Source organism: Tachypleus tridentatus, chromosome 10, assembly GCF_004210375.1.
Source record: "Tachypleus tridentatus isolate NWPU-2018 chromosome 10, ASM421037v1, whole genome shotgun sequence".
Classification (NCBI taxonomy): domain Eukaryota; kingdom Metazoa; phylum Arthropoda; class Merostomata; order Xiphosura; family Limulidae; genus Tachypleus; species Tachypleus tridentatus.
In genome coordinates this window covers 174,473,216-174,593,676 of record NC_134834.1, presented here as the reverse complement: position 1 = coordinate 174,593,676, position 120,461 = coordinate 174,473,216, and the positions used below count along the sequence as shown (strand labels likewise).

General features: G+C 32.1%; 1 protein-coding gene across 2 annotated transcripts; it reads left to right on the top strand.

The window, feature by feature from the left end:
* Positions 1-41,930: 41,930 nt before the first annotated feature.
* Positions 41,931-119,352, top strand: IntS8 (integrator complex subunit 8). Of its 2 annotated transcripts, none has more exons than XM_076465322.1 (25): positions 41,931-41,948; positions 44,073-44,252; positions 49,198-49,300; positions 51,553-51,693; positions 53,387-53,452; positions 58,426-58,486; positions 62,326-62,499; positions 63,131-63,223; positions 73,798-73,938; positions 75,318-75,415; positions 85,334-85,460; positions 86,234-86,289; positions 92,220-92,371; positions 96,582-96,700; positions 99,866-99,976; positions 100,731-100,935; positions 103,274-103,383; positions 103,656-103,740; positions 104,241-104,337; positions 105,179-105,212; positions 106,536-106,595; positions 107,681-107,742; positions 116,955-117,073; positions 117,501-117,655; positions 118,845-119,352. In XM_076465322.1, exons 4-25 carry the CDS (start codon positions 51,566-51,568, stop codon positions 119,142-119,144), a joined length of 2,553 nt encoding a protein of 850 aa, XP_076321437.1. In that variant the 5' UTR covers positions 41,931-41,948; positions 44,073-44,252; positions 49,198-49,300; positions 51,553-51,565; the 3' UTR covers positions 119,145-119,352. The 2 variants fall into 2 exon arrangements, with proteins under 2 accessions (XP_076321437.1, XP_076321436.1); XM_076465321.1 differs by lacking the exon at positions 41,931-41,948 and adding an exon at positions 42,095-42,432.
* The last annotated feature ends 1,109 nt before the right edge of the window (positions 119,353-120,461 follow it).

Genomic DNA, 120,461 nt, shown 5'->3' with positions numbered 1-120,461 from the left:
ACCTGTCACTGTTTCGGATAGTTTCAGCAGTTAACCCACCCAGAGTGCAATGGATGTGCATCCTTCTCTAGAAGCCAACTTGTTGATCATGGAATTTCCAGCGCTAGACTCATATTAGTTCAGGCCATTATTTATCTGATCTCAGTTCTATACTAGTGTAAAAACTACTACAAACTATCTTCCGAGTTTCGTGTCTTTAATTATTCTAGTGACAGCAGAGTACTAATGTTGAAACAATGAATCTACTCGCTCTGATATTTCACTCTGAAACTGTTCCACAACATTCATGTTCAAACAATGAATCTACTCGCTCTGATATTTCACTCTGAAACTGTTCCACAACATTCATGTTAAAACAATGAATCTACTCGCTCTGATATTTCACTCTGAAACTGTTCCACAACATTCATGTTTAAACAATGAATCAACTCTCTCTGATATTTCACTCTGAAACTGTTCCACAACATTCATGTTGAAACAATGAATCTACTCTCTCTGATATTTCACTCTGAAACTATTCGTCAATAATAATATTGAATTAATTAGACAGAAATAAAAAGTATTTCTGTTTTATTTATTACATATTTTAACCTCGTATAGAGTCCTTGAACCTCGGCAGCTTTTTAAATACATTTTCGTAATTATTTACTTACAGGATTGTTCGTGGATTTGTGGCTATTTTGGTTACAGGCTACCGTAATAAAAAGAGAAAGAGAGAAAGAAAATACAAGAAATGTATATATTGTCAACGGAAATATTCTTCTAATTATTCTCAAGGTCTCTCTATATATTCAACAGAGCAAATGGGTTAGTTTGTCCTGTTTGTTATAGTTCTTTTTCACGGACTGTTGTAACATAAAATAAGTCAATATATAAACGATATAGAAACAGACTTTTAATATAAACGATGTAGAAACAAATCAATAATTTTTTCAGATGACTTTTTTAAGCTACTATTTTGTGCTAACGTGATTTTATTTCTCAATATATGAAACTAGAAATCCAGATACTTAGTAAGGCCTGGTTTATGATACCTGTAAAATTTAATCACTACTTATACCGTGTTGCTGTTATTAAAATCGTGGTAGTGTCAAGCTTTAATATTTTCAGTTTTATTTATCTTTATACAAAATATGAAGTCAATAGCGTAAATCTGTCATCTACAACTAAACGTCTTGAAGGTTTTACATTAAAATAGAGAACTCGGCCCTCTGGTGTAAATCCCTTGTAACTCTGTAACAGTAATGACACAAATATAACAAAGTTAGCCAGATAACCTATCACAGATCTTGGACAGTCTTTGCACAAAAGCCACAAGGTTAATTTATTAATTTAAATATTATTAATGTAGTTTTAAGCTGAAAAGATATTGCAATACGCTTCCTTATTTTATGCTAGTAAATATGTTATTTTTTTTTAAATCAGACAATCAGAGTTTGACATATGACACGAGGATTTATTATTAGAGTCCGCTATTCTTTGATGTATTGTGCATATATTATTATCTGGTTTAACTGTCCTTTGACGTATTTTCAAATATTATTATTATGAGATTTAGCTGTACTTTAACATATGATAGATGTATTATTATCAGATTTAGCTTACTTTAACGTATGATAGATGTATTATTATTAGAGTTAGCTCTAGTGTGGCATATGATAAAGGTATTATTATCAAATTTAACTCTACTTTAACATATGACAGATCCATTCTTATCAGATTTAGCTTTACTTTCACACGTTATAGGGTTATCATTACCAGGGTTAGCTGTACTCTCACATATGATACAGGTATCGAAGTTAGCTGTACTTTGACACACGATACAGGTATCAGAGTTACTATATGAAAACATGAGAATACTGAAAGGTTATTTAGTCGTTCATAAATCGTGTTTCATCTTGCTGCCAGAGAAACATCAGATATACTATACTATATATGTATATCAGTACCACATACTGCTGGTGATGAAACATCAGGATATATTATACTATATATGTCTATCGTACCACACAATGCTGCTGGCGAAACAACAAGATATTCGTTGCTGTATATGTGTATCAGTACCACATATTTCTGCTGGTAAAACATTAAGATATTCTATATGTATATCGGCACCACACACACAAAGTCGTCGTTTTGTAAAGATGTCACAATTAGTAATATCATTATGTTTCATTCTTTCTTGTTCTGATTGGTTGTACATCGTTTTGCCTTATTATCTTCCAATCATATGACTCTTGTTATGTAAGTTTTCCCAATATAAGTTGCATGCAGTTAATGACTATCAACAGATACGACTGATCGCCTAAGATGTTAATTATTTGTCATGACTGGAGCATCGCTTGTAGTTTAAATCTGCAGAAAATACAGAGGTGAACTTCCCCCTCCCGTTGAAAGCATTTTTTTTCTAAAATTATTACCAATGCAAAAATTAAAGTAAGTAGTCAACTTTGACATGTATTCACTACGGAAGTTTTCACTATACAAACTACCTTATATTAACAGCATGACTTGCATGTCATATAAAAGCGTATTACTCAGATTATTAATTATAATTAGGAAGAATGAAATATGCTAAATATAATAAATCACTTTTATTCGGGTGGCACATATTTGTGTATAGAGAAGGCAACAAGACGTGTAAAATAGAATAATATATTTTATGTTATTTACCAATTTTGATGACACGTATTCGATCAGCTAGCTACCAGAAACGCAAAGGGGCGGATGCAATTGTAATATGTCAGCGAGGTCAGCGTCGTCATGGAAACGTGAAATAAAAGGCTATTCTCATTGGTTCCTCCACTCAAACATGGATCGCGTCTTTTAAAGTATTATAACGAAAATACTTCTCACAGGTCCGATTTCAACGCCCTCTCTGCATAGAATCAAGCTACTTAAATAACAAACGTAGAGTTTGAATATTTCTTTTTAGCTAGTTAAAACGACAGTACTGTCAACAGTATGTAATCCATGAGTTATTTCTCAGTTCTGATCTACATAACTTATATTTTATTAGAAGTTATTAATTAATCAAAACACTTCAATCAATAATAGAACTATATAGCGAGGCAATGGCGAACACAATATTCCTGCACAGAACTTGGTTTAATATGCAACTACCATTTCATTGTTACATCCATTTCTATTATGCGTCATGCATATACTTGCTTTTAACGTTTCACTACGTAAAGAAACTTGATACAATTGCGCAAAATTGTCCAGCATGATTGTTTCTAAATATATCCAACCAAACATTTTCAAATTAATAGAAATTACATTCGCAGCATTCACACTGAGTTTAAATGTTTAATTGTTGGTACACACGCTAGGTATTTCTAGACAGTAGACGAACCAAAAAAAAAAAAAAATCATACAGGAGATACCGAGATAAGTTTATTACAGTTACAGTCTAATCAGTAAACCTGTTTTCCTTTCGTCATTAGATTAAACAGTATATCATACAGCGGTGAACGGATACCAAGAAACAGATTATTGTTGTGAAGTCTAATCAGTAAACCTGATTTCCTATTGTCATTAGATTAAACAGTATATGATACAGCAGTGATCGAATACAAATGTAAGATTATAATCGTTGCAGTGTGATCAAAAGACCTGCTTTCCTCTTTTCATTAGATTGACTATAAAGCACATGTCATAGAGAGAGATAAACGGATACCAAGATATGAATTACTGATGTTATTGTGTAATCTGTAAACGTGCTTTCTTTTTATCATTACAGTAAGTAACCAGCCTGCCTTACAGAGCTAAACCGATATCATAATATAGACTGATATTATTCCAATGTAACTGATAAAACTGAATTCCTTTTTACCATTAAAGTAAAGAAAGTGAAAGATTATCGAAGGGATATCAAGATATCGAGTAATATGACAAACTAATATATCCTTACTATTTCTTTTATAGTGTTTTGAGCATTTAAAAATATCCCCGGAAACAAGGAAAACTTTTTCTTTGTGTTACAACTTTTAAGTTTTTCCTTAGTCTTTCGGTTAAATAGCATTAGAAAATGTCCATAATCTTAATATTTTCACTTATTTCTAATCTTTAAAGGCTTAAGCAGCTGAGCATGAAAACACCAGAGTTAACCATTAACGAAGTAGTTTAGGTCACGTGATACCTTCATTCGGTCCAATGATTCATTACACTCTGTTAAACGCTTGGGTAATGTCATTGAACTAGGCACATGACTAGAATCTCAACTTAACGTCGTGAAGTATGAAACATGCAGAGTGTGTTCTATTCAATCCTTTTCTGCATTTTTTCTTTTAAAACGAACATAACTTTGATTATCTCAGCAGCAACATGCCATCGTGTTTATTGAATTTTATATACACTTATGTCGAGAATATAATTAGTGAAAATGGACACAACAAAACTTTAAATGTGGGAACACCTTTGTTTGTTTCAGTTATCAAATCATTTACCTTCAACGGTTTCGTATATTTCCAACAAAAGTCGGTAGTTCTTTATGCACTGTTTATGTGTCATTCCTGCTGATTATGTAATATTTTCTGTTTTTAACTTAAAATTAAATATATTTCTTCTAAAACGTGTTCACTTGCGTTTCTTTCTTTCAAAAGGGATCAGATGTAAACTATAGTATCGAATCAAAAGGCCCGGGATTCGAGCAACGATACCGCTAAATACGTCCCGCACTTTCACCTGTGGGTGTGTAATAAAAGTAACAGTAAATTGTTTTCAGTTTAAATAGTCAAACAAAGTCCTTGTAAAGAAGAATGCAGGTGGTCAGTGGTCTAAAACTAGGGAGCATTATACCCGAATCCTAAGAATCTTTAGCCTTGCAAGAAATGGAATCGATTACTGTTTAACATAGGAATGTGATCTCATATTGAAAATGATACTACGTTTTATTTACGTTTGTAAAGGAGTGAGAAATGAAATAGAAGCAACTTCAATATAAGGTAAACGGTTGACTGGTATATGAAGGTGTTGTGTTAAAAGTAATAAAATTAAACAGAACCCACCGCATTATAAGTTAAGTAGGTAGATGTGGAGAACTGTGATTAGAAAAGGGTTAAAAGAGAAGGAGGATCATCTTACTACAAGAGAAGTAGGTAGACATGGAAAACTGATTTTAAAAGTAATGAAAAACGAGATAGGAACAACCATATCGTAGACTAAGAAGGTGTTGAAAATGGTGGTTTTAAAGGTAGTGGGGTACTTGTTATAAAGATATTAACTACGGCATTCATGTACCAACAACAGCAAAGAAAAACTGCAACCTGTCACCCCAAACAGTGCACAAACCTTGGTCAACACCTTACTCAGGAGATTCAAGCTTTTAATACACTTGTAACTCTGAAACAAAACGTTAGGGACACTCTACAGATACAAGAATAATGAAATATAGTGACAATGCTAAAACATCACTAACATAAACAATTATGACATGATGTTGGAGATTAGCTTCAAATAACAGTAAAGACAAGAGCGGTTTCAAGTGATAAGTTCTTCATCGAATAGAGTTTTAAGACGCAGAGAAATAATTTTATATTGATCTTAGAGTCTAGCTATTACAGTAAGTTTATTAAAGAACTATTGCATTTATCAGTTATAATTAACCATATGTTTTAGTTTTAGCCACTAAAAGACTAAACCGTTTAGACGTGAAAGTGCTTATACTTAGATACCAGATTAATTTGTGTATGTTCTAATAGATACGAGGCTTAACAGTCTTTGTTTGTTTGTTTTGTTTTTGAATTTCGCACAAAGCTACTCGAGGGCTATCTGTGCTAGACGTCCCTAATTTAGTAGTGTAAGACTAGAAGGAAGGCAGCTAGTCATCACCACCCACCGCCAACTCTTGGGCTACTCTTTTACTAACGAATAGTGGGATTGACCGTCACATTATAACACCCCCATGGCTGAAAGGGGCGAGCATGTTTGGCGCGACGGGGATGCGAACCCGCAACCCTCAGATTACGAGTCGCACGCCTTAACACGCTTGGCCATGCCGGGCCACTTAACAGTCAGGACATGAGAGTTAAGATAGTTATTTAGTGTTTCAATAAGTGTATGTTTTAACAAATGTGAGGCTGAACAGTCCAGACATGAGAGTTAAGATAGTTAGGTACCAGATTAATAAGTGTCTAAATAAGTATATGTTTTAACAGATACGAGACTGAACAGTCCAGACATGAGAGTTAAGATAGTTAGGTACCAGATTAATAAGTGTCTAAATAAGTATATGTTTTGACAGATACGAGACTGAACAGTCCAGACATGAGAGTTAAGATAGCTAGGTACCTGATTAATAAATGTTTCAATAAATAAATGTTTCAGTAGATACAAGGCTGAACAGTTCGTATATGAGAGTTGAGATAGTTAAGTAGCAGACTAATTATTGTTTCAATAAGTATATGTTCTTATAGATACAAGGCTGAACTTTTCAGACATCATGGTTAATATTGTTAGGTACAAATGTACGGCTCAGATATCAGAGTTAATATAGTTAAATATAAATGTTTTCAGTACTCCAATTCGAGTATGGAAATGTTTTCAATCGTAACAAGCCAGACAAACATGTTTTTAAAGTGTATTCTTTTCTTGAACTACTCTAGTGCTGAGCTTCCTAAACATTTTTCTCACTGTTTCTTATTATAGTTTTTTTAAAGAAAACTTGCGGTCAAAATCAGCTCGAGGAAAGTAACAAGAGTGGAATTCCATGACGACCACGCACGAACAACCGGTTAACTTAAAGATTTCTGTTTTCGCTCTCAGTTTGAAATTAACTGAAGTTCTAAACAGAGGGTACTTTAATTTTTCATTACAAACGTTTGTGCTTGTCTATCAAACGTTTGTGTCATTTTATCAAACGTTTGTGCCTGTCTATCATGTTCTTCAAACAGTTCACTGAACAAGCTTTAGTGAAAGTCTCGTGCAAATAAATCGTTATCGATGTTTAACCGGATGGTCAGCTTCTGTTGAGGCAGGTATCTAACCCCATTTTTTAGCGTTATACGCTCTCAAGTTTCCTACTAACTCGCAGAGAGCGTTACCAAAGGACCAACAAATTTCACGATATCATACAAATTTCTTGCCAAGTTACAAGAATAATCGGTTGAGCTAACTTTCTGTATCACATACATTTTTTTTATGATGTATTTAATGTTCAAGCATTGAGTTAAAAGTACACGAATCTCGTTTCACATTACCTAATGAACCAAAATATTCGTACTGATGATCACGATCGTTTCTATTTATAAAATTGGATTCGTTAATTTTTTTAGCTCAAAGATACACAGTTGGCTATTTACGCTCTATCCACCGAAGGTATCGAATGCTAATATTTAGAGTTATTAGTCTTGACGCTTACTATTGAGCCACCAGTAAGTCACCAGGATGCTATTAACTTGTGAGTTATCTTTTAGCTCTCATATATACTTAGCTTATTTTTGATCAACAGCTATTAGTAAAGATCATGTTAATTAGTTGCTAATTCTTATTTGACTTCCTAAGATTTCTTTGGTCATTTTATATTCATAAACAGCAATGGGTAGTTTTCATTCACAAAACATTTGGCACGATTAAAATACAATAAATAAGTGTTTCCTAACAGTTTCGTTGATTTTGAGCTTCGTATATCTTCGCCTTTGTTTTATTTTGGTTTACCATATTGCTGTAAGGAAACAGAATCTGCTAAAATATGTTTCACTTATTAATGAAATCCAGAAGCATATTTATTGGCTTTCTTTATTCCCATGGGTAACCAGATACTGATTAACAATAATTTGGTTAATTTAGAATATTTTAAAACTTTTTTACGGCTGCTTTTACAGCATAATAACTAGTTACTGACTTAACAAACGTTTGGCTAGTTGAGGTCCTGGGTATCGTTACAGTTGTGGATGACTATTCACTGATGTCATAGTTGTTGTTATGGAAATATTTAAACTTTTTCTTCGCCATTTCTAAAGTTGTACGTGATGATCAGTCATTGATTTACTAGTTTTCTTCACAGTTTAAGGAAATAAATGTACACATATTTGTATTTTCTTTCTTTATTGTCTATCACGTTTTTATTTCCTAAAGAAATCTTTAAGTTTTTTGTTGATGACCGAACAGTCGGCCCCGCACGGCCAGGTGGTTAAGGCACTCGACTAAGCCGGAGGTGGTGAGTTCAAATCACCGTCGCACCAAACATGCTCGCCCTTTCCGCCGTGTGGGTGTTATAATGTTCAGTCCATCCCACTATTCGTCGGTAAAATAGTAGCCCAAGAGATGGCGGTGGGTTGAGATAACTAGCTGCCTTCCCTTTAGTCTTACGCTGCTAAATTAGGGACGACTAGCGCAAATAGACCTCGCGTAGCTTTGAGCGAAATTCAAACTAAACCGAACAGCCATTCTCCCGCCTCGTTTTGTTTTGTTTCTCATTTGTCACGAAAACAGTGAAATACCTTGGTTCTCTTAATTTACCGTGGAAAGTAACTAGTATCTAATTTTAAACTATCAAGGAAGATTTTGAATAAAAATTAAAAACTGTAAAGGAATAAAAGAAAAAGGGAAAAAAACGACTATCGACTGTATATCCAACTCGTCATGGCACACATAATAATAAATAGTAGTTATGTATCGCCATCTATTGAGCTATTGGTACATTATTTATATAGAGTGAAAGTCTTTCCCGTTCCTGCGACATGTGCTCGTCAACGGTCAGTTGCAAACTCTCTCTTTATTAACTTGAAGATCACTTAGAAAGGTCGAAACGTTGTTCCCTGCTTATCAGTAAAAGTCTTAATATCCCTACCAGCCGTTCTGAGATACAGAGTAAAGGTCTACCTACATACGATTAATTTCGAAAGAGGCAATCCAAAACTTAACAACATCCCTAAAATTATAATAACAGTGAAACTTTGTTCACTGTATAATACTTTATACGTTGCGTAGTCAATGAAGAATCTACTAAATGACAAAATGTGGCTTGCTTTGCAAGTAATCTTCAAAGAGTCTTCATTTTCTCTAAACTTTCTGACAATACAATGTTTTTAAAATATTTTCCTAAAAAACAACATAGCTGATTACCGGACGCACCAATATCTCCTTAATAGAAGAGCTTCACTTTAAATACAATTAACTGCAAAAATGAACAATGTTTCTATCTTGTAGTGGATCAAGTGTTTCCATTTTCCACATATCAAGTTAGTTTCTATCTTGTATTGGATCAAGTATTTCCATTTTCCACATATCAAGTTAGTTTCTATCTTGTAGTGGATCAAGTGTTTCCTATTCTCCACATATCAAGTTAGTTTCTATATTGTAGTGGATCAAGTGTTTCCATTTTCCACATATCAAGTTAGTTTCTATTTTGTAGTGGATCAAGTATTTCCATTTTCCACATATCAAGTTAGTTTCTATCTTGTAGTGGATCAAGTGTTTCCATTTTCCACATATCAAGTTAGTTTCTATCTTGTAGTGGATCAAGTATTTCCATTTTCCACATATCAAGTTAGTTTCTATCTTGTAGTGGATCAAGTGTTTCCATTTTCCACATATCAAGTTAGTTTCTATCTTGTAGTGGATCAAGTATTTCCATTTTCCACATATCAAGTTAGTTTCTATCTTGCAGTGGATCAAGTATTTCCATTTTCCACATATCAAGTTAGTTTCTATCTTGTAGTGGATAAAGTGTTTCCATTTTCCACATATCAAGTTAGTTTCTATCTTGTAGTGGATCAAGTATTTCCATTTTCCACATATCAAGTTAGTTTCTATCTTGTAGTGGATCAAGTATTTCCATTTTCCACATATCAATTTAGTTTCTATCTTGTAGTGGATCAAGTATTTCCATTTTCCACATATCAAGTTAGTTTCTATCTTGTAGTGGATCAAGTATTTCCATTTTCCACATATCAAGTTAGTTTCTATCTTGTAGTGGATCAAGTGTTTCCATTTTCCACATATCAAGTTAGTTTCTATCTTGTAGTGGATCAAGTGTTTCCATTTTCCACATATCAAGTTAGTTTCTATCTTGTAGTGGATCAAGTGTTTCCATTTTCCACATATCAAGTTAGTTTCTATCTTGTAGTGGATCAAGTATTTCCATTTTCCACATATCAAGTTAGTTTCTATCTTGTAGTGGATCAAGTGTTTCCATTTTCCACACATCAAGTTAGTTTCTATCTTGTTTTATATTTCGTTCGCTTTTTTTTTTTTTGCTCAAGCTGGACCCAAAAGCACATTCTTAGATATTTTCTCCTTGGTTTAATAAAAGCTTGACTCCATACAGTTTCATCTACAATGACGACATGTTTTACAGTTATAACAATTCTATAGTCTCCTCTAGAAGGAATTGTTATTACAAACAGCCTTTAATTTACAGTTTTTAAAAATATGACATTCTGGTGTTACACTTAAAACAATATTTTTTTTATTTTTTCTAGACTGTCGTTAAAGAGAGTTGATGTTTCAGTATAAGATAATGAACCCAAACTTTCCTTCAACGTACAACTACTCTTTTTTTAGCTTAATTCTAATATCCTTGTCTGTTATCACTTGCCAACAAGTTTATCATTTCACATAGATCACCTAGACAAGATAACTGGAGGAGTTATTGGTCTTCTTCCGAGAGTATTCTTATTTTCTTCCTATCCTATTCTAGAACATTTCTGGAACTTAATTTAAAAATGTTAAGGCTGAAGTAATTCAGATATGCCCTCCAGTAGTTGTAATAGGTTCTCCTACTCCATATTTCGTAGTAAAAGGTGTATTAGGCTGGAACTCTTTAGTACAGGAAGAAAGAGGTGTGACTGGTCTAATTTCTTATTAAACAGATAGTGTTTCAAATGTTTAATTCTGACAGAGGTGTTCCTTTTCACATTGTTGTTGTCTTCAATTATGTCTTTTTGTTCTTCTTCAGATTTGTTATTACAATTTCTTTGATGTCCTTCTGTATTTTTCAAACTTCTTGTAAACTCTCTGTACATCTCAAATAGCTTCAGATTTACTTTTAGTTTTAAATATTCTTTAAGGAGGATATCTCTTTCTTTTACTTCCTCTCTTACAATTCTATTTACCCCCACCCAGTGGCTCAGCGGTATGTCTACGGAATTACAACCCTAAAATCCGGGTTTCGATACCCGTGGTGGGCAGAGCACAGATAGCCCATTGTGTAGCTTTGTGCTTAATTCAAAACAACAACAACAATTATGTTTCCTTCCTCTTGGTCTTTTTATTTTTGTCCCTTTCTTCTTGTTCTTCCTTTTATTTTTTTGTCTGTTTTTTGTTGACCCTTTTTTATTGTTTTATTATCTGTAGTAAAGTTTGAATTTTGCTCTTGGAATTGACGGTCATGTTGAAGTTAGACCCAATTATATTTTGTTTTTACCAAAATACTTCCGCTTCTAATATCACTTTTGTAAGGTGTCCCCCTCGTTGGACAGTTTCTTTTAAGTTATATGGTCAGAATAATGTAACATAACGATAACAAGTTAGTTTATTTCTTCCTTAACATTTGCACAGGATACTATTGCTTGTACACATTTGGAAGCCTATTTTCACAACAACGTTTTCTCTTTCAACAGAAATTTGCTCGTTAATGGTACTATCAACGTATGATTACAATTACTTGTATAATTTCACGGCTAATCGATCGCGTAACTCAATATATTCGATAAGTAACACTTATCTCAAACTTCACCAACTTCTTCTAAATCAGTTAGCTGCGACTAACTCAATGCTTCACTGATCCTTATATTTGTGGTCTATCGTTTTTTCTCGATCGTTAATATTCTTAACAATTTTATATATATCCTAGGACTTCTTTTATTAACTTACTTAATCATAAAGTCATGCACTCTTTATTAAACATCGAACTTAAAACAATAAAAATATAGCTTACAACAGTAACTTTAATTAATTTCAGGCCTAAGGGCGTCTAAATATTTAAATTCGTTTTTGAATGAGCAATTTGAAAAACGTATTTTAAAGTGAAACAAAGTTTTATAAAAAGATAATTACGGAAAGTGTTGCGTATTAATTGCGCGAATTCAAGTGTTAATAGGTACTATGAGGTTGTAGAGCTGTATAATATGTTTATTAAAACAAACGACGACTCGTAATATGAAAGATGTATGTCATCAATTAGCATACATTTTCCTGTTTTACACAGTAAAAATATTCTCGAATGAACAGGAAAAATATACGTCAGTTTTGTTTTGTTTTTTTTTTGGGGGGGGGCTTTGGTTATTCTCCTCCAGCGACAAACATATGTATCATGCAGTAAATTTTTTAAAACTGTTACGTTGTAACCTCGTTTCGCTTTCTGAATATATTTCTGTCATTGAAACTGAAAATAACCATTAATTTTAAATTATTGAAAAAACTATTCCTCATTTCTAACTTAACGTTTTAGCATTAATACACATGCGTATGAAGTAAGCAGAACAATTGTCTAGATTTTGACCTTCTTGGTTTAAATGTATTTTTTAACTATCATCAAAAATATAAACAATATTTTATATCGTATGCTTTGTTTGTTTAGAATTAATCACAAAGATATTTGTACTCCACCCGCCAAGGGTATCAAAACCTGGTTTCTAGCGTTTGGAGTCTGCAGACATAACGCAGTACCACTGAGGGGAAGTGTCGTATCCTCCATATTATTATTATAATAAAAAGTTAGTATTGTTTATATAAAGGTAAGTTGTGTGAATGTGTACTTCTCTAGTTGAAATAAACTGCTGTTTACAAGTTCAGTCGTTAGGTTTTAGCTGCTATTACGTTTCTGTTAGTCACGTGGTTTGTGTGAGTTTGAGTCCCGTGATCGTAAGTAGTCCAATCACCAAACATGATTTTACATTGCACCTGTAGGCTCGTTGTAATGTTCCCCTCCGCGATAATCTACAGTAAAAGCAAAAGATTAATACGAAATGAAGTGAAACCTGATCATTAGGAACGTTACTGTTCAAGTCTCTTTGTTATACAATCATTTATTATCACGTTTGTTCCGCTATTGAAATTCGCTGTCGTTCTTTCTAATTATTTCTCAAAAACAAATGAAATATTTTGTATGATCTTGTTATATTATTTTTACACAACCTTTTGAATGTTAATTAACATTTTGTTAAATCGAAAGTGCCAAGTTTTTAGAATATATAAAGTTCTTTCCATTCGATGTGGACAAGTCCATTGCCTTCTGAAAAGGCGAAGACTACTGTCAGATAAACATTTAATCTATATTGTCATAACGCTGGTGTAAAATTACTATCTCCTGCTGTTTTGTTTCATATGAGATTTGATATGATTTTTATATAAGAAATCTGATGCGATACGTATATTATTTGGTCAGACAGATTATAATTTCTTAAAAGATACGTAGCTATACTACTACCTTTTAAGAAGATAGAAACGTTATTGTATTTTAATTCCATTCTGCACTGATTCAATCAGTGGAACAATATAATCACAAGTTTAATTATTCTTCTACCAGTATTCTATATTTCGTACAGGTGGTTATTTGATTCTAGCTAATAAAGTAGTTTCCTACAGTTTTCCAGTGAATAATATGAACGTTTATATATATTGTTGTATTGTGAGAGTACAATAAGGCATTAAGTAAATTAATGGCGGCATTTTCTCATTATTGTACATCTGACAGGTTTGACCGAATTTTAAAATACATTGGATTTCAAGGGTGTGTGCTACCATCTAGTAGCGGTAAACGGTAGAATGTTGTGTGAGCACTGTCTGGCCATTAACGTTTGGTTTGGTTTTAGGAATTTCGCACAAAGCTACTCGAGAGCTATATGTGCTAGCCGTCCCTAATTTAGCAGTGTAAGACTAGAGGGAAGGCAGCTAGTCATCACCACCCACCGCCAACTCTTGGGCTACTCTTTTACCAACGAATAGTGGGATTGACCGTCACATTATAACGCCCCCACGGCTGGGAGGGCGAGCATGTTTGGCGCGACGCGAACCCGCGACCCTCAGATTACGAGTCGCACGCCTTACGCGCTTGGCCATGCCAGGCCTCTGGCCATTAACAACGGGAAATTTTGAACGTGTGAACTACAAAGTGAATAACTGTTGAGTGTTAGCCCTAGAGAACTATAATTACTGTTAGAATCGCATGTTCTCAACGAATAGGAAAGAAACTGAAAGAGATTTAATGTTATACAGGAAACACAGATGTGGTTGAAACAAAATTCAGAACCACGTTTTGACCAGGTTCTCTCCAAATGTTTTATTCTTAGATGTTTAAGAATTTATCTTAAATGATTGAAGTGGGTCGTGTTAGACAATTAGAAAACAAAAAGAAAAGAGGAAAAGTTGGTTTTATTTGCCACTAAATGTGTGGGAAATGAAAGCATTGTGGAGATACAGAACAAAAGACTCTGCCTTAGTTTCATTATAGTAAGCCGTTTGATTATTGTACTTCATATGAAGAGCTGAAGTTCGATTAACGCAGTTGATAGGAAAGTTTTATTATTCAATTATTCTACTTGGTAGGAAGAAATGAATGTTCAGTTACAGTAATTCATAGGAAGGACTGAATGTTCTGTTATTACTGTTGGTAGGAAGACTAAATAAGTATAACTGTTAGAAACAGACATGACTTTCGTCCATAGAACTAGATTTGTTCGAGAGTTATCAAATGAGTATCAAAACATTGGTATTTATGTTTTATTTGTTTTTTTAATTGAATTTTTATAGTTAGTTAGTTGTCACCATTAGATTCCATCTAGGAACATAGGGCCGCAATCGCTTGCGGATTCTTCAACAAGTAATTAATTGATTAGATTGTTAGCCCACTGCACCGAGCCGTCCCTAATTTAGCAGTGTAAGACTAGAGGGAAGGCAGCTAGTCATCACCACCCACCGCCAACTCTTGGGCTACTCTTTTACCAACGAATAGTGGGATTGACCGTAACATTATATCGACCCCACGGCTGGGAGGGCGAGCATGTTTGGCGCGACGGGGATGCGAACCCGCAACCCTCAGATTACGTGTCGCACGCCTTACGCGCTTGGCCATGCCAGGCCTAATTATTATAGTAATTGATTGTAATTTTGGTGTCAAGATCTTTAGTTGTCGGGATTTATAGAGCCACGATTCTTTACAGCGAGTGTCTGTGACTTGTTGGTAATAACTTTTAATAATAAAAGGTCAGCACACAGTCCACTAGTTTTAAAATAATATATTCAAAATAAGTCAAACATATGTACAAAAATTCGTTAGACTATTAATTATAACACTTGTATTCAGATCTTTATATAATTCTCTCTTTTTCTTCAATGTCCACATAGACGGGTTCAATTAATTTAGAAGACTCTTAGGCCAGAAAATTATTATCCTTATCTCTGTTATTACAATACGAGCTGTAAAACTTAAAATACATTTTAGAAATCACATGTTATGGCTAAATTCACACACAGCCAAACTTCACTTTTACCTTCTCTTTGAATAACTTACTTACTTTGGACTACCTTGGTCGCCTATATATATTCTGCCCAGCTTAGACCTGGACCTTTTTTAGAAACTACGAGACATTATGATATAACAATGCTGACTGAAGGCATCAAGAAAATTTCAGGTTTGAGTAACGTGATACCAATTCACAACAATTTAACTACATAACAAATAATTCACAAAGAGTTAGGTAAGCAAAGCCATGATAAATTACACTATGTAACAAAATTTTACTTTTTCTTGTTCCTGGGCAGAAAGTGTTATTTCTCAATTGCTTATGCCTAGAGTAAATGGAAAAGACCTATTTTTCTTCAAACTTTGCTTTTGTGACCTGGATAATGAAATTTTCAAACTTACCCATTTTTCCAGAACATTCCAGGTAGATTCAGTGCTGAGTAGCTGGTAGAGAATTTTCTAGAATGTTGTAGAACTTACCAAAAATTGCAAGAACATTTTAGAATCTTCTGGAACTTTTCATAGTAATATATATATATATATAGAGAGAGAGAGGCTCACCACTCACCACTTCAGTTTAGTTCTAGCTACCTAAGTGAACACATAGACTTATCTGATTTTATCAGAGATGGCATCAAGACGCTGCAAGCATTCTCCATATGCATTCTGCTATGTATGTGGCTAATTTATCAAGACAAGAGCGAAAAGATACTCTGTTACAGCATCTGCTGAAATGTGTGAAGCCTGCAAGGCATATTTCGGCATGCCTGTTGGGGATCAAGTCAAACCCTGGGCACCTCATTTTACCTGCGAGCACTGGAAAAAAACTCTAGAAGGTAAGACAGACAATTTTTTCTTGCTTGAGTAGTAAGATTTTATATTATACAAATTTTAGACCTTTTAAAATGTAAATATCTTTTAATTTCCAATAGTACAGAAAAAATATCACATATAAAATATTTTGCATGAACCTCTTACACATTAGTTATGGATGAAATAAATTTATTCTTCATAATAACAATTTTATTTTGCTCTTTTGCAGGATGGTACAGAGGGAAAAAGAGAGCCATGAAGTTCGCTATTCCAAGAATTTGGCGTGAACCCATTGAACACTTAAACAATTGCTACTTCTGCATGGTGGATCTTTCCAAACGTCGGGAATGCATCTGCTATCATGTATCCGGACCTTCCATCATCCATCACCCTAGTGCCACACTGACCTGAGCTCCCGCTCCCTGTACCCATTCCGCTAGAGAGAAAGCAGCCATCTTCAGAAGAGAGTAGCAAATCAGAAGAGGAGGTAGACATTGAAGATCCAGATTACAATTTCAGAGGTGCAACTGGTGAGAGAAACCCATACTACCTCAACCAAAGATACCTCAATGAATTTATCAGAGATCTTGGTCTAACAAAATCGAATGCCGAGCTTTTGACATCTAGACTTAAGAAATGGGATTTCTTAGATGAAAGTGTACAAATCGCAAGTCAGAGGAAGCGTCACCGACATTTTTCAAGCTTCTTCACTCGTCAAAGTGGTCTCTGCTTCTGCCACAATGTATCCGGTTTGTGCGAGGCAATTGGAATTGCCTGTAACCCGAACTACGGCAAAATGGGCTGCAGGATGTCCCTGAAAGTCCATATCCTTGACGTTTATCTTGATACATTTAAGGAGAACATAGGAGCATACTCAGAGGAGCAAGACGAGTGCTTCCACCAAGATATACTGGACTTTGAACGCTGCTACCAAGGAGCGTATAACAAAAACATGATGGGAGATTATATTTGGGCGCTAATACGTGAAAGTGATCTACATTACAGCCGCAAATCTTCGAAAACTACTCACTTCTAAACATTTTTGTATAACTTTAGTATAAATACATGTAAATCTTGATTTATATATTGTTTTATTCAGACCTTATGTAAATTAAAATGTGTAAATTTGCCCGTTTTTACATAGAAAATAGGTTAATTTCTAAATTTAATTATCAAGCCAGAAAAGCAAAGTTTGAAGGGAATATAAGCAATACAACATAAGCAATTAAGAAATAACACATAATATCCAGGAAAAAAATTTGTATTACATTGTGTAAAGAAAAAATGTAAATAAACAAATAAATATTTTTTTCCGATATACAAACTGATAAACAAAATTATCCAACTTCTTAATACAGTTAAATATAACATTGGTTTATTGGAAAACATTTGGTATATATAAAATATGATGTGAATGTAAAATATCTTACATGGGGCAAAATAGAATAAATATAAAATTAATGAACACAAAAGAAACATTAAAAAGAACAATATTATTTTATCACCTTTAGCAGAACACATCAGTGAAATTAAACATACATTTTAATGGGTAATTTATTTAATATGAATACACTTGAATTTATTGAGATAATTAAATACTAAAATATACATTGTTATGTATTGTTATCCATTGTCATGAGTGTGAATGGTAGTGAAGGTAATTTCGGTCTATAATGTCTTATTAGCTATTATCATTTTAAAAAATGTCTTGTTAGCTATTGCGATGAATATAAGTGGATGGGATATTACCTTTTAGAATGTCTTATTAGCTATTGTAATGATAAAGGGTGTATCGTCGTCCAAGACATGAAGAATATTGTTTGTTTGTTTTTTAAACGGTAGAAGAACTTTACCATTGCGAATAGCGTTATTGAAAAGATAATTTTGGTGTTTAAACTTCAGATCACGAATTAATATTATGTTTGGGTTGATAATATCGACAATAATTTTAGAGAAACATAACACTGGAACAGTGATAACGTTGTCAAAGTGAATAAGGCAAAATATATATTGTTGTCTACAGTAAGGGTAGAGGTAGAAAGAAGGACAACAGTTTGTCGCTTGTATAATAAAAGGATGCTTCTGCTATATTTAGATTTAGTTTTAAAGTAGAGTATCCAGGAGTTTGAGTCTGCATTAATCTATTTCATTTACAACAGTTATATCAGGTTCTAAAGTGTGAAAATGTTAAAATGGATCTTTCTCCGTGAATGTTGATATTGTTGTAAATTATGTTATTAACGTTTCAATTTTAGTGTTTTAAAGAGAACGCATGATGTTAAATTAGGCCTAAATGTAATAGAAGTGAGATGGTTGTCGCCAACATAAGAGGGGGAATGTCCACACAATTTTCCATTAATGGTTAATATATTATTAAAGTGTATGTAAACCTAAATGTACATTTCTTGTAAAATGTTGGATTTTGTTTTCAGTATGGTTGGACCAGTATTTTTTGACAAAATGGGACGTTAGAAGTTAAAGTTGAAAACCGTAATCGTTATTTTATCCTAGAAACGACTCTTACGTTATAACTTCGATAATCGGTGAAAGATGAGTCGATTAGTTTAGTTCAGTGAAGTATATACTTTTATTAGAGCACTTGAGTCAGCGTTATTTATCATGATCGATTAACTCTAAAAATGTAGAATTGTTTGTTTTATTTTCATTGTTAATTGTCATACGGTTATTTCTGTTTGAACGTCCTTTCAAAAGTGATTATGCCTACAAGTTACAACACGTAAGTGGTGGTAGGTGGTAGAAACGTTAATAAACAAAATAATTTGTTATAATTGTGTAATATTTGGCCTTATTTTCTCTTAATAATAATAACAGGTAACGAAAGTACAACGTCACATAGCTGCTGTCAAAAGTGGTTATTTTGGCGAAAACCAAATCCAAGTGAGATAAAAGTTTTACTAAATTATAAGATCGCCAAGTAAAACAAAGCGGCGAATTAAACGATTACAAAAAAAAAAGAAGAAAAAGGAGACAGAAAATTAAAAAAAGACTCGAGAAGAAATATTCAAGAAATCGACAAATGATCAAGAGACAGACGCTGTGGGCTATATTTTTAGCATTTTAATTTGGATTATAGCTATAAGGTGCATAATGTTAAGATAAAGTTAATTTCACTAAAACCTCAAGTGATAATCGTAGATTATACGTACAGGAACCGGTAAAGCATTGAGTTCTATTATTTACCATTTAGTGAGAATGTGGTGAATAGTGAACAAGTATTGATTAGTCATTTTAATGAAGTATTTCATTTCGGTATTTGGATCAGGGCTAAAGATTGTGTATGTTTAGTTATTCTATGGATTAGTTGTCAAACCGCACAAGCAAATTTACTTTTACATTAAATTTAATATCATTGGTGGGTTATTTTCATTTCAATGTGATTTGTAAACTTAGGCCTAAAAGTTACAACAAGTGAACAAGCCTACAGTAATTTAAATAAATTAATTAACCACAACGTAGACTTTTTATTATTTCCATCACATAACCTATCCGACTAAAGAACTATGCTACAACGTAAAAAATGGGAGTTTAAAAAAAGAATTAAAATCAAAAATAAATCTAACTGAAGATAAGACTGAAGTACAGAAATGCAATAATAACAGACTTACAGAAAGGATCTGACGATTAAGTCGAAGACGTAAAAAACACGAACAAATTAAAAAGAGTTTGTTTGTTTGTTTGTTTTTTTGGAATTTCGCACAAAGCTACTCGAGGGCTATCTGTGCTAGCCGTCCCTAATTTAGTAGTGTAAGACTAGAGGGAAGGCAGCTAGTCATCACCACCCACCGCCAACTCTTGGGCTACTCTTTTACCAACGAATAGTGGGATTGACCGTCACATTATACACCCCCACGGCTGGGAGGGCGAGCATGTTTAGCGCGACGCGAGCGCAAACCCGCGACCCTCGGATTACGAGTCGCACGCCTAACGCGCTTGGCCATGCCGGGCCATTAAAAGAGACATCAACGAAGTAGAAAACAACAGTAGTGACAAAATAAAATATCTAGAAGTCGAAATATTAAATACAAAAAATAAACTGCCTACACTTTTTTCTATTAGGTTGAGGAATAATTCGTGAGCGTTTTTAAATAATTTCATTCAAGCATTACATGCAAGACTATACAATACTTCAATGCATGAACACATTACACCCAAAACATTTATTATGATACTTTATTTCATGTAATTTGGCCTGGCATGGCCGAGCGCGTAAGGCGTGCGCCTCGTAATCCGCGGGTTCGCGCCCGCGTCGCGCTAAACATGCTCGCCCTCCCAGCCGTGGGGGCGTTATAATGTTACGATCAATCCCACTATTCGTTGGTAAAAGAGTAGCCCAAGAGTTGGCGGTGGGTGGTGATGACTACCCTCTAGTCTTACACTGCTAAATTAGGGACGGCTAGCACAGATAGCCCTCGAGTAGCTTTGTGCGAAATTCCAAAAACAACAACAAACAAACATTTCATGTAATACCTAGGTATATAGTATGCATTGTTGTAAACGAAATTGCAAGAAATTAAATGCGAAAAGTAGATGGTGTCGAAAATGCTCGATTTTGTCCACCTGACATTCCATTTAATGAGCTGAAAATGAAAGCAAAAATTAAAGACATATGAAAATCAAACACACCATCTATTAGAGCAAAAAATTATCTACCAAATGACATGAAATATTTTGCGAAAGCGTTTCATTTATGAATATATTTTTTTAACATGAAAAAACGCTTACGAATTATTCCTCAACCCAATACAATGACTCAAGAGTTTCAACTGAAAATATCATTTACTACAAACTGTGGAATGAAATAACTTAATTGATACACACTTATTACAACTACTACTGTATCATTGTTTCTGCAGGTCCATCATGGATTACTAAAGCCAAACATTACTAAATCAATTTCCAGAATTTAGCTGGCTAGTTCAACACTGGTCATCAAAGAAATCCTTTTATTGGAAAGTACCATAAATTCATGCCAGACTCATTTCAAAAATAATTTCCACGTTGGAAAAATAAACAACAATTCATTCATCTTGCTGCCAGGCCCGGCATGGCCAGGTAGGTTAAGGCGTTCGATTCGTAATCTGATGGTCGCGGGTTCGAATACCCGTGGCACCAAACATTCAGCCGTGGAGGCGTTATAATGTGACGGTCAATCTCACTATTCGTTGGTAAAAGTGTGGCCCAAGAATTGGCGGTGGGTGGTGATGACTAGCTGCCTTCCCTCTAGTCTTACACTGCTAAATTAGGGACGGCTAGCGCAGATAGCCCTCGTGTAACTTTGCGCGAAAATAAAAAACAAACAAAAAATCATCTTGCTGCCCAGTAAATAAGACCAACTTTGATCACATTAAGCTTCCTTCTAGCTGAGAGCTGTAATACTTATCTAGCGCTAGTAGTTGACATATCCAATTGTTTTGAGTTGAAATACCAGAAAGAAGTATTCATAGTACTATTTTGAAACGATGAAGAAAAAATGAGGGACCAAGTCAAATTTATGAAATATTCGGAAAGGCTTGGTCAATTATCTTATCCATAAGCTCCTAGTAAAATGATAAATGCATTGGCACGTGACCAATTTAAAGATGTTATAACAAACAAGGGAAGGAGGACAAGAATGAAACAAAGCAGTTGTACCTCCTTAAAAGAAGCGACGTAGTTGGTAGTGGAAGTAGAATCCATTCGGGTTACAGATAAACAACTAAATACACCATCTCGAAGTTTGGGATTTTAAAATCAAGTCACACCGGCAGTACTCTAGAAGACGTAAAATGATTAGTTATACAACTAGTTAAACAGAAGGGAGAGAATAAACCACAAGACAATAGGCATTTCAACTGTAACTTAAAAAGAAATATTGCTGTAAAACTGCAGGCATATTTTTAAAGTGATTAATTGCGCTTTCAAATGGATACCAAAAAACGTGAATTGTCATAGATGTGGGAACCTGGCTATTATAACCGAGACTGTGAAGAATCGACATTTGTTAAACACTAAGGAAATAGTTACTTTAGGACGAATCTTCGGTCATAACTTGATCTTAATAACAACAAAGTGCTAACCAGACACTGGTGAAACAGAAAATTGTTCAACTAAGAATATTCCATCTGCCCCAAATAAAATAAGAAGTTTTTGTTTAAATAAATCAATCCATGAATTCACGAGTTAATTTATAAGAAACCTTAGAATATATCGATTTATACTTCTTCTACAGCTCCAATAGTTCAATCCTATTTGGTAATAAAGTGCTGAAATCTCCTTCATATGTGAAGAATGATGGAGACCATCAAATAGACATAAAGTACCAGCGAGAGGAAGATTAGAAATTACACTCAATGTAGAAAACTTCTCTAGGGCTCATGATTTGTGGGTAATTAAAATCGAGAAAGAGTGTAAATTAGGAACTGACTTCATGCAGAGAGAGATTGGATGTAAGTTAGGCTAGCTTCAAACAGCTTTGCAGTCTAAAACCAGGAAATACCTGTATTTTACATTACTATTATTACACAATAAGTTAAAATTCCTATCACAAAAAGAAGAGCAGTCATTGTGCGTCCAAATAGTGAATTACTTATAACTTGAGGAAAATAAATTTACATTTAGTAACTGTGGCATAATGGAACAAACCAATCCCACATTTTCTGATGGATAAATGGTTGGTAGAATTCTAGTAGATCTGGAGAATAATAATTTTATCATGTATCTCATTACAGCTAGTATGGGTATTAACATTTTTACTAATAAAGCAGAGAACAATGTTTCGATCTTCCTGGGTCATTTTTATTATGCCTGTTATGTCTGAACTCACCTACATTACGCCATTATTAACTGTACACGCTCGTGCGATCCCAACGAAACGAAGAAACTTAAATCAAAAAATTATCAGTAGAAGGAATAACATTTATTTCATGCAACAGTGCAGAAAGGAAAAATCCCTAATTTTGTGGAGATAAAACTATCCAAGAATTTTAATCAGTGTACAAACATTATCCGTAATTTACAGAAAAAATTACTAAAAGCTATGTTAAATTAAAATATAAAGAACTAAACGGCTTGCAGAAACAAACAAAAAAAAGATTCTATACCAAAAATTTGCCTGCTGCATTCAATCATACATTTATGGATCCATACTTCACAACATCAATCAAATCAATAGTAAGAATGATAAGGGAAAGAAGGTCTGCCACAACAAAAACTAGATAAATTAAGGTGCCAACAACAAAAAGGACGCCAACACGACGAACAACCAACAAACCTTGTAATTAACAGATTCGACCGAAAATTGAGCAATGAAGAGATACATCTACTCAACAAAGGACTTAACTTTGCAGTAACAGCTAGAAATATTCCATCCATTGAAAAGAAAGTCTGCCCTGAAGACCTAGCTAGAAGACTACAACTCATAATGTCAACCTATGAATCATTTAACTACAACCTCGGTAAATACATAACGTGGGCATTTTCTAAATATGTAACATCAGTCGGCCCCTTTTCCAAAGACTCTTTTAACTTTAAATATATTCTTAATCAACTAAATCATAAAGCCTTAATCGCCAGTTTTGATGTAATCTCCCGCTTCACAGAAGTTCCAACCACTGAAGCGTGTAAAATAGTTTTAGAACTCTATATCCAAGACCCCAACCCATTAATATACATCCCCAGCAACCAACTAGCAACTCTTATAGAATTCACCACCACCAAAACTAACTTTATGTCAAGGAAGATGACCTAGGAAGGTCAAAACGTTGTTCTCTGCTTTATTAGTAAAAGTGTTAATATCCGTACCGGCCGTTCTGAGATACATTTTTACTTTAAATGGGTTTCTCGTCATCAAGGATGTCTTTATTAAAGCCATGAAAACACGGAAAAATTCAAATTAAAATCATATCTGAATGGGGCGTTGCAACATGTGAGGCTGCACAAGTAGTACTTGCACATCAAAAAACATCAGAAATAGTCACCTTTGAGGAAATATGTAAGTAATCTGTTGTCAAACGTTTATATAAGGATAACTTACAAGAGTTACATGAGTTGTGAGGGTTTGACGAATACATATTTTAGCAGTTACATAGTTTGCTTTCTGGATTATCAAAATATCTTCTTTAGGTTTGCGAGATAGATACTAAAGAGATACAAACACAAACTGTTAAACAAGTTAAGTCAGCTAAGTATCATTAAGAAAGCCCATCCATATTATGTTTGAATCAGATTAGAAAATCACGTAGAACAGTGACACAGGAACATTTTCACGTAATTAGATGACAAGGTTATTGGTAGTTCAACTGCATGGAGGGGAAGAATAACTTTTACATTTAGCTGCTGAGTATTTCAATGTTGTTTTTTTATAACCTAACTGCGGTTGTTCTTTTGTGTTAACCTTGTGAGATTAGCTTAGTTGTTCATTAAATCTGTCTGTGTCTATTTATCTATCTACCTGCTACTCTGTTTATTCATCCTTGAAAGGCATTAAGGGTATATTGGATCAAGACCTTCCACTGTTACTTATGAGTTAACGAGCAGCAGTGTGTGAAACTACCAGCAGCACATCAACACCACTGATACTTTTCGAGAGAACTTATAGTGTTATTGGATCTTATGTGATCTCGTCTAGAGAATAACCAATCAAAAGAGTATATAGAAAAGTTAAAGAACACCATTTGTGGCTGTACAATCTCTATAATAAAAGAGAACGAACCCCCAAAGTTAAATAGGCGCTGGGAGTAGCCAAAAGGTAATGCCATAAAGAATAAATGATATTGCTCACAGATTTTAGGAGAAAAATAACTGATCCAAGTCAAAGTAATCTACTTTATCTTTGGAAGTATTTCTGTTGGAAGACAGACAATTAGATAACTTTGGAAAAGTATTTGTCAATGGAAACTCAACCTTCTGAGTAGCCTGAAGTTTGGGTCGAGTTTACAAGGTGTCATCAAGAATAGGGCCACTAGTAGATTAAGTCTGTCATATGTCGTAGAAAACTCCCAAACAATAGGATGACCAGTAACAACAAAAGACAAGACGTCATCCCAGCACTATACTATGGGCCTTAGAAAAGAAACCCACCAATTGATAGTATATATACTGTTTTATTTTGTTCATTTCTTTTTCTGTTAGCATTGTTCAAGAGACTTCACAATCCAGGAAGGGAGCAATCGTTTAAAGTTATATTTTTAATGTCGTAACTTGTTTGTTTGTTAGTGGTAGGTGTGGTTGTAATGATGAGATTAAGATAATACGTTTAATAAGATGCACCTAGAAAGACTTAACATCACGTTTTCTAGTAAATGGTCTACAACTGTTTTCAATAAAAGAAGTTTGTAAAAATGGATTAAAGCTGCAATAACAAGAGGAATGTGAAGAACTTCTTAATCACTTTTTATTAAAATGTATCGTTTGTTTGTAGTTATACACAAAGCTACATAATGAGCTGTCTGTGTTCTGTCTACCTCGGGTATCGAAAACCGTTTTCTAGTGTTGTAAATCTACAGATGTGCCGCTGTGTCATAGGGGAGAAAAATGTTTTGCTTTAACGTTTCTTGATTCAGCTGTTTCTGTTTATGAGAATAAGTGTATTGTTAATACAAGGGTGAACAAGGATGCCGAGTATATTAGTTGAGATTGGCTAATAAATGGTTGTGGTGTGCTTTTAATTTTGTGGGTGCTTAAGAATTTGTTATTGTAGTTATTGTAGATGTTGGAGGAATTTAACTATGGTACGATGAAGTTTGTTTATTTTTTAATTTCGCGCAAAGCTACACGAGGGCTATCTGCGCTAGTCGACCCTAACTTAGCAATGTAAAACTAGAAGGAAGGCAGCTGGTCATCACCACTCATCGACAACTCTTAAGCTACTCTTTTACCAACTAATAGTAGCATTGATCATCACATTATAACGCTGAAAGGGCGAGCATGTTTGGTGCGACCCACGACCCTCCGATTACGAGTCGAACGATGAAGTTAGAATGAGCTATAGACGCTGATCATTTTGTACATACATAGCTATGACATGCTTTCTTAATTTGACATATTTGTCTTTAAAGTTAAAAAAAGAGTGTAGTCACATTCATTAGGACATATGCTGAAATATCGGTCATATCTAGCTGAGTATACTATTTCGTTTCATAATGACCAAAGCTTCTATAGTGCAAATACTGAAGGCCAAGATTATGGAAATATTTTTTTCAATTTTAATGTTCAAATATGTGAACCTCATAAAGGTTCAAATTTTGGAAAAAAATATTTATCAATGCAAACCCTGATTTTCACGAATTCAGCCGCCAAATTAATACGTTATAAATTGATTCTTTCTACTTTTATGTTTGCCAAAGTAGATAAATAAGTGGTACACAATTTCATTCCATCAAAGTAGTTATTGGGATACTGGAGGGATATGACCTCATTTCAGCCAGGCAGTATGAAAAGATAGAATTGGTGAATGAAGATAATGGATATGTAGAAGATGAAACTTGATATGCCATAAGTGTGGACAATGTAGTGTTTTTATTTATCATTTAACAGAGAGGAAAAAGTGTGAATTTTTGTTTTGTTTTTATGATTTTACATTATTTCAAGTAATAAACCTCTAAGGTGGAGCATAAACCTTATTTATATCCTACAAAGAAGAGGAACACAGCTCAAATCGTTAAAAAATATCTAAGAATTGTTAAAAGGTAAACAAGTAATTATTAAAGAGTACCCAAAAATCACTAAACAATGTAAAGTGTTCAAATTCAACATATTAAATTAAAATAGTCCTATCAAGTCAATAACTACAATTATGTTAACTTAACTAGGTCAAATATTATCAATATGAGGATTTACCCAATAAAGAGTAGTTTGTAAATTTAAATATGAAATTTTAACTACTTTATTAAAGCTTTTTTCATCATCCCATATTTTTTATTAATTAGCTATTTTTTCATATTTCCTACTTAATAATCATCAAAATTTCAACCATTATTTTCGTAATCACATATGGTGGTATCCTTCTAAGACAATCATTAAAAGAACTGCCCAGTTCTTTGTTCTAATAAATTGCTGATGATTCTTTGAAATAATATATTTATAAATAAATATATAAATATATATACATATGTGTATAACTTAAAAAAACAAGCCGAAATAAGAATAAATTAAACAATAAACGCTGAACTAATTTAAAAGATCTCAGGGTACAAGCTATAATGTGGAATGTACCCTTATATAATATAAAATGTACCGTCTATCAATCTCAACCTCCCTTCGCCAGTCACACATAAGAAATAAAAGAGTAGCAAAAAATATGTAAATAGAAAGTAGAAGAGCGAGATGTGGGTGCTTAAGCCCTCAACGTCCCACATCTATATCGCCCTTCACTGTCTGCAGACAGTTGTGGGAAACTGACTTCTCCCAAGTAAAGAATTAATTGAAATAAATAATAAGGAAATAAGGTGTTATCATCTGTGTAAGTAAGATGAAAATTTAGATATTGATGTTAGCATTTCAGTCCCCAGTATGGTAGAAAGGCACTAATTGACAGCACAACAATGAACTACATTAGCACGATATGTCCCATCCAGCTGTCCAAACAAACAAGTATCGCTCCCAACCATCACCCATTCACCAAGTCTACTGTGACTATCATTTTCTAAATAAACCTTTATATGTAGCAAGGTGTACATCCGCATAAAATAGTGCCAAGTTGTTAAATGACCTTAGTCTTAACTAAAAATAGTTATTAGAAATTTTAAGTTAAATTTATCTAAATTTTATATCTTTGTGTTTATTTAATACATTCTCATATTTGTTTCCATCATAACACAGTTTTATATAATCCCGTTTTCTTTTATTTTCCACAGTCTTTTCAAATATAAAATTTTTAGTATTGTATAAAATTATTTTTCAAAATAATTAGGAAATTCAATTTTTATTAGCTTATTTAGGTCAGTATATTTCATAAGCCAATCAGAGTGTGTGAACTTTAACATTATATGAATTTTCTTCCGTTTTTCCTTCCTAATAATAAATAAATATTGTTCAAGATTTCAATAGTGAAGCGTGTAATTATTTATCATATAAAGTTTCATTAATATTATTTCTTTAGTTGCTGTTTTATTCTCTGATGCTAAAAGTATATCTGAATGATAGCCATGTAGTTTTGGAAATAGTCCGAATCTCTTTCTAAAATACAACCTATTTCAGAATCACCCCATTTAAAACCTCCATAGGGTAAATATTGACTTATTGCACATCCATATAAATTATTGGCACCTAAATTTGTTAAATAAATAGTTTTTTATTACAATCATAATATTTCATGTATTTATTAATTGTTTTGTTATATGTATTACAATACTGAGATACTCCACGAATAACTTTCTCAAACATTAATATCATATTCAGTCAATAATTCTAATTGAACGTCAGTAAATATTTAACATTCAAAGGCAAATCATATCCAATATAGTACAAATCAGGATTTAATTTATGTTTTTTTTAAACAAACATCTGAAAGGTTCTCGAAAATAACAGCTAATATTAAAAACTTAGACTTTACATATAGATCAAAATATTCTCCCCTGTCTTGTTTCTTAAAGCCTCAAACGTTTTGAGCATTTTTGGGAGTCATCATCCGGTTTTTAAAACTCATCAAATGTGTTGTAAAATGTTTTTTCGATGGTAATTTTGCTTCATTGTATTTGTCACACAAATTCTTTTAACAATTAAAATATATTACTTATTTTATTAAAATATCGAGTTGTATATCTCCTGAAAAATATATCATTGTATTTTAACTGTTCTTTTTTAAGATTACTTGAAAGTCTATCTGAACTATTAACCATGAACTTAAATAAATCTGTAAATATAAATTTCATGTTATCGACTTTTGTACTAAATAAGATATGTTTCTTCGTTGCTTGTAATTACATAAAATTATCTATCATCCTAAACTAATTCTTTCATAAGTAAATGATTGTTATATCCATTCATATAATGAATAAACAGTGGTATGAATGAAGGATTTCTATATAATAAATTACAAGTTACGTCTGAAGGCCCTCTATATTTTCCAGTGAAATGATCATAGTCGTGAACTTTTTAAACACGTATTGGGTGGTTATCTTCATATTTATAATGATTGAAGTGTGCCCTGAATACCTCATCACTGTGTTTTAATTTATTTTAATTCAGAAATAAAATATTTAGCACGATCTTCTAGCTTCCAAGTTACAAGTTTCAACATTATATTGAAGTATATAAATAGCGTTTAAACTTTTTAGTGCTTCCATTATTTAAATACTTTTTATGCTTATAATAGGTATGAACACTATATTCATCGAATGTGTGTGTGTGTGTTTGTTTTCTTATAGCAAAGCCACATCGGGCTATCTGCTGCGTCCACCAAGGAGATCATCGAACGTAATTTTAATTTTTAACAACACATTTCTATGCATCTTTATGCCTCTTAAAAAAATTACAAGCTTGTAATTCTAAAACATACATCATTTTAGATCTAAGTCCTAAAATAAGTCCTTATTTTCCCATTAGAATCATCTTTCGTTTTACAAAAAAGAAAATTAGTAACGAAGTACTGTAACAATTATCGTTTGGATAGTCTGAAGTATCAAATAAGTTAATATTTTGTCTTTTATATCATTATAGAAAACTTCTGTTTTTATTTCACGGATATAATAATTAGTAACTTACTATAAAAAATTTAAGTCATCATCATACAGTGATTTCATTCATCTATAGTAGAAATCACACAGTGTAATGCAATATCACGTTTTAATTAAAACGAATCAATATCAATGGTACATAATAAGAATTAAAAAAGGTAATGTTAATTCAATAGAAACGAAATCATTAGAACATCATCTAGAGATGAAAATAATTTTGGAAGTTCTCTATAACACTTATTGTATCAATCTTTACAGTAAATGAGAATTAATAAGATATCAAGAAAATAAAAAAATATTAAAAATATAAGGATGCCTTAAAACAGGATCTTCATATAATATTTGTCATAGCAACCCAAAAATTACATTTATCAGAATATCTTAACTATTTTAGAAATAATTTATCACTTTTTTAATCTATTCTTTTCAATCATATAAATTTTATGTTTTTTATCATATTTAATTAATTCTGGCTCATAGAAATTCCCCTCAGTTTATTTTATCATTTTCATTTTTAAATTTGTAAATTTTAAGGATCTGTTTTCAAGACTTTAAATATAACAATTATTTTCTCTGTAAAATATGATAGATATCCTTTTTTATCAGTCAAGCATATTTTGCACTTCTAACCTATCACTAATTTCATACATAGCAGCAGGAATGTCTCATATTAATTAGATTATTAAATACTTTATATTAATTTTCTTTTTTAATAAACAGAGCTTTAAAACCGCTTTCAGGTTTAAACTAATAAAAATAATGATCATAAAATAATTTTGAATTTTTTATTAATGAATTATGTTCCTTTATCAAATTAAAATTTTCTGGTTTTCCTCTTTAAATACTTTTAAATGCCTTTTGTTCTTTTCCTGGATCTGAACATCCAAACATATTTATTAAAACATCTCTAACTAATAATATATCATTTGCATTATTATTATAAGATTTAAATTGTTTCATATTAACTAAATATGCGTGCCATTGATAGTTGTTAGGTGTTACAAACACTTTTATTATAAATTTATGTGTAATTCGTTTGAGCTTTTTATATTAATTTTACTAATATAAAAATTATGTTGTTTCTCTTTGATGTAACTGAATCTTTTTTAATTCGCGTATGCAGCCAAAACCACATCCTAGATCATAATATATTTTTACCATAGACTTTAGTCATAGCTCTTCCATTCATTCAGGTAGCTTCTTAAATATTGTTTCAAGTTTACAGTTTAAAACAGTACATAATAGATGAAATACCAAGGTCGAATGTTTTCTTAGATTTAATAACTGCTTTTACAATTCTTCAAGTAATTTTTTACGTAAAAATGAATCTTGAATATCACTCAAATCAGTTATCAATTCTTGACCTGTGACATGTCTACCAGCTTTAGCTGATGAATTACTATAATTAATATAATGTTTTTGATGTGTTTCAGTCTAGACGTTTTTTAAGCTTGTTAAATGGTTTGCATTACTAAAATACAGGTAAATGCATCTCAGTGAGGTCACGAAACTTACGAATATATCACCATATTTAAACGTCCACTTTAATATTCATGGTACTGTTTTAATGATGTGACGAAGTATTTAACACATTATTTGTCCTTTTTATTTCACAATAGTCACAGTCAATGTTCTTAATTGTTATACATTAGTTCTTATTTTCATTATATTATACAAATCTCCAGGGGCATAGCTAGAAATGGCCATTTTGGGGGGTTACTTTGAGTGCTTGATGTAAACATCGCAGGCGAGAAGCCATGCTAGGGGGTTCTGGAGGCATGCCCCCCCCCAGGGAAATGTTGTAATAAAAACATAAAAGAAAAGCCTGAATTATGCATTCTGAGACCACCTTTTTGGCAAATTTCAGAATGGCACACTGAGGTGTTTGTCTTATTTTTTAATCATAAATAAATATAGAGGCCTATATATATAATGTATAACTTAAAGTTATCAGGCCCAGCAAAATAGGCCTACAGTCCTGTGATCAACACATAAAATATAGAGTCACTCAGGAGAATGTAAAATATATGTATAGTGTCTATAATCTGTATTCAAATATTATAGACAGTGTATGTTCAGATTCACTGGACTTCAAGAATTAACTTTACAAATAAACAGTGGGTGGCACCATGACAGGCTGGCAGCACCATGGCACTAACCTAGTACTATTGGCGCCATCAATAGTGAATCATTCACTATAGATGGCGCCAATGGTACTGTGAATGTGACGTTGACAAACAGAAGTTGCGATAAACAATCATTCACTATGTCAAGCCTGAAAAAGCAAAAGACACTACATAGGTTCTTTAAACCCATTCATAAGGCTGAACCTGATCAATCTGCTACAGCCAATCAGGTTGAATCAGAATTGTCAACTGAATTGTCAGAGTCATCACCGTGGCCTTCTACTAATGCTACCACTACCACCTTAGGTCCAGTCTAGGACATTGGAAATTATATTTCTGATGATGTCAGCATTGGCAATCAGGTAAGTCGACTCCTCATTACATTAATTTTGTATTAAAAATCATGCAAACACTCTGATGAGTTTTACACTGAATATTCATTGCTGCTAGTGATTGTAGGCCTACAGCAACCACAGGATGTTAGGCCTGCTCTGTGAAGTAAGCTCTAAACCTTTCTCTTCGAGGTTATTGCACTCTCATAACAAACTTTTCTATGTGCAAAATAACTTAATTAGAACTATGTCTTTCTGTCTCTTTTAGATAAACGCTGAAACCAAAAAATGCCTACTTGAGAATGCCTGGAAGACAGGGAGTGATTATGTTTCCCCAGTGTGGTCCAAGAAAACTGCGTTTTCAGCAACGTTGGCTTTCACGGTGGAGATGGCTACTCTACAGTCAACATGCAAAGGGTGCTTTCTGCAAGTACTGCTGCCTTTTTGCTCCTAATGGAGCTGGTGTTGGAAGCCAGAAATTGGGACAACTAGTGAAATTTCCATACACAAACTGGAAGAAAGCTGTTGAAGACTTCAAAGCACATGAATTGAAACAGTACCACCAAGACAGCAAAGAAAAGGCTAACAAGTTTCTACAGGTCGTAAATACAAGTTCATTTGTGCACTCGCAGCTTGATGCAACTTACAAGCAAGAAATTAAACAGAACCGGCAATATTTAATGCCTATTATTGATACTGTATTGCTGTGTGGGAGACAGGGTTTCGCTTTGAGAGGAAAATATGATTCTGATTTAATGTTTGTTGGTGAAACTGATGAGGAGCCCATCAGTAATGATGGGAATTTTCGGGCAATTTTGCGCTACAGAGAAAAGGGTGATGTCAAGCTTTCAGCAAGCCTTAAGAGCACAAAGAGAAAAGCTACTTATCTGAGTCCTCAAATTCAAAATGAAATCATCAATGCCTGTAATACTCATGTTCTTGATGCCTTGGTCAACAGGGTTAATGCTGCAAAGTGTTTCTCAATATTAGTTGATGAAACAACAGATATTTCAGGCATTAAACAGTTTTCGCGTGTATTAGATATTTGCATGCCAATGACAACTCTGTTGCAATGAGAGAAGATTTTTTTGCAATTTATACCTGTTTGTAATGTGACAGGCAGAAAATTGGCTGATGTTATCATAACCAATCTGACAAAATATGGTATTGACATGGCTTACCTGCGAGGACAAGGGTACGACGGTGCTGCCTCTATGAATGGGAAATTCAATGGGGGTCCATAGACAAATAACTGATAAATTCCCACTTGCACCCTATGTACACTGCAGTGCCCATTTCCTAAACTTGGCAATTTCTGATGCTTGTAAAGAAGTTCCTGTGCGAAATTGCATGGGAGTAATTTCTATCATTGAAAACTTTCTCAATACACCCAAACGAAAGCACGCTTTGGCTCTTTCGGTGTAGAATAAAGCACCTGAATCGAAAAAAGAATTTGAAAGGTCTCTGCCCCACCCAGTGGGTTGGGAGGCATGACTCAGTCATTGTCTTTCTAGAATTAATCCATGCAGTTGCGGATGCCCTTGAGACCATATAAGGTTAGCACGACAGAGTTTCTGCCACCCAAAGCAGTCGATTGTTGTGTTCTATAACACAGCCAGAATTCATCATCACTCTACTTACCATTGCTAAATTGTTTTCCTTTAGTTTACCTCTGTGCTACTTACTGCAGCAACAGAACATTAATTTAGGTGCTGCGATGCATCACGCAGAAATAGTGGAAGATTTAATCCGTTCACTCAGAAAAATACTGTGAATGAATTTAACAACATTTTCTGTGAGGCTCAAACTCTGTGTATTGAGCTTCAAATTGACATCATAATGCCAAGGCAGGCTAAAAGACAGATGTATCGTGCTAACCCACAAACCACTAGCCCTGAGGAGTACTTTCGTATTGTTGTATTTGTACCATTTGTTGATCACTTTCTTTCACAAATATGTGACCGTCTGTCCAGTCACAAAACTCTCCTTACAAACTTCATGTGCCTACTACCATCAGGATATACCACAGAACGGTCAGAACCTACAGCAAAACAATGTGACCAAACTAAAGAGTTGGTCAACATATACAAGACTGACATTGACAGCACTTCACTAGCTGCAGTAAGTGAACTTAGGGTTTGGTACAAATCACTTGCGAACAACAGACCAAAAAATGTCATAGATGCATATGCAATGTGCAATGCAGAAATGTTCCCAGTCATTTCTAGACTGTTAAAAGTATTTTCCACGCTACCTGTGTCAACGAGCTCAGTGGAGCGTTCGTTTTCAACTCTCAGAAGACTCAAAATGTATTTGAGAAATACCACCACTGAAGATCGATTAAATGACCTGGCTTCATTGTACATTCACCGTGATATTAAAGTTGAACCAAACTGTGTTATAGATGTCCTGGCAAGAACGAACAGGCGTTTGAGCCTTTCATAGATATTCGATTGTATTTCTCTGGTTCTGACAAAACTTGCTGTATTAAAAGTGTTCAATCAGAAATTTGCATTTGATCATTTGTTGTGTGTGAAATTATCTGCCATGCAATCACGGATCTTTATGAAACTTCACAGGTGGCAACTGAACTTGTCTAAGAGTTTGGCTACGCCCCTGAAAAACTCCATATGACTAATGAACAAAGGTCAAATAGGCTTACCTTTTGGTGCCACTTCTGGAAAGGTTCTTTGTTCTAGATTATACATATGTATGTGTTTGTGTAAAAGTAATGTACGAACACACTTACAATAATGAATTATGAATTTACATTTTATGTTGAATATTTTCAAAATGTACAATCATGTAATCATCATCTACATATAAATCATTTTGGCCCTGTCTATTTTGTTTATGAAAATGTGTTTCATTTATGCAGTCATTTGATTGAACATCTAGGTATTACCCAAATGTCACTACACTGGGCCCTCGGAATTATACAGAGTAAACACAGTATATTTTAGATAAGGATATGTCCTGAAGATACTGAAGACGAGAGACATTCTTCTGAAAAAAAACAAACTATTTTGTTTAAATGGATTACATTTAAAGGTTTTTTTTACCATTTCATTCCGAGAAAGCGAAAGCAATGTTTGCCACTTCCATTAATGAAAAGTTTTACACTTATATTTACAATAAAAAACCAGCATTAATTTATTGTCTGATATTTTAAGATTGATATATTTTCCTTTGCGAGATCAACGTTGTTAATGTTGTTGATATATATGAAGTTATAAACATGTTTAGAAAAATGTTAAACTGTGTCTGATCTATATTTTATTAATTTAAGCTACACAAATAACTATCTAACCTTTGGTCTTCAGTGAGGATTTAAATTTGCTTGTTCAAAACTTGTTACGTCTGAGATTGAACACTATATATAATTGAAAAACTAATAATAAAATCTGTTGTTCTTTGTATAAGTGTAAAAAATAATACATCACATGCCACTGTAACATTGTTTCGAAATCTACGCTAAAACACCTCTTAATAAATTTAGTAATCATGTTCACATAATATTACACAAGTAAGAATGTGAACTAACTGCAATATTACACAAGTAAGAATGTGAACTAACTGCAATAGTAATAAGAGGGTAATGTACATTAACTGGATGAGAGATAATCCAGTATTTCATAAACCAAGATGTTTAGAATATATTACTGTATTACGAAGTTTTGTTACTATTTGTTTCAGTATGTGTGACACTTGACAAATCTTTACTTACATAATTTCTGTTTCACTTGTGGCTGGTTAGTTCTTTGTTGTTGTTTTTTCGAGTTGATTATGCTCAAAGGCTCATCCTTGAGTTATTATCTTCTTAACATCTTAAACAAATGTGGGTCCTTCACAGTCTAGATTAAATGACCAGGTTTCACATATTAATGAGAATTTCTTTCCGAGTTACAATTTAAAATAATTGTTTTATTTTGTTTTTGTTTATTCTCTTCTTTTGTTTAACTAGTTGTGTCGACAATCATTTTATTTCTTTTAGAGTATTGTCACTGCGAGTTGATCTTAAAATCACACAACTTTTAGGAAGTATCTTTAATTGTTAATCTGTAGCCTTAATATATTCTAATTTCACTTCCCAATGCAGAGTTTTCTTTAAGGGTGTACATCTACTTTGCTATATTCCCTGTGTAAACATTACATTACTGTTGGTTTTTTTTTCTCAGGTAAGAATCTATGTTTTCTTCTTAGACTAATCTTATAACTTCTTTTTGTAATGTTATAGCAGGCCTACTAGTGTATCTTTTATTAATGAAGACGTACCATGTTATTTATTGTGAAAAGAGCAAATGACCCATTATAAAAGAGAAAAAATAGATTCTTGTTCATGCAATGTATAAATGTTCCGCAGGCCATTTCAGTGTTGTGTATTAAATTCATTACCATGAGGGCATTCACGATACTGAATTTTTAACTTAAAAGTCATCACCGCGATACACATCTTGTTTAGAAATATGTATTATGTCGAAAATTTTACTTTGTTACGTAAATTCTCTGACGTTTCATCATTGCCTTCTATAATATCAATATTTATTAATTCAGAAAGAAACACCGCGTTGATGATACCCCAGCATGAACTGGAATAAATAACTTCAGATCCAGTTGGATCTTGTCCTCTGTCCATGAACCAGGGTAAATTATTCCACCTTCAGAAAACGACTCCTTCATTGAAAAAGCGAGACTAAAATAATGAATGTTTCAGTGACATGTTCGATGATCAAATAATGTAATCATTCATTTTACAAGTAACGTGTAATTATATTAACTTAGAAACTAAATTATCATAAAAATAATTATCTTTTAGTTACTTCTTTAACAAAAACATACAAATTGATATCTATATTAACATATCTTGTTTTCTGAGTAAATGTTAAATACTTAATCACTGTAATCACTATTTTGTAACTGGTTTTTAATGGAAATGATCACATGATAACTAGGACTTTACTGGGAAAAATCGAAGGATAAGTATCGTCTTTTGCAATTAATTTATATTGTTTTACCAGTTGCGAATTTTCACTCACTTTTATTTTCTCTTTAGATTCAGGAAATTTTATTTTTAAGTACTTTAAAATACTCATTTTTCACTAGGGTCGATACTAAAACTTATTCACCTTGTATTGAGGATCGCGGGTTCGAATCCAAGTCCAAGCAAATATGCTCGCCCTTTGAGCCGTAAGGGCGTTATTATGTAACAATCAATCCCATTATTGCTTGGTAAAAGAGCACTCCACAAGTTGGTGATGAGAGTTGATAAGAGATGGAGATTCAAACACGCGATCCTCAATACAGTGAAGTTGTGTGTTTGTTCTCAATGTAAGTTGCGTACAACTATCCTGACAATGTGTATTTCCGAATGTGGATATCACACTACGCATTTTTCTAGCATCGATAATTACTAACTACTCCACAGAACGCTCTTTTTCTTAGCTGGAAAGAATAAAACACCTTCAAAGAACAACATGTGTCAACACAGACTTGATTCACTTTCCTATTGTGTATGGAAGCAGACATGCTTCGTCGACGCAGCTTCGATGAAATTATCCAGGATTGTGGAATCAGAAAATCTAGAAAAAAGCTATTTTAATTTCGACATACATCTAAGTATTATTTCATTTCGAAAGATAAAAAATTAGATTTGCATTAATATTTTATTTACTTTTCACAAGAATATTTCTGGCTTTTCTATTCGGATCCTACCGAGCTTGAGGTCATAATCATGTGGATGATCTGGTCATGGAAACTCCTTTCTTAACAGGCTTTTATGTAATACAAAAAGTGCTATATGTAGGAGCTATTTACTCCTATGTTAGTAATCAAATCTCAATAAAATGAAAATGGGAATTTGAAAGAGCAAAATTATAGGAGCAAAAGTGGAATTGGAGTCGTAAAACGCGCGATATTCATTGAAGTCGAGTATGACCAACTGACATTTGGCTTTTATTGGTGAGGAAATGCAAATACAGTTTATACACTTGCTGTATGCTCTGCATGCGTGCTGGTTACTCTAGTTACAACGTTTGTTATTAAATAATGCTCAGCCCGAACTGGAGCATGTATTATGTATTTTCGAGAACAACAAAGGTAACTTAAAACAAGATCAACTTAACGCTTCCATTATGACGTGTTCTGTCAAATCTGCACGTATTTAGAAATAATGATGAATTCAAAATAAGTATTATAATATCACAAGAAGAGGAAAATACATGGTATTGTTGTTAATTATATTTTTAATATTTTAATTTGTATATTTATTTGTAATGGTCTAGAAATTTAATGTATTAAGTAAAAAATGAGTGTATTTGTGTTTTTGTTATAGCAAAGCCACATCGAGCTATCTTCTGAGTTCACCGAAGGGAATCGAACTCCTGTTTTGTAAAAGATAAAAAAATATATATAAATCATACAAGAAGTGGCCTGTGTGTAAAGTGATAAATGAATAAGTTAGTTCAGTCCCAGTTAGATTGTGAGAGTGACTGCACTTGTGATTCCGTGACGCAGTCGGCATTAAGGGTTAGTGCGTGTGTGATTTAAATTCTGTAATCACGTTCTGTACATGTGAATGTGAGTTGGGTAATTTTATTTTGAAATTATTATCTGAAGGTAGGCCTATCAATAAACACAGCATATAACTAAAGTTACTTACGTATTGAAGAAATAAATTAAATCATTATGTTTACCTAGATTGCACTTTATATTTTGGAGATACATGCCTTGTAGTGCTTACAAAGTAAGTTCGGTTTAACAGCAAACGTTGGTTGTGGAGGCTACAGAACTCAAACGCACATTGTATAGTGGCTTCAGCCCTTTTTAACACCCTCACCACTTACAGTTACCCCTGCCAACAATAGAACACGTAACAACCAGAGGCGACATTTCATCAAAACCTGAGGGGACAAAAAAGAAAAGTTTAGCCCAGATGGTGCTTATCCTCACAAAACCACTTTGGCTTTATTATTGAAAACTACTCAGCTTGCGTTAACCTCATTATCTTAAATTTGCCAACAGAGTAAAAATATGATTTTTCACGCACTTTGTGTAAATAACAAAGCACCTATACAACATTTTGTACACGAAAAATAAATCATCAGTGCAACACCATTTAATGTTTAAAAATGAACAGAAGTAAGTGAATTTGTCTGGCCCAATTAGGTCAGAGGTTACAATATTTCCTCGTCACTTTCATATCCTCTACCTATGAGCTTGCAGCAGATGCAGCTAGAACAAATGTTCATACTACAAGTAATCTTGAGAGGTTAATATTCCCTCTGAGATTGATGGTGTTATATCTTTTTATGTATACGATGAGAGCAAGGTACATTCCATTACTGTATTTACATGCATTTCCTATTTACTTTTGCATCTCTGTCGTTTTCATGGCGAGCGAGTCCCTAAAAATATTCAACTCTAACCAATTACTTAATAAGAGTAATATTTTCAATGACAGCAAAATCTAACCTAGATGGCTCTAGTGTAATACACTGAACTTGAAGTTGAGGAAGTAACTTGCTTCACAGTTCGCGTATGAACCGAAAATTACGGTGGTGCGCGAGAATTATACGGAACAAATTATAGATGTTTAAATTTCGACTTTGTAAAGTTTGTATGCGTCACTAGTGGTTTCTCAGAAACATAGTTTGTTACACCAGACGTTTTTAAATTGTACTGGTTACAGCAGTGGATTCAATAATTGAATTATTTTGGTGACAATAAAATAAAATTTTGATAACGTTTCAAGGTGACAACTCAACCATGAAGCGAAATATAAACTTTGCTAGAAATTATGAGATAACTGAACGAAAGTCAAAAAGAAAGATACTAAAATTTGACGAGTTTGTTTTTTAGTTTGTTGTCAAGCACAAGGTTATGCAGTGAAATATCTGTGCTTTGTCAACCACGAATATCAAAAGCAGGTTTTCAACGTTGTATAGCATTAAGACGTACTTCTGAGCTATTGTGTGGCATTTAAGAGAGTAATTAATATAAAGAGAATTGAATTAATATTTAAAGGATAACTAAAAACAAAAATAAAATAAATCAAGACCTACGAAGCTTTTGGGGACATACATAGGAATTACAACAACAAATCTAAAGTGCAGAAAGACATAATCAAAATGCATAAATGTTGTAATGAAAAATCGAAGAAGTAGAGAAAAAAGGAAATCAATATCAGAATAAACCATTAGGAAAAGGAACTGATATATGCAAAAATCAAACCAGCCACACTTCCTGCACCTACCCAAGCATTCCAACCTTAAATAGCATTTATTATAAACAAAAAAAGGATAAACTATTCGGACTACGTCTGCTACCATTATTGTTATGCCTTTTGTGATTGTAGCGTCTTTCTGTGCTTCTGCAGCTATGTCACCACCAAATTCAGTTCCATAATTTAATTAATTAACCACGTCAACAGCAAACTAACAAATTGTGATGCAAAGGTACCGTGTAAGACATATCAGTCTTATTCGAAATAATTTCTAGAGTGAACAAGTAGAATAGTTATTAACAAATTAACCATCATAAGGAATACTTTTAAGACATTAAGTAGTTTTCCAGTTGTGAACAGAAATAACAATCAATCATTGGCAGCTCCTTTATTAAATAGGTTTAGAATAACACATCAATGGGAAGTATTGAGAGCAAAGTTCCGCAGCAGGATAAAGAGGGAAGATGAGACCTTAATCAAAGCTGCTAAAAATTTGGAAAAAGCTTGTGTAGTTATCTTACTCAGATCTTCTAAGTGAATTGGTGGATTTGTCGGCACGTGACTAATTTATATACAACATTACAAACGAGGATAAAATAATTAGACCAAATCAAAATAGATGTGTATATTTAAATGAAAACTCTCCAGAAATGATATAATTTGAATCCATTAAAGGCGCAGATAAAGAAGTGATACCATCTAGAACTTATAGGCCATCATAACAATTACTATTGAAACATCAACTCACCTCCTCTCGACATTAATCTAAAAATAACACAAAAGAACCCACCCAATAATGAAACATCTTACAGCATTATACTTTGAAAACTAATAAGTATTTTTAAAATAATAAGAACCGGTTTCGTATTTATCTTTATCCATTTTCGATAACGTACTTTTTTCTGTACCATAGCTTGTATTTAGTTTTCGTTAGTGTTGTATGCAGAAATATTTTCACCAGTTTGTAAACTTAATGATAAAGTAATGTAGAAAGAGAAATGTTTATGTGAAAAGCCACACTAGATATTTTAGTTATTGCTCAATAATACGGTAATTTTGGATTCAATACAGTGTGTTTTGATCGTTTGAATAGTTACATATCATAGTTATTTCTTTTCTCAATAACCACACGAATCCTCTACCTATTTCACATACGCTACCTCCCAAAAGTAGATAAATCCAATTACCTGGCAGTTCTTTATGTTTCTGTTAAGGAACGAAGCGCATTCTTCGGACAATCTAATATGGTTTTGAGAGCAATGGTAATTGAATAGAATGTTAAAAAGGCGTCACACTATTAGGATTTAGTTTTTGGAGTGAACGATATTATGATTTTGAAAGTTTGAAGAAACATCAAATTATCACTATAATAATGCGGTCAGTTTTGCTACTTCCAAATTTTTCAATGTAATAAATGTAAAATTAATCTTTCTAAAATTCGACTGTGTTATTATTATTATTGTTTGGTACTTGTTTTTCGTTTTCAACGGTCAATATACGTCAGGTTTTTATTGCGTACTTTGTAAAGTTTGTTTAACCTGAAAGAGCGGTATACTAAGCCTAATTATTACTAGTAGTATGTTATTAGATTTTATCTTGTTTGTTTCGAGCAATTACTTTGATGAACAACATTTCTTTTTTTTTCAATACCAGCTAGAATATTAAAAGTGATAAAAACCGTTCGCTTATATTCTTAAATTCAAAACATATCACGTTAAATTGTAAAATATAATGGGCATTGAGTTCAATGCTAATGACAACGGACTGGGTTTCGGAAACTTTCCAGGAAAGATATCATGGTTTGAATTTTTACTTGATAAGTCCCTACTTGAGGCATATCTTAAGCAAGATACAACAACTGGTAATGTTTGAGGTCTTTATTTCAATTTAATGGCTATCTGTAATGTTTGTTTGGGTGTTTTGGTTTGTAACAGAATGGATGTTTTGGTTGCTCTAGTAATAGTAATAGTACTACTGTACAAATCCTTTTGAAAGATTTGTTGATAAAATTATTACTGTATTAAATCTAGCTACTCGTATTTAAACGTGATTTTAATTGTAAGCGTAGTTAAACTATGTACAAACACTTCAGCCTACAGAGTAGTACAATCATTATGATTAAGCTTTAAGTTCCAGGAAGTAAATTATATCTGTTATTATCTAGTTACTATGTTTGTAAGACTGTTTGTATAAAGTATTTTATATAATATTAGAAATAATTTTATGACACATTATTTATCCATACTATTGGTATTATACAGTGTGGTCCGTAAGTCCCTACCCATCCATATATCTTATGTATCCAGTGTATCTGTGTGCTGCCCTTCATTCTTGCTGCATAATATGCAATGCCATGTTCTGTGAGGCATTTTCCTCAACATAGCTCAGATAGTTCACATAGCTAGCTCAGATAGCTCTTGTGTAGTTTTGCACAAAATTTAAAACAAACACACACACAGCACTGCCTCCAGACAGTGGTTATTACTAGTTGTACTTAATATGCACATGAACTCTGTTTGCAGACATTGGGTATTCCTGGTTCTACTAAACATGAACACAAACACTGCCTTCAAGTAGTGGGTATTACTGGTTGTACTAAATATATATAGAAACACTTCCTTCAAATTGTGGTTGTCATTAGTTCTAATAAACATTAAAATAAACTGCTTTCATGCAGTGGCTGTTACTGGTTCTACTAAACATGAGCATAACAACTCTATGTTGAACACAAAAACTGAGATTTTGTTATTTCTCATCAGTTATAGCAAAATCATTTTCCAATCCATAATGTCTAAACTTCATTCCATACATTAATACTACATTGGTTATTCAGCTAACAAGTTTGTTTGTTTTTGAATTTCACGCAAAGCTACTCGAGGGCTATCTGCACTAGCTATCCCTAATTTAGCAGTTTAAGACTAGAGGGAAGGCAGCTAGTCATCACCACCAACTGCCAACTCTTGGGCTACTCTTTTACCAAGAGATAGTGGGATTGACCATCACATTATAATGCCCCCACGGCTGAAAGGGCAAGAATGTTTGGTGCGACTGGGATTCGAACCCAAGACCCTTGGATTAAGAGTTGAACTCCTAAACACACTTGGCCATGCTGGGCCTTCAGCTAACAAACATAAAGAAAATGTTGTCCAACAGAAATAATTGGTAATGTAACATTTGCAATTTCATAACAATTACTTTGGATGATAAAGGCTAAAATTAAACATTTTAATGTTTTATATGCATTTTGAGATAATTTTGATGGTGAGGTATTTTTATACTCACATATATTAATATTCTGTAGAAAGCCCCTTATATATGTTAAAATAAAGTTAATATAAAACCTATATTGTCTTTAGGCATAACAATCAAGTTTTTATTTCTTCAGAGTAGGACAAACCTTAGTTGTAATTTCACACATTTAACAGAGCCATAAAAATCCATTATGATAGAGTATAAGACAAAAAAAGGATGTGGTGTCATTTTTGTTTTTGTTTTATCCAGAAAGTGTGGCTGTTGACTTAATTATTGACTTCCTAAGAAATGCAACAGAAGTGAATGGAGATCAAGTTAGCTCAGCAACTCAAGTTTCACAAACTGTTCCTGTACTTACTTCAAATCAGAATTCACTAGCTGGATCCATTGGAGTTGAGGGCATTCCAGTTGAGCCAACTGTTGCACCAGGTACTCATATTTTACAGAGTAGAGGTCTTGTATGTTTATTATGGGACATCCAGAGACCTTTTGGTACATCAAGGATGCCCTTTAACAGTTATGTCCCCAAGTTTACCATCTCTTTGGAGAAATTAAGTTGTCTCAACTGCAGATGTGTTAGAACTTTTGAAGACTAGTTGTTCTACTGCACTCATAATTCAACACAAAATGGTTTGATGCATCAACCTTATAAGGTCCTATGGTAAATTTTTACTTAGAATTTATTAAAGTGTAATGTAACTGGATATGTATCTACAAGTGCACAAGCTACAGAACATCAGGTTTTGTCTTTATGTTCTTGTAAGTTGATGTGACTGCAAAGTGTTACAACTGTATGTGTAAATACATTCTAGTTAATATGACTATGTTGTACTGTCTACAGTTGCATAAATTATAATACATCTAGTTGTATAGTAGATGTAACTGTAGATGTTAACATCATTGTTAACTTATAAATGTACAGAACTTTTATGTATACTTAAATATTTGTAATGGTAGCTGTAATTCTGATACATTCTTATCCCTCTTACATAATAAGTTTTCTCATTCATGGTTACCCTCTATGTGGAAAATATTTGCTTTTCACTAGCCTAGATATTCTCATTGATTCTCACGTTTACATGTTCCACAACTGCACTGTAGCATGCAAATAAGCATGTTACAATCTTCCACCATTATGAGTATGGCAAACCCTTTTGGCACAACTGGCTTTCTCTATACTGTAGAGGCCAATCTTCACTTCTTATTTTGGCACTGCAGTGTTTAGACATATAACTTACTGCTTCTTTATAATTTCATTTTTGTGGGTTTTGAGCATGGTTTTCTTTTACCTGCTTTCATTAACTCTTTATTAATCAACCCAACCCATAACCATGAGTGATTATGCTGTGATTTTTGATAGTGGAAGCATATCTTTGCAAAGTTTTATGGATTATTGGTATAAACTACAATGCTTTTGTACACAAAATATCAGGTTTTAAAAGTAATTAAGATGTTTTTAAATTAAAATTTTTATATTTTCTTTCAGAATGTTGACTCTTCAACATACAGAGTAATTTTGATTTTAAAATTAAAAATACTTTTTTATGCATTAGAACATTTTCATACTTCACATGCAAAATCTTTGTTTTTGTTTGTTTTTAAGAAAAATATATTTAATGCTATTTTCACTGTTGTATTTCTGTATGGGTTGGTGTGGTTTGACTGACTTTGTAAAACATTAGAAAATGAATATAAACTATGCCTCTTTCATTCGAGAATCACTACAGATTGTAGAACAAAAACACAAATGTTTTGTTTAATTAGCTTATATTTCATAACATTATACATTTACATATATTTATTATTTTTATTAAATCAATCCTTCAGCAGTACCTTGTTAACATTATTGAAGTTGCAATGACATGGCACAAGTGCACAGATGTTAATGTATCCAAGAATATAAAACTAGCTTTTACAAAATGATGTCCTTGCTGTGTTTTATACAACCAGTATTTTGTAAAATATAGCCACATTTCAGTTTTAATACATTACATGTGTATGTACATTATTAGTACTTAAAATAAGTTCTTACATTTCAGTTATTTTTCTTAAAACATAGAATAGTTAATAAAGAAATATATAAAATAATTATTACATCTAGTTATGAACTTTGAACTCATTTGCTGCTTGCTGTTGATTGCTAAGCCTTATCAAAATTCACATGTGGAGGATGTAAAACAAAATAATTATTTCTGAAGTTTTAAAAATACATTTTGAAATAACCAAAAATAATGAATTATTATATCAGTAACATAGAATTTCACTGTAATGTATCAAACTTAGTAACTAAGCTGTATTTGGGTTTAAAAATGAATGAAATTTTAAGCTCATTAAATTTTCACCTTACATTTTTGAATCCAAGCTTTGAGAAATGAGTTTGGAGCTAAATAATTCAATTATGTTGAGAAGGCCACTAGGGAGATGTTGGGAGTTTTTGATTGGCTATTCACATGTCATAGACAGAAGTAAATATACATAAACATGTCTTTTTAAAAGTTAAAAAGAAGTTGGTGAGGCCACTGTGTCTGTTCAAAACATGTAGTGATATTTCAGCAAATAGAAAGTGTAGGAGGTTCTTGTTTGATATTAAGTTTGTCAATATCAGTAATTTGAGCTCCTAATTTGTAAAATACTATAGACTGTAATTGGACATCACAAACATCTAATTTTAACCAATGCTGCATTCAACATACCAGATGACACACAACAATTTATATTTAGGATTTTTTTTATAATATTTACTTTTAAGTTAAGAAATTAACTGATGGATCATATTAAATTTAAATTATAATTTACAATTTGATACCAAACTTACTGATATACATTCATAAAATAGTAGTCAATAAAATTTTGAATGAGAGTCTATAAGTGTGATAACATAGTCTGTGTAGGAAGCTTTGTGGAAGTAAGTTTAAAAAGATTTTACAATTGTGTTTTTTTTTATTTTCTTGGAGTTCCAATTTTACTTTTCCAAAAATGCTCAACTGTGGATTATGTTCCCCATATTTTTTTCAAATTAAGTTTCAATTACTGATGCAAATACTTCAGCTTGATGACTTGCCATTACTGTGGGTTCAGGGACTACCTTATGTGCATAAGAGGTTTCAGCTGTTGTCCACCATGAATTTGAGTCTTTCATGGGGTCTGAAGGTTTTGAAGTTCAATTTTCCCAGGTTAGAAACAGTCAGAACAATGAGGATTTTGACAGCCATCTTTTGTAGTGCAGTCTCAATTATGCCTTTAAATGCACCTTGATATTTGTGGACATGGTGATGCAGTTTTATTATATTTTGTCATTATTTCCTGTGTTTTATGATCCCTCATTTTTACACAAAATCTCTTCCTTTGATTTTTTAATTCTACCTCCATTTCCTAATATCTAGGTCCATGGTGATCATTTTTATGGCCCAGTTACGTGTGGGAGTCAGCAAATCTCATCTCTCACCTACATCAGAGGCATTATAATGACATATCATTCTGCAACTCCACTCCTCAGTTATTAACATTTAGAATCATTAAAGGAGGTTTGGGGTTCAAACACATTCACATCCATTCATTTGACCACACTCAGTTCTCCTGCGACTGTTTGACACTAACCACTCCTCTATCCATCTCCTATCTGAAGCTATCTATCATTCCACTGTGGATTTTTTGGTGGAAAAATTATTCCTTCCTTTTCTCCACTTTAGAGCACTTTTATTCTCTCCTCCTTACACATCTGGGTCATTTTTGGGATCTTTTTAATAGATATGCACTTTTAATTTGTGTGTCTACCCACCACATATGTGATTTTCATATGGCCTCCTTTCTATACCAATCTGTTTCTCTCATCACTTGTCTCTTTCAGCCTTCTGTTCCTGTTTCCTATCCCATTCTTACCTGTACCTTGTTCGCTGATTTTGATGATAAGTTGATGTATTACTCGCCATCAGTCTTCATGCTGCTTATTATTCCAGAAATCGCTGAGTGGGTGTGGGTTTCATTGGGACCACCTTCACCTCTGAACCTTGTCAAAATGATTTTTCTTTCATTTTCTCACCCATCATTAAATATCCTCCACCACCATTTTTCATCCTCAGGATCCCATTTCCAGTCAACATCTTTCTGAGGGGGAGGCAAGATCTTTTCAAGGTTGATATTGAATTAGTTCATTACTTCATTCAGGATTCTATTTCAGTTGTTCATCCATGATAATACCAGTGACTGGCATCATGTTGTAGACCATACCAGTCTGAACTGTAACACAGACTTTATTCATTTCACCATGGAATTATTCCTGTCACTTTGATTATCTTTTACTTCAGGTCTTTAAATGATGAAGGTAGGAGCATCAGATGCATACCTTCACCTTCTCATTTTCTTAGCATCCTGTTGTTATCTCTGGATTGTCCACAAGGGCTGAATCTTATCAATTTCATTCCCTTCTATTTAGTCTGGCTTTGGCTGCCTGTGTTTTCTGTTGGGTAGTCTAGGGTTTTACTCATATACAATGGTGAATTTCACAGTCACATACAGTATCTTTTGAAAGAAAATGCATGTTTGGATTGGTTTATCAAGTTGGAGAAGTCCATTCTTATCCTGATCCAATAACTTGTTCACCTAAGGATTCTTTTGAGCTCCCATCTCATTCATGCTCAGTCTTCTCCCCTTCATTTGTGTTCTATAGAGCTATTCTTTCTAAAGGCTTGATCCTCTCGTAAGGTTCTATCTGTTTTGGGAATTTGGGCATCCATGGACGCCTTTACTATACTGGGTCATGCTCACGTGAGAGCTCTATATTAGAATTTGTATTCTCTTCATTACTGAAATAAAGGTTGAATTCTACAGTGTAGAGGGAGTTAGCTGCATAAGGAGATTGTGTTGCACTACTGTTGGTGAACCATTGTGACATACTAATTTGCATGCTACAAAGCAGCTGTGCCATGTGTAAACATGGAGGTAAGTGGGGGTGCAAGACTACTGGTGAGTGAAAAGAGGTAAGTATCAGAAATATTTTCATTGTAGGAAAATGTTAAAATTCAGCCACCCTAGTTATAAATATGACTATATGTAGTAGTAGTTATAACGAGCCAGTCTAGCTACCCCAATTATAAATGAAATGGTGTATTTGTGGTTGTAACTGAATAAGCCAGCTCAGCTATCCTAGTTATAAATGTGGCTGTGTAATGGTAGCAATCACTAAAGCCATTTCACCTATTGTAATTATAATGTGACTGGTTATAGGTAACCATATCTACATAAACTGTACTTGTTATAAATGTGACTGTGTATTGGTAGCTGTAATTAAATAAGGTGGTCCAGTTATAATGGTTTTTAATTTAACTATATGAGATATTTAATAGGAAAGAGTTTTGAGTGTTTACTTTTCCTTTAGTCATTGAAACAGAAAAAGAGACAAAAAAGGTTGTGGCTCTCAAGCTTCTGGCCCTGAAAGTAGCCTCATATTTAAAATGGGACTTGAATCTCTTGGAAAAAAAGTAAGTTACATTTTGATTAGATTACTGTAGTGAGGTACAAATGTCATTAAAAAATAAGCACGTGTAATTAAACACAAATTAATTTAGCTTCAGATATAACTACTAAGTTTTTAAATTAGCCAACAAAACTTTAATGCTACAAGTTTTAAATGTAAAATATATTAAAGAGCTGTATCATTTTAGACATGATTTCTTTGTTGGATTTTATTACTACTCAATTTCTATTTTATTGTTGTTTATTTTACATTTTCATATGGGTAGAAAGAAAAAGAGAGATGAGCAATAAACTTTATAATGGAGTTGCTTTGAAAATTATTACATTGCCTGTTATGTTATGTTGGAAATACTACTGGAAAGTGTTAAGTTCTAGTAGTATACTTTAACTCATTTCATGTATAAATAGAATCCCACAGTTTCTGTCATTGTCTCTTCTTAAAATTATTTTCTATTAATTCAAAGCTGTTCAGTTTAATCAAAGTTACTATTTCCAGTTATTACTATTTTTGATTATTCAAGCCATCCACATCACATGAGAATAATTTATTAGTGAATGTAATTGATTAATGACCCTGATAATTAATCATTTAACTAGTTCCTCAAATCATCCAGCTAAGAGGAATTTGATTAAAGATGTTTGTTGCATATTATTACTTTTGCATCAGAAATGTTCATGAAATAAATAACACTAAAGCATCCATCCGTATATGGCTTGCTATTATGAGAAATTGAAATTTGTGGGCACGTTGATACAACTTGTTCTGATTAAATATCTTATTGTGCCAATAAACCTCATAGTCATCAGCTTCCACTGGCACTATTTGGATAAGATTCTGACCAGGAACCTAGTCAAATGAAATTCTGTAATTGTCCATGGCATTCTTCCTTCCTGCTGTGCACAGCAAGTGATAATGTGTTTTATAATCCATTCCCAGTTATGTGGCCAACAATGATGATGAAAAAAATTATCTGGCTCTAGGTGCACTCAGATGTTTCTGTAAATGTTTGCATATTTTACAAGTTTGAATTTGATTCTACTGTTGCAGAAATATTACAGAAGTGCTACAGAGATGTTTCAGATGCACTAGATCCTGCAATAGAACAAGCAAGTTTGACCATAATTTTAGTGGACAGATCTAAAGTTAAAGATAAATAAATCCCTTTTATAAATGTACCTGCTAACCAAACTCATATTTTATATAAAATAAATTTTCAGTTTAGTTTTTGTGATAGAGCTGATGTTAAATTCAGTTTTGCTTCTCTGAGTAAACTGGTGTTAGAGTGAATTTGATTTTTCTGGTAGACATAGTAAGAACATCAGCATTTTTAGCAAAATCAGTGTGAGATTTTTTTATGCCTCTGGATGGTATTGATTACAATATGATACATGTTTTCATTACTAATAAACTTTTCCTGTGTTTCCTACTTTTCAGTAGTATATGTAATGATGTAAAAAATATGGGCATGTTGGGCTAAAGATTCTTCTACAGTAGATGTTTGTGACTTGGCAATAAATTGAACAGTAAAGGAACAGCTTGCACTCCACTTGTTTTTAAAGTAATATATAAATATATTCAAAACAACTTAAATGTATGTACAAAAATTCTTTAATCTATGGAGATCATAGTTATATCTTAAACACTATACAGTTCTCTTCTTCTTGTAAAAAGCCCTCTTAGGTCTAGTAAATTATTTAAAATTCATTTGACAAGTCAAACCATATTTTATTTATTTTTATCACAATAGTATCAGTGTATAATTCGCTTATACTGTGATGCGAGTTGCTGCAGTTGTATCCCGAACTTCCAATAATCGTCTACTCTTTGTACTTCTGATAATCATTTGCCTTTCGTGAGGATCCACACAGGCAGTTTGTAACACCCTTTGACAAGACACATTATTCTCCTTATCTCTTTGAAACTGTTAACTTCACTCTACCATACAAATATCAGGCCATTCTCTATCCTGTAAATTCAGAATATAGTTCTTGTTAGTCATTCAGTTTACTTTTAGCACCTAAATATTAAACTAAGTGAGAAGAAAAATATTTATACTATGTTTAACTTGTAACATTTTCAAGTTAATGATCAAGATGCAGCTATTATACACTCATTAAAATTTAAGTCATTTGTGGATCTGATTTTTTTCTATGTGGTAATATAAAGCTTTGTTGGTTTTTTGTTTTATTGATACTTAACAGTGGGTGTAATTTGTACCATCTATTTAGAAAAAAATAACTTGTATGTTTTCTGCAGGTTGCCTCTTCCAATGCAACAGACTTTATTGACATACCTACAGAAGATAACAACTAATACAGAACAAAACTTGGTACAAGAATTTCCTCTGAATGATCTCTCTGTAGATGGACGTTTTGCACATGTGTTATTGTATCGCTGGTATGTTTTCTGTTTCGTAATGCACAATTCTATAAAAAACTAAGAAATTTCTAATACACAAATAAATATTTAAGATTAATGTCCCTGTGTAACATGCTATTTGGTATAACAATAAAATAAGTTAATTTTTAGTGTTTTATATCATTGCTCTACTATTTCTCTCTAAAGACAGTTATTGCCTTGAATGTTGTACTTTTCCTTAAACAACATAAAAATCCTTTGTTGTATATTTTTGTATTTCTCTTAAAAAAATGTTATTGTTCTGACCTACACATATTGAAGAAAATACGGTTTGCCTGATTTAATTCTATACGTTTTCATAAATTTGCACATTTCTTTTTAAGAAAGGAGCATCAGCATTACAAAGTTGTATGTATTTTTAAAGTATACAGTCATTTTCCTGAATCTTTGCATTTCTCTGAAGACTGTAAAGAGGTATTATTTTTAGACATAAACATTCTGATTCAAGCACTAAAGAACCAAGGTCAAGATTTAGAACTCTGACCTCTGAAATTCCTAAAACAGAAATGCTAAAAATTCAGATAGTGAGTCTTTTTTTGTTCCAAAATAAACATTAGGTCAAATATTCTATTCTATTTTTGAAGAGGAATGTACAGATTAAAGTCAGTGAATTTTTAATTTCATCAAAAAAAGGGTGAGCACAGTGATTTTTTCACTATTTTCAAAAAGTGTTGGCCTGGCATAGCCTGGTGGTTAAGGAGCTCGACTCGTAATCTTAGAGTCACGAGTTCAAATCTCTGTCACATCAAACATGCTTGCCTTTTCAGCTGTGGGAGCATTATAATGTGATGGTCAATTCCACTATTTGTTAGTAAAAGAGTAGCCCAAGAGTTGGCAGTGGGTGGTGGTGATGCTAAATTATGGACAGCTAGTGCAGATAGCCCTTGTGTAGCTTTGCACAAAATTTAAAAAAAAAAAAAAAAATGTTCTACATACCCAAGTCAATTGATCTTTATTCTTTTAATTAGAAATAAGCAGTTTCAGTACTAAAAACATTTCTACATTGTGCTGTTTAACAACAATAAAATGCTATTACCCAGAATCTGTTCATTTCTCTTTGCTGGAAATATAAATAACAAAACATATTGTTTTGAAAATAAGTCACTGTCCTAAGTCTATGTATGTAACCTGGACAAAAGTAGTGTGTCACAGCTCTGATTAACTGTATTTTCTTATGAATAAATTAGAATCAATTCTAAATAGTTAATTTTTTTATATTTTCAAAATTCACTATACTGAAATATAACAAATAGTAATAAGTTTTCTTAAGCCTGTGCACTGCTCTCTGATAATATTTAAGTTTCTCTTTCCTGTATATCAAAACTTCTGTGGAAGAAAGAAAACAGAACTATTCTCTTAAATGTGGTCTTTTCTCTTTGAAAAAAGTATCTATTGTATTGTTTTATTCATTTCTTCTACAAGAAAACAATTTTTGTTCTGCTTTTGCTCTTTTCTCTTTCAATAATTTAAAATTATCTCAAGTGTGTACATTTTGGTTTTATCATGTAATTTGATTGAATAGTTATATCCTAGTAACTCCACATTTTTGTATGCTTCAAGCTGTAACTTATTCATTTTTAGTCCACCAGAAGATTTGTAAACACTTTATTTTCTCAAAAGTATCAAAACGTTTATGTATATTTGTAGCATGTCTCTTGTTTTTTCCAAATAGGCAGTTACGTGCAGCTGTTCTTGGTATTTATCCTACTAAACAGTCACGAGGATTAAATGTTCAAATGTGAGTAAAACATCTGGTTTAGTAAGTATAGTTTTTATTTTGTGCTTGAAATCAAGTGGTTTCTTTTGTCTATTGATACAAGTCTAAAACATTGTGCTATTTTATTTTACAGGTAAGCAAAGTTCGTATTTTTGTCTTCTAAAGAAAATATGTATTGACAGTTGTTATGGTAGTTGTATTTCACAATAATATTTTGGTGAAGTTGAAACTGTTTTTCTCATTGTATTTGGAAAGTGCTTGGGAATGCTAAATTAAAGTTCTGTATCTCAAATAAATTTACCCAAAAACAGATTTGTTACAAGTGCCCCTTAAATGCCATTCATTCTTCTTAATGCAGCTATATTGTTTATAACTAGAGCTTTCATAGTTGTTGACTATATGTGTTGTATTCAGAAGTGAAATAAGTGAAATTTCTTTCATGTTCAGGTATTATTCTTTCTGTTTAACAGTAAGTTGTATTCATTAGTGAAATTTGTTTTTGGTCAAGGGCAAGTTTAACCCATGGTTCTTTCTGTAAAAACATACCTGAGCATCAAGTTTTGAGTGTCACATGGTATGTTGAATGCAGCACAGGTTCAAATTAGATGTTTATAATGTCAAAATACAAAGTCTTTAGTTTTGTATGAATTAGAAACCCAAATTACTGATATTGGCAAACTAGAATATGAAATAAAAACTTTTTTATCTTTTCTATTTGCCGAGCTATCACTATATTTAGTGAACCAAACACAGTGGCCCCTTCTGCTCACTTTTTTCTCATTTTTGGAAACAGTCCTCTACATACATTTATTTGTATGTTTATTTGTTTATGGCATGTCAATAACCAATTTGAAGCTCAGAATGTCCCCTTAGTAATTTTTTCAGCCATTTTCATATATAATGGCATCCTCTTTTTTTTTGAGATAAACCTTTGAGCTGGTAAATTGAATCTTCAGTCTATTTGTGATTTTGTAGCTTTTTAGATATAAATATAACTTAATTATTAAACTTGATAAATTATACTGAAATTCTATAGTATAAATGAAACAATTTATGATTTTTAGTTGTTCATGTTTATGTATAAAACCTAAAAAATTATTTTGTTTCACACCCTCCATGTGCAAAATTTCTTAAGGTTTAACTAATGAGTGTGAAGGTTGTAACTAGAAGAGATACTTGTGCACTTTATTGTTTTAATGTTCTAGGCTTTAAGAAAAATAAGTTTAAGAACTTTTTTGTAAATAGTAATAATCTATATGCATGTATAATAAGAGTAATTGAAGTGTGACTGTATTTTATCAAATACTTGTCCACTAAAACACAGCTGAGATAGGCCACTTTGTAAAAACTACAGATCAGTTTTATATTATTTGATATGGTAACATGAGTGTATGGTGCATCATTGTAACTTCTGTATTGTTTGCCTGGCACAGCTTAAAAGTTAATATAATAAAATCTATTTTAATGTATGATGTTATGAGATTTAAGGTATTTAGTTTAAATGATTATGTTTTCATTTTATAATCTGTTGTAATTTTAGAATGACGAAAAAGGCAATTTATATTCATTTACTAATTTTACATGAGTTATGTGATCGGTCAAATTAACTGGACCCATACAGAGAATTGTTAGTTGAAATAACATAAAATATAACGTTTTTTTTTTCTTAAGAAACGTTTAATAAAACTGTCTGGACATTATAAGGATTTTACATATAAAATGTGAAAATTTTCTGATGTGCAAAAGTATTTTTAATCTTAAAATGAAAATTATTTAGCATGTCTGACAAGCAACATGCAAAAATAAAAAGGCAAGAGAAAATCATTGCTTAACAAATCTTAAAACAGTTAGATATTTTGAATCTGAAAGCATTGTAATATTTACTCATTTTTGCCAAATTTTATTTACATACATTTCTAAATTTAAGAGTAATAGAATGAAAAGTATAGCAAACACAAAATGATTATGAGGTTGGTTTCAAGGACTGAGCCCATACTGAAAGAATTAAAGTCTTTGTAGGTTTAATTCTTGTAGCTTTCAGTATAGTGAATATATAGTGGAACCCCTCCAAGCAGCCACCTCTCAGATTCGGTCACCCTTTGAAAGCAGTTTTTCAATCTCAATTCCTTTTTTTGTGTACATAATTCCTAATTACGTACAGTGGATCCCCTCTAATCAGGCCAGTTTGTCTCAGTCCCGAAGGTGGCTGCTTTAGAGGGGTTCCACTGTATCTTCAAAATAATTTGTAGTCTTTCAGTTAACATTATAAGTTACTCACATACAAAACTCCTATCTTTTAGTGAAGTATTTTCAGTAAACTAAAATAAATATTTGTTTTGAATAGTCTGAATGCAAGGTAATTTTCTTGTTAAGATTTAAAAACTTTTCCTCATCTTAAAACTTTAAAATTTACTTTATGTAATCCCTAAAACTTCCTAAATACATTTGAAACTTTTTTGTCAGTAAAACTTTATATTGTATCTGTTATTTTCTCTACCATAACATAAAACAGGATAGGTCAATTTGACTGACCTCATAACCCACGAAAAAAAACAACAACCAAATTTACCTTTTAATATTTTTTTTGGAATCACTTCTGATTGTAACATTAAACTATCAGGTCATCCCATAAGAAATGTCTCAAAACTTAGTTCAGAAAGTGCATCATAATTTCTGGCTTTGTAGAAGGCTATAATGACTAAAATATATAATGGGATGTGTATAAAAATGTTCAGACAAATAAATGAAACTAACCCAACTACAGTTTTTCAGATTGTTAATCAAATAAACCATTATGAAGATGGATATGTCTTTTTCATGAATTAACCATATTATACATTTATGTCTCCATATTTCTGGTATCTTCCAAGGTTTATTCAATTCAAGCAAATTGCACAATCAATTTTTTTTTTGGTTAATGACCCAAATCAAAAGACTACAAGTTTTGGTACCTTTACTGTCATCAGAAGTAGCTTAAAGCTACTAAAATATGTTGTCTTTTACAACCAGTCAACTAAAGTTTCAATGTGTAATTTAGATACTGCTTTTACTTTTTTTAATCTTCCAGTTTTTAATGCTCCTTCACAAGAGCCATCCAGTAATGTACTAATTACTGGAGATACTCTGACAATTTCTGATAATTACTGCTGTTGTGTACCATGTGGTTGGTTCCATTCTGATCTTGGATCAAAGGTTCCTGACTTCTTCCTTTGGTTTCTGCAGTTAAACCTACCCAGTCTTGTAAGTGTTCCACAATTGTTTTTTCCATGCCTTCCTTTGTTTCTCATTCCCTTTATCAAACATGGATCAGGTAGTCTCACTTTCATTCTTTGCTGCTGAATTCCACTGATAAGTATCTTTTGTTTTCTACAGTAATATTTTGCTAAATCTAGGGTTGTTTTTTTGCATGAACTTCCTTAAAATAAATCATTTCTTTCAGTTTAGACAACTTTTTGTTTCTCTCCATTTTCTTTCTCTACATCTACTTGTTTTCATCTTTTAATAAAATTTTTCATTCATTCTGATGTTTCACCTTCATTTGAAAATTTTCCACCATAATCCTATAAGCTTTACTGAGGCAATTAATATATGCTTGTTTTACACCTTGTCCTTAGCTTTCTTCCAGTTTCCCCAGTTACATGGGTTTCTTTGTTTCTGTAGTGCAATTGATCAGGTTGTCTTCCTTTTTAACTTTTGTCTCTTTCAATCTTCTTTTCAGGACCTCTTCTCTTGCAACTTTTGTTGAGATTTTCTGCACTGATATCTTGAGCTTAATGCAGCTCTCTAGCAGTCATCTCTCTTCACTTTGGTTCCTTGTCTTTGGAAACACAGGGACCCCACTAGATTTCTTGTTGTATTTGGCCTTTGGGGTCATGCTTTCTATTCCTTGTTTTATTGATGGCCCTTTACCTTGTTTTCACAGGATACCACTCTGTGATGTTACCCAGTCAGGTGTGCTTTTATTAAACCAATTCCACAAGAGCAACCACTATTTCACTATAATTACAACCATTTGTAGTATAAATGAAGTGGTTTTATGGAGCTTACTAGGTTGTTTGACCATACTATCCTGGACTATCATGAGTGAAGCTAATGGGGATCCTACCCATTCTTGCTGATCATCAAATAGAATGAATTGGGGTCAGTTTGCTTTTAAGAATTTAAAGAATGTAGTTCTTGTTATACTGTTTCTGGAACACTGTTCATTGGGGCTCCCCAACTCTGTTATTTTAAAAGTAATAGTTATGATATGGTTTTGTCACTTAACTGTACAAGTCATATGTTGCATGGAGTTTGATTGTTCTGCTAGGCTTTTGTGATATTGTTAATGTCATCTTACTTAAAGATTCTAAGTTTCTCTCCTTATGTGAATGTGAATACTGTTTTTACTGTAAAGCTAGATGTTTCTATATTTTTCTGTCAATTATGTACAAGTACACAGGGAAAGTAAGTAGGTAAAGTAAGTTAGTGAAAGTAAAAGGGAAAAAAGTGAAGATTGATTGTATTTTTGTCAATTTAGTTGTAACTGGTGATATTTAATGTGAGTTTAACAGTTTTTATTGTAATAACAGTGAAGAAGAAAATAATTTCTTGTCAGAGGGTGTTCTAAGTTAATTGCACCAGCCTGTTATGAACTTTAACAAAATAAAATAATGGACAATTATATAAAGTTCAGGATACAATTGTTATAACTGATAGTGTAATTAATTTTTATATATATACGCATTACTTGTTTTAAATACATTATTTTAAAACAAATGGATTGTGTTCTGTCAGTTGATTGTTGAAATTCACCACCAATGTATCACAGACACCTGCTGTAAAGAATCTATGCCTATAAAACCTGAGAGTCCAAGAAAAATTGATGTTGCATTTTTTCTCTGTACAACAGTTGTGTATCCAGTAATGGACTTTGTTTTGGTCTAGGGCACGTTGATTACATGACCTTTTCTGTGTAATTCCATGCTGTATTCAGTAGCAAACTTTGTTTTTAGTCCAGGGCAAGTTGATCCAATGTATGTTCCACAAGAAACAGTTGACACAATTAGAAGAAAAGTAAGTAGATTATATTGTTACCTTTAAACTAGATTAAGCAGTATGTTGTCTTTTCTGTGAAGTAATACAACTCAAATACAATGTAGATTCTTGTATAACAACGAAATACCCTGAGTGAACCATTGACTCTTATATTACAATTGTATAATATTGACTTTTTGTCGATATACATAGAATGTTTATTATTTTATAACAGTATAAAGTTGTAAAAACATTTACTTTTTAATAACAATGATATACAGTTGGAAGAACGTTGATTTCTATATCACAGTGTAGAACATTAACACTTTTATATCCGTGTTATACATCAGGTACAATATTGATTTCTGTATTACAGGCTACATTAAATATCATATTATTAACTCTACATGACTATGATATACATTAAATAGAAAGTTGTTTCTTGTATCATAATGATAAACACAACATTAATGTTCACTTAAACAACAGTGATATACATATTTTACAGCATGTGAAGCACTATTTGTTTTCTTTTGTTTAATATGTGAATGTAAAGAAAATGCTTTTCTCAATTTTTCTCTCGATAATCTAAATTCTACCTAGTCTTTCCCTATAGAATTGCAAGTTAAAATATAAAGGTTAACGTATACAAAAAGATATAATTAGGCTTATAATTAATGGAAGACTTTTCTAAATATCTAAGTGAATTTATAATACACAATAATAAACCAAGAGGATTAGTGTCAGTATAGCTGAGTGGTTCACCTGATTCTTCAGTGCTACACAGTGTTTCTGAATTCTCATGAACACTACTGTCTACTACATTTCTTATTTGCAGTGTGCAATAGTTTTTAAGCTGCTCACATACAAAAAACACTGGCCTTTTCCCTTACTGCTACACCTGGCCAGTATATTAGTTCCCACCAGACTTTTTTTCTTTTAAATGCTCAATTTACACCCTTGTGCAAATTAATTGAAACAAAATGGAAAATTACGATTTTTTCAATTTTTTGCATTTTATTTCTGAGAATCCAAAAATTACTCACAAATTAATGCATGATATGACCGCCTTTATTTTTCAGAAGATCATTAATCCGCTTCAGCATCGAGTCCATGAATTGACTGCAATCTTTATTAATTTTTGGATCAAGATACTGCACCTCAATTATGGCCTCAATTAGCTTATCTTTCATAGTGCAGTCTTTTCCCCGAAGTCTTTCTTTACAAATCGCCCAAAGATTTTCAATAGGATTTAAGTTTGGAGAGTTTCCAAGCCAGTCCAGCACATTTATTCGCGTTGTAGTCATAAAATTCTTCACAAGTTTTGATGTGTGGCACAGAGCCAGATCTTGCTGAAAAATGCCAGATCCATCTGGAAATCTCTCATTTCAATTCTGGAACGACTCTTCTCTGCAAAACTTTGATGTACTGTGGTCCTTGCATCATACCTTCTACGATATGTAAGCCTCCGATGCCATAGTAGCTGAAAAAGCCCCAAAACATCTTCAAGGGATGTTTTACAAACTGATTGATGTGAGATTCTTGAAGTTTCTTACCTGGAGATCTGCAAACATGCAGACTTCTTTGACCCTGTACAAAGAAACGAGTCTTGTCACCAAATAACACCTTCCTCCATTGTTCTTGCTTCCAGTTCTTGTATTTCAGACTCCATTGATACCATTTTTTTCTTCATTGAGTTGGTAAGAAATTGTTTTTTGACTGGTCTCCTTACCCTTCTAACGCAATTTTGAATGATGCAATATTTCTCAAAGTTTCATCATATATCCCAAAAATAGATCGACCGTACTGCAAAACACAGCTAATGATGCCGTCTGTGTGAAAAAATGACTGTTAAAGGAAATCAGTGGGTCGAGCGAGCCTACACCGGCTGCCATGCTTGAAATATTGTAAAATGACCATTTGTTTCAATTAATTTGCACAAGGGTATATGTATTGTTAACATATATACCTATATGCTTCCCCTCATCAGCATTATCAAACATACATAAGCAGTTTGTTAAAGACTTTTTAAACAGGCTTTATAAATAACAGAGACAAACTAAGCATGCTGTCACTGTCAACTTGTAAACTTTATATTAATAAAACTGAATATGAGAGTTTGTTTAATGATATAAAGTTGGTTGTGAATCACTGACTGCTGGTAGTGTAAGTAGGGGTGTTCATATTTTAGATCTGTTCTTTTATTTTTAATATCTTTGTGTACTGGTCATTAAAATTCAGTCCTAAGCAGTACGTGTTTCTGGATTATCATGAACACTACTTACTACTATAATTCCTATTTGAAATGTGCAACAATTCTTTGTTTGTGTGCAAAAGACAATCTGGCCTTTTTCCAGACTGCCATATCATGCAAGTACAATTCACTCGCTGAGGACATTGATATCCACAATGAACATTAATGGAATTGTGCTTTTTAAAAATAACGTTATTTACACCATAAAAATAGAAATTGTGAAGGTTTGTAAAAAGTATGTGGCTTTAATAATGCACTAGATAAAAATGAAGATGACGTATTATTTGAATGTAGCAAAAATTCATCATCTGTTAGCAGTGTGATGAAGATTTTGCTAGATGTTTAGATTATTTTTTTATTTTTTTACTGAGAAACCTTTTCTTGTTATGTAAGTTTGATTTAATATGTAGCATTTATGATGTTTTTCTTCATATGCACATTTCAGATTTTATGTTTGATGATATTTGAAGTAAATATTGAATGCTTTGATACACTCAAACGTTTTTTGTTTTTCTAAATATTCTTTGATAAAATATAGGTGTGTTTTATATATTCATGCATCTTATATGCTGCAAAATGTCATACACTAGATAGAAAGCTGTTTATTTTATAACAACAATATACTATACATAGAATGTTGGCTTCTATAACAGTTATATAGGTTAATTAAAAAAGCTCAGTCAGATGAAGTATACTTGTGTTGTTTACATTCTACAGGACAGTGTTGTATTTGTTTTACTAAATTCAAAATCATTCAGTGACATTTCAAATTGGATAGTTGGTTATAATTGGATTGTTTTCTATTTAATCTGTAGCCCAAATGTTGAAAAAGCTTTTTTATTATTTGCAGTTAAGGATTTTAAAAATTTAACTAATTGACAAACAAAGTTAAACTGTTATCAAATAGTAAGTACTTTTTCTTGCTGATTTTGAAACCATTCACCAAAAAGTAAATTTTGCGGTATTTTATTGTGTTCATGAGAAGTCATGAAATAAGAGAATGCACAGTTGATTATCTCTTATTTAATGGTGCAAGGTCAATTAGAAAGAAATTGCAAAGTAACTCAACATAGATTTAGAGAGTCATGAAATTGGATTGTCTATGTACGTTGATCTATGAGTTTGTGCTTATGGTTGTCAGTGTTTTTTATGCTTCAGATTTTTTCTGTAAAAGCGAGGGAATTGTGTCTAGAAACCTTTTAGTCATTTTTTTTTGTTGTATTTTATGTGGTAAAAGTTGTGATTTACTCCATCTCAAATATGAAAGTGTTGTTATTGCTACTAACAGCATTATACATTATTCAGAAAATTATTCTTCTACACAGGTAATGTACATTAAGCAGATCATTACATCTTGTGTTAAAATAATATGAACTAGCTCAAGCTTTGATGTTTATAGCAATGTTATAGGTTATCTATAGTGTTTGCCCTCATATGACAGTAATGTAACTTATCTATAATATTGATTCTTGATTGACAGTAATAAAAGTAACTATGATTTTTATTTCTTGCTTTCCTCAACCACCTGGCTCATGCATAATAAGTGAACTCTGTAATTAGAATTATGTTGGAGTTGTACAAAGACCTTTTTATTTCCTCTTGCTGTACAATTTTTGCTTTATAGGTGTTGGAGAAAGTGGAACAGGCAGCACAATCCTTGAAGAATTTGCTAGAAGACAGGCTTGACCTTCGAATGCCACACATAGAATGTTTTGAAACACTAGATGAGGACAAATCAACTCCTAATTTTGAGTGGGAAAAAGGAAAACTTCTACTTTTTGAAGATGTAGCCTGTCAGGTATTCAGTGAGACTTAAAATATTATTCTAGCTGTTGAAGAAATGTTTTACAATTCATTTTAAAGCATTTCTTGATAAAACCTTACTAGTTTGATATTGTGCAGTGTCAGTGAACAGTCTGGTAATGCTGTCAAGATGAATTCATCACTGTATTGTAATATCATATGTGCAGCTATTAATGTTCAGGCAGTCTCTTCCTTTCTTTTTATTCCCTTTAATTGTTTTAAACCTTATTGAAGAATAATGTGTTGGTCAATCATAATATATGTATGCAATGAATGAATTTAACAGCCTATAGTAGTTAATCATCTCTGTCAACTAAGAAAGAGTAAATCAGTTGTTATTTTTACATGTTATCCAGAAAACCAAAATCTGATATTAAAAAAGGATATTATTTGGAACACTTACTTTGTTATAAATCAGTTGTTATTTTTACATGAAACACTTGTTATCCAGAAAACCAAAATCTGATATTAAAAAAGGGTAGTATTTGGAACACTTACTTTGTTATAAATCAGTTCATATAATCAGGATTAAGGTATGTTGATAATAAAAATTAAACATGAAATTTAAGTGTTCCACCTAGGTCACATCTCATTCATATAATGAAATGGGTAATATATACATCTAGGTTTCATATGATCTTGGGTGCTACCATTTCTACAAAGAAAACTATCAAGAAGCAAAAGAAGATTTTTGTAAAGCTTCATCATTATTTCCTAAGGTCAGTAACATGGTGTAAGTATATTGTTTTATGCAGAGTTTGTAATTAAATACTGGTACGTTTTCTGTACAAACACCCTTGACATCTAATTTAATTCTTATTTTAAATATCAGTAATTGAAAGACTGTATGGGTTGTCAGACATATTTGTAGTGACAATAACATTGATAATTTTCACTTTGTTCCTAATGTTTTTATCTTTTTTACACAGAAATTTGAATATTATAAAATGTGCAGATTCAGTCATGACAGCAAATTATTCTTTAGCAATATAAATCTTTATTCTTTGTGTTGTAACTGTTTCAGTTTATGTACAGAAATTCATTGTGCTCTCCATGTGATTTATTATACACAGATTCTGATGCAGATTTACGATAGAGACAGGTCCATAGCTTAAGATAGCCCTCAAGTTAGATTCCTGTAAGTGATAAGGAGACCTCCCATGAAGGTTCTTTTTATTCAGTTTACTGTTTCTGGGACATTTGCTCACATGTTCACAATGCATGGCACCCTGTGAAGGGGAGGAGAGGATCCTGGTGGTTGAATGGTATTTGGGGCACTGCAACACAACCAACTTTGGCCTTAAATTCCTATGGACAGGTGGTCTTGGGATGACTCTGTCAGGGCCAGTCTGCTGGTATTGTTGGATTATGGTCAACTGAGTATCATTGTAGGCATTTTCAATGGATATTGTTGACAATGTATCTAATGCTGGTGTTTGAGTATAGTGCTCAAAAAGCCCTGGTGTTGCTGCAGTGTCCTTGTTTGTCATTGTAGTGCATCCTGATGTTGTGTTCCATAGTGGGTAGGGTCTGTGGGCACTAAATCATTTTAATTTTTTTATGGATCCCCAAATCCTAAAAAAATAAATAAATACAAGAACAACAAATAGGTAAGTGTCAATGTGTAGGAAAGTGAATAGCAGTCACCACCACATTCTGTACCTGTGCCTTGTGTTTTTCATATTGCATTCTTTAGTAAACAAATATCTCCATTATTTATTCAAAAGAGATTAGAGGGCTTGCTTGCTCTCCAAAGTCAGTGAAGAAGTTATGTTCTGGATAGATCTTGCTGGAAACGTCAACACCAAACCACAGCTTTGACTTTGCAAGTGGGTGTAGCTGACCTTAAGCTTAGATATATTAGAATGTAAAACCTGCACCTGTCATCTGGCAACACAGATTTGACTTTGAAAGTGAGTGTGGCTGAACTTAAGCTAAGATATATTAGAATGTAAAACCCTCACCTGTCATCTAGCAACACAGATTTGACTTTGAAAGTGGGTGTGGCTGAACTTAGCTTAGAAACATTAAAATGTAAAAACTCCCATCAAAAATTTTTCTGATATTTTCCAGACACGAATGAAAGACAGATAGAACTTCGATTTAACTTTGTATGCTGATAGTCTTTATTTTATTCTCACAATATCATTTATAATAGTTCCTAAAGTTTAGACTTGTAACCACAAGCAGATCATTTGACAGCAAAACCTATAGTTTTAATTGATGTTTTAAATCTTTCCTTTTAAAATAAAGGAATAAAACTTAGTTAATATATAACTTTAAGTTATAACGTACTTGATAACAGTAATTTCAGTAAAAAATATTTATATTAAAGTGGTTTAGTTACATTTTTAATGTGACTCATTAAAAGCCCCTAGATGTGGATCCCAGAGAAGGTTTTGTTCTTTCAGTTTACCTCCTCTGGGATCCAAACATCCAGCCATGTGTTTGCCGTGTGTGGTGACCTGTGAAGGGGAGAAGAGGATCCTGGTAGTTGAGGGTTCCAACCCTAACACACCACTTTGGCCTTGAATTTCTGTAGATGGGTAGTCTTGGGGTGGAGCCCCCTAGATCAGCTGGTTAACTTGGGCTAGGGTCAACCAAGTACCAGTGTTGGATGTTCTCAGCAGGGGTTGGGGACATTGTATCTGATGTTGACGTGTGGGTATAATGCTCGTGAAACCCTGGCGTTTCTGTAGCGTCCTTGTTTGGCATTGTAGTGTGTCCCCCTGTAGGGCTCCATGGTGGTTGGGGTCAGTGGGCACTGAAATATTCCTTTTTTTATGGATCCTCCCAAAACAAACTTAAATAAAACAATCCATAAGTAAATGACCACGTATTGAAGATTCTGAGCAGCAATCTTCAAGATATGTAACACCTGTTTTACCTCATTTTCTTATACTACATTTTCTTTCTGACAAACCTTTGTGGCAGATGTTTCCCTTTTTCATTCAGAAGGGACTATAGGTACTTGCTGGCTCTCCAGAGTCAGTAAAGAAGCTTTGATTTGGTAACATATTGGTGGAAACATCCACATCTCAACACAGTGAACTCTTGCATTCAATGGCAATTGGGGATATACCTATTGAGGTTATACCTCATATTACTTTGAATTCATTATGAGGAGTTATTGTTGAGAGGGATTTTAAGAACATCTCAGAGTCAGAGATTCTTGCTGGTTTCTCCACCCAAGGAGTTCCTGCAATAAGGCATATCTCCACTCACAAAGATTCAAAAGGTCAGTGGGCAATATCACACTGTCCCCCCTCTCGATCTTACTCTATGATGGCCAGGAAGTAGCTGATACCTGGAGCATCTCCAATACTCTAGGTGAAAGATTTTCCAGGTATCTAGCACTTCTGTTTCTTCCTCCACCATCAAAACTCGGGCAGAGCAATCACATCTTTTCTTCCAAGCTGATTGTCTCTGACTATAATCGTCCCTTTACACTGGTAAAACTCTAACTGGCCCTTCATTTGTTTGGCAGTACATCAGGTGGACCTGATGACGTACACTACGAAATGCTGCACCATCTATCTCTTGCTATTCTACTGATTGTTTTTAACTGGATCTGGGAGGAGAATGTTTTTCCTGATGCCTGGCATCAAGCTATTGTCATACCTTTCTCTGAGCCTGGGAAGGATTCCAAGATTCTTTCAAACTACCATCCAATTGCTTTGATGAGCTGTTTCTGTAAGACCTTAGCGAGGATGGTTAATGCTTGTCTTGTTTGGTTCCTCAAATCAAACAACCTCTTCTCTAGTTGTTCTAACTGGACAATGCATTGGTCACAGATTTTTAACTCATTGTTTCCTTTTATCTGAGACTGATGTACCAATGTGTTGTCTGTGTAACACTCAGGTCACAATGATGGCACCATTTTCAACATGTTCTGTCTTAAGGATTATCCGTGACATTAGACAGTGTTACTGGTGATGGCGACACTGTTCACCTTACAAATGTATTTAGTTTTTTAAAGACTATTAATTTTTTTAATGCTATTTAAGTTTTTTAAATCTTTACCTTAGACATTTTTAATGTGATTCCCTTTTAAAAATCAAAGTACATCTAGTTCGATTTGAAATTAGAAAATGGCCGTAATGTCAAATAACTTGAAACCAAGGCTGGAAAGAGGAACTTCAGGTGACTAACGCTGTTGCTTGAGCTACTCATTAGTCATCCTAGTGAGTTATAATTAAAATTTTGCCAAAAGTCTTTTAAAACTTTTATTACTATACTTTCTGAAGATGGCTATAACATCAAATAACTCGAAACCATGACTGGAAAGGCCGACTTCAGGTGATTAATGATGGATTTTTTTTAACTTGTTATTCTTTCTGGCAAGTTATAACAATTAAAATTATGCTACAAAATGTCTTTTACAACTTGTATTACTGTAGTTTTTCTCTTAATCTTGTAAACTAGATGTAAACATTGGTTTTAATGCTATTTATGTTTTTTCTTAAACTTTGTTTTGTTTTACCTTAATTTCCTTTTATTAATTTTACTAAATTTACTTTAATTTTGACTTTTTACTGAATGTTTGGCTCAGTTAGCCTAGCTGCTTTGTGCCATAAAACACGAAACCAACCAACTTGTACAGAAGAGGTTTAAAAATGGCTATACTAGCATATGGTTAAATGCCATCCACCTTTCAGCAGTTTTCATTATACTGGAATTGCAGGTTCTGTGATGGTAAAAGTTGACTCGCCTATTTTACTCTATCTTCCATGTTTATTCATTTTTTCTGGATACTTGGCCGTGTCAGTATTTGTGGGAATGCTTAACGCTCCAGTTAAGTCCCATCTGCTCTAGTGCTGTTTCTGTTGTGTCTGTCCCATTATGTACGGTCCTGTGTTAAAGGTTCTGCTTTGTGCCATTTGCCACTCAAATTGAAGCAAGCAACATTGTAACAAGCTTTTCTAGAATAAAACTTATGTTGTTCTTTGGCCATTTTGTTTCTCTAAGGATCAGAAGATGGAGGTTGTCCTGGCTAGTCTATACATTAGTGACAGTTTTTAACTTCTCATTGTCTTTTACCTGGAACTGATCCACCAATATGTGGTCTTTATGATGCTCAAGTTACAACAACCCATGTTTTTCTGTTGTGCTATCATTATAGCTGTGAATGAAAGCACCATTTTCCACATGTATCTGTTAAGGGTTTACCCCTGACATTGGACAGTATCATTGGTAGTGATGACCTTTTATAACTTGATTTTGTTTTTAACTTTCCAATGCCATTTGCTTTTTTACTTCTATTTTACACTTTTACATACACTTTTGGACATTGTTTCAACTTTAACTTGACTTATTTTCGACTTTTCGTTTTGATACCAGTTCTTTGGAGAAGATAGCCTTGTTGCTTTGCACAAATAAATGCCATACAGCCAAACCACCAAGCCCGAGATTGCATATTTCAAGGGATGGCAAAATTTTGAATAAAATGTAAAATTAACACCTACCACACAAGTCAGCTCAGCATCTTTTTGTAGTGAAGCTGGGAAGGTCAACAGGATAGTCATTGGGGAAACCAGTGATTTAAGGTTATTTCATTAGATCTCATAAATGAAGTTCAGCACAACTTCGAAATGATAAAAGAAACAAAACTAAATATTAATAAAGAGTTTAAAATGATGGAATCTATATAGGATTTACTGTTATTGTATTATACTGCACATTATACCATTTTTTTATATATACTTTTCACTGCATAAATTGCATTTTTAATAGGAAGTCATCTTGTAATGCATCTACTTCAACTTAACACTGTATCTTTTGGCTTTACTGTGCCATTAGTTTCACATTTCTTATACATGATTCAAATCCCCTTTTTGAAGGTAACTGTACCATTATACCAGTATTATTATGTTTTACTGTCAACACTGTAATCTGTTGACAAACCTCCAGTTCATCTGGTATGACAAATAATTTCAGATATCTTCAATAAAATCTTCCTTCATCTGACCTAGATCTACAGTTTAACTTTATCACAACATCTAAACCATCACATTCTCAATCACATCTAGATAATCTCAAGCATGTTTCATTGCTACTTTGTTTTACTTTACATTTACAAGTTAACTTCCCCATATTGGCTCTTATAGTATTTTGTTAGGTTACAGGTCAGGTTGAGTGACCTAGACTTCAGAAATAGTGCCACATGCCTTCTTTTGTCTTAACAAAATGAACCAGACCATTCTAGAAAGACTCACTTTTTTGGATCCACAACCAGTTGCCGTATGGCAAGTATTAAGAAAACAAAAGTTAGTAAGAACACAAATAATGTTATTCTACTTTTTACATTTTAATGTGATTTTTCACATACTTTCAGCTTTGTTGAAAAATTCTTTTGCAAGTTTTATATCAAATTTTAGTAAAAATGACAACATTAGTTGTAATTGTTGTTGGAGGACCACAAAATTTCAAAAATAAAAGATAATACTTAAGTTTTTTGTGTTACTTCAAAGTTTCATGTTGTAGTAATAATTGTATGTTATAGACTTTTGTACATTTTATAAATTAATATTTGTAAAAGTACTAAAGCCTACTAAATACAGTAGGGAACGTAATCATAATGCTGGCTCTATCTGACCTACAAATGTGTGTGGTAAAGGTTTCATTGTAACACTCTTAATGGAGTCTGTGAAGTTGCTGCTTATTAACTGGATGTTGTTGTGTCCATGCTGTAGCCAACATTGTCACCTTTCTACTTTCAGTCACTAAATAGGCTGGGCAGCCTGCTACATCCACAGTTCAGGTAATGAACTTTGAGATGTAGTACTAAAACATATTGAGTAGCACTTAGAAAAATTTACCCTGACTATAGGTATGAAATCATAAAATAAAAGTTCCTACATATTTCTGTAAAGTTATTATGAGGTAATGTGTATTTTGTTTTGTTAACCTTAATTTGCAAAATAGTTTATTTTGTTTACATTATCATACTGGATGGGCGAAAAGGACTTAGTGGATGTTAGTGTCACATATAAACTAAGAAACAATAAGTAGAAGCTATTGCTAAAACAAAGTAATAGTTTTATTTTTGCAGAAGTCAAGCATTAGCTTTTGTAATGATGTCCGTGCTTTACAAAACATTTATAAAGGGAAATTACCAGAGACAGTTATTCTGGTGATGATATGAATAAACCATCTGTCTGTGAGAACCCAGTTAAATGGATGATCTTTAAGTTTACTATCACATATTTGTTTAAAAAATGTATTAAACAGTGTATACATTGTGACTTTTTCAAGGTCTAAAAATATTCTAACAGACATTTGTATCAACATGAAGTATTTTCTTTTGGAAAATTGTAAGAGGAGAAAAAAATAATAGAAGTTATTCTGTATATTCACCTAGCTGATTTTGTTGTTGTTTTGTTCAGTACTAACTGTTTTGAAATACTTGTGTCATGGAAAGGCTACAAAGTACTGGAAAATTATAAAATGTCATCCAAGTTCTAATGAAAATTTGTCTGAACACAAAACATGAAAAGTGAGCTTAATTGATGAGTCACAAACACTGGAATTTAACATAATATCACTGACCAAATTACAAAAAATCTTGATTATTGGAGATGTATTTTGAAAAGAATTTCAACTGCAGTTAATTTTTTTTCACTTTGAGAAAAAAATACTGAACAGTTTAGATATCTTGAAAATGTCAATTGTAAGAATTCAGTGACATAAAATACTTTTATCATTGTAGATTCCACCCTAATATATTTTATATTGACCAGTCAGACATTATTGATGTCATTTGGGGAGTAATTGCTGAATTTGATCCATTTGTAGCACAGCATATTGCAAAGTAAAGAAATGTTAACATTGGAAAAACATCGTTATGTTTATTCTAGAACTTGAATTAATTCATTGGATAGCTGAGACTGAAAAGGAGCTGTACTGAAAGAATTCATAGATGTAAGACACCTCTATTATGTAGATTCCACCTTAAATATATATCTCATCAACCAACCAGCCATTTATCTGAAAAACTAGATAAAAAACCAAATGAATGTTTCACCTGCTTTTTGCCTAGTATCGAAAAAAATTGGATATTGAAAACTGTCAAGGGCAATCATATGACAACATCGGCAACATGTCAATTTTGTATGCTGTATGTGTGCCATTTTCTGCTCATTCTTTGAATTTAGTAAGACAGTGTGCTGTAGAACACACTCAAGAAGCTTGCATATTTTCGATATTGCCCAATAAATCTATATAAATTTTCCATTGCATCAACTTAAAGATGGGGAATTTGAATTTCAAATTAAAAACTAGGCAATAAAAGCTTTAACTCTGTTGCTGTTGGTCATATGTCAAATGTCATGTCATATTACATTTATTGATTTTCATTCAAAATTTTACTGAACCACTATTTTAAGAATGTATGACAAGTTTGGTATCAAATTGTAGATTATAATTTATATTTCAGAATGATCCATTAGTTAATTTTTTAATTTAAAGTAACTATTAAAAATTAAATTTTAAATATTAATTTTTATGTGTCACATAGTGTGTTGAATGTAGCCTTGGCTCAAATTAGCTATTTCTGATGTCCAAACATGAAGTCAGTAGTTGCCTATGAAATAGGAACTTGTATTACTTATGTTAACATGCTAGAATCTAAAATAACCTTCTATTTCTTGTATTTGTTGAGATATCACAAAATTTACTGAATCAAACACAGTGGCCTAGCTCACCTCTTTCTATTATTGAAAATGTTTAATTACATACTTCTACTTTTGTACATGACCACTTGAAAGCTCAAAATGTACCCTACGTGGTTTTCTGAGACTTTTCAAAGTAGTTATGCAGCAAACTCTTTCATTTCATGGTAGATTTCAAACAGGCAAGTCTTTAGTGAACTCAGAATTTCATATTTATTTAGACTCAAATGCAGCATAGTTACTAAGTTTAATAAATTATAGTGGAATTTCATGTTATTGACATAGTAAATTATGGTTTGGGGTTATTTCAGAATTTATATATAAAACCTAAACTAAATTATTTCATGTTCTTCACATTTAAAATTTGATAACACTAAGCAATCTACCGAAAACAGGAAACAAGTTTAAAGTCATAACTATAATTATTTATTGTTCTATGTTTTAAGAAAAGTCACTGAAATTTAAGAATTATTTTAAATACTAATTGCATGTATACATATATAATATACTGAAACTACAAGCTAAGACACAACCAAGACAGGTCAGTTTTATACTCTTGGATCCAGTAACGTGAGTGTATTTGCACCGTGTTATTGCAACTTCTGTAATGTTAGACAAACACAGCTAAAAGGTCAATATAATAAAAATAATAAATATGTATATAGTTGTATAACATTGAAATTTAAGATTTAAAATAGACATTTGTGTTTTCATATTATAATTATTTGTTGTTCTAGAACAAACAAAAGGATACTTTCTATTTATTTCCAAATTTTTTATGGTGGTTATGAGGTCAGCTAAATTAAGACCCCACATTGGTTAGGATAGAGAACATAACAGATGAAATGTAAAGACTTACAAAAAACAAACTGTTGATATGTATTTAAGAGGTTTTAGAGATTTCATAAATGATGTTTGAAATTTTGTGATGATAAATAGTCTTTTTAATCATAATATGAAAATCATTTTGTACTCAGACTAGTAATGAAACAGACTTGATATATTCACAAACAAATCTTTGGAAAAATAATTCATTAAAAAATCTAATTTGTGAGTACAAAAGATGTAATGTTTACTGAAAGTCTAGGAAATTTTGAGAAGATGCACACACTAGATTAAAAGTTAGTGTAAATACTTAACATGTGCAAATGTATATATTAATTTGTGTATTGTATATCAAGCATGTCACTAATGGTTTAATACATTATAACATCATCCCAGGTATTATTCACTTTAGAATAAATACCATGTGAAATAGACCTAATGTAAGCAAAACCTGGGATGATGTTTTAATGTGTTTGATAAAAACAGAAAAAAATACTACTAAAATCAACCAAATAATGTGAAGCTGTTGGACTCAAATGCCAGATGGACCAATCAGAATGAGCTTTCAAGTCCATTTTTTTGGAATTATTTTGATAAAGAGATTTATTGCAATTAGCAAAGTGTTAACATGGATTTAGAGATGGTGATACATTTCTGTGAACCACTAAGAGTGTATAAGGACTTTTTAATGATAACATATTCAGTGAATGAGTATAACACAGCAGAAATAAAATCTGTTTTTCAGAATTATGAATTGCAAGAACAGAAAAAAACTGCAATCTGATGAAACTCAAGAAGGAAAAGTAGATTTCTCAGGAAGAGAAAAAGAAAAAATTAACATAGAAACTTTTTAACAACATTATATAGACTGCAATTTGAACTCAACAAAAGAGATGTAGCATATAAGATTTATATGACACATTTAATTTCTTGTTCAACCTAAATATAATTTTAGAGTAACAAATTCTGGTGTCTGCTGAAAAACCTATGGGAGGATTTCATAAATATTTTGGAGATATCTTGGAAATGAATGTCTTTATTTGTAGCTTATGTATCCAAATGTAGACATAGCTCCAGAAATTTATCTTATGAACAAGTGTTACAAATGGTTCTGTAAAATGACTTTTTCCTTTTTGAAAGCCCTCCCTCCTCCCAAATGGCACAGTGGTATGTCTTCAGCTTTCAACATTCAAAATAGGGTTTTGATGCCCATGGTGAGCAGAGCACAGATAACCATTGTGTTGTCTTGTGCTTAATTCCAAAAGAATCAGTTAACCTTTTGAAAATATTAAAAAAACTATAGAAGGTCAAATATATTAGAAGAAAAACTAATTGCTTTTGGCTGTTTAACATTAAGAATTCTGTAGTAATTTGATTAAATTATGACAATATAAAAGCAAGACTTAAAAAGTGTAGATTTGTGACTTATTATATTGCAGTATAACATGAATGATTATAAATAAAAGCTACTCACATTTGCATTGAAAGATGGACAGAAAAAATTGATAAGTTTTTACTTTAAAATTAAATGTGGTAAACACTAAATACATATAAAAGTTAGAAGGGCAACGAAATGCAGTTGGCCTAGGGACAGTAAATTTGTATGTTTGCCAGAGATTGCAAGGTTTTCCAGTTAAAAGTATGTTAAAATACTTCATCACTTTCCATGTTGATTTGACTAGCTTAATAGCAAGATAATTAATTTGTGTAAGAGTTACTCATACAAAACACTTAAGTACATTTTCATAGTTTTAAGATTGTGTATATATATACATTTATGTTTATTGTTTTACTTTCAGCTTCAAAATCCGGTAATGTGTCAAGTGGAGGAGGCGAAGTTGAAAGGTTACTGTCAGGCTTGTGGTATTATTACTCCTATTGTTAGTACACCAGAAAGTCTTCAGGAAAGGTTGGTTACTTCTGTCAAAGAAGGGTTTAAAGTAAGTAAACTTTTGATATTTAAAAACTTACTTTTACCGACCTAAAGAAATTTTTGGGTATTCAGATGGAATGCATATATAAAGTTAATTGATATAGAGTCCCTAACTTCATACAGTAAATTAGAGAGTGCAATTAAAAAGGTTCCAATAGGAACAGGATTATTATATTTTACAAATGATGTAGTATGTTGAAATGTTTTAAATTAAGTGCTCTGAAGTTTAATTTTCAGCAACAATTATTGAAATATTTTAACTTTTCCAAAAGCAGTAACAAAATTTTTTAATTTTCTCAGATTTTCTTTAAGTTTTTAACATTGATTTTATTCACTTTTTACTGTAAAGTATATATACAAAACAAACCTGCTTTTAACATATTTTGTACGTCCTTCAGATATTGTAATGGTAGTCTGTAGGCTTAGCGCATTAAGTTAAGCATAATAAAACAGAGTTTGCTATTTAAATTTTTTTTCTGAAGAAATGAATAATCCATTCTCAGTAATTAATGAAGTAAAAACTGAGATTTGCATCACTCGATACATGATAGCTAAGTTCGCTATAACAACTACCTAGTGAATTGTCTTGTAAGTTTGGTTCCTCTCTCAGTCTTTATTTCTCCACTGTGAAACATTTAGAATTTCTAAAGTTCATTATGTTTCATGAAAGAGTGCTTGTGGTAACATTGAGGTTTGATATTGATTATGTGAAATATTAAAATTATTTTTGACAAAGAATGTAGATTAAAAAGAAAGTTTTATAATTTAAAAATAATTTTTGATGTATAAACTTGCATGTGTGTATTTATTCATTTAATCTGTTACAAGCTACTAAACATAAAATAAATTATGAGTACTTCACATATTTCTTTAGTTTATCTCATTCCAGCAGCAGAAATAGTTATCAAAAGTATATCTATTAAAGTAAGCATGTTTCTTGCATGTTTCAGATACATCACAGCTTAATCTCATAAAGGGACTACATTTTAGAAGTTAAATACATTCTTTCTTGTTCATTTCTAAGCCTATGAACTGTGTTTTTGTTGAGTTTTTTTTTAATAATTTTCTCATTTATTAACCATGTTTTCTTCAATAACAAATAAGTTTCTTTTCTCTTCTACTTGACTTTCATTGATTAATTCAATTAACTATTAACTGTTTTACCTTATTGAGATCCTCTGAAAAAGCTGATGAAACAGTGGGCTTTCTGTAACAAAAATTAAACTCAGCTGTTTAAAGGTGTGTGTGTGTTGAAAATCATTTTGTTGTGAACTTTCATGTCAAAACTATTGAACAGTATATAATAACAAATATAGTTATTATTAAACAGATCATATCATTTGTGGCTAGTTTCTTTTAAAGCAGTGTTTGTTTGTGTGGTTACAGGATTTGGTGAAACTACTACAAGAAGATAACATTAAACGAGAGATATCTCTTCCCATCAGGTCAGAGATACAGCTTGAAGTGTTGAAGAAAATGGGCAGGTAAACAAGAGTTTTTGTCTCTTTCTTTTATATACAGCAAGAAAAGGCCTAGCATTTTGTAACATAGAACACAAGATAATAACTGTCATAGTTATGTAACACATTAAAAAGTGAATTTTCCAGATCAAGGAAGTGTTTTCATCTTATTTACAATTGGTACCTCATCTAGGTTTGGGAAAGATAACTTTTTGTGAACATTTCATTTATATAGTGTACAGTTGAAATTTGAATATGATACATGCAGGAAGTATAAATATCTTTAATTACATTTTATGGAAGTAACAAGCAGTGATTAAAATAATTTATCCATTTTAACATTTATTTACATAGAAATTTCTGAAGGTCAGTTACATTGGACATTAAAACAAAAAAAAATTAAGATTAAGTTAAATGAGCTGGACATCAGTCAGTCAAGTTAAAACCTCTGTGCAAGTTATCCTTGAGTTTAAGTTACAGCTTGTATTAAAACAGATAATGTTTTTTGTTAGGGAGTATTGTTGTTTTAGTAAGTTACTTATTACTGAGGTGAAATATTTAGTTTTGTTGTTGTTGTTTTTTAAAGAAAAGTGTTTAAAATAAATGCTTTTACCTAACAAGAATTTCAATGTACGATTAGAGACAAGAGATTTAACTTGACTCTTGTTGTTTTCCTTTGTAGAAATTATCATTCTTTATTCTATTTTGTTTATAGTTGTACATTTTATCTCAATAGCCAAACATAAACTTGTTAAAAACAGATATGAAATTTTTGTTTCCTGTACAGTACATTACCTCCATTCACATAAGTAGCTATTTTTGTTCAGTGCTTCCTTCTATACACACAAAACTTTTTTTTATGCCACAAGCCTTGAAGTGCCACATACATTATGATCAACTTTCAACCGTTCATCTACATCTTGCATATAAATCATCATATGAGAATACTCCACCAATACGAGTGTGACATACGCTCATGATACATATGACTCTCTCTCTATTCAGTTCTCATTTGTCAGAGCTTTTGTTGTGTGTTACTTTGGGCTTTCTTAAAGTGTGTGTGTGTGTGTGTGTGTTTCCTGTGTCTTGCTATCAGTTTCTCTCAAAATGTTTGCCATTTATTATACAGTAGTGATATTTGTAACTTGCTGATTTGTTCTGAAATGGAATTATTTTATATTTCAGCCCAGTTATTACTTATTACTTCATTACAAAAAATGTTAATTCTTTCTGTTTTGTGTTTGGTTATTCATTTTGTATTATGAATTACAAATTCTAACTTACCACATTGGAGGTTATATGTTCTATCAACACATTTATACAGGCTTTAGGTTGTGGTATGCCACTGAAGGTTTATTGGCTTTACTTTGTCAGGAGATTAATTGTCCAATCAGCTGATCTTCATTGGATCTTCTTTCAAATTTAGGTGCTCATACATTTTGAAACACAGTCCACTGACTCTGAATAGATGTTTTATGTTTTTTGGATATTTTTATAGTTAATGTTATTATTTGTAGTTATTTGTGTTCCATAATACAGGTTTTGTTGGATTGGTTAATACTTGTAATCAAGTTCAGGTTCGAAATCAGACTTGGTTATCCTACACCATTCGATTAACGTTAAGATAGGATTTCCTGTAATTCCTCTTACTGTTATAACTGTCATTAAGTTAATTATATTGTGTTTTTTCATACATCACATGTCAGTGTGTTATTGTTAACCCTTTTGCCATAAGCTCTGTATAATATACATAAGTTCATCTGCACATTTGCACATGTTAAGTATTTGCATTATAACTTTAAATATCTTTACTAAAACTTTGTGAAAATGAAAATGTTTCATTACCAGTCTGAGCAAAAAGTAATTTCATGTTATGATTTTAAAAAATTGTTCTTCATCCCAGAAATCTCATAATTATTTGCTTAATCTCTAAAACCTCCTAAATACATTTCAAAAGTTGTTTTTTTTCAGTAAGAGTTTATATTTTATATTTTCTGTACCCTAACTATGTGGAGTCTGTCAGTCTTGTAACCACCATAAAAAGTTAGGAAATAAATATAAGTTATGCATTTTTAATGCTAGAATGACTATATATTATAACATAAAAGTACAAATGTTTAGTCTAAGTAGCTTACGTCTTATGTTATATATAAGCATGTATGTTTATTATTTTTTATTATATTGACCTTCCAGTCATGCCTAACTAGCATTGACATGGTGCACATGTACTCAGGTCACATATCCAGTAATATAAAGTGACCTTTAGTCTTCCTTGTCTTGGCTGTACTTTAGTGGACTAGTATTTTGCAATATATGGTCACATTACAATTATTTTACATATATATATACACTGCTGGCCAAAATCTTAAGGCCAGTGAACATAAAAAAATATACATTTTGTGTTGTTAAACTCAACCACTTATTTGAGTAGAGCTTGGAAAGATGAAAATAAGAAAAGGAAAATAAAAAAACTTTTTTAGTATTTAATAGGGAAAATGTGAACACTATGAAATTAGCCTAAATACTAGCTGGTCAAAAGTTTGAGACAAAACCAACCACAAAGAAGTCCTAAACAGGGTAGGAAATGCCAAATGAGTGGTCTCAGTAGTGAGTCGCCCAGCCATCATTGTGTATAAGTGCAAACATTCGCTTTGGCATGGTCAATGTAAGCATTTGCAGAAGGGTGGCTGGAATGTTATTCCAAGTGGTGAAGATAGCTTCACAAATATCATGCACTGTTTGGAATTGACATCCATTTCTATAGACTTCCCTTGTCATTCACCCCAAACATTTTCAATGGGGTTCATTTCGGGTGAACATGCTGGATGGTCCAAAAGAATCATGTTATTTGCCATAAAAAGTCCATTGTCCTGCTAAAAGATCCAGTCATTTTCACCCAAGCGAGGGCCTTCAGTCAATAAGGATGCTCTCTCCAAAATGCCAATGTAGTTAGCTGCTATTTGATGCCACTGTATAACCTGAAGCTCCATTGTTCCATGGAAGGAGAAAGTACCCCAGATCATGATGGAACCTCATCCACTGTTTCATGTAGAAAATGTCTCTGCTGGGATATCCTTATCATGCCAGTAACGTTGGAAGCCATCTGGACCATCCAGGTTAATTTTGTTTCTCGTCAGAGAACAAAACCTTCTTCCACTTTTCTACATCCCATGTTTGGTGCTCTTTAGTAAAGTTTAACTGAGCTGTTTTGTGGTGTGGAAGGAGGTGTGACCTTTGAAAATATTTACGGTTTTTAAAGCCTTTCTCTCGTAGATGCCGTCTTATTGTTCTTGAGCTGCATTCTGCATCTGTAAGGGCCTTAATCTGATTCAATGATTGGCTGATGTCTTGCTGGACAACCCTTCAAATCCTCCTGCTCAATGCCAGCGAAATTTTCTGGGGCCAAACACTTGAAATTCTTGTCCCATATCCCTCATGGTCTTTTAAGAAATTTGCAACAGCAGTTTTACTACACCTAATCTCACCAGCAATGGCACGTTGAGAGAGACCTTGCTTTTGCAGCTCAACAATTCTTCCACATTCAAACTCTCTGAACTTTTTAGCCTTTGCCATGTTTTTATCCAAGAGATGCTTGAACACAAATGAATAAATTTTGTTACGTGTTTACCGATTAACGCTTCATTTCAGTTTGGTCTTTAAACTCTTGACCAGCTTGTATTTAGGCTAATTTCATAGTGTTCACATATTCCTATTAGATGCTAAAACGTTTGTTTTTACTTTCCCTTTTCTTATTTTCATCTTTGAAGCTCTACTCAAATAAGTGGTTGAGTCTAACAATGCAAAATGCATATTTTTTTCTTTATGTTCATTGGCCTTAAGATTTTGGCCAGCAGCGTATATACTTGTATATTTTTCATCTTATTTTTATTTTAAGTTGGGAGAGCAGTCATTTTTCCACAACTGTCTGCAAGCAGGGAAGAGTTATATAGATGTGGAACATTGTGGGCTTGAGCACCTGCATCTTGCTCTCCTAATCTCTAATTTTCTTATATGAGACCAGTGAATTGGAGGTCAATACTGATAGACTGTGTATCACAACTCAATGTGGGTCCTACTTCCACAGTCATTTGCAAAACCTAGAATACATTCTGTGATCCAACATTGTAACTTGTACCCTAGAATCCTTTTTAAAAATATGCAATTTATTTTGTTTATGGCTTAAAAATGTATGGTTATAATATAATTAATCAGAGGTTGAGATTTGTTGTTTTTAATGCAGTCCTTCTTCATGATTTTGTTTACTCATTTGGATGTAATTATTTAACTTTATATATATATATATATATATATATATATTAGTACTGTTTATAAATAAATCATTAAACCTATATTTATTAAAATATAGAACAATAAATCAAGAGGTAAAGCAAGCAATTACCTCTTCCTGCCACAGCCTTTGTACTTAGTTACTGCTGGATGAAGGTTACTGAACCTTTTAAAATTTGTACATGGAGGATATCAAACAAAACTGTTTAGGCTTTATATATACAGTTGAATAACCAAAAATATCGTAAATAACTACACTGATACCATAGAATTCCACTATAATTTATTAAATTTTAACAAATATGAAACTTCAGGCAAATTAAAGACACAACCTCTACCTCCTTGAAAACTTGGACCAAACGAACGTGGATGCTTTTTCAAAGATTAAATTGGCTGAGAACACCACTCTAGAGACATTCTAACCTGTTGAATGGTTATTCACATGTCATGTACTATAGTAAGAGCAAAACAGCATATAAAGTGTAAAAACATATTTGAGAGAACTATTTGGAACCGGTTTAATCCGCTTGAAAAAACCATGGCAAAGAAAACAGCATATAAAGTGTAAAACATGCAAATGGTTAGAACATTGATCAACCGTGTTTGTAATACGTCAAAACAGCATATAAAGTGTAAAACATGCAAATTGACATTTCAAAAAATGGAAAGAGTTGAATATGGTCACAATGTTTGGTTCAGTACATAAGCTGTATCTCATCAAAATAAAAAGTTACAATGTTCTTATTTTACATTCTAACTTGTCAGTATTAGTCATTTGAATTTCTAATTTGTATGAAATTATAGACTTAATAATTTAACATAATAAACATCTAGTTTTAAACAGTGCTCCATTAAACAAACCATATGACTCACCATATTTACTTTTAAAGTAAAAATTTACTCATATGTAACATTAATGTTTGAATTATAATCTACAGTTTGATTCCAAACTTATTGACATAAATTCATAAAATAGTAGTTTAATAGAATTTTGAACCCTGACTCATTGTAAAAGAGTTAATACACTTGTTGAATTTTAAATGTCCATTTCATTTTTGTTATTATTTATCTTACCCATACACACTTCTTACAATATTGTATGTATTTATTGTTAGGTTAAGGTTTTTAATATAGAGTTTAGTGATATACTTTGTTCTGAATTGTTTGTTCAGTCTCAAGAAAAGTATGTTATTTTTAGTTTACCTGTAGTTTTATTTATGGGTATATCAATAATTAAGTTAAATACCTTGTTTTTTTCAACACATAACATCTAATACCCATGTTTATTTCACTACTCAGTATTTTAACATTTACAATATGTCGACTGCTTCATTTTTGTCATTCATTATAGTTTGTAATTCTTATGATCAATTTCAATTGTGAGTGCCCCTGCATGCTGGAGTCCATCATACCTGTGAGCAGTATTGCTTGTCTCCCATCTACAATGGCTGAACTCTCTTCAGAAGATCCTAGATTTTTCAGGTTTTTTAAAGACACATTTCACAATATTAGATCCACCTCCTTCTCCAGATATTGTTTCATGATGAGCATTTTTGTCTCTATTTTGGGAGAGGAACTTGTATCTTTCAGTGATTATTTTCTTGATTATATGTCTCTGTGAACTCTGTAGTCCATGAGTGGTATCCTCTGTTATCCCTATTATAATGGGCATCCTTTACTGCACATGTCACATATTTTTAGTGACTTACATTCAATATTTTATCAATCTACTTTTTCTTTATGGTATACCAGTTACTATAGCATAAAATATTAGCTAATAATCCATATTTTTGTAGTAAATAAGTTTTTAATTATTAATTTTAGAAGGCAACATTTTTAAAAATCCTAAATTTTATCTAGTGTGGCTTGCATGACACACTTTCTCTAGGTTTCCTCTCGTCTGTATTTTCCTACCTATCCACTCAAGAAACTAAAAAATTAAACATAATTTATTCACTATAAATTAGTCACTGCTCAGACAAACCTTCAATTTTGTGTGGTTGCAGAGCTACCAAATAGAAAATTAGACCTCTCTTTCAAGATTTGTTAATCTCTTATGTTTAATTCTGTATTATCCATAACCAATAGAAAGCCAAGGTTTTTAGTTATCAAGTGATATATTATATAATGTTTTTTGAATAAAAAATTGCAAATTTCACTGTTAGTACAAAGTTCATTCCCACAGGAAAGACAACGACTAGCTGGAATAATTTGTATCAGTTCTTGTTCCATAGTTAGAAAGTCAGACAAATTATAATAGTTAGGGGAAATTGTTTTTTGCATGCTGTTATTTTATGTTGTTTGGTACATTATATAAGTATATAATTAGTTCATTACTATCATTAGTGTATATATATATATATATGTGTGTGTGTGTGTGTGTGTGTGTATATGGTTTAAGTGTAGTAAACTTGACCAAAAGAAATGGGTAATGTAATTTGTGAGAATCAGTTAAGTACTTCATGTTCATTCTTTATTTACAAATGTTTGAAACATATTTTGGAGGTTTTTAAGAGATTTTTGAGAGGAAGAAAAGTATTATTAATCTTAATGGGAAAATCACTTTGCATGTAGATTACTCAAAACAAATACTTAAAAAATTCACAGACAAATCTTTTTTTAAATTTATTTAAAATAAATACTTCCCAAAAATACGATTTCTTTTGTATTTGAAAGACTGTAATATTTAGTGAACAGCTGTCAATATTTTAGGTATACATACTGTATTAAAAGTTAGTAAGTATCAAATTTATGAAGACTGTATGAGTTCAAAGAGGAATATGGTTGGTCAAATTGACTAAGCCAGTATTGAAAGAATTAATCCCCTACATATATATTTTTCTCTACAAGTGGGTTTTCTCAACATCACTGAATCCCCTACATAGTTTCTAAGCTTTGTTTCACCCTATCAACTCTCAAACAGGTAATGTTTACCTTACATCTTTTTTGTTAGGCATTCCACTTGTATTTAGGGATTTTCTTGGATATCTCCTCCTTTTCATATTGGGGCATTTTCCATTTTCAGTTATTTTTCTCCATACATAGCTTCTTTGCTTTTGGGATCTTTTGAGGTGGGACACTGTCTTGTACCATTTCTTTCCAGTTTGCTAATAGTAGGAACTTCTAATCACAGCTTTTTCATCATCAACCCATTTTTTGGTGTTACTCCTGTACATTTACATCATATGAAGTGTCTACAATATTCTAATTGTTTTGGTTGCTCTTTTGTTTTATTCTGAGACGAAGTCATCTTTATTACTCTTCCATGTCCAGCACTTACCTGTTGGTTTTTCTATTTATTGTGTATGCTCGATGCTAATTGGACTTCTTGATCGGTCAAGTCATACCTCAATCACTTCTTGGGTTTTCTTTATTTTGATGTATAATCTTTGATCACATTTAAGTGTGCTACTTCTGGACTGAGAACATACACTGTACAGATTCTTATTTTTCATTTCTTGGGATATTGTCTTTGGTTTTTTTCACTCCATGATTCATTACCAGTTTAGGGCCTTGCTCTTTGAACTTTTTTTGGTTCAGTACTTTAGCACTTAAAGTGGTCAAACAAGTTGTAATTCACTTTCTTCCTCTTGTCCAGATGTGACTAATCTTGCTTCATTCCAACTACTTTATGAAGATGGCTAATATCACTTTTCAATGGAGCACTTGTCCTCTCTGAGGTTGACACTGGTTCTTCCTTTTCAAAGCCACAAATTTTGTCTTCTGATCTTCTTGATCCACAAATTTTCTGTTGGGGTGCCTTCTGTGGGGGTACTCTTCTTTGTTAACTTTGTCTCCTTTTTGATTCCAGGTTATTTTTTTTGTTTTGGTCTCTAATTTATCACCTACTTGCCCTGGCTGATGATATGTTCAGAAAGGATTAGATATAGTTTATAAGATTAGTTTTTTCATTCCATCAGTCTTCTTCCCATGATGATTTATTCATTCATATCACTATGGGTCAGACCTTTCTGAATAATCCTTTCTGGCTGGTATGTATTTGTTTTGGGTTAAAATGTTCTTTTTGCTCTGGATTGATTTTACTAATCTTCACTTTGAGGGCTTATGTGAAATATTATTTTCAACTGTTTTGTTTTTTGCTGTATTCTTTGCCAGATCCAGATGACAGATAGCCTGTCTCCAGTACATTCTGTGGGTTGCTCAATTATTTTTTAGGCTTCTTTTTATTGAATCTATTTCCCACAGTTTCATTCCATTATACCATTCCTTTGTTTGTGCTTTTTTTCTCTTGCTCCCTTATCCATTGGGTTTGGATTGTGATTCAATTTTCTTTTATTCCGTGTCTCTTCCTCCTTTTCTGGTGTCTTCATTCTAGTTAGGCATTTTCACTTTTCCCTGCATGACAACAATTTCATCCACTGGAGGTACTTTGTCTGTTGAGTGCAGGGACTACACTCCTGCTCTGTGACATGTGGTCTTATAGTGCAGGTTTCAGTAAAATTTCACTTTCATAGTTTCCATGGCCATGAATTGCACATTGCTCATTACAGTCTAGAGATATGAGGTGTTTCACAAAATTGCTTGTGGGTCAATCCTCAAAATATATTAGCTTTATAAATATGTTCATGACAGACCATACTAATTCATGGAATAATTAGGTAAAGCATTCATTCCTTAGATTGAAGAAATAAGGCTTCATTCAGTTTCCAAAATTATTTATTCCACTGTCTCCAGTGTGGATGTTGCTCCAGATTCTCCACACCCATTTTTTTTTTCCAGTGGGGTGTGGGAGGCATTACAATTTTCCATTTCCAAACTGTTCAGATGATGAACCATAGAGGCATCCTGCTGAATGTGATAGTGATATATGATGCAAACAGTAATGAAACCATTCATTTAAGATAGGGTGGTGATGTTCTGCTGGCACAGTTGATGTCTTCCAATCCAGTCTGATGCTCCATCTCTGTACAGGTCTATTCAAGGGAAGCTAGATGCTCAACACCTAGGGACATATCCTTTTTACTCTCACTCACATTAATGTTTTCTATAGGATTAATATTTGGATATTGTGTTGTTCAAATTCCTATCAAACCACTGTTCTCTCACTTTTGAATGTGCTCCTCTCATATTCTGCCTATATCTAAGACATCTATTCCTACACGTAGCAACCTCTTGTAAGGTATTCTTCAGATACTTTCATTGAATGTTTCTCTCCCTCCTCCTCTTTCTTACCAGTCCCTACACCTATTCAGCATGGGATTCCAGCCATTTATATGCCCACTGTAAACCAGTTCTTTCATTTTCTGCCAAAACTGGAAGTGATAGTTCAACAGAAGTGAATAGAGGGAGTTGCATGCATCAAAAGCAAGACACAGGTGAATAATTGGATTGTAAGGTACGTGGAAGTTCAAGGCTTGTAAAATGTGGAAATTATTGTATGAAGATAGGGGATAGCACTGAATGATAATAGCGATTTATACAAGCAGTACAATCTATTTCCAGTATAATAAAATTATAAGTTTTGTATTCAGCTATTACTAGTTAAAAGTTACAGTGATTTTAATTATTTCCCAAAACCTTTTTGAATTAGATGAAGACTGCACTAACTTGAGATCTAAAGTATAATCTAAAATAAGTGAGACTGCTGTAGATGTTGATGAAATACATATTAATAAAGTTCATATTTACATTCAGTCAGTCAAGACTCTACAGAGAAGTATCTGTATGTAACATTGTCTCAGAGGTATTAGATGGGAAAATGGCTTGGAATTGTCCATCGGAGTTTTTTTTGGGAGAAGACAGGGAAAAATTTTTATGTGAGGTCAGCTCATTAAGTATTTTATTACACACTGCTCATAAATGAATTCTAAAAATCATTTCTTTAAAAATATGAGTGATTATAAATTTCTTAACTTTCTGTTCACTTCTTAAAATATTTTTACTTTTTACTTCGTATTTAAACCATTTAATATCACTAGCAATTAAATCATTTGAAAAAACTACTTACACTAGTAAAAAACAAACATGAAAAACTGAGATAAAAACACTGAATTTTAAAATTAAAGAATATTTTTAGTGAACAATAAAATTAAACATTTCATTTAACAACTTTAGGTAGTGGTTTCTTGTGGGGTATTTAGATATTTTTAATATATGTGTGCTTGTGTTTAGCTTCCTCATATGTTGATATTTGGACACTTAACTGCTGTTTTCTCACCTTACTTTTAGTGATTTATTTCATTTTCCTGATGCAAACTTAAAGATGAATATTAAAAGAGTTTTTTAAGAACAGTATGACAGGGGTGTAAATATTTATGAATGTTTTGAAATATATTCAGTGTTGAACAATTTCTTAGTTATACTGTTCTCTGAATTTACTCAGTGTAATTAAACTAAAGGTTATGAAACATATTTTAGAAATATAACTAGATAAATATGTATAGTTTAGGAGGAAAATTATACATTTTTTTATATTTAGAGCCCAGTTAAACCTATCATCAGATGATGGGAATGATAAATTAATAAAGGAAATGTTATGAATGATTATAAAAGAGTGTTCTGTTGACCAAAGTATTTTAATATTTATTGCAATAGTGCTTGAAACCTCTTGTGACAACAAAACAGATGGTAAACCTGAATGCATTCTTAAGGTGAGATCTTTAGTTCTTTACAATAAAAATTCATGATCATTAAGAATGTTTAACACTCCTACGAAAAGTGGGGCCTAATAGACCCCAGAGCAACTTGAAAGGTTATTAATATTAGGCTAATAATTTTGTATTTAAATGAAATTGCCATTTAAATCCATTAATGAATGGATTAACGCGATTCCTACTGTCCCTATCTACTATCTAGCGAAACCACAGCCAGGGGAACGGGCTTGGAGAAATCAGGACTAGAAACGTCTTTTCGTAGGAGTGTTAATAGTTTGTTCATTTGTGCTTTTTTGTTATAAGACACAAAGGAAAATGTTACAAATTTTAACTTGCTGTTATCATTTTTTTGTTTCTGTATTTTGAAAGATGTGAAGAAAAGTGTTCACAGATAGATTGGGCACTAAATGTTAAAGGTTTTGTTCAGTAGTGTTTTTTTCTTCTTATCTACTGGTAACTCAGATGTGAATATGCAAAATATAGGATGATATGTAAAAAATATTTCAGCTTATAGAAATCTGTACATTATTCTGTTTAACAATACAAAAAATATTGTAACTTGTTTATTTTTTAGTATGTGGAGGTTGTACCTTAGGCTTTACAATATAAAATGAAATACTTTACAAAAGCAGGTGTTAACAGATCATATTATAATAAACATCTCTGTAATAAGATAATAAAAGTGCTTGTCAGTTTGTATTGTGTGAGCAAATTAAATTTCCTGTTGGAAAGAAAAAATTGTGATTGTTTGACTGGTAATACTAGCTAAAAGAAAAAATGGGTAAATAAATTACTGATTGTGCTGTCTAGACCAGGCATACTTACCATTAAGCAAAGCAGTATGTGGTACAAGAGTACTCGCTTATCAGTATTTGACACACTATACAGTACTATAAAGTTGCTGATCCTGACATCATATTGTGTCTGCTAGTTTTTAATGTGTATGTATGGGTAGACTGTATAATTATTTATCAATATCAAAATATTGTATCACTTTTTTAATTGAAAAAGCATATATCTATATTTATATCTGAGCCGATAAAAATTGATTGAGAATAAATTTGGTAGTTTCTGAAGACAGAGATAGTTATAAATAACTTTTAAAATCAGAAGTAAGTTAGCTAGCTATACATGTTTGTCATAACTAAACATTTATTTGTATATCAGTGAAGCTAATTCCATATCACAAAGTTACTAAAATCATATAATGACATAAATCACTATGTAAGAAAATAGAAATATTTAATGTTTAAAACACATTTTCAGATGTTTAAGTATGGGCTGGATTCTTTGCGGTAGGTGTCAGTGACTTATTGGTGATAAATTTCAGTAATAAACAAACAGCACCAAAGAAAATAATGAAAGATATATACAAATGTTTCTTATGCTGTTGATTATCACTGCTTTATGCAATTATCTCTCTCTTGTTTTTTTCCCCATCAGATACCACTTGGCTGATTCAGTTACTTTAGAACACAATTGATAAGACAAAGTATTTCTTTTTACACTGTTATTACAGTGTAATCTGTGATACTTTCACTTCAGAAGTCACCACTATACACTCTTATGGCTAATCACACAGTCTAGATCTATCTAACTGAACTAAACTATGATCCTGTAGTTATTATAAATATTAAAGGGAAAAGGTCATCCACAAACTCTTTCACCAACACTTGCATGTGCAAATAATGTCATCTTGCTTAGAAATTTTCACATGTCAAACTACACCAAGTTAAAATGTAAACAGCTGAGATATTACGATGCAATAATAGTTAATTAAAACAACAAGAAACACTTAGAAGGTTCAAGTAACATTATGCAGTAATACAACAATTTCCAGTTCACAACAGTTAATTACACAATGTAAAATTCATAAGCAGTTAAGTAAGCAAAACTGCAGTAAACTGTTGCTTCTAAAAATAACTGAATTTAACATTCCTGCTGTACTTTAACTATATAAATCATAACACTCACATAAAATTTAAATAGAAACAGTCATGTATATCTAACATACAGTAAATTATCAGTTAAGAAATTTCCATGTTAACATTATTTTCTGTCATAATTTAAGTGATATCTAATGAGATTCAACCAACTTAAGAATATTGTTTAATCCTAGATCCTTATATACAAAGGTAATGGTAAAACTCGCAATCAGAAAATTTTATTGGAATTAACCTTAACCATATAGCAGCTACTTACAAATGTAAGTTTGTATGTAACTCTCATGAAAGTTATTTGTAAAAATGAAATTGATTGATAAAACAGTTTTAAATTTGTCTTACACAATCTTAAGATTATATAGTTTTAGAAAAAGAAGACATTTAATTTTGATTTTTCTACTATTTATAATAAAACAATCATTATTTAATGTAGTTATATGCACTCAGAATCACAATAGTTCACGAGCAATGTAATTTTCATTTTGAATGTAAAAGTAATATTTATTATCGTATAGTTTTCAGATTTCATTTGCATAATCTAGAACATTTTAAATGAATATCTAATATTTTTATTTTCCATTTTCTTTACTATACTTAACTCTCTCATCAACATACAGTGAAATAAAATTCTTAAAATTAACAAATAGAAATACAGGCACACCTTTTAATTGTGTGTAGAAATCCTCTAGAATAGATGCATTTTTCTTAGCTGCATAATTCCATGTATTTAGCTTTTCACTTGTAGTTTTTTTAAATTTTCCTTTCAAATTCTTTTATTTTATTTTTTGATGCAGGTATGCAAGCCTGTTCCTTCCAATGTAACCCTGCAGTTATAGTTATTATGGGGCAAGAGTTATCCACAAACTTGTTCACTAATGCTTACATATGTGAATGACATCATCGTGTTTAAACATTTTCACAAGTCAAACTACATCAAATTAAATGTACACAATCATAGAATTTTCAAATATGCATTTGAAAGCAAACTGGTATTTATAAGATGAGAAACACTGGGTAGACTTCAAGAGAAGAATGGACTAAGATTTCTTTCTATCTCATGCTACAAATCCTGATATTGGTAGTGGTTTCTTCAGGCTGTAATTGTATAGTGGAAAATCTTGTTTTTTATTGCTTGTAAGCATGTCATTTAACTTCAAAATGTCACATTGCAACAGAGCTTTGACTTTGCAAGTGGGCATGGCTGACCTTAAGCATAGAAATAGAATGTAAAACCCCACACAAAAATTTTTGCAAATTTTCCAGACATTAATGAAAGACAGATAGAACTTCAATTTAACTTTGTATGATGATAGTCTATTTTATTCTCACACTATCATTTATAATAGTTCCTAAAGTTTAGACTTGTAACCACAAGCAGATCATTTGACAGCAAAACCTGTAGTTTTAATTGATGTTTTACATCTTTCCTTTTAAAATAAAGGAATAAAACTGAGTTAATATATAACTTTAAGTTATAACATACTTGATAACAGTAATTGGATTAAAATATATTCATATGAAAGTGGTTTAATTAAATTTTGAGTATAACTCAGTGACATGAACAGAGGGGGGGGGGTTAAAATGGTGAAATCCATAGTAATGCTCGTAGTTATAGGATTAATGAAAAATAGTGTGTGTAGTTACATAGTGCATACATGAAATCCAAGTGTACTTAATATAAAATCTTCTATTCTTTCTAACAATAACAATTTATTTATGATAATTTTCCATGTATCACCTTTACTATACTCTAACAACACGTAAGTATAGTTTTTCTACTCTTTCTAAATCAAAAACATCTCTAACAATGTTTTTTTACAGCTGTGTTGCACTAGAAATAAGACACACAGTAGTGTGTTGAAAAATGTACTGACACTTCCTGAAAGCTCAAGTGACCTTTGTAACATCCCTCAACTCCATTTATATGTTACTCAGTTATGCCACCACTCCTAATTTTTCCCTGATGATGAAACACTAACATTTTGAAAGTGCTCTACAGGGATTTTATCCTTTTTTTATTAAGACTTTTTGAACCTACATGTTTTTCTGACATTATTAATTCAAATACACTTATTAGAGTTCAGTAGTTTATTCATAAGATTTACACAACATACTACTACATGAAACATTAGCAATTATGTATGTGCAGCAAGGTACTTTCAAGTACAGAAACTGATGATGCAGAAAAGGCTAAAAGTCATATTATTAAAATAATGCTGTCTGTTCAAAGAATTTTATGATATTCTCTCATTGGTTTCCAAGAAAATCATGACACTGATGTAAGCAAACAGTTGTTTAATTCTCCCAAACATAAGTGAATGGTTAGGAAAAATCAGTTTCTAAACCACATTAGTCTAAGTTTAATCAGTCTGAATCAGAAATAAATGACTTTCAGTATGTTCATGTTAACTATAGTCAATAGCAGAAATTACAAGAAAACTAATATTTATATGTATACAAGGTGACAGAATAAACAGACAATGAGAAGTTGAAACATATTAATCATGTAATGAAATCAATTATGATAAATTATTCTTATAGAAAAAGAGTTCTTGGTCCTTGTAGTTGATCACATCTTTCTGAAACTGGTTATTCATTTAGTAAGATTTTAAAATGATTTAGAGTCAGAGAATACAGCATTACAAAGAAAGAGGCCTTCAACATTTATGAAGGCAAAACATGTAGCAACAGGGTCTTCGGAACTACATTTAAAGTCAGTTTTGGATGTCAACCTCATCTGGTGTATGAAAGATTATAGATACAAGTTAAAAATTCTTCAACCTATAAAGTTATTGCAGTGAAGCTCATTAGGGCTTCTAACATTGTTTACTATATAGTAAACAAGGATTTGAAGTTAATGAAAGCTCACAGACCAAAAGACACTTCAAAAGCAATAGCTGTTTTAATGGAAAAAGTTTGGCCAGAGACTGGAATTACAATTTTTTGAACCACATACCTGTCAAGTTTTCTGATGAAACTTTGATATTTTTAAATGTAATCTTATGAGCTGAAGTCCAAGTACCATGGAAAGATGGGTAGTCTCAAATTAAGATAATTTAGGAGAGCTTGTTAAGTGGAAACTGAGATGGCAATGATGGTACTTGAGTCATGGCTATCAGATTGAAAATGATCAATGACCAAGTAGTTCCAATAGTATCATTCATGTAAAGTGTAATTAGTGTGAGCAGTCATTATTAACCAATGGCAGATAATATTCATCCATAAAGAGTTCAAAGTCTGTTAAGAAATTTATTAAGTCTATTTTTTAAAAACAGTATGTATGATATTTAAAGTAACTTGTATGCGATTACCATTAATTTTGACTGTTTGACTTGTACTTCTGCAGTTGTTGATTGGCTATAATTTTCTTGTTTTATGCAGAATTAATTAGTTGCACATCCATTACAAGTTGGGGGTTGATTTATAAACAACTATTAGCTAGTAAATATATACAATTAAAGTGGCAAATATTAAAGTTTACTCTTGGCAAATATGCAACTTGCCACATTACTGTAATTTAAATTTACAGCTAGTTATTCACAATCTTTTGATTGACAAACTGTGTTGTTGTGAACACGGATAGTCAAACATCTGTATTACCTTTTGTGTTTATAAGTATAATTTTTTATCTGATATAAAGGTAAGAGAAGTGCAAAAAACTTAAAAATGTGCAAAAGTTTTATTGTGAGAAATATGTTGCAAGTATTCTGTGACATAAAAATCTTCTATATTACATTCTTACACACAGCTTGGGCAAGTATATTCTGACTTCTGCTTTGGAATGTCTGAGATTTTGGCAGAAAAATTTATAATAAACTATTTATAATTAAACTTGTAAGAATTTTGTTATAATAAAATTCTTCAATCTTTCAAGCAAAAGTTAAGAGTGTAAATAATACATCAAACCTATAATGTCTCATATCCACTGCCAGCAAGATCTTTCAACCAGTCCTCTTAACACTGCTGGATGTAATATTTTTTCAGAATTCTGAGTGAACTTTATCCTGGTGTTAAGGCAACTTTAAAGAAGGAGGGTATACTTTCTCAACTTAACCTTGAGTTAGAAGACCCTGAGCATGAACATTTCCCAGCTGAACCTGTGGTACCAGCCAGTATTCCAGAGGGATCTCTGTCAGGTACATACAAAACTACCACTAAATACTTTTCAAAAATTTGGTCCTTTTTATAATTTTTACATTTTGATGTTGTTGTTTTTTTCATGTTTTATGTCTCGATTTTCATCAGTATTTTACCAAAATTCTACAACAGTAATTTTATTGCTAATACTACATATGATTAGATGTCTATGTCCACTTGGCAGCTAGTTGTAAGATATGTACCTGTTAGTATGATAGAGATATGGTTCTTATTTACCAGTTAGTAACACAGAAGTATTTTAACATACTTATCCATTGGTATGATAGAAGAACTGTTCTCATATACCAAATAGTATCGTAAAAGTAATGTTGCCAGATAGACACATTAATGTTTTAGACTATAGGCTGATTAGTCAGTTCATAATGAGCATAGTACTATGTGTTTACCATAATAGTAACTTTCATTTTATGTTTGTGTGTAATTATTTTACATTTAATTTTAAGACATTCTTTCATTTGTAACATAAGTTGACATTTAAAGATTGTTGTCAAATGTGTTCTATGTTAATATGGTAGTTTCGGTAATACAACCTTCAGTTAGTTTTAGCATATTTTGTAATTATGATGAATATTTTATTATCTACAAAAATTGTTTTAAGACCTTGTTTATTTAGTAAATTCATTTCTATAGTAAGCTTCAAACACAATGAAGGAACTACATTAATAAAATATGATAAACACATAATACTGTGTAAAAATGTATTCTCAAGATAGGTGGTGTGGTTACTAGCACTATAATTAAAATAAAGTGCAGAACAACGTTTTGGCCTTCTTAGGTCATCTTCAGGTTAACCTCCAGAAGATTGAAATGTTCTGTACTTCATTTCAATTAAAGTGCTAATACCTGTACAAGCTGTCTTGAGAATACATTTTTTATTTCTAGTGGGTTTCTCATCATCACAAATATTTTGTAAAGTAATTTACAGTAAAGTTTAAATTCACACTAATAGAAAAATACCAAATTTAAATTAAACTAGTTTCAACATTTCACATGTTTTTCTTAGTTCAGTTTTTGATTCTGGTAAAAACACATACGCCACTACTCATTTTGTAACAAAAGTACCAGTTCCTTGAATGGCATGATATCACAATGGGTTCAACTTAAAGTGACCTTCAGAAGTGCTGAAACTTGGCAACCTTTAGACTAACAAACTTTCCAGAATTATTCTTTTGAAATAACTTGTATTTCTGTGTATTACTTGACTGATTTTCAGCTTATTTTATGATCAGTTTGCATAAGTGTGGGAAAATCACTTTATTTGTTTGACCATTTTTAAAATCATTTTTTGTATTTTGTGAGTCTAATGTATAAATTTCAACTTGTTTTACGAACATAAACATTATTGCACATTTATCTTGAGGTGCATACAGGTAAGAAGGGTGGATATGGAACCTGTTCTTTTTATCTGTAGAAAACTGACAAACCCTTTATGCTACTTTCTTTCTCTCTCTCCTTTTTTGCATACAACTATAAAATCACAAAAATAGTTTATTACATGATTCTTGACAATGAAATTAAAAATATATAATAACTGCAGTACCCTGTAAACTTTAGTAAAAATACCCATGAAAAGGCATGGAAAATATTCTGTTGAAAAAGTAACCAACAAACAGCACCATCTCTATGTGAAAATAAAATATTTAGTGTCAGCTACAGTCCTATTGTGGCTTTGGTGAAATTCCTGAAAAATAACAATTTCAAAGTTCTTCACAAATATACCACACCAGTAAAAATGTCTTTAACCTGTTGACTGCCAAGTATTTCAGCTGCTACAATACAACTCTAGTGCTTCTTTATTTTGTAACTTTTTTCGTGACGCCATTTTGCATCGAAAGTGACACAATTTGAAAGTAGGTCAAATGCATGTATGGTGCTGGCATCTGTTGTTGAAGTTAGTTATTATTGAGAAGGAATTGACTCGTTTTTGTGGCACTGTGTTACCAATCAGCTTGGACGAGTTATCTCATCTTCGGTACTGAACAGTTAACAAAAAACTGCATCCTAAGGCAAAGAACAAGTCTATGAAAAAGTTCATGTTGGTAAGATGGGTAGAAATTTAGATACCAGACTTACAGAACACAAAAAAATGTCAAAAATGGCAACATAAATAATGCTGGTTTTCTATATATGAGAGAATTTGATTATAAAATAAGCTGGCAATCAGTTAAGCTAATATATCAAACTACAAATTATGTCTAAAAGAATAATCCTGGAAAGTTCATTAAACTCACTCCACACAGTCTCAGTCAATTTCACTTACCACATGGTCGTTTTGTATTCATATAACTTCTTTATAGATATGATACTACTATCATGTGATATAGTGTATGTATCTTCCTGAAATTTGACAGTATTTCAATAAACATTATAAGCCTTTCACATACCAAAAAAAAACATTTTTAGTGGAGTATTTTTAATAAACTGAAAACAGATTTATCCTTGAATATATCAGTTAATTGGTTTGTGCAAAATATTTTTCATGTTAAGATTAAAATCATTTTTCTTCATTTCAGAAATCTCAAATTTCATTTTTTAATCTCAAAAGCCTTCTAAATACATTTCAAATGTTAGTATTCACTGAAATTGTATATTTTATTTGTTATTTTCATAACCCTAATTTTATATAAGGTTGATCATTTTGAAATAAATCTAGAATGATTACAAATGTTGTGTGAAACTACTTTCATTTATCCTAAGTAGCTTCAAGCTCATATCTATATGCATCTGAAAGGTTAGACTATGCATGGTCTCACTCTTACTATTAGGATTGGTTAGAATATTCTAGAAAGAAAACTGACTCAATTATTATTCAGAAGAATAAAACTATTTCTCTCTACATAAACTTATAGTCAGAATGAGAAATTATTTTACAATTAATTAGTAGTCTTAAAGTTATTTTTAGTTTTCTGGACTGTGTGTTTTTTTGAAGAATGAAAACCTGCAATATTGCAGTCAGTCAGACAGATGTAAAGTGCTAGTGGGAGAAACACATTCCACAAGGAATGCTCAGACATACTCAGGTTGAGAAAGTAAGAAGAGATAGTACTATTCACAATCAAACAAAAATATGAAGTTCTCTTGGGAGAAACACATTGCACAAAAAATACTTGGACATATTCAACTTGAGAAAGCAAGAAGAAACAGTGCTTTATTCTATCATCACTTATTTGGAGATCTGTTACTAAAAATGCAGTTAAATCCAAAGAATTTTTACAAGCAGTCTCATCTCCACTCATTTTCTAAGATGTATTAGATACTATTGTTTTTTCATTATAAATGACTATCACAAGGCTGAAAGAGAAAACCAACTAGTGTTATTTGATGTAGTTCATACTTTAAAGAACTTGAAGCCATTAGTATGTTAATCTTGTCAACATCTGAAGAATAAAACTCAATAATGGCTAGAACAGAGATTAAGACTTGGAGTAAGATGGCCTGAATAGTTGGGAACATGAGCCAATTACCAGTATTTAAAACACTGGGACCAAGTAAGTGGTCATTATGCATTATGACCTCCACCTCTTTCAAGAAGAAAATCTGAACAGTAGCTGTCATGGATTAAGAATGAAAATAAAGGGTGAAAACTAGAAGCTGTGACTCTGAGCACTGGCAGAATTTAAGATAGCAACTGTCCTGAAAAAGGTACAAGTCAGGACAACTGTCCAGAAGAAGGTACTGGTCAAAATAAATGAAACTAGAATGAAAACAGTGGGCTTTATTTTGTAATTTGAGGTAAAACAGTTTCTGTATAAAAGTTGTGACCTAGAAGAATTGAACATTGATACAATATTTTATTGCTGGTAATATGTTGGATGTGAACCTATTAAATATTCAATAAAAATCCAAATCTTAAAAAGAAAAGTGCGGAATGTTCTCAGCAAAACTTACAAGTGTGCCAATATTAGAAACATTCCAATTCCTTAAACATTAAAACAAACATACAAGTCAAATATCATAAAAGATGTTCAGTTTGTTAACAACAAAATGTTCAGATATGTTTAAAACCAACCTGATGACTGAAGATATAAAATAAAACCCTGAATAAATGTTTAGCTAAAAACTGATTAATTTACATAGAATTTTGTATTTCTACCAAGTAAGTAATTTTAACTTTGGTTCTATAAAATGGTAAGTTTATACTTTATGTATTTCATTCATTGCCGTTATTTTTTTTTTTTTTTCTGATAGGCGTGGGCCACTTAGAAGGAGAACTTTTAGCAGCCAGAGATCCCAATACAATCATCACTTTAGTATCTCAGATCCAATCTGCACCTGGAAGTAGGCCACTCTGGAGCATAAACTATAAGGTTTCATTATTTTGATTAGCTACTAAAATTAGTGGACTATAACTGCTTTAGTTACATAATTGGTGTTACAAACGACTTTCAGATATCTTTTGATTCACCCAGCTAAAATCAAGAATTCAATTCCCCTTAGTGGACACAGCAGAGAGCCCAATTTGATTTTGTTATGAAGAAAACATAATTTTACCAAAGATCTGTCTGTCAGTATATGCAGTCACAATGTTGACTGCTCTAGGTGTAAAGTGATTTTCATTGTAAAATTTCATTTTTCTAATCTCTAAAACCTCCGAAATAAGTATCAGGTGTGTTTGTTTTTCTGGAAAATTTTACATTTCATCTGTTATTTTCTATCCCACAACTGTGTATACATTTTTTATTTGACCGACCTTGAAAACACCATTAAAAAACAAAATATATCTAAATCACTTTTTTCTATTTCTATAATAACTTCAAATTCTAACTGGATACTACAATTGTTTATGCTTAATTTTATTGTTTTGTTGCCCTTTGACCTATTTCTAACTAATACTCATGCCATACAAGTTGTAAGTCATTTGAATGCACACCTCACATTACCTTATTGGATGATATCACATTTTTGGTTTTATTGGTTTTACAATAATAAACAAATATATTCAACTTACCTGGGTCTTTTTTTTTTTTTACTTGTTAATGATATTTAACACTTTCTTTATGGGTATATTTTTCTATGCGTGTCACAAGGTTTTACATTCAAAATTTAATTAAGTTACTTTCATGTCATGGTATATGGAAATTGTGACGTTTTCTTTCTAGACATCCCCTATTTGATTTATTTGCCACCCCTCCAAGAAGAAAAACATACAACATCAATTGCTTATTATAATGCTTCTATCACTCAGGCAAAGCCTAAGTTAAATAGCTTTCAACCTTGTTTGGTTACAAAACCATCAAATGGAAAATCAGACCTCTCTTGCCTTACCCACCTGTCATATCCTCTCTCTCACAAATTGCCAATAGTTCTGTTTGGTGCTACTACTGTATTATTTATAATCAATAGCAAATAAAAAAATTTAATATATCAAACTATATATTAATATTACCTTGTTTCCTGTAAAGAGACTTTTCAGTCAGCTTAGCTGAATTTTTAATGGCTCTTGTCACACATTTAAAAAGCTTATCTTGAAGCAGGAAGGAATAAGATTATTTTGTACTGGAACACCTACATTCACTAATGCAGGTGTAACTGAAAATATGTGACACTGAAGTATAAAGATAACTGAAAGTTAGTTAGTTCTTTAAGGCCCAATTAATATTCTTCTAGGTTTGTATCTCAAGATTGCTGGTATGGGTATTAAAACTTTTATTAAAATAAAGTGGAGTATAATGTTTCAACCTTCTTAGGTCACCTTCAGGTTATGACCTGAAAAGGTCAAAATATTGTTCTCTACTTTTTTTAATAAATGTTTTAATACCCATACCAACCATTTTGAGATACATTGTTACTTCAAGTGGGTATCTCGTCATAATGAATCTTTTAGGTTTGTTGCAAATACCACTATGTAACACAGATTTTGTTCCTGGATGGTATGTGTTGTTTTTTAATTGCTTATGTTATAAAAGTACAGAAAATGACCGTTATTCCCTTCAAACTTTGCTTTAATGATTGGATAATGAAATTTAGAAAATAACCTATTTTTTGTGTAAAATCTGGCAAATTTGCACATCTTCTGAATAAAACAACATATGAATCAACATTTATATGTATTTATACTAAAGTTGTACAAAAATGAACAAATATGTTTAGAAGTGAGTAATTTTTCTAGATTTGCAGCTGTAATGTAAATCACTTTCATGTATCAGTCCTCAAGTATAGTCTCCCATCTTTTTTTCATTATACGCTCCCAGGTCACAAAAGCAAAGTTTGAAGAGAAAAATAAGTCTTTGCCATTTACTTCAGGCATAAGCAATTGGGAAGTAACACTTTTTGCCCAGGAACAAAAAAAAAGTAAAAGTTTTGTTGCATAGTGTAGTTTAATTAATTTTAGTTTATTATGGGAATGCAATTCATTTAGTTTATGCAGTTGTATACAAAATTAGGCTAATGTGTGTTTGCCCTGTTATAATACCAACCACATACATTAGTCAATACATCAATATGTGTATTGAGTAACTGCTAAGATCTTATTGTCTGAAAAAACGGTGAAATGGAACATTTGACACATTTGCATAAAATAAAATACCTAACTTCACAGTTAAATTAAATTAAATTAAAAATATCAGTAGCTTAAAATCACTAATTCCATAAACTGCTCTATAAAAAATGTTATTTACTCATTCCAATGTCGAAAATGCAATTTTCAGTGTGTAGGTCAAACCAAAACAACTATATGGGAACGTTTTAATAACAATAAATCAGCAATAAAAACAAACAAAGAACTTCTGGTTGCAAAACACTTAAACATGCCTGTACACTCACTTGAAGATGTTATACTTGTGGGTACTAAGACAAATTTTACATCTAACAGAAAAAGGTAAATTAAAGAAGTTTATTGGATAGCACTATTAAATACTGTAACACCAAATGGCATAAATCTCGATCTCAAGGTTGTTGACCTTCACAAGTTTCTGAAAAGATTTCCAAAACTAAATTCATGATTAAACTTTACATTATTAGTATTATTCTTTATTATATATATTGGTTTGATTTCCTATATATTGAGCTACATTATTATTTTCTCTATTTCCCACTGTCTTTTGATGTTATTTAATTTTATTTGTGTTTCTTATTTTGATCTTCTCATTATATAAATTAGTTAACAATTGTTATAACTATTACCGACTTTACACAACCCTTTGACACAAACAACTCTAGGTTATGATTGGCTAGTTCTCCAGACTAGCTCGTGTTAAACATCATGCTTATATGACATCAACATCCAAGCCTGTATATTTCATCACACTCATCAAACATAACCCTTTATTCTCTTGAAGAAGAATAGTCAACTATTCAAAAGCTCTCGAGTTTTGGTGAAATTTGTATTCTGTAATGTCATGGAAGAATTAGTTGTAACCATTTTCAGACATACTGTATGTTAAATAAGCTTATTTAACACAAAAGAAATAGATACTTTCAGGTTTTATATAGTTGTGATTTTAAAAGCTTTAACACCTGTGATTTTGTTTTAGTGGGAGCTTTCTAAATCTTTGACAAACATGTTGAAAGGAATGCCTGCAGGTCTACAGAGGGACCGTCTGTATGTTTATGTGTCAAAAGCAACAGAACTAAAAGGAATCAAAGTATGTATGCCAATAATATGAGTCATGTGGGATAACTGTAAAGAATTTAGCACTTCTGATTGTTTACATGTTTACATAAATTTTTTTCTAAATGTAGTACACTCATAGATTGTCATAACATATAATTAGATATCAAATTTGTCTAAATATAAGCCACATGTGCAAATTTATTCAACAAATGGTACTCAATTTGGACCAAATTTTTGCACGTGCATACTAAAAACAAATATAGTGAACTAGTAGTCTAAAACTTTCACTACAGCTGCACTCAAGGGTAAAAGTTGACCATTTGTTATATTTTAACCTTCTGAGTTAGAGCAGCAAAACTCTACAGTGAAAGCATGTGCAGATACATAAATATTGGTTGAGCCAAGCAAACTAGGTTATCAATTTCTAGCTCATGTTTTCAAAAGTATCATATGGGTGGAAAACTATTATACATTGTCAAATTTTAAACATAAATTTGCTAAATTCTCTTTAATTTTACCCATCATTATGCCCCAAGGTTGAAAAGAAAATGCAGCCTACCTATCTGCTAAATGAATATTTACTGTAAATTTCTTATCAGTGCTGTAAGTGTGGCTGCCAGTTTTTATTTCATTCCTATAAGTTGCATGCCATGCTCAGTCATTTAGTCACATCTGAGGTGGTTTTCATCAAGTAAATTATAAATATAGTTGTTATAGTGGAATTAGTGTTATAATGAAATATGTATTTTATAAAAGCTTATTACTGTTCCTGTTACCTGTGACAGCTGTTTGCTCAAGCTCGTCAGCTTTTTAGGCTCGTGGAAGAAGAGACAAGAGCCATGTTGCCGTGGTTGTCAAGTGCTGTGAACTGGGAGTTACTACACCTGGACTTAACAGAGATTCTGGAAACCAAGGGAAACTGTGATTTTTTTAGACAAGAAGTTATTCAGCAAACAAGTGCTTGTGTTCGTGCTTTTCTTCGAGATAAAGGTATCAGTGTCATTAGAAAATAAAACTAACTTGCCATTTCCTCAAAATAAAGATTAATGTGCTCTTGGAGCCTAAAATTTGGTATCACTTCAGTGAATGAAGAACATAATTCTGTAGCTAAAATTGTATTTCATTTCTTTGGAAAATATTGCATAGTTTTGTTTAATTTATCTAAATGAAGGTACATAGTTCTGCTTCACTTTTTATTGGAATAAAGGTCTGTGGTCGTGTTTGATCAGGAGAAAATTGCAAAGTTGTGTTTTATTTTATCAGGAGAAAGATGCTTATTTGAATTTCATTTAATTGAAATAAAAGTAAATAGTTGTGTTTCATTTAATTGGAATAAAAGTACGTAATTGTGTTTTTATTTAGTTGGAATAAAAGTAAATAATTGTGTTTTTATTTAATTGGAATAAAAGTAAATAATTGTGTTTTTATTTAATTGGAATAAAAGTACATAATTGTGTTTTTATTTAATTGGAATAAAAGTACATAGTTGTGTTTTTATTTAATTGGAATAAAAGTACATAGTTGTGTTTTTATTTAATTGGAATAAAAGTACATAATTGTGTTTTTATTTAATTGGAATAAAAGTAAATAATTGTGTTTTTATTTAATTGGAATAAAAGTACATAATTGTGTTTTTATTTAATTGGAATAAAAGTACATAGTTGTGTTTTTATTTAATTGGAATAAAAGTACATAGTTGTGTTTTTATTTAATTGAAATAAAAGTACATATTTGTGTTTTTATTTAATTGGAATAAAGATACTTAGTTGTGTTGTATTTAATTGGAATAAAGGTACTTAGTTGTGTTTTTATTTAATTGGAATAAAAGTACATAATTGTGTTTTTATTTAATTGGAATAAAAGTACATAGTTGTGTTTTTATTTAATTGGAATAAAAGTACATAGTTGTGTTTTTATTTAATTGAAATAAAAGTACATATTTGTGTTTTTATTTAATTGGAATAAAGTTACTTAGTTGTGTTGTATTTAATTGGAATAAAGGTACTTAGTTGTGTTTTTATTTAATTGGAATAAAAGTTCATAGTTGTGTTTTATTTTATTGGAATAATAGTTCCTAATTGTGTTTTATTTTATTGGAATAATAGTCCATAGTTGTATATCATTTAATTGGAATAAAAGTACATAGTTGTGTTTTTATTTTATTAGAATAAAAGTAGATATTTGTGTTTTTATTTAATTGGAATAAAGTTACTTAGTTGTGTTGTATTTAATTGGAATAAAGTTACTTAGTTGTGTTGTATTTAATTGGAATAAAGGTACTTAGTTGTGTTTTTATTTAATTGGAATAATAGTATATAATTGTGTTTGGTTTAACTGGAATAAATGTACATAGTTGTATATCATTTAATTGGAATAAAAGAAGATACTTGTGCTTCATTTCATTAGTTTAAAGATTCATTGTTATGTATCATTTCTTGGTTGTATTTCTTCAGAATGAAAGTTTGCAGTTGTATTTCATTTCAACAGAATAAAGATAGATAAGTTTTGTCTCAGTTCAGCTGGTTCAGTAATAAGTTGTAAAAGCTTATAAAGTTGAAAGGCAAGGTTCAGTCTCTGCATGAGATGGAATGTGGTAAAAGGGGCTTAGTTGCCTGTACAAATTAAGATAATCTAGATATATTTTGTCTTTGACTGCTTAATTATCAGTAGTTAACATAAATGTGTCTAAATGAAGCCAACTAGTATTAAACCTCATTGTCAAGTATGTTTCACTCTATATGATTAGTTAATGTTTGCAAATATGTACAATCCTAGTTTACTAGTTATATGTCATATGTGTTTGTTGATCGGACATGGCCAGGTCTCCAGAAGTGACGTGTTACTGTAACTGTGAAAGTGAATTCTGTGTTCTGATGGAAACAGTGCTGCCAGTTTTGCTTAATTTAATAAAGTATTGTAAAAAAATATATTAATTATGAAATCGTTAATTGGTAACTCTTATTTTTTTCTGCGATTATTTCTGCTAAAGAATTATGTATGTATATTTTACTTTGCACATAGTGAGAGTTTTGCTTACTCATTCATCAAAATAAGAGATTTGAATACGGAAGATCTTGTTTTATATATATATATGTATATTGTGGACAAAATTCTAATGTAATACAATACACTTTCCTTTCATTGAGTTACAGTAAAGGCTCAGATACTTCTCCAAGATGAAATGTAGTATAGCTTGGTACTGATTATTTTTGTTTCAATGCATTATTGCTGTCAGTTGTTAATTGAGTTTTGTGTTTAATTAGTTTAAATGTCACTCCTTCAAGACATCATCTGTTTGAAATTTGTACTGAATGTTTTGTTTTAATAGACACTCCTCCAAGACGAGATTTGGTTGAACTTTGTGCTGTTACTTTATTAAATCTTCAGGAGTGGGAACTCCTTTGCCAGATTGAGACCAGGAGAGATGGAACTTTGCAGGTCAGAGCAACAAAAAGATTTAATTAGAGCAGTAAACTTTGCAAGTAAGAGCAACAAGAATATCTTCTGTTAATCCAGTAAACTTTACAAGTAAAAGTAATGTGAAGCATTTTCTAGTCTAGTGAATTTTGCAAGTTAAGCAAGCATGAGGCTTCTTTCGAAACATATGAGGTGCAGTTAAAGAAATTAAATGTCAGTCTTTTTCTTTTTTTTTAATCAGTTATATGTATTTGATAAATAATATCAACACATCCCTTGATTTTTTTTCACAGTTTGCTTCACTCCTAGGATCTATCTGTAGAGATATATGCACTAATAAAGCTGGTCGTTTTACTGCTACAGGGTTCTGGAATTCAGGTAAAGCTAAACAAACCAAACATCATCTATTGTGAATAAGTAATTTTTCATATTTGTTTCTCTCTCTAGGTCCTATATTAAATATTACAAAAGATAGTATAACACTGATACTTGAAATTTTATTCACATTATTTAAAATTTATATCTATATTAAAGTTTCTATACACAGTGGACTAGAGAAACTACAATTTTGCTTTATATATTTATGTTTAGTTGCTGTAGTCTCTGCATTTTGATGCATGTACTGTGCTTTTAGAATACCTCCTACATAAACAGTAAAAACTGCTTTAAAACATAGAAAACAAATGTAAAACATCATAAGACAAGTGTATATGTATTATCTTTAGTAGATTGTCTGTTGTTCAAATATTTGTAGTTATTCTTTAAATCCCAATATCTAAGTTTCTGGCAAAGTTCATAAGCAATAGCTGTTTAACATTGCTCTTTAAGTTGTATGTGTCCTTGCATACTACATTTATGTCTTGTATCTCTCTTAATAGTTCTTCCAATGTTTGGACGAGTCGGAACAGTGTATCAACAGAAGCGACTTAGTTCTGGAACAGCCAAGGATGTGCAGAGAGATGGGATTCTTTCAAGGTGATCTTAGCATTCTATTGCTTTAATTATAAATCAAATTGAACTAATAACAAACAGTTAACTGTATCCTTATGTTTTGGTGATCAGAGTATGGTTGAATCTAATAACAACAGTTAAGTCTCTCCATGGGTAATCTGTGTCTTTAAAAATGCTTTCATAACATATGAGCTTTCATTATAGACTTTTATTGAAATCAGTAAAGGACATTGCCTAATTTTAATACTGCTACTATTTTTGTTCTATTGTGGTTAGCTTTTATCCACAGAAGGATTCAGTTGCACATCTATGGCTGTACAAGTTTGCCCATTTCTTCTAAATGTTGCATTTTTCTGCATTTTGAGATATTTTAAGTCTACTTGTACTCCATTTACAGTATTTGAATAAAAAATAAATGCATCATTTCAATCCATTATTGAAATAATACCCATAAGTATGGTAAAATCTGGAAAATGATTTGTTTTAAAAAGGGTATTGGTTAGTTTCACACTCAAATTAAAATCACTATTGTAGCTTTGATTTTGTTAGTCTTGGGAAGAAGGTTTTTTTTGGAAATTAAAATATTTATGTATTTTCTTTGATTGATGTTTACTTAGACACACAATTTACATCATCACAAGAGCCTGGAACCTTATGTTGTTTTACTGTAATATTGTGTTAGATATGTAACATCTGTTGTTTTTTATTTTCAGGAATGAAGATTATACAAAACTCAGAACTGTTTTCGGTTTTAAATTTATAATAAAATATATTAGATATTATCTAATATAAAAATTTTGAAATTGAATATTTTCCTGCAAGCATTGTACTCAGTTTCATATTTTATCTTTCCCTGTCTAATTAGGTTATCATTTATGGCATTGGTTCAGAAAATCAAGGTGAGGAAAGGAATTTTTGAAACTTATCTCTATATGTTATACAAGTGTACATGTCTATATGTCTTCTAAATAGAAAGAGTTTGTTGGGTTTTGTATTTACCAGAAAACATCCTTTTTTAACACTTTTATGACAGTTTTTTTCTGAAATACCTAATATGATTATTTTAGTCAGAATGTGACAAAAATTAGAAAACATACATATGAAAGCATCAGCATTATCAAACTGAGGAACACCTATGCAAAGAAACAAAAACATACATGATTAGTTGCTTTAAATTAAAGTGCTGTTGTCAGTAATATTAAACACATACAGGGTATTTTAAAATATGCCCTGTATGGGCATATCCAAAAACCAATGTTTTGTTATGTGTTTGAAGTGTTTTTATTAGATATTTTAAGTATGACAGGTATTCTGTTTGCAGTTCATTAGGTTCATATTTTTCTTTTATTTTTATATGTGTCTGTTGTTGAACAGTTAGTTCTTTATTTTAGTTTTTATAATATTAATTTTTACATGTGTTGCTCATTTAATTTTTACTTACATTGTGGAGTTGTGTTTATCTAGTGTTCAGTTGATTTTTTTTAACCTTTTGTTCACTTACTTCTTACTTAAGTTTTGAAGTTCTAATATGTTTCTGTTTTGTTCATTTTGTATCACCCACCTATTAGCTTGTGGTGAATCTGAAGGCTTATAAAACCAAAAACCAAGTTTTTATACTCATGATGGGTACAGCATAAATTGTCCTTTTTACGTCTTTGTGCTTAACAGCAAAACAAACAAATTTTTGGTTCTTAGATTTCTGTCTTATAGTTTTAAATTTGCACATCTGTTGCTGTCTTTTATCTTCTTTGAAAAAGATATGTCTTTCATAGATTACAACAGAGAAAGAAAATTATAGTACCTATAGATCAAATGTTCTGTTAGATATACTGAAAAAAGAAAGGTAATATAGAACATACATATATCTTTAGATATAGTGTAAGGAGGGAGGTTCAGTGTAGCCATTCATTTCACAGAAGCATTCTTAAGTACACTATGGGAGCAAAAATGTAATAGTTTTAATACAAAACAGTTTTGTAATTTTACTAATACATATCTTTGTTCTTTTGTTTCTTTAATATACTTGTATCTTATTGATTTAATTTAATATCTTAATGAATTGGACTTTATTTTGGTTTTATTGCAATATGTTGGTGTATTCATTGCTCACAATTGATATATTGCCTCATTGTAGGTTTGATTGGTAACAGTGAAAGATGAACACTTAGAATAAATTTAAAACATTTTACACTTCTCATGTAATTATTCTTGTTTGTTTACAGAATTCCCTGGTCCTGACAGTAATTTTATCCTTTCTTACAAAAGTCTACAATATTCTTAAGGTATGTGTGGAATCACAGGAAGCTTGGAAGTTGTGCCACTTGTCTACAGATATGCCAAAGTCATAAGAACCAGAATATTTGTTTCTGTATTCAGTAGTTCATAGTGTATTACAAACTATTACCTTTCACTTGAGTGGTGTACCTTGTCACTTAATATAATTAATTTTAATGCTAATATTATTATGTTCCTGCCATTTGCTGTAGGCAGTTATCTTGTTGACTTTTATTAAGTTTGCAACTACTAATCTTTATTAGTGTATCTTACATTTACTATAGATAACTTCACACTTATTAGATTTTTTATTGTCATGCCTAATGTCTACACTAGGTAAGTTCATATTAACAGCAATAATCAACAGTGTACCTGGCATCTACTGTAGGTTAGTTTATATTAAGTAAAGTAATCAGTAGTTTACCTGGTATATTCTGAATGTAAGTTTACATTTACAAGATTTTCAGTGGGGGTACATGACATCTCCTGTGGGTAAGTTTGCAGTTGCAAGACTTTTCAGTAGTGTCCTGTCTATTTTCTGGATGCTTACGCTTGCATTTTGAAGAAACAGTGAACTGGTTTTGAAAAAACTGTTTTTCACTTTTTGTTCAAGAACTGTGTACAAGTAGTTAACTCAAACTTCAGATGCATTTCCCAAAAAGACTTTCAAATTAAATGTTTGTCAAATATTGACACACAATTAATGATACTATTAATACTTTGCATAATGTTTAATATATTCAAGTTATACACAACATCTTTTCATTATAATTCAGCCTGTTGACATTGTTTTACATAGTGAATATAATAAAATAAGTTTATAAAACACCAACATCATAATCTTCAGCCCAGATGTTCTCTGTTTACGTCAGAGACTTTATAAGTTGTCTTTCTCAGACAGATATTATGGTTGATATCTTTCGTCAGTATATTTTGCAACTAGACAGTGTTTCATGAAACATTTTTCTGCAGTATTTTTAACAGATTTTGTTCAATGATTTTTCAGTATTGTTCACAGCCATCCCTTATCTGTTTTATTTAAAAAGTCACACTTTCTTTTATTGTTATTATAAAAATACTTTTCTGTATGTAGGATGACTGTAACTCAGAGGTATCTCTTGAATATGGAGAGCTGTGGCCAACTGTGATTGAGCGGTTAGTTTTTTCTGTTAACTGGTATTTTGTTCATATTTCATGAAAACTTGTGTTTGACAAAGTATTAAATGAACAATTACAATGCTTTAAACTTGTTTATATTTATAATTTTATAAGTAAAGGCTGTGTATAAGAATTTAGCTACATGTTTGTACTTTTATAATTTTGTATGTATTTCTTTCATTTCAAGTGTCCAATTTTATCAGCTCTATCTTGTATTGAACTGAAAATGATGAGATTGGAGGTTTTTTGTAGTGTTAAAACAAGCTGTTGAATAACACAGATATTAAATAAAAACATTTGTGAGGTCTACAAGAAATGTTTGTACATGAGACTGTCCTCATCTACTTAATAATTTACTGTATAAAAATAGAAACCTTGAGACTAGGTACAGATTCATAAAGTTAATTTTCATTTTTAATAGCTCTTCAAAAGTAGTTAATTTTGGCTGAAGTTCCTTTTTTGTCTTTATTTGTTGAAGGAATACTGTGCCTGTTTTTTTATGGTTATTGACATGACCACAATCTGATCAGTGGAAGCAAAACATTAAGTACGTGCCTTGTTACCACTTCAAAGAATCGTTAGAGAGTCATTAGTTTATATTAACTTGTCATTGAACATTTAGCTGTGTATTGTAGTGGTTAATATGGACAATTCTTTGTGTCCATATAAAATCCTTGATTTTTACAGCAGAAAATGAGTGAGAACCCTATAAAATACAGCAAGAGGGTCAGTTCTTTTAACCTGTGTAGTCATAGGTTGGAGGAATGGCTAGATGTAAGGTAATTGGATATGCAGCTTGTTATAATATATATATCCTGATGGCCCATTGTATAGTGGAATCTCATAATGTAATATACAAATAGTATTGCATTTAGATAAGTATAATATAGTTTGAGATATGGGAACAAGAGAATAAATCATTTTAAAGTTGTTATTTATAAACTAAAAACAAGTGTCGTTGACATTTCTAAAAGTTGGTTCTCTGCTCTTGCATATTTAGAGACTGAATTAGAACTAAAATAGCATAAAACATACAAAAGTATATGGACACCCCTTCTAATTAGTGAGTTTGGCTATTTCAGCCACACCCATTGCAATCAGGTGTATAAAACCAAGCATACAGCCATGCAATCTCCATAGACAAATACTGGAAGTTAAATGTGTCATACTCAAGAGCTCAGTGACTTTCGATGTGGCACTTTCATAGGATGCCACCTTTCCAACAAGTTACTTTGTCAAATTTCTACCCTCCTAGAGCTGCCCTGGTCAACTGTAAGTGCTGTTAATGTGAAGTTGAAACGTTTAGGAGCAACCACAGCTCAACAACGAAGCGATAGACCACACAAGCTCACAGAATGGGACTGCCAAGTGCTGAAGCACATACAAATCATCTGTCCACATCTGCAACACTCACTACTGAGTTCCAAACTGCCTTTGGAAGCAACATCAGTACAAGAAATGTTTATCAAGAGCTTCATAAAATGTGTTTCCATGGTCAAGCAACCACACACAAACCTAAGATCACCACGCACAATGCCAAGCATTGGCTGGAGTGGTGTAAAGCACACTGCCATTGGACTCTGGAGCAGTGGAAATGCATTCTCTGGAGTGATGAATCACGCTTCACTATCTGGCAGTCTGACGGACGAATCTGGGTTTGGAAGATACCAGGAGAATGCTACTTGCCTAAATGTATAGTGCTAACTGTAAAATTTTGTAGAGAAGGAATAATGATCTGGGGCTGATTTTCATGGTTTGAGTTAAGCTCTTTAGTTTCAGTGTAGGGAAATTTGAATGCTACATCATACAATGATATTCTAGAGAATTGTGTGCTTTCAACTTAGTGGCAACAGTTTGGGGAAGACCCTTTTTTGTTTCAGCATGACAATGCCCCTGTGCACAAAGCAAGATCCATAAAAACATGATTTTCTGAGGTTGGTGTGGAAGAACATGACTGGTCTGCACAGAGCTCTGACCTCAACCCCATCGAACACCTTTGGAATGAATTGGAATGCTGACTGCAAGCCAGGACTTCTTGGTTGACCTCACTAATGCTCTTGTGGCTGAATAGGAGCAAATCCCTGCAGCCACATGCCAAGATCTAGTGAAAAGCCTTCCCAGAAGAGTGGAGGCTATTATAGCAAGAAAGGGGGGACTAACTCCATATTAATGCCCATGGTTTTGGAATGAAGTGCTCAACAAGCACATATGGGTGTGATGGTCGGGTGTCCACAAACTTTTGGCCATGTAGGCAGCAGAATATAAAATTTAAATAGCTATCCAAAATGTAAAAACGTGAAGATTTTCATAGATGTCGTGGAAATAACTGGATTTATATGGCAGTACTGGTAGATAAGTTGAACTGTAAAAACAAAAATTGAAAGAAAAATATAAAGATAAGTGCAAGAGGTAAAAAAAGAATGTACAGAAATGTAAATGATAAATAACAGAAAAGCTGATGAAGCAAGAATAGGAGCAAGAGAAAATGACATTAGGATGTTTTAAAGTTTGGTAGATTATTGGTCAGCACAGCAAAAATACAAGATTCACTTGTAAAATATGAAGATTGAAATACTGCTACAAAAGAAAAGCAATGTACTCCAGTTTTTGAGTATAAGAAAATTTCTGACTTAGGGTTAAACGTTCATGTATTTATACTTACTCTAACAGAAACTGATATGCAGCTTGTAAAATGAAAAGTGTAAAATCTTCATGAATGGATGGGATATCATCAAAGCTTTTAAAGGCAGTTATAACAACTGTAGTTGAGAGAGATTACAAGTTGTTTATGTAGATAAAAAGGGAACTTGTGTTTAAAATACCAAAGAAAGGAGGGGAGGAGAGGATCCTGGTGCTAGAGTGGTCCAACCCCAACACACCACTTTGGCCTTGAATTCCTGTATACAGTAGGGTTGGTTCAACGTAGTATTGGATGTTCTCAGTTGGTGTTGTGAGCATTGTATCTGATGATGGTGTTTGGGTATGGTGCTCATGAAACATTGATTTGCTACAATGTACTTGCTTGACATTGCAGTGCATCTCCTAGTAGGACTGTATAGTTGGTGGGATCAATTGGCACTAAATCTTCTTTCATTATGGGTTCCTCAAATCTAAATATAAAAAAAAACAAAAAAAAAACGCATCATTAAATGGCAACATCTTAAAGACTCTTAACATTAGTCTCCACTTCATTCTACATCTGTACCTCATTTTCTTGTGTTGCATTTTTTGTCAGACACATCTTTAGGGCAGGTGTCTCCCCTTTTTATTCAGAAGAGATTAGATGTGGTTGCTGGCTATTCTAAGTCAGTCAAGAAGCTACATTCTGAAGTCATCTAGCCCAAAATACAGGGAACTCTTCTTGAATTTGAAGGCCATTGGGGATATCCCTATTGAGATTACTACCAGTGTTACTTTTAATTGAGGAGATATTATTGAAAGAGCTTTGAAGAACATCCCTATGTCGGAAATTTTTGCTGGTTTCTCCAACCAAGGAGTTTATGCAGAGACGCATATCTCCACTCTTAAAAACGAAATTTTGCTGCCTACCAGCATTCTAATTTTAATTATTACATCACCCTATCCACCCACCGTTGTCAAGGCAGTTTCGTCATCTTAACTGTTAGGTACAACCTTATGTTCCCAACCCTCTCAGATGTTTCCAGTGTCAGCAGTTCAGTCATTCGAAAGCATTTTGTTGTGGTTCTGCTGTGTGTGCTCATTGTGATGATAAAGACCACAATGCCTCACTCTGTTATTTATAGTGGTTCCCACCCCCTCTTACTTTAGTTCTTGCCCCAGGTGGGTGGAGGAAAAAAGATGCAGCGTTTAAAACCATTAATAACATTTCTTAATTGGAGGCTTGAAAATTGTTGTGCCCTACTTCATTTCACACATACACTGCTGCACTATGTTCTACCACTACTGTAGGTGTGCAGACAGTGCTTCCTGTACCTCTATCAGAGTCTTTTTCAAAACCATGTAAATTGTCTTTTAACCTCAGTGGATAATTGCATTGACAAGTCAACATCTGCTCATATGTCTTTCCCTACCATTCCTTCCAATGACTGCTCAGGTCCACTTATTTTGGCTTTGGCTTCTGATGCCTGCTCAGGTCCACTTTCTTCAGTGCCAGGGTATAGAACAATTATTCACCAAAGGCTTCAACTGATGGAATCTACGTCTGCTTGCAAAGACCTTCCCAATCAATCCAGGACTAGATTCGTGGAGATTGATAACCTCCTTCTAATGAAAAATTAACAGTATGGTCATAAACCAAAGGGTTCTTCACCCAGTTCCCCTCCACTTAAGTAAAAATGGCCATTTTGATACTATGGAAGTGTCGAGGTTTTCATTTTAATCTGGATGACATCCTGTGTATCTTTCCTTACAGAAAACATTTTTGAATCTTGCTGATAGTCATGTTTAGGCAGGTTTCTTTATTCTGGATTGAAAGTGGATGATTGCATGGTCAGTGACATTGTTGGTTGACCTGCACATTCCCACTTTGTCTTAATACACCCTTGGAGACTGTAGCCATCTGTGTTTCCTTGAGTCATACCAGCACTGTTTGTTCTCTCTACCTGTCTACTGGAAAAAGATATGATCAGTCAGACCTTGGTGCTCTTATTGAACAGTTATCTTCTTATTCAATCCTGCGAAACTTTAACAGACACAATCCCCTTAGGGGTGGTGCTGATATTGATGAGAGGAGTTGTTCAGTAGAGTGTATGCTCTTGGATTACAGTCTTTCTCTCTTCAGTACTGGTTCTTATACTTATTTTCATGCACCTAGTCAATCTTTTATTGTCACTGATCTCTCTCTCTGCTCCCCTTCATTTTTGGCTTACTTTTCTTGGAGGGTTGAAAGTGACTCACAAGGCAGTTATTATTTTCCTGTCATTTTTAGACAAATTGGCCATGGTGGATACCACCTCAACCATGTGCCTCATCAAAAGTTGGACCAGACCAACTGGATCTATTTCACCACTCTCTTGGAACTTGATCCTACTGTTGTTTGTCTTCCATCAATAGGTGGTTGCATAGTAATAGTGACTTACTGTATTGTCCAAGAAGCTTCTCAGTCTGTTCCTAAGACTTTGACACATTCTTCACAATATCATCATCCATGATGGAGTCCTGGAAGGCTCATAAATGGGGCTAGGATACCTTCCAAAGGTATCCCTTTTTTTTGAAACCTCATTGTTTATCAGCAGGCCCATGCTCTTCAACCACCATTTCCAAATTTACATACAACAAGATTCAGAATATCAGTGGGAGGTATGCCTCCCTTCCCTTTTCAATCTTGCTCTCCAATGGCCAGGAATTTGTTGATTTACAAAAAATTGCCTATATCCTTAGTAAGAGCTTTTCTTGTCCACCTAGCACTTGTGTTTCTTCTCCTGCCTTCGTAGCCAACAAGTCTCAAGCAGAGCAATTGCCTGTTTTATTTAAAGCAGATCAAATTTTAAACTATAATCACCCACTTACACTGATGGAACTCAAGCTTGCTCTTCATCAGTCAGACCTAATGATTTTCATTATGTGATGCTGCACCATCTCTCTTTTTCTTCTTTTGCTATTCTTCTGGATGTTTTTAACTGAATCTGGCAAAATAATGTTTTCTCTCATGCTTGATGTCAGGCTGTTGTCTTCAATTTCTCTTAACCAAGAGAGGAACCAAAGATTCCTTATAATTGTCATCCAGAGACTAGCTGTCTCTGTAAGGTCTTAGAGAGGAAAGTTAATACTCACCTTGTTTAGTTCTTTCAACCAAACAACCTCTTATCTCCCACCCATTACGGATTCCATTGCAACTGTTTGTGGAGACACATTTTCAGATATGTCTTTTTCCATGGGTTTACTCTTGACATTGGACAGTGTCATTGACAATGGTGACACTCCAACTTGTTTGTTTTCTTAACTTTTTATGAGCCTTTGGCTTCTTAATTCTGATCAAATCTTTCATCTGACTTTGTTTTGTTTTACCACAATTTGTTTTTTATATTTCATAACAACTTTTTTGTTTTTTACCAATTGTTTGGCACAAATAGCCTAGTTGCTTTGCACTAGTAAATGCTAAATAACCAACCATTGTCCTCATCAGTGTTCTGTATTGTAGCTCTTATAAAGGTGTTTTATGTGACATCAGTGTATGACAGAGTTATTTATTGTCCCTACTGGTGTTCTTATATAGGATCTCTCACAGGTCTGTTCTACATAACATCAAATATTCTTTATTTTCCTAGCATAGATAGCCATTGTGTAGCTTTGTACAAAATTTAAAATAATATTGATACCTTATTGTGCCTGCTAATGTTCTTATACTGGAGCTCTTGCAGATCTGTTCTACATTACATTAGAATGAAACAGTGTTTCATTGTACCCACTAGTGTTTTTATATTAGAACTCTTACAGATCTGTTCTACATTGCATTAGAATGAAACAGTGTTTCATTGTACCCACTAGTGTTTTTATATTGGAACTTTTACAGATCTATTCTACATTACATTAGAATGAAACAGTGTTTCATTGTACCCACTAGTGTTTTTATATTGGAACTTTTACAGATCTATTCTACATTACATTAGAATGAAATAGTGTTTCATTGTACCCACTAGTGTTTTCATATTGGAACTTTTACAGATCTGTTCTACATTACATTAGAATGAAACAGTGTTTCATTGTACCCACTAGTGTTTTTATATTGGAACTTTTACAGATCTGTTCTACATTACATTAGAAAGAAACAGTGTTTCATTGTACCCACTAGTGTTTTTATATTGGAACTTTTACACATATATTCTACATTACATTAGAATGAAACAGTGTTTTATTGTCAGTGATGTCGAGAAAACTCACTTGTATAGAAATATATATGCAAAAATATATATCAATAAGTTTCCTCCACAAACCGTAGAAAACATTATACGCACACACCTAGACAGAAAGCAAAATCAACAAACAAAAGTAAATATATCTCACGAATCAAAAAATCACGAAATCATATACTGCTGCATACCATATATTCCCGTCATCAGCAGAAAAATAACCAACATTTGGCAAAAACTAGTAACAAAATATGACATTCCAGTTAATACCAAATTTATTCAAAAACCAGGCAGAAAACTGAGGTCTATACTATGTAAAAACTACACTGACAAACACCACACCAACATTATTTATAAAATACAATGTGATAACTGCCACGACTTCTATATTGGAGAAACAAGTAGAAAATTGGAAACCAGATTCAAAGAACATAAAAAGTCACCTTCACACGTTTTCGAACACTGCAAATCAAATATACACAACATAACCATAGAAAACACTCAAATACTAAATAAAGAAACAAACATAAACAAATGCAAAATTAAAGAGGCCTTACTTATACAACAACTTAAACCCAAAATAAACCAATATAAAGGAATGCCTTTATACCTATATTAAATATAATAAAATAAAATTATATATTCAAACATCTAACACCGCCCTCTACATTTTGACACTCAGTTACACAACCCCTTCCAAACATGTGGTCAGCTTTCGGTCAGTTACCTCTTTCTTTGTGAACCTGACGATGACCGAAGAAGGTCGAAACGTTGTTCTCTCTTTCATGTAAAATATTTTCTCAACCCAAACGAGCCGTTTTTGCATATATAGTGTTTCATTGTACCCACTAGTGTTTTTATATTGGAACTTTTACAGATCTGTTTTGTGTAACATGAGGTGTGTAACAAGACTCTTCATTGCCCCTACTAGTGTTCTTAAACAGAGAATGTTAGAGCTCTTAAATCAGTCAAAAATAATGGAAAATCTGCAAGGAGATGAGAGGTGATCCTAATGCTATGAAAACTGAAAGCTTAACACAGGCTATCTGAACATGAGATTCCAAATCAGGCTAAAAAAAACTTCTAATTAGGCAGAAGTACTGATAGAACAATGTTAGACTTATTACATTAAAATCATTAAAATTAGCAGGAATATAAAAAAATTAATTAGAACAACTAAAATTGGAATAAGAAATACAAACATAAGAATCACAAGCATCAATTTAATAAATAATAATAGCAATAATAAAGGAAAGGAGAAAACATTTACAAGAGTAAGAGTAAAGGGAGTTAAGGTAAGATACATGTGTCTAGAGAAAAGGTGAAGAGTAAAAATAAGAAGGAACTAAGAGAAAGTTTCAAGTTCAGTAATTATTTAAAAACTTATCTTTCATTTATGCCACAAAGGGACTTAATGTTAAGTTAGAAAATAGATTGTGAATATTTCTCATTTTAATTTGTTAAATGATGTATTTCTCATGACCGAGATCAACATGTTGATGTGTGTTTTTTTTCTAGCCTAAGTCCATTGTAACGCAGTCTATGTTGTGTGATGCAGACCACCTGCTTAAAATGTTCCATTAATAAACTAAAAATGTTTTCATTTAGATGTGAGAACTTATTTTTTATTTTGGTTTAATGTGAAATAACACTCATTGAAGACTAAATTAAAAATGCTCTACCACATAAATGTAAAGATGGATATCACATGAATTGAAACATTTGTCACGTTATATAAAGCTCATATATGTGAATCAGTGTAACTCCAACCCGTATAACTGTGGGTCCAACTATATATATATATAGTTGTTTGAAGATTTAAGTAATAATGATTGTTTTTGTTTTCAATTTTTTTGTTAGATTCTAAGAAAACTTTTATTAATTATTTTTTGCAATTTGAATCAATAAAAATGACCTATTTTTATTCAAGATAATATACAACCATCTTTAGATTTATTGCATTTTTATTTCTGTTTTTTTAACTTATTTTGAATGTCAGTCATGACTCTCAGTCTTAACAGGATTTATTCATGTACTCTGTTTTGGAGAATCTTTACAAATTGAGTAGTTGTTTGGGTTTTTAAACTACAGTGCAGTAATGGTTTAATGTTTTGCTTTTTAATCTGCAGTGTAGTAATGACCTAATTTTTGGTTTTTAAACTAGTATGTTTATCATTAGGCTCTTAAACTACAATGCAGACATGTTCTATTCACATTTGAAATTCACTTAGAAATTTTCTATAATTGTTCTTATTCATGTTAAATTTTTAATATAACCCTTTATCTCCTTTATAAATCTTAAATAATTATTTTACTCTTTTGTGTAATAATAATAATTAGATCAACTTGTATTACAATGTAGAATCTTTCTTTGTACAGTCAGGATGATTACAGCCAGACACCAGTGATTGAGTGTTTACAAGCTACACTGTTGCATGCCCTAACAGCATATCCAAACCATCATTACTGGCTGAAGACCCAGGGAGATGTTTTGTTTGGTAAGATTATGGTTCTCAGTGTATTTCATGGTTTCTCAGTATTTGGTACACTCTTGTTAGTAGTTTCCTCAGTTTATGTAGGGTTTTTACATGTACTATTAAAGGTTTACATTATTATCTCTATATTATTGATCTTTTACTTTCTTTTATACCCCTAATATTCATCATTTACATTGTTCTGTACCCTGATATTCAACTTTCTACATTATTATTTACTTCTGGTATTAAAAGTTTGCATTATTTTTTACATTGGTATCAAACTTTTACCCAATAACTTATACAAGCATTTTTGCCCAGGTGTTAGTTAACATTATGTATTTGTTGATTTCAGAGTTGTTTTTTATGCTGTAATACAACAATAAAAGATAAAATTTGCATCACTGAACATTATGAAATGGTTATAACCAGATATATCTTCTTTCTGCAGCTCAAGGTCATTACTCTGCTACTTTGAAAAATTATCTTTCAGCAGCAGTTGTTACCACAGATTATTTCAGCCAACTGTTACCACAAGGGATCTTTGATGACCAGTTAATTGGAAAAATGATTGTCTGTTGTACCAAACTACACTGTCACACCCAGGTAATGATACATATATCAATACTGCTTTAAAATTAAGTATAGTAAGTTATGCATACTCATACCCTAGTAATGATAGCTGTAAAGTACTGCTTTGAAAAACATATTATATGCCAAACCACAATTTGATACTGAGGTGAAATGGTATTGTTATCACTATTTAGTACACACAAAGTTCAGTGTTCTACTTCACTTCTATTATTGTTTATCAATTACAGTACATTTACATTCATGTTTTGTAGCATTATTCTAAGTAATTAGATAAATACTATAGAAAGTATGTTGGGTTAAGGTTAAAACCAATGTATGAACTGTTTTTATATCTGTGTTCAGACATGACGGTATCTATCTTCCCTCATACATTCATATATGTGTATATGTTTTGATGGCATAACATAGTAGTTATCAGAGATGGATAGGTCCAGGGATTCACGTATGATGCCAAAGAACTTTCTTCACGCTACAGCTGACAGGCAGTTCAGTTACCAGGTTCAAAGGGCTAAAGAAAGCTTTAGTGTTAACTTTTGTTACTGGTTTTCAGCCTTTCCTCTGGTCAGTACTTCAGACTTGAGGATAGCTATACATGGATCCTAGAGGTCTCTCAACTGGGTCTGTATCCCACCTATGTGTAAGGTGCCATTCACCTTAAAATTATAAATGTGGTAACTTTTGCAACTGCCTTGCAGCCTTTCCTCCGGTCAGTACTTCAGAATTAAGGATAGCTATACGTGGATCCTAGAGGTCTCTCAACTAGGTCTTTATCCCACCTATATATATATAAGGTGTGCCATTCACCTTAAAATTGTAAATGTTATGTTGGTTAACTGTAAACCATAGATGTTGTTTATAACATATTAATAATATTGATTACATACTGTGAAATTCAAAAACACCATAATCCTAAATGAGAACATAAACCAGCCAAAATTTGCTAAATTAGAGAAAGAAAAAAAAAGCAATTTCTTAGCTAGACTTTAGCTACAACAGAGAAACTAGATTGTAACATTTTGTAAATGGTTTCAAAGCTGTTCAGTAGAACAACATTATTGTTTTACTGCATTTATCTTTAGTTTAGTAATCAGTTCTTGATTTCATGACAGGTTATCTAACTTGACTGTGGAACAATGAGATTATAATAGTATTTGCTAGTTGTAAAACTTTAGTGGTATAGTCATGAAGTGATTCCTTTCAGGCTGCTGTACTCTGTCAGTATCAAGAAGAAGTCAACTATACAACTGCATTCCGGGCACTCAGCGAACGTTATTGTAACGATAGCTGTGATACTTTTTACCAACACATATGGGACGTTAGTTTGTTAGAGTACTTAGTAAATCAACACGTTCGTCGAGGAGATGTGGAACGTAGACGAACGTTACTTCGTCTGATGGGAAATCTTGAATTAAATATCAATAACAATGAAGAAATTCAGCATGAAGCTGCTAATATCAGGAAAGGGAGATTTCTGAGAGCACTTGCTCATCAATATTTGTAATACATTTGTATTAGCTTTAGGTATTGTGCATGTAAATAAACTACAAAATAAATTCAGTGAATGTTAAAATAAGTTTAAAACTAATTTTTTTAATGAAAAATGCAAATAAAAACTTTGAAAGCTCTTCCAGTGGTGTTTAAAGTAGTCTATTTTATATTCTGGTAAAAATGTTTTTATCTAATACCAAAATAAATGTAATTCAAATGGTAAATGCAAATTATTTCTAGGTTTTTATATTGGACATATAAAAAATGGCATATTTTTCTTAGGCTTAAAATTTGAAAATAATTATGTTTTTGTGTCTTTGTTCTTGTGCAGGATGATTGAAGAGTTGACTACCCACATGTGTATGTGATTAAATTTTTAAAGTCTCTGTATTTTAATGAATGGTGATAAGTTACATAACTGTAATAAGGCGAGGTGAAATAGCTTTACCTTATTCAAAACCTAACATGTACAAATGTATATCATAAGAAGTTATAAAAAGATAAACATATTAAATTACATAGATACCACCAGAGTGAGCCCAAAAACTAAAACTGTTTTATTGAGTCTCAACTTTGTTGAAAAACAACATGCAAGTTTTAGGTTTTTCAAATATAAAGTTCTCTAAACATTAGAACCAAATAATGTTGATTGCAATGTCTATAATATACATGTTCTTTATGCTGTGTAGCTAGTAACTCAGAATCAAACAATACAGGATTTCTGTTTTCCAAACACTCAACACACAATGTATATGTAAAAGTGACTGGTATGGGTAGAGAAAGCTTTATGTAGAGGTCGAAACGTTGTTCGCTCCTTTACATAGTGCTTTCTCTATCCATACCAGTCACTTTTACATATATTTTCCCTACAAGTGGGTTTTCTTGTCATCACGGACTCAACACACAATACTTGGATATTATACAAGCAAAACATAATTGAAAGAGCATCACTTTTCTATTAGCTTGTGGTTTTACACTTTAATCTATAGTAATCTCTATGCCAGCAGTAGCTTTGTCTACTTACACTTACTTAAACTGACTTACTTACTGTTACTCTTTTCTAAACCTGTTGATAGTTACTTCAAAATCCTGGAAAACTGTGTTAACTGTAACATAGATGCCATGTAGGCTACTTATTTAGAGTTTGACGTTAAATCCAGTTACAAATAGATTTATTTTAAATCCAGATATAAGTCATAAGTGTACTACAAAAGTTGCCAACTGAAGGGAGTTTACAGTTAAAATAAAAAATTGATACAAATATGAAAAATCACACCAAATATTTAATACATGTTCAAATATTTGTTTACACTAGCATCAACCAAAGTAT

Coding starts and splice junctions, on each gene's coding strand:
- IntS8 (XM_076465321.1), top strand. CDS start 42,303: ATGGGCATTGAGTTCAATGCTAATGACAACGGACTGGGTTTCGGAAAC. Junction 99,977..100,730: donor CAGAACTAAAAGGAATCAAA/GTATGTATGCCA, acceptor TACCTGTGACAG/CTGTTTGCTCAAGCTCGTCA. Junction 103,384..103,655: donor GGAGAGATGGAACTTTGCAG/GTCAGAGCAACA, acceptor TTTTTTTCACAG/TTTGCTTCACTCCTAGGATC.